A 144179-nucleotide genomic window follows, 5' to 3' on the forward strand; every position below is an offset into this window, starting at 1 on the left:
CCACGCAGAGAGACCCACACACCGCACCATAAAGACCGCCTGTAAGATTCCTCCCCCAAACCCCTTTTTGATGTCTAGTATCTTCTTCTATAATCAATCCCTCTTCAGAAATATAAAGACCTTGTTTCTATCTGTTTTAGCCTAGAGAGAGAAAAATATTCTAGAGAGAGAATATTCAGATTTTGAATATTTTTGGATAGAAAAATATCTCTTCTAATTCAGATGAGTTCCCCTGAAACAGAAATTCAAAAAGAATTTTCCAATGTGCAATTGGAATTAATTGAAAATAGCTATAAAGAACCTTAGCCTAAGGGTCTAGATTTTCAGAAATCTTTAGACTATGGTCCAATTAAGGTTCCTATGGACCAATAGCATCAATCCATGTGTAGGGAGGAGATAAATCCAACTTGTAAAAAGAAAATACCCAAAAATGAGTAAATGCTCACATAAGATGAAGAGTTGAAAATGTACAAGGTTTATTAGTAAAAAATTATGAGCAATATTAAAAGTATGACATATGTAAGGAAGAGGAGTTCTTTAAAGGAGGTGCATATTTCACATAAGATGAAGAGTTGAAAATGTACAAGGCTTATTAGTAAAAAATTATGAGCAATATTAAAAGTATGACATATGTAAGGAAGGGGAGTTCTTTAAAGGAGGTGCATATTTCACATAAGATGAAGAGTTGAAAATGTACAAGGATTATTAGTAAAAAACTATGAGCAATATTAAAAATATGACATATGTAAGGAAGGGGAATTCTTTAAAGGAGGTGCATATTTCACATAAGATGAAGAGTTGAAAATGTACAAGGATTATTAGTAAAAAACTATGAGCAATATTAAAAATATGACATATGTAAGGAAGGGGAATTCTTTAAAGGAGGTGCATATTTCACATAAGATGAAGAGTTGAAAATGTACAAGGATTATTAGTAAAAAAACTATGAGCAATATTAAAATGATTCCATTATGACACATATGTAAGGAAGAGGAGTTCTTTAAAGGAGGTGCATATTTCACATGCTTGAATGAGTTTTAAACTCATAAAAATTGAGATATTTCATCTCTCCTCTCTCCTCATTCAAGTCTAGTTCCAAAAAGTTAGCTTAACTGACCTAAAAATGGTCAAATATTGACCAAACTGATTTAGAAAATTCTAGAATCAGTTTGTTTGGTTAGGAGCTCAATTTTTCCTATAAATAGAAGCCTCCCCCTTGTTGAAAAATATATAGTGTTTATGCATCGTTACTCTACTCCACCTAAGCCAAGAACTGTGAATTCATTTAATAATTCACTAGTTTTTGGAGCTTCCCTCTTTCTTCAATCCCTATTAGTGGCTCCATCAACATACTTAACCAATTGATTGGTTGGGGGCCTCTACCGTGAACAAAGAATCAAGCAAGTTGGAAGGTAATTAGTGAATATTGATCTTTCTATAATTTCTCAACGTTTCTCTCTTCTCAACCCCTCTCAAGCTTGAGAAGTTTAATTGGTATGGTTTTTTTTAAATATTATTGAAGTTTGAATAGTAGTGAAGAGTTACATAAGTTAATAAATGCTATTGAAGTTAATTTTCATTTATGTTTAAATTCTAATGATTTTTATGTAAATTCTCTCTCTCACTCAAGAAATGGTCATACTCATGACCCGTTCTCAATCCAAATCAAGCTTTTCATAAAGCTTTTCCTTAACCCAAGCTTAAGCTATGCTTGAGGCCAATTTAATGGCTTTTTTCTATGCTTTTAGTTTAAGTATATTGATGATTCAATCCATTATGGATAAATGATCCAATTAGAGATCATTTTAATTATTTCCTTAATGATAAGCTTTATCCCTTAGAAAAATTGAGATTTATCAGTCATAGCAGCGGAGCTATGGCAAAATTTTTATAAAAATTATGCATAAAATAATTTCATTCAAAGCATAAAAAGAGGACTTCCTACCATATTCTAGGAATTATCATCCTAAATTAATTGAAAAAATTTCATTATAATCATGGAGAAATTAAATTTTAATATCATGCATAAAGGATAAGTTTTTATATCAAAAGTGTTATTTTTACCATTTTTATTTTCATGCATAGAAGTATGCATAATGGATAAATTTTTATATCAAAAGTGTTATTTTTACCATTTTTATTTTCATGCATAGAAGTATGCATAATGGATAAATTTTTATATAAAAAGTGTTATTTTTACCATTTTTATTTTCATGCATAGAAGTATGCATAATGGATAAATTTTTATATAAAAAGTGTTACTTTTATCATTTTTAATTTTCATGCATAAAAGTATGCATAAAAGAAAATTTTTATATCAAAAGTGTTACTTTTATCATTTTTAATTTTCATGCATAGAAATATGCATAAAGGAAAATTTTTATATCAAAAGTGTTACTTTTATCATTTTTAATTTTCATGCATAGAAGTATGCATAAAGGAAAAATTTTTATATCAAAAGTGTTACTTTTATCATATTGGATTTCATGCATATAGGTATGCATAAAAGATATTCTTTTTATACTAAAAGTATGATTTTCCTCATAAATGAATTTTATGCTTAACTTAGATGCATAAGAGAAATTCTTTTATTCTAAAAGTATAATTCCCTACCAAATTGAAATCATGCATAAGAAGATGCATAAAAGATTGATTTTAATTTCGAAAGTGTTAGTCTCCTTAAATGGAATTTATGTATAAATAAATGTGTAGAGAAATCTTATATCAAATAAAAGAATTCTCTTTAAAAAAAAAAAAATATGAAATGTGATAAGATGTGATAAGAGGTGTATGAGATGTGATAAGAATTGATAAGATGCGTATGGAAAGTGATAGGATGTGATAAGAGGTGTGATAAGAGGTGATAAGATGCTTATGAAATAAGTTAGGATGTGATAAGATGAATTAAGATGTGTATGGGGGGATGAGGTAAGAAGTGTATGTGATAAGATAAGATGTATATAGGTTGTGATAGGGCGAGAATGGATGTGAAGTAAAAGATTAGATGTGAAGGTATATGAGGTTATATAAATGGGAATGTGGAAATGGATGTATGTATGTGGATGTGTGAATGTAGATGTAGATGTGGATGTAGGAACGTGAAAATGGATATATACATGAAGATGTATATGCATAGATGTGAATGTGGATGTAGATGTGGATGTATAGATGTGAATGGATGTGGATGTATGTGAATGGGAATGTGGATGTGGATGTATGTGAATGTAGATGTAGATGTGGATGTATAGATGTGAATGGATGTGGATGTATAGATGTGAATGGGAATGTGGATGTGGATGTAGATGTGGATGTATAGATGTGAATGTGGAATGTGGATGTGGATGTATGTATGTATGTGGATGTAGATGTGGATGTATAGATGTGAATGGGAATGGGGATGTGGATGTATGTGAATGTGAATGTAGATGTGGATGTATAGATGTGAATGTGGAATGTGGATGTGGATGTATGTATGTATGTGGATGTAAATGTGGATGAATGGATGTGTATGTATGAATGTGGATATGGGATGTGGATGTATAAATGAGGATGTGAAAATGGAGGTAAGCATGTAGATGTGGATGTATGGATGTGAATGTGGATGTGGATGTGGATGTATGGATGTGGATATGGATGTGTATGTATGAATGTGGATATGGGATGTGGATGTATAAATGAAGATGTGAAAATGGAGATAAGCATGTAGATGTGGATGTATGGATGTGGATATGGATGTGAATATATGATATGTGATGTGAAGGAATCTGAAGTGATGAAGAGATGGAAAATGAGGTGATTGGATGAGTACACATATAAATGGAATGTGGAATAAGTAATGTGGATTAATGAGAGATAATGTGGAAAAATGAGAGTTAATATAGAAACTGTATTTGTAAACTGTTTGTAAATGCTGTTTGCAAATGGCTGTTTTATGTCAAGAATGCTGGGGAAGCATTTTGACCGTCTTGTGATTAAGGTCGTGGAGACCGAACTGATAAAGTTGCAACTGCTGACGGAGAGTCAATGGAGGACGTCTCGCGTAGCAAGGTCGACCGAGGTCTTGACCAGCCTCGGTTCGATTAAAATGGTGAGCTTCCGGTACGGTGGATGAGGGACCAAGGAAGCGGCCTATGAGTGAAGCGCTAGGTCACCTGCGAAGGATCCTAGAGGGTGCTGACCATACGGTGCTCGGGCTCTGGGTCGCCTAGGATACCCACGCGTGCGTCGAGGAAGATATTGGAACAAGGAGTAAGAGTTGTTTTCTGGAACCGGGCATGGATCTGGTTGACTGACCTTGCTGGTCCTCAACGGATGAGTCCATGGCTCTTTTATATGGATCTGTTGGTTGATCTTGCTGATCTTCAACGAGAGTCCATCTTGATAAGTGATTATATTGCCGAGTATTATGGGCTAGGAACTATAGAAACGGCCCCTGAGTGGTCAGGTGGTGAGCGTTCTAGTTGCCAATGATGCCATAGATACTCTGATGAAGGAATGATGGAAAATTTGAGAATCAATCGGATAATTTGGAAGACTGTGATCAGTGGTACTATGGTTTCATTAAAGGATTGTTTTAAAGTTAGCTGATGCTAAGAAAAAGGCAATTTCATATTGGGTGTGTAAGTGGTGTGCCTAATTTTATGTTTGCATGAACTTCCGGCTAGGGGGCCTTGGAACTCTTTTCCTTGGTACCCGGGACAAAACCTAACCAAATTCCAAATTGGATCCCATCACTACAGTGGTTGGGCGGTTGGCTAACCCATGGGATTGGATGGGGTTAGGCTGGACTGATGGATCCGTAAATCGAGATTTAATTTCTATTATTACGATAGATGAAGTAAATCCCGGATAGAAATTGTTCTATGGATAGGAATCAACGGCTGTGCCTCTTGATGGGGAAAAAAGCGTTGATCCCAATGATTCAAGTGCAAGTTCTTCCTTGATTTGACCAAGTACCGTTAAAGGTGCAGTCAGATCAGTTGATCCGTAACGATCTTGACTACGTTAGAGTAAAGAGTTATCCTGGTGGAATCGCCCATGCTTTCCGGGTAAAGGAAGTTTTTTCGGTTTCGGTTTTGGACAAACCGACGGATTAGTCTCTTGTCCGGATATCCGTGGGCGAGGCCCCGAATGTGGGACCCCTGTCCCGCGCGAGAAGTGCTACTTCCGCTGCTAGTACCCGAATCCGTTGCTCGGTGGGAACAGGGGGATCTCACAATTGGTATCAGAGCATTTGGTTAATAAAGATCAACTGAGAAGACAAATATATCAAAAATTTATGAAGAAACACAAAAAGGTTATAATTGTGTGAGATAATTCATACAATTTGATATTCAAACTGAAATTCGTAATTTGGTAGTTGGGTCTTCAGATGGAAGTACCGCAATTATATAGAATCCTTGACTTTCTTGAGGCCTAGACATGATAGTAGTTACCTTATAATTCCAAGGGCCGTGACTACCCGTATATACCGAGAGTATACTGCAGCTCTTTACTGACAGTATATACGAGTAAATCTAAGACTTGAAATTATAAGCGTTAATGCTATCTAGATGATGATTTCGAATGTGATTGATATGATTTTTAATTCTGTTTGAGAATGGATGAATTGATTTGGATTCTGATTGAAAATTCTGATTGAAAAAAGATGATTTTTAAAAATTAGTTGAAATATAATGAAACCACAATGAGGGGGAATGGGACGAGTCCCTGTGATGATATTCATAACTAGAATGATGATAATGAATTCAGCAAATCACTATGAGATTAGTGGGTTGTGCTGTCAGATTGCTGCTGTTAATACTTGATCGGTAGATCAAGTTAAGGGATGTCAAATTGAGGACTTGCTTGACTGAAATTCCCGTGGAGGAATGTTCAGAAAGAAAAAAATTTCGATCTGATGGACCATTATCGTGTTAAAGATATGAATGATATGATCTGAAATGAATTTATTTAATGATGAGTTCTATATAAGGGATATTTATCCCCGTATTCTGTTGGGTTGACCAGAATATAAGGAACCCTAGAATAAATTGGATCTTAAGAAAAAGAGTTGTCCTCTACCTTGCGAGATGAGGACATCTCGCACTTTTTAAGTGGGGTAGAATGTAAGATTCCTCCCCAACCTTCGAGGTATACAGGAGTAAGAATCTCCCTTTCTGATCTTATAATTATTCCCTCTCTAAAATAAAAGAAAGTTTCTGTTTAAAAAAGGAAGACCCTTTTCCTAGAATACTTCTCAGGAGTCACGCCTATTTTAAGGATTCAGAACAATGAGTTCAGAAGTGAAAATCGGTGTTTTGGATACCAAGGTTTTGGTTTTCATTCGAGTACGGCCCAAAAGAAGTTCTTTATCTATTGGGGAGTTTAAGAAGTTATCCCCCAGATATTGTGAGCCTTATATCTGAATTCAATGAAAGTAGGTGACTTAGCCTACAAGCTTCTTTTATCTCTTCATCTCAAAATTCTTAATGCCTTCTATAGAAAAATGTGCCAAACCCAAATCATGGAAAGACGGTAAAACTTCAGTGGCAAGTTACCGTTGGCTTCTAAGTTACGCTAGCTCCTTCCTTTATATAAGTCGTAACTTTTACTTGTCGCTCACAGTAATCTTACTTCCATCGATCTCCTTTCTTTCTTAATCTCCTTCATGGCTTGGCAACAAGAACTAGTTTTATCCATAATGATTCCTCACCTTCAAGACGCAAATGAATCTGTGAAGAAGGATTTTATAGAGCAGTATGAGCGCTCACTTTTCCCTCACTTGGGAACTTCTGTAGCGCAAACCAAATGGCGGACCTATCAAAACATAACTAGGGTAACACCCTGGGGTCAGCAGCACTTTCGTAACAATGTCCGCTTGGCCATGGTTATTGAAGCTTTGGGTTTGGGTCCCCGATACTACTGCGTCATGAGATCAAGACATCCTGGGTTTTCTGAGCGGGTCTTCTTACTGGCGTGTTTTCTTCCTCATGAGAAGATATGCCTTTACCCCGTTTTTGGCTTGCCTCTCAGAGGTCCTTTTGTTAGAACACCTCATACCATTGAGATAGGCGCAGCAATAACCCACAGAATCATTCCCATAGATGAGTTACCTTATACTTGTGCAGCTTGTGAGGACTGCTTTTGTGACCATATGATGGACGGGCTTATGGAAGTGTAAAGAGTTCCTCTATCTTTACTGTATAAGTTCCGAGAATGAATAAAGTTTAAATCTTGTTCGTATTTTGAATCTTGCTTTCTTTAAGACTTATCTTGGTGGTTAATCTTGATTAAAATTTTTCTCTAAATCTCATATTCGTGAATCTTGCGAAATTATCACAAGTTGCGAGATGAGGACATCTCGCGTTTTTTAAGTGGGGTAGAATGTAAGATTCCTCCCCCAAACCCCTTTTTGATGTCTAGTATCTTCTTCTATAATCAATCCCTCTTCAGAAATATAAAGACCTTGTTTCTATCTGTTTTAGCCTAGAGAGAGAAAAATATTCTAGAGAGAGAATATTCAGATTTTGAATATTTTTGGATAGAAAAATATCTCTTCTAATTCAGATGAGTTCCCCTGAAACAGAAATTCAAAAAGAATTTTCCAATGTGCAATTGGAATTAATTGAAAATAGCTATAAAGAACCTTAGCCTAAGGGTCTAGATTTTCAGAAATCTTTAGACTATGGTCCAATTAAGGTTCCTATGGACCAATAGCATCAATCCATGTGTAGGGAGGAGATAAATCCAACTTGTAAAAAGAAAATACCCAAAAATGAGTAAATGCTCACATAAGATGAAGAGTTGAAAATGTACAAGGTTTATTAGTAAAAAATTATGAGCAATATTAAAAGTATGACATATGTAAGGAAGAGGAGTTCTTTAAAGGAGGTGCATATTTCACATAAGATGAAGAGTTGAAAATGTACAAGGCTTATTAGTAAAAAATTATGAGCAATATTAAAAGTATGACATATGTAAGGAAGGGGAGTTCTTTAAAGGAGGTGCATATTTCACATAAGATGAAGAGTTGAAAATGTACAAGGATTATTAGTAAAAAACTATGAGCAATATTAAAAATATGACATATGTAAGGAAGGGGAATTCTTTAAAGGAGGTGCATATTTCACATAAGATGAAGAGTTGAAAATGTACAAGGATTATTAGTAAAAAACTATGAGCAATATTAAAAATATGACATATGTAAGGAAGGGGAATTCTTTAAAGGAGGTGCATATTTCACATAAGATGAAGAGTTGAAAATGTACAAGGATTATTAGTAAAAAAACTATGAGCAATATTAAAATGATTCCATTATGACACATATGTAAGGAAGAGGAGTTCTTTAAAGGAGGTGCATATTTCACATGCTTGAATGAGTTTTAAACTCATAAAAATTGAGATATTTCATCTCTCCTCTCTCCTCATTCAAGTCTAGTTCCAAAAAGTTAGCTTAACTGACCTAAAAATGGTCAAATATTGACCAAACTGATTTAGAAAATTCTAGAATCAGTTTGTTTGGTTAGGAGCTCAATTTTTCCTATAAATAGAAGCCTCCCCCTTGTTGAAAAATATATAGTGTTTATGCATCGTTACTCTACTCCACCTAAGCCAAGAACTGTGAATTCATTTAATAATTCACTAGTTTTTGGAGCTTCCCTCTTTCTTCAATCCCTATTAGTGGCTCCATCAACATACTTAACCAATTGATTGGTTGGGGGCCTCTACCGTGAACAAAGAATCAAGCAAGTTGGAAGGTAATTAGTGAATATTGATCTTTCTATAATTTCTCAATGTTTCTCTCTTCTCAACCCCTCTCAAGCTTGAGAAGTTTAATTGGTATGGTTTTTTTTAAATATTATTGAAGTTTGAATAGTAGTGAAGAGTTACATAAGTTAATAAATGCTATTGAAGTTAATTTTCATTTATGTTTAAATTCTAATGATTTTTATGTAAATTCTCTCTCTCACTCAAGAAATGGTCATACTCATGACCCGTTCTCAATCCAAATCAAGCTTTTCATAAAGCTTTTCCTTAACCCAAGCTTAAGCTATGCTTGAGGCCAATTTAATGGCTTTTTTCTATGCTTTTAGTTTAAGTATATTGATGATTCAATCCATTATGGATAAATGATCCAATTAGAGATCATTTTAATTATTTCCTTAATGATAAGCTTTATCCCTTAGAAAAATTGAGATTTATCAGTCATAGCAGCGGAGCTATGGCAAAATTTTTATAAAAATTATGCATAAAATAATTTCATTCAAAGCATAAAAAGAGGACTTCCTACCATATTCTAGGAATTATCATCCTAAATTAATTGAAAAAATTTCATTATAATCATGGAGAAATTAAATTTTAATATCATGCATAAAGGATAAGTTTTTATATCAAAAGTGTTATTTTTACCATTTTTATTTTCATGCATAGAAGTATGCATAATGGATAAATTTTTATATCAAAAGTGTTATTTTTACCATTTTTATTTTCATGCATAGAAGTATGCATAATGGATAAATTTTTATATAAAAAGTGTTATTTTTACCATTTTTATTTTCATGCATAGAAGTATGCATAATGGATAAATTTTTATATAAAAAGTGTTACTTTTATCATTTTTAATTTTCATGCATAAAAGTATGCATAAAAGAAAATTTTTATATCAAAAGTGTTACTTTTATCATTTTTAATTTTCATGCATAGAAATATGCATAAAGGAAAATTTTTATATCAAAAGTGTTACTTTTATCATTTTTAATTTTCATGCATAGAAGTATGCATAAAGGAAAAATTTTTATATCAAAAGTGTTACTTTTATCATATTGGATTTCATGCATATAGGTATGCATAAAAGATATTCTTTTTATACTAAAAGTATGATTTTCCTCATAAATGGATTTTATGCTTAACTTAGATGCATAAGAGAAATTCTTTTATTCTAAAAGTATAATTCCCTACCAAATTGAAATCATGCATAAGAAGATGCATAAAAGATTGATTTTAATTTCGAAAGTGTTAGTCTCCTTAAATGGAATTTATGTATAAATAAATGTGTAGAGAAATCTTATATCAAATAAAAGAATTCTCTTTAAAAAAAAAAAAAATATGAAATGTGATAAGATGTGATAAGAGGTGTATGAGATGTGATAAGAATTGATAAGATGCGTATGGAAAGTGATAGGATGTGATAAGAGGTGTGATAAGAGGTGATAAGATGCTTATGAAATAAGTTAGGATGTGATAAGATGAATTAAGATGTGTATGGGGGGATGAGGTAAGAAGTGTATGTGATAAGATAAGATGTATATAGGTTGTGATAGGGCGAGAATGGATGTGAAGTAAAAGATTAGATGTGAAGGTATATGAGGTTATATAAATGGGAATGTGGAAATGGATGTATGTATGTGGATGTGTGAATGTAGATGTAGATGTGGATGTAGGAACGTGAAAATGGATATATACATGAAGATGTATATGCATAGATGTGAATGTGGATGTAGATGTGGATGTATAGATGTGAATGGATGTGGATGTATGTGAATGGGAATGTGGATGTGGATGTATGTGAATGTAGATGTAGATGTGGATGTATAGATGTGAATGGATGTGGATGTATAGATGTGAATGGGAATGTGGATGTGGATGTAGATGTGGATGTATAGATGTGAATGTGGAATGTGGATGTGGATGTATGTATGTATGTGGATGTAGATGTGGATGTATAGATGTGAATGGGAATGGGGATGTGGATGTATGTGAATGTGAATGTAGATGTGGATGTATAGATGTGAATGTGGAATGTGGATGTGGATGTATGTATGTATGTGGATGTAAATGTGGATGAATGGATGTGTATGTATGAATGTGGATATGGGATGTGGATGTATAAATGAGGATGTGAAAATGGAGGTAAGCATGTAGATGTGGATGTATGGATGTGAATGTGGATGTGGATGTGGATGTATGGATGTGTATGTATGAATGTGGATATGGGATGTGGATGTATAAATGAAGATGTGAAAATGGAGATAAGCATGTAGATGTGGATGTATGGATGTGGATATGGATGTGAATATATGATATGTGATGTGAAGGAATCTGAAGTGATGAAGAGATGGAAAATGAGGTGATTGGATGAGTACACATATAAATGGAATGTGGAATAAGTAATGTGGATTAATGAGAGATAATGTGGAAAAATGAGAGTTAATATAGAAACTGTATTTGTAAACTGTTTGTAAATGCTGTTTGCAAATGGCTGTTTTATGTCAAGAATGCTGGGGAAGCATTTTGACCGTCTTGTGATTAAGGTCGTGGAGACCGAACTGATAAAGTTGCAACTGCTGACGGAGAGTCAATGGAGGACGTCTCGCGTAGCAAGGTCGACCGAGGTCTTGACCAGCCTCGGTTCGATTAAAATGGTGAGCTTCCGGTACGGTGGATGAGGGACCAAGGAAGCGGCCTATGAGTGAAGCGCTAGGTCACCTGCGAAGGATCCTAGAGGGTGCTGACCATACGGTGCTCGGGCTCTGGGTCGCCTAGGATACCCACGCGTGCGTCGAGGAAGATATTGGAACAAGGAGTAAGAGTTGTTTTCTGGAACCGGGCATGGATCTGGTTGACTGACCTTGCTGGTCCTCAACGGATGAGTCCATGGCTCTTTTATATGGATCTGTTGGTTGATCTTGCTGATCTTCAACGAGAGTCCATCTTGATAAGTGATTATATTGCCGAGTATTATGGGCTAGGAACTATAGAAACGGCCCCTGAGTGGTCAGGTGGTGAGCGTTCTAGTTGCCAATGATGCCATAGATACTCTGATGAAGGAATGATGGAAAATTTGAGAATCAATCGGATAATTTGGAAGACTGTGATCAGTGGTACTATGGTTTCATTAAAGGATTGTTTTAAAGTTAGCTGATGCTAAGAAAAAGGCAATTTCATATTGGGTGTGTAAGTGGTGTGCCTAATTTTATGTTTGCATGAACTTCCGGCTAGGGGGCCTTGGAACTCTTTTCCTTGGTACCCGGGACAAAACCTAACCAAATTCCAAATTGGATCCCATCACTACAGTGGTTGGGCGGTTGGCTAACCCATGGGATTGGATGGGGTTAGGCTGGACTGATGGATCCGTAAATCGAGATTTAATTTCTATTATTACGATAGATGAAGTAAATCCCGGATAGAAATTGTTCTATGGATAGGAATCAACGGCTGTGCCTCTTGATGGGGAAAAAAGCGTTGATCCCAATGATTCAAGTGCAAGTTCTTCCTTGATTTGACCAAGTACCGTTAAAGGTGCAGTCAGATCAGTTGATCCGTAACGATCTTGACTACGTTAGAGTAAAGAGTTATCCTGGTGGAATCGCCCATGCTTTCCGGGTAAAGGAAGTTTTTTCGGTTTCGGTTTTGGACAAACCGACGGATTAGTCTCTTGTCCGGATATCCGTGGGCGAGGCCCCGAATGTGGGACCCCTGTCCCGCGCGAGAAGTGCTACTTCCGCTGCTAGTACCCGAATCCGTTGCTCGGTGGGAACAGGGGGATCTCACAATTGGTATCAGAGCATTTGGTTAATAAAGATCAACTGAGAAGACAAATATATCAAAAATTTATGAAGAAACACAAAAAGGTTATAATTGTGTGAGATAATTCATACAATTTGATATTCAAACTGAAATTCGTAATTTGGTAGTTGGGTCTTCAGATGGAAGTACCGCAATTATATAGAATCCTTGACTTTCTTGAGGCCTAGACATGATAGTAGTTACCTTATAATTCCAAGGGCCGTGACTACCCGTATATACCGAGAGTATACTGCAGCTCTTTACTGACAGTATATACGAGTAAATCTAAGACTTGAAATTATAAGCGTTAATGCTATCTAGATGATGATTTCGAATGTGATTGATATGATTTTTAATTCTGTTTGAGAATGGATGAATTGATTTGGATTCTGATTGAAAATTCTGATTGAAAAAAGATGATTTTTAAAAATTAGTTGAAATATAATGAAACCACAATGAGGGGGAATGGGACGAGTCCCTGTGATGATATTCATAACTAGAATGATGATAATGAATTCAGCAAATCACTATGAGATTAGTGGGTTGTGCTGTCAGATTGCTGCTGTTAATACTTGATCGGTAGATCAAGTTAAGGGATGTCAAATTGAGGACTTGCTTGACTGAAATTCCCGTGGAGGAATGTTCAGAAAGAAAAAAATTTCGATCTGATGGACCATTATCGTGTTAAAGATATGAATGATATGATCTGAAATGAATTTATTTAATGATGAGTTCTATATAAGGGATATTTATCCCCGTATTCTGTTGGGTTGACCAGAATATAAGGAACCCTAGAATAAATTGGATCTTAAGAAAAAGAGTTGTCCTCTACCTTGCGAGATGAGGACATCTCGCACTTTTTAAGTGGGGTAGAATGTAAGATTCCTCCCCAACCTTCGAGGTATACAGGAGTAAGAATCTCCCTTTCTGATCTTATAATTATTCCCTCTCTAAAATAAAAGAAAGTTTCTGTTTAAAAAAGGAAGACCCTTTTCCTAGAATACTTCTCAGGAGTCACGCCTATTTTAAGGATTCAGAACAATGAGTTCAGAAGTGAAAATCGGTGTTTTGGATACCAAGGTTTTGGTTTTCATTCGAGTACGGCCCAAAAGAAGTTCTTTATCTATTGGGGAGTTTAAGAAGTTATCCCCCAGATATTGTGAGCCTTATATCTGAATTCAATGAAAGTAGGTGACTTAGCCTACAAGCTTCTTTTATCTCTTCATCTCAAAATTCTTAATGCCTTCTATAGAAAAATGTGCCAAACCCAAATCATGGAAAGACGGTAAAACTTCAGTGGCAAGTTACCGTTGGCTTCTAAGTTACGCTAGCTCCTTCCTTTATATAAGTCGTAACTTTTACTTGTCGCTCACAGTAATCTTACTTCCATCGATCTCCTTTCTTTCTTAATCTCCTTCATGGCTTGGCAACAAGAACTAGTTTTATCCATAATGATTCCTCACCTTCAAGACGCAAATGAATCTGTGAAGAAGGATTTTATAGAGCAGTATGAGCGCTCACTTTTCCCTCACTTGGGAACTTCTGTAGCGCAAACCAAATGGCGGACCTATCAAAACATAACTAGGGTAACACCCTGGGGTCAGCAGCACTTTCGTAACAATGTCCGCTTGGCCATGGTTATTGAAGCTTTGGGTTTGGGTCCCCGATACTACTGCGTCATGAGATCAAGACATCCTGGGTTTTCTGAGCGGGTCTTCTTACTGGCGTGTTTTCTTCCTCATGAGAAGATATGCCTTTACCCCGTTTTTGGCTTGCCTCTCAGAGGTCCTTTTGTTAGAACACCTCATACCATTGAGATAGGCGCAGCAATAACCCACAGAATCATTCCCATAGATGAGTTACCTTATACTTGTGCAGCTTGTGAGGACTGCTTTTGTGACCATATGATGGACGGGCTTATGGAAGTGTAAAGAGTTCCTCTATCTTTACTGTATAAGTTCCGAGAATGAATAAAGTTTAAATCTTGTTCGTATTTTGAATCTTGCTCTCTTTAAGACTTATCTTGGTGGTTAATCTTGATTAAAATTTTTCTCTAAATCTCATATTCGTGAATCTTGCGAAATTATCACAAGTTGCGAGATGAGGACATCTCGCGTTTTTTAAGTGGGGTAGAATGTAAGATTCCTCCCCCAAACCCCTTTTTGATGTCTAGTATCTTCTTCTATAATCAATCCCTCTTCAGAAATATAAAGACCTTGTTTCTATCTGTTTTAGCCTAGAGAGAGAAAAATATTCTAGAGAGAGAATATTCAGATTTTGAATATTTTTGGATAGAAAAATATCTCTTCTAATTCAGATGAGTTCCCCTGAAACAGAAATTCAAAAAGAATTTTCCAATGTGCAATTGGAATTAATTGAAAATAGCTATAAAGAACCTTAGCCTAAGGGTCTAGATTTTCAGAAATCTTTAGACTATGGTCCAATTAAGGTTCCTATGGACCAATAGCATCAATCCATGTGTAGGGAGGAGATAAATCCAACTTGTAAAAAGAAAATACCCAAAAATGAGTAAATGCTCACATAAGATGAAGAGTTGAAAATGTACAAGGTTTATTAGTAAAAAATTATGAGCAATATTAAAAGTATGACATATGTAAGGAAGAGGAGTTCTTTAAAGGAGGTGCATATTTCACATAAGATGAAGAGTTGAAAATGTACAAGGCTTATTAGTAAAAAATTATGAGCAATATTAAAAGTATGACATATGTAAGGAAGGGGAGTTCTTTAAAGGAGGTGCATATTTCACATAAGATGAAGAGTTGAAAATGTACAAGGATTATTAGTAAAAAACTATGAGCAATATTAAAAATATGACATATGTAAGGAAGGGGAATTCTTTAAAGGAGGTGCATATTTCACATAAGATGAAGAGTTGAAAATGTACAAGGATTATTAGTAAAAAACTATGAGCAATATTAAAAATATGACATATGTAAGGAAGGGGAATTCTTTAAAGGAGGTGCATATTTCACATAAGATGAAGAGTTGAAAATGTACAAGGATTATTAGTAAAAAAACTATGAGCAATATTAAAATGATTCCATTATGACACATATGTAAGGAAGAGGAGTTCTTTAAAGGAGGTGCATATTTCACATGCTTGAATGAGTTTTAAACTCATAAAAATTGAGATATTTCATCTCTCCTCTCTCCTCATTCAAGTCTAGTTCCAAAAAGTTAGCTTAACTGACCTAAAAATGGTCAAATATTGACCAAACTGATTTAGAAAATTCTAGAATCAGTTTGTTTGGTTAGGAGCTCAATTTTTCCTATAAATAGAAGCCTCCCCCTTGTTGAAAAATATATAGTGTTTATGCATCGTTACTCTACTCCACCTAAGCCAAGAACTGTGAATTCATTTAATAATTCACTAGTTTTTGGAGCTTCCCTCTTTCTTCAATCCCTATTAGTGGCTCCATCAACATACTTAACCAATTGATTGGTTGGGGGCCTCTACCGTGAACAAAGAATCAAGCAAGTTGGAAGGTAATTAGTGAATATTGATCTTTCTATAATTTCTCAATGTTTCTCTCTTCTCAACCCCTCTCAAGCTTGAGAAGTTTAATTGGTATGGTTTTTTTTAAATATTATTGAAGTTTGAATAGTAGTGAAGAGTTACATAAGTTAATAAATGCTATTGAAGTTAATTTTCATTTATGTTTAAATTCTAATGATTTTTATGTAAATTCTCTCTCTCACTCAAGAAATGGTCATACTCATGACCCGTTCTCAATCCAAATCAAGCTTTTCATAAAGCTTTTCCTTAACCCAAGCTTAAGCTATGCTTGAGGCCAATTTAATGGCTTTTTTCTATGCTTTTAGTTTAAGTATATTGATGATTCAATCCATTATGGATAAATGATCCAATTAGAGATCATTTTAATTATTTCCTTAATGATAAGCTTTATCCCTTAGAAAAATTGAGATTTATCAGTCATAGCAGCGGAGCTATGGCAAAATTTTTATAAAAATTATGCATAAAATAATTTCATTCAAAGCATAAAAAGAGGACTTCCTACCATATTCTAGGAATTATCATCCTAAATTAATTGAAAAAATTTCATTATAATCATGGAGAAATTAAATTTTAATATCATGCATAAAGGATAAGTTTTTATATCAAAAGTGTTATTTTTACCATTTTTATTTTCATGCATAGAAGTATGCATAATGGATAAATTTTTATATCAAAAGTGTTATTTTTACCATTTTTATTTTCATGCATAGAAGTATGCATAATGGATAAATTTTTATATAAAAAGTGTTATTTTTACCATTTTTATTTTCATGCATAGAAGTATGCATAATGGATAAATTTTTATATAAAAAGTGTTACTTTTATCATTTTTAATTTTCATGCATAAAAGTATGCATAAAAGAAAATTTTTATATCAAAAGTGTTACTTTTATCATTTTTAATTTTCATGCATAGAAATATGCATAAAGGAAAATTTTTATATCAAAAGTGTTACTTTTATCATTTTTAATTTTCATGCATAGAAGTATGCATAAAGGAAAAATTTTTATATCAAAAGTGTTACTTTTATCATATTGGATTTCATGCATATAGGTATGCATAAAAGATATTCTTTTTATACTAAAAGTATGATTTTCCTCATAAATGGATTTTATGCTTAACTTAGATGCATAAGAGAAATTCTTTTATTCTAAAAGTATAATTCCCTACCAAATTGAAATCATGCATAAGAAGATGCATAAAAGATTGATTTTAATTTCGAAAGTGTTAGTCTCCTTAAATGGAATTTATGTATAAATAAATGTGTAGAGAAATCTTATATCAAATAAAAGAATTCTCTTTAAAAAAAAAAAAATATGAAATGTGATAAGATGTGATAAGAGGTGTATGAGATGTGATAAGAATTGATAAGATGCGTATGGAAAGTGATAGGATGTGATAAGAGGTGTGATAAGAGGTGATAAGATGCTTATGAAATAAGTTAGGATGTGATAAGATGAATTAAGATGTGTATGGGGGGATGAGGTAAGAAGTGTATGTGATAAGATAAGATGTATATAGGTTGTGATAGGGCGAGAATGGATGTGAAGTAAAAGATTAGATGTGAAGGTATATGAGGTTATATAAATGGGAATGTGGAAATGGATGTATGTATGTGGATGTGTGAATGTAGATGTAGATGTGGATGTAGGAACGTGAAAATGGATATATACATGAAGATGTATATGCATAGATGTGAATGTGGATGTAGATGTGGATGTATAGATGTGAATGGATGTGGATGTATGTGAATGGGAATGTGGATGTGGATGTATGTGAATGTAGATGTAGATGTGGATGTATAGATGTGAATGGATGTGGATGTATAGATGTGAATGGGAATGTGGATGTGGATGTAGATGTGGATGTATAGATGTGAATGTGGAATGTGGATGTGGATGTATGTATGTATGTGGATGTAGATGTGGATGTATAGATGTGAATGGGAATGGGGATGTGGATGTATGTGAATGTGAATGTAGATGTGGATGTATAGATGTGAATGTGGAATGTGGATGTGGATGTATGTATGTATGTGGATGTAAATGTGGATGAATGGATGTGTATGTATGAATGTGGATATGGGATGTGGATGTATAAATGAGGATGTGAAAATGGAGGTAAGCATGTAGATGTGGATGTATGGATGTGAATGTGGATGTGGATGTGGATGTATGGATGTGGATATGGATGTGTATGTATGAATGTGGATATGGGATGTGGATGTATAAATGAAGATGTGAAAATGGAGATAAGCATGTAGATGTGGATGTATGGATGTGGATATGGATGTGAATATATGATATGTGATGTGAAGGAATCTGAAGTGATGAAGAGATGGAAAATGAGGTGATTGGATGAGTACACATATAAATGGAATGTGGAATAAGTAATGTGGATTAATGAGAGATAATGTGGAAAAATGAGAGTTAATATAGAAACTGTATTTGTAAACTGTTTGTAAATGCTGTTTGCAAATGGCTGTTTTATGTCAAGAATGCTGGGGAAGCATTTTGACCGTCTTGTGATTAAGGTCGTGGAGACCGAACTGATAAAGTTGCAACTGCTGACGGAGAGTCAATGGAGGACGTCTCGCGTAGCAAGGTCGACCGAGGTCTTGACCAGCCTCGGTTCGATTAAAATGGTGAGCTTCCGGTACGGTGGATGAGGGACCAAGGAAGCGGCCTATGAGTGAAGCGCTAGGTCACCTGCGAAGGATCCTAGAGGGTGCTGACCATACGGTGCTCGGGCTCTGGGTCGCCTAGGATACCCACGCGTGCGTCGAGGAAGATATTGGAACAAGGAGTAAGAGTTGTTTTCTGGAACCGGGCATGGATCTGGTTGACTGACCTTGCTGGTCCTCAACGGATGAGTCCATGGCTCTTTTATATGGATCTGTTGGTTGATCTTGCTGATCTTCAACGAGAGTCCATCTTGATAAGTGATTATATTGCCGAGTATTATGGGCTAGGAACTATAGAAACGGCCCCTGAGTGGTCAGGTGGTGAGCGTTCTAGTTGCCAATGATGCCATAGATACTCTGATGAAGGAATGATGGAAAATTTGAGAATCAATCGGATAATTTGGAAGACTGTGATCAGTGGTACTATGGTTTCATTAAAGGATTGTTTTAAAGTTAGCTGATGCTAAGAAAAAGGCAATTTCATATTGGGTGTGTAAGTGGTGTGCCTAATTTTATGTTTGCATGAACTTCCGGCTAGGGGGCCTTGGAACTCTTTTCCTTGGTACCCGGGACAAAACCTAACCAAATTCCAAATTGGATCCCATCACTACAGTGGTTGGGCGGTTGGCTAACCCATGGGATTGGATGGGGTTAGGCTGGACTGATGGATCCGTAAATCGAGATTTAATTTCTATTATTACGATAGATGAAGTAAATCCCGGATAGAAATTGTTCTATGGATAGGAATCAACGGCTGTGCCTCTTGATGGGGAAAAAAGCGTTGATCCCAATGATTCAAGTGCAAGTTCTTCCTTGATTTGACCAAGTACCGTTAAAGGTGCAGTCAGATCAGTTGATCCGTAACGATCTTGACTACGTTAGAGTAAAGAGTTATCCTGGTGGAATCGCCCATGCTTTCCGGGTAAAGGAAGTTTTTTCGGTTTCGGTTTTGGACAAACCGACGGATTAGTCTCTTGTCCGGATATCCGTGGGCGAGGCCCCGAATGTGGGACCCCTGTCCCGCGCGAGAAGTGCTACTTCCGCTGCTAGTACCCGAATCCGTTGCTCGGTGGGAACAGGGGGATCTCACACCGCCACCGCACGAATAAAGGGGTGCAAAAAAGAAAAGCCAATCTCACATTATCATTATGAGCTTGCAAGAAAAGGAGAGAGTCATCACCAAAGGATTGAATTACCAACTGCTCCTCCCATTACCCAGCTTCAATCCAGTTACTTTCCCTTCAACAATGGCATGTTCCAATGCTGTAATTAGGGAATGGGAGGCTATAGCAAAAAGTAGGGGAGCAAGGGGGAAACCTTGTTTAATTGACCTGTTCACATCAAACCCCCCAACCACTCTGCCATTCAAAAGTAATTTAGAGTGACCTCCAAATGTAAGGGTATAAATGCAAGTAGCCATCCTCATACCAAAACCTAGTTATTCCATGTAAAAGATGATTTTAAAATTCTCGTGGAGAATTGATGAGTTGATTTGGATACTGATTGAAAGTGCTTTCTCCAAATTCAGTTGCATAAGGATACATTTCTAATTAGTCCTCAAGGCCAGATCTCTGCCCAACATTATAGCATAGATATTATCGTATATAGATTTCCCCTTAATAAAGCCATATTGTCTCTTAGAGATGACCTCCTGCAAAACAAGAGTAATCCTAATAGCAATGACTTTGGCCAGGACCTTGTAGATGACAGTTAGCAATGTAATGGGCCTCCAGTGATTAAACCTTTCACAAGAATCTTGCTTTAGGGACAAGCTTTACCAGCCCCTCCTTTAGGTCTTTGTCCAAGTTACCTGTCCTGAAAGCTTCACTGCATATTTTCCCAACTACATCCTTTAGAGAAGGCCAAAAGGCTATAAACAATTCTAAAGATAACCCATCCCACCCTGGTGATTTTTCCTTTCCCAATTTATTAAGGGCATCCTAGCATTCATCCACCTCTATGTACCTTTCTAGCCATTTAGCCTTATCATGATCTATTTTATTACTGACTAGCTTATTCTCATCTTGATACCTTTTGGCTGACCAATTGTCTTTTAAACTAAGAGTAGCTCCCAATAATTTCACCCACTTCTCGGCAATCAAACCTATGCCCTCAATCTCTTACCCATTCTCATCCAGTATTTTTGCCATCACCTCCTCAGAGCCCTTCCCCTCAGTTAACTTAAATAAGTGCCTATCAGTTTGCCTCTTGTTGTTGAACATTTTCTATTTGTATATTGTCCCCTCTCTTTGAACAATTCTCATCTTCACTCTTTAGCCCTTCTTAACATTTAATATACCAGAAAATCTCATCTTCAGACAACTTCCCAGTTTCTTTTTTTTGAAGATGGTTTAGAAGTTTACTCCATCTCCATCCATTTCACCTCACATCTCATTCATTCACATCTATCCCAATTCACATCCCATCACATCTCATCCATTCACATATCTCATTTATTTACATCTATCCCGATTCACATCACATTACATCACATCCATTCACATCACATATCATCCATTCACATCTATCCCAATTTTATCATATCACATCACATCCATTTCACATCACATGTCATTCATTCACATCTATCCCGATTCACATCACATCACATCCATTTACATCACACATTATCCATTCACATCTATCCCAATTTACATCATATCACATCACATCCATTTCGCATCACATCTCACCCATTCACATCACATCTCACCCATTCACACTTATCCCGACTCACATCACATCACATCCATTCACATTCATCACATTCATTGTATCCCCATTCCATCACATACATTCTATCCACATTACATGACGTCCACATCTATCCACATCATGTCTCATTCATTCCATCCACTTTACATCACATCCACATCATATCTCATTCATACACATCCCATCTCATTCATCCATATCCATCCAATCATTCACATACACGACTATCCACATCTATCCATACATTCACATCTATCACTTCACATCCACATATATTCACATCACATAACATTTCATCCACATCTCTTTACATCACATCACATCTCATCCACATCCACATCACATTCACATCCACATCTCTTTACATTACATCACATCTCATCCACATCCACATCCACATCCACATCCACATCCACATCCACATCACATTCACATCCACATCTCTTTTCAGCACATCACATCTCATCCCCACATCCATTTACATCACATTCTTTCACAATCACATCCACATCCATTTACATACACATTCTTTCACAATCATATCCACATCCATTTACATTACATTCTTTCACATACACATCCACATCCATTTACATCACATTCTTTCCCATACACATCCACATTCATTTACTTCCTATCTAACCCTTTCACATATCTTCTCATCTTATCATTCACATCCTCATCCATTTACTTCACATCTCATCCACATTCATTTTCATCACACCACATCCTATCACATCCCATTCATATCTTATCACATCCATTCACACCCATCCTATCGCATCCCATTTACATCTTATCACATCTATTCACATCCTATCACATCCCATTTACATCTTATCACATCCTATCACGTTCCATTTATATCTTATCACATCTATTCACATCCTATCACATCCCATTCACATCTCACCGCATCCCATTTGCATCTTATCACATCTATTCACATTCTATTACATCCCATTTACATCTTATTTCCATTTAGTAGGCTTTCCTACTTCGATACTGATAATGGGACTTTTTTTAAAATTTTATTAATTGTTTGGCTTAGATAAGGTTCTTTTTCTCGACGACTATTTTCATATTCTTTCTCAATTTCTCAAATGAATTGTATTAAATATTCCTTTTTTGAATAAAAGAATTCATGGGATTTACAAAAATCAATTCTACCCATATGTCCACTTTTGATAAATATTCATAAATTGAATTATACTTAAAATTTTTCTTTATCCCATTTAATTTCTTGGATCTTAAATATCGTGGGAATTCCTCTTTTTACATTTAATTGCTTGAATTCTAAATGTCATGGGAATTCCTCTTTTATCATCAAATAAATTTATCTAAAATTTCTCTTTTCTTTAATAAGAATATCCATTAATTCAGTATGCCAAGAATTTCACTTTTACTATTTAAATGATTGAATTTCAAATGTCATGGAAATTTCTCTTTTATCATTTAAATATTTCTTATGAATAAAATAAATTTATCTAAAATTTCTCTTTGAATTTAAATAAAATATCCATTAATTCTAATATGCTAAGAATTCCACTTTTACTATTTAAATTATTGAATTTCAATTGTTATGAAAATTTCTCTTTTATCATTTAAATATTTCTCATGCATAAAATAAATTTATCTAAAATTTATCTTTGAATTTATATAAAATATCCATTAATTCCAATATGCTAAGAATTCCACTTTTACTATTTAAATGATTGAATTCCAAATGTCATAAAAATTTCTCTTTTATCATTTAAATAAAATTACCATAATTTTCTTTTTTCTTAATTATTTAACTATACATAAATCTTAAAAGTTAGTTTTTCATTGAATGTGATGAAAATCATTTTTTTAGCCTAGGATATTTCATTCTAGAATATGGTAGGAAGTCCTCTTTTCATGTTATGCATAAGAATGAATTATGTATCAATTTCATAAAATTTTTGTCATAGCTCCGCTGCTGTTATTGACAATTTTTAATATTTTTGAAAAGAATAAGACTTAGTAATGTAATTCTGATAGTATAATTATCTTTTAACCTTAAATCTAATTTATGGATTTAACTCATAAGATTACCATAATTTACTAGCATATAAGTATAAAAAACCATTTTCTTAACCTCTAGCTTCTCACAAGCCTAGAGTTTGATTTGTGAATTGAGAATTTCTCCATGAGAAGTATCAATTGAATAGAGAATTGGTCATAGGAATGACCATTCTTTGGAGGAGAGAGAGATAAACATAAAAAGCATCCTAATTAAGTATAAATATAAACTTTTCTTAATTATTCATTATAACTCTCAAGAAAAGCTTGATTTGCATTATAAAAACTTAATTTAGAAACTTCTGAAGCTTGAGAGGAGTTGAGAAGTGAAAACATTGAGAATAGTAGAGAAAAACCATAAAATTACACTTTACCTCTTATTTTTGCTTGCTTCTCTATCTTAGAAGAAGCCCCCAATAAATCAATTGGTTAGTGTGTTGAAAGGAAAGCTCCAAGGATGGGTGAAGAGAGAGAGAGGCTCCACTCTCTCCAAAAGTAGAGGATTTTTAAGGGATAATAAAAAATATCATTATTTTAATGTAATACTAGCATTCTATAGTTCACAGATATTTTTACAAAAGACTAAGGATTTATTTATAGGCGAGAGAGGCCTCTAACCAAGTTCAACTAGGTTCTAGAATTTATTTATAGGTGAAAGAGGCCTCTAACCAAGTTCAACTAGGTTCTAGAATTTTTCAGGTTCAGTTTGGCTGAATTTGGACAAGATTTGGACGTAGTTTGGCTCCCTTTTAATTTGGTTTGATCTAGGAGAGAGGAGAGATAAAAATATCACAATTTTTTTGAGTTAAAAACTCCACCACATGTGTGAAATAGGCGCCTCCTTGAAGTCTATCCCTTCCTATCACATCCCATTCACATCTTAGCACATCCATTCACATCCTATCACATCCCATTTACATCTTATCACATTTCTTCACATCCTATCACATCCCATTTACATCTTATCACATCTATTCACATCCTATCACATCCCATTTACATCTTATCACATCTATTCACATCCTATCACATCCCATTCACATCTTATCGCATCCCATTTACATCTTATCACATCTATTCACATTCTATCACATCCCATTTACATCTTATTTCCATTTAGTACTTCGATCAATAATGGGACTTTTTCTAAATTTCTGCCAATTGTTTGGCTTAGATAAAGGTTCTTTTTCTCGACGACGACTATTTCCATATTCTTTCTCAATTTCTCAAATGAATTATATTCAATATTCCTCTTTTGAATAAAAGAATTTATGGGATTTACAAAAATCAATTCTATCCATATTTTCACTTTTGATAAATATTTATAAATTGAATTATACTAAAAATTTCTCTTTTTTTTAATTTTTTTTTTGCATCTTAAATATCATGAAAATTCCTCTTTTTACATTTAATTGCTTGAATTCTAAATGTCATGGGAATTCCTCTTTTATCATCAAATAAATTTATCTAAAAGTTCTCTTTTCTTTAATAAGAATATCCATTAATTCAGTATGCCAAGAATTTTACTTTTACTATTTAAATGATTAAATTATAAATATCATGAAAATTTCTCTTTTATCATTTAAATATTTCTCATGCATAAAATAAATTTATATAAAATTTCTCTTCGAATTCAAATAAAATATCCATTAATTTCAATATGCTAAGAATTCCACTTTTACTATTTAAATGATTGAATTCCAATTGTCATGGAAATTCCTCTTTTATCATTTAAATATTTCTCATGCATAAAATAAATTTATCTAAAATTTCTCTTCGAATTTATATAAAATATCCATTAATTTCAATATGCTAAGAATTCCACTTTACTATTCAAATGATTGAATTCCAAATGTCATGGGAATTTCTCTTTTTTTATTTAAATAAAATTACCATAATTTTCTCTTTTCTAATTATTTAATTATACATAAACCTTAAAAATTTATTTTCTATTGAATGTGATGAAAATCATTCTTTTAGCCTAGGATATTCCATCCTAGAATATGGTAGGAAGTCCTCTTTTCATGTTATGCATAAGAATGAATTATGTATCAATTTCTTAAAAATTTTGCCATAGCTCTGCTGCTATTACTGACAATTTTTAATATTTTTGAAAAGAATAAGACTTAGTAATGTAATTATGATAGTATAACTATCTTTTAACCTTAAATCCAATTTATGGATTTAACTCATAAGATTACCATAATTTATTAGCATATAAGTAAAAAAAACCATTTTCTTAACCTCTAGCTTCACAAGCCTAGAGTTTGATTTGTGAAAATAGAATTTCTCCATGAGAAGCATCAATTCAATAGAGAATTGGTCATAGGAATGACCATTCTTTGGGGGAGACAGAGATAAACACAAAAAGAATCCTAATAAAGCATAAATGTAAACTTTTCTTGATTATTCATTATAACTCTTAAGAGAAACTTGATTTGGATTATAAACACTTAATTTAGAAACTTCTCGAGCTTGAGAGGGGTTGAGAAGTGAAAACATTGAGAATAGTAGAGAGAAACCATAAAATTACACTTTACCTCTTATTTTTGCTTGCTTTCCCTTACCAATCAATTGGTTAGTGTGTTGAAAGGAAAGCTCCAAGGATGGTTGAATAGAGAGAGAGGCTCCACTCTTTCCAAAAGTAGAGGATTTTAAAGGGATAATAAAAAATATCATTATTTTAATGTAATACTGGCATGGTATAGTTCACAGATTTTTTAACAAAAGACTAAGGATCTATTTATAGGTGAGGGAGGCCTCTAACCAAGTCGAACTAGCTTCTAGAAATTTTCAGGTTCACTTTGACTGAATTTGGACATGATTTGGACCCAGTTTGGGTCTCTTTTGATTTGGTTTGATCTAGGAGAGAGAATAGATAAAAATATCACAAATTTTTTGAGTAAAAAACTCAACACATGTGTGAAATAGGCGCCTCCTTGAAGTCTTCCCCCCTCCTTACCAAGGTGTCAAAAGTGTATCATTATACTAAAATATCTCATTTTTTTAGTAATATCTCATAGTTTTTAACTAATAAACCTTGTACCGAGTCAGCTTTTTATCTTATGTAGGCATTTACTTATTTTTGGGTATTTTCTTTTATTCATTGGATTTATCTCCTCCCCACACATGGATTGATCCTATTGGCCCATAGAAACCTCAATTGGACCATAATCCAAACATTTCTAAAAATCTAGACCCTTAGGCTAAGGTCCTTTATACACATTTTCAATTAATTCCAATTGCACATTGGAAAGTTCTTTTTGAATTTTTGTTTCAAGGGAAACCATTTTAGACACTAGGAGGATTTTTATATCCAAAAATATCTCAATTTTGGATTATCTCTCTCTAGACATTTTTTCTCTCCGAGCCAAAACAGGGTAAAACATGATCAGAAGGGGGAGGAATAATTACAAAATCAGAAGGGGAGGTTCTTACACCGTTACACCTCAAAAGCTGGAGGGAGGAATCTTACATCCTACCCCACTTAAGAAAAGTGAGATATCCTCATCTCGCAGAGCTGGAGGACAAACTCTTTCCGTTAAGATCTAACTGATTGAGGGGTTCCTTATAGTCTGGTCAACAGAATCTTGGGATAAACATCCCTTCTACAAGAAGAACACACAGAACTCATTATCAGAGAATAATTCATTTAGATCATCTCATTCATATCCTTAACACAATAATGGTCCATCATACTGAAAATTTCATCTGAACATTCTTCCATGAGAATTTCAGTTATGGAGGTTTTCAATTTGTCATCCCTTAACTAGATCCACTAGGTCAAGGTTCAACAGCAGCGATCTGTCAGCACAATCCACTAACCTCGTAGTGATTTACTGAAGTTATTATCGCCATTCCAGTTATTAACATCATTACTAGGATTCGTCCCATTCATCCTCATTGTGGTTTTGTTCAACTTATCTCCTTTTAACCAGAATTCAGGAATCATTATCTTTCAAGCAGAATCCAAATCAATTCATCAATTCTCAACTAGAATTCTAAAATCATATCAACCAGCATTTGAATTCATCATCTAGATAGCATTTTTGCTTAAAATTTCAAGGTCTTAGATTTACTCGTATATACTGCGAGTAAAGAGTTGCAGTTATACCCTTGGTATATACGGGTAGTCACGGTCCTTGGAATTATAAGGTAAATACCATCATGTCTAGGCCTCAAGCAAGTCAGAGATTCCATACAATTGCCGTACTTCCATCTGAAGACCCAATTACCTATTTATAAATTTTTATTCTGAATATCAATTTGTATGAAATTCATCACACAATTACAACCTTTTACTGCTATTTCATAAATTTTTGGCATTTTTGGCTTCTCGGTTGATCCACTTTAGCCAATTCGCTCTGATACCAGCTGAAAGATCCCTGCCCCCTTCGCGCAACGAATTCGGGGGTGCTAGCAGCGGAAGTAGCACTTCTTACGTGGGACAGAGCCTCTCACTCAGGGCCTCGCCCACCACGGATATCCGGACAAGAGACTAATCCCTCGGTTCTTCCAAAACTGAACTTGGAAAAAACTTCCCTCGCCCAGAAAGCACGGGCGATTCCTCCAGGATATTTTTATTCTAACGTAGTCAAGGTCATCAATAAACCAAACTGATCCGACCGAATCCGTAAGTCACATGGTCAAATCAAGGAAAAGACTTGCACTTGGATCATAGAGACCAACGCTTTTTTTCTCATCGAGAGACACAACCGTTGATTCTTTTCCATGATAGAACAAGAACTGTGTGGGATTTACTTCATCTATTGTACCATAACAGAATTGAGTCTCATTTTAGGGATCCATCAGTCCAGCCTAACCCCATCCACTCCCATGGGATAGCCAAGTGCCCAAACCATTGTAGTGATGGGATCCATTTAGGAACTTGGTTAGGTTTTGTCTTGGGTACCAGGAAAAAGAGTTCCCAGGGCCCCTAGCCGGCGCTTCATGCAAACTTCAAGATAGTCACACCACTTACACACCCAATATGAAATTGCCTTTTTCATAGATTCAGCTGTGTTTAAAACAATCTTTTAATGAAACCATAGTATCACTAATCATAATCCTCCAAAATATCTGGTTGAATTCTAATTTCCAATCAATCCTTCATCCATGTACTTATGGCATCATTGGCAACCAGAACGCTCACCACCTATCCACTTAGGGGCCTTTTGAATAGTTCCTAACTCATAGTACCCAATAATATATTTACTGATAAAAATCCAGATGGACTCTTTGTTGAAGATCAGCAAGATCAACCAACAGATCCATATAAAAGAGCCATGGACTCATCCGTTGAGGACCAGCAAGGTCAATCAACCAGATCCATGCCCCGTTTTAGAAAACATTTCTAACTCCTTGTTTCTCTTTCTTCCTCGATGCACGTGTGGGTATCTTCAGCGACCCAGAGCCCGAGCACCGTATGGTCAGCACCCTCTAGGATCCTGCACAGGTCACCTAGCGCTTCACTCATAGGCCGCTTCCTTGGTCCCTCATCCACCGTACTACCCGAAGCTCGCCATTTACTGCAACTTTATCACTTAGGTCTCCACGACCTCATTCACAAGACGGTTAAAATGCTTCCCCAGCATTCTTGACATGAAACAGTCATTTAAAAACAGGTCATAAATATAGTTTCTATAACGAACTCTCGTCTTTGCACATTGTTTCACATCAATCCACATTTCTTAATCCAAGTCCAATCATATGTATTCCCATCGTCCTTCATCCATTCTCATTCAATCACATCATTTTCCATCTCATCACATCTTTTCACATTTATACTCATCACATCTCATCGACTCGCATCTATCCATATCCACATCTCATCGACTCGCATCTATCGATATCCACATCTCATCACATCATATTCATTCACATCTCATCCATTCATATCTACCCCGATCCACATCACATCACATCACATCACATCCATTTCACCTCACATCTCATTCATTCATATCTATCCCAATTCACATCCCATCACATCTCATCCATTCACATCACATCTCGTTCATTCACATCACATCTCATTCATTCACATCTATCCCGATTCACATCACATCACATCACATCCATTCACATCACATATCATCCATTCACATCTATCCCAATTTACATCATATCATATCACATCTCATTCATTCACATCTATCCTGATTCACATCACATCACATCCATTCACATCTATCCCAATTTACATTTACCCATATCTACATCTCATCTCATCACATCACATGCATTCACATCTCATCCATTCATATCTACCCCGATCCACATCACATCACATCACATCCATTTCACCTCACATCTCATTCATTCACATCTATCCCAATTCACATCCCATCACATCTCATCCATTCACATCACATCTCATACATTCACATCTATTCTGATTCACATCACATCATATCACATCCATTCACATCTATCCCAATTTACATCATATCACATCACATCACATCTCATTCATTCACATCTATCCCGATTCACATCACATCACATCCATTCACATCTATCCCGATTCACATCACATCACATCCACTCACATCTATCCCAATTTATATCATATCACATCACATCCATTTCACATCACATCTCACCCATTCACACTTATCCCGACTCACATCACATCACATCTATTCACACTTATCCCGACTCACATCACATTACATCACATTACATCCATTCACATTCATCACATTCATTGTATCCCCATTCCATCACATACATTCTATCCACATTACATCACGTCCACATCTATCCACATCATATCTCATTCATTCCATCCACTTTACATCACATCCACATCATATCTCATTCATACACATTCCATCTCATTCATCCACATCCACATCCACATCACATTCACATCTCATCCACATCCACATCCACATCCACATCCACATCACATCTCATCCACATCCACATCCACATCCACATCCACATCACATTCACATCCACATCTCTTTTCAGCACATCACATCTCATCCTCATCCATTTACACAACATTCTTTCACATACACATACACATCCACATCCATTTACATCACATTCTTTCACATACACATCTACATCCACATCACATCTCATCCACATCACATCTCATCCACATCCACATCCACATCCACATCACATTTTGAGAATGTATTGCTGGGCTTTTGTCGAACACTGTCCATGCTTCAGAAGGTGACCCACAGTTGGCATAAATGTTCACTAAAATGCTGCCAACAAAAATATTTGCTTAAAATTCCAATTTGCTTAATTTAGCACGTATTTCTTGGCCACTGCTTATAGCTTCCATGCTGCCACAAGCTTCCAAGCTGTAAGCATATGCAACAACATCTGAAGACACTATGTCCTTTTGCATCTGCACCAAACAGTGTAGTGCTTCCTTACCAGGACCATGTTTAGCATATCCTGCCATGAGAGCAGTGCCTGAGACCAAGGCTCGAACATGCCATTCATCAAACATATGCCGGGCCTCTTCAAGTGAGCCACATTTTGCATACATAGCCACGAAAGTGCTGCCAATAAAGGCATCCCTTTTGAATTCCTCCGTGGCAATCTCGGCATGCACTAGGGCTCCTATGTTACTACAAACTTGCAGAGTGCAACCAACCATGTCCGGGTTTGGATGCATTTCCTTACTACATTGCACGTGTTTCAAGCCATCGAACACTTCCTTACTACTGAGCCCTTCATTAGCATGTCCAGAGGATTAGAGCATCCTGGAGGACTGCATTCTGGACTAACAATGTATCAACCAGATCTTGTACTGCTCCAAGAAACCCACATCTGAGGAGATCCTTCTCATAAGTTGACACCAAAGCATCCTGATTGTGCACCCCATGAGGGAAATCCGATGAAATGTTAGAGACATCCAAGTGCATCACTTGGATCTTCCAGCCTTCATGCTCCTTCCATGCTCCCTCGGCCTTTATCATAACAATCCCATAATCATGGCAAGAAATACGATCTGAATCATCCGTGATATTCTCTGGGATCTTGCACAGCCACTTCGCTCCTCCACAACCTGACTGTTGTCCTCATGGATTTGAGCATCCTGGAGATCATCCTCCATTCTCTCCAGCATAGTTATCGGAGGGTTCTGGACCTGTGAGGAAATTCTTGGGCTCTCTGGGCCACACAACTCATCCACTGACTTACCCTCTACCTTATGTATGGTTGCGTGCTGAAACCCTTTCGGCTAATCTATTGGAGCATCCACAATAAGTGCCCAGACCACTGCATCCGGAACAGTAGCACATGGCATTCCATGCTGTTAGAAAGCATCTGATGACCATGACTCTATGGAATGTGCTTTTCTCTCTACAAGGATGTAGGCAAGATCCCTTCCATATGTACTAGGATTATGAGCAACTTGCATACCAATAGCCATGGGGTATTCCAGTTCATTCCCACTCTCATCTGACTCAAATTGATTTACATATTTCACACGCAAAGCATCCACCGCTTCTTGCAACATTTGTATGCAATGAATGATAGAGCAAGATTTCTTTCTCTTTGCATCATGATCTGCATGCCAATGCTCTGCCTTATCGAGAGCAATCTTGAAAATTCTTCCTACTCCTCCTGTGCTTCCTCCATTTTTGCATAGTTGGATGTATTTCGAAAGTGCTTGAGACTGTGGTACAACTTCTTGCATAATTGTGGCCTGCAAAATTTGATGCATACCCCTTCTTTGGGACATGGGTCACACAGGTATGTGCATTCCCTGGTGGAATGACCATGATGCAAGCAATTAGCACACTCCTTCTTTTTAGCCATTCAAGCAAGACTAGATTATGGCAGGGCTAGTCTATAACCCTTGTGAGGTTATGGCTAAAGTAAAAGGGAACCAAACTTTCTCAGGCACAAAAGGGAAACAAAGTATCTCATGCACTAATGGAAACAAAAGACATTGAACAAATTGCCAGAATGTTCCCATTGGTAGGATTCCTGTTATGGTGAACTCCGCATACTGCCAAATGAACGGCCTTACAAGGGGACCCGATGAAAATAGCTTGTGATGGGAATGTCCTTGTGCTGGTAAATCTGATTGCTGGTTAGACCTCCGACTCCACTTCATCCAGTTTAATTAGTTCTCTGCAGCCCCAGTTTCACAAGATGACCTACGAACAACGTCAGGAGTATTGGAAGACCTCATTGGTGCACTTAACTCCACTGAAGGGGCAACACTTGCTATTCTAGTATCCGATTTAAAATGTGTTAGCATGCTATGCCCAGATACTTTGGTCTAGCTTCCACGAGATGCTTGTGGTACCGCACATGTATGGTATGGCCTCCCATTTATCCCAGATGGTCTAAAAGGAGGCGCAACATTTCTTGTCCTGGGTATGATTGACCTTGCTTGACTTTTTTATTGAGGAGTGGTTCTTGCTTCTTGCTCGGGAAGGCGTCCCAAACATAGCCTATTCATGAGTATCTAAAGTGGTCAAGAAAATCGTTGGTGTAGCACCTCCTCATCGACATTGACCTAGGGACTACCTATTGCTGTGTCGGAGTGTGTCATCATGACAGAGTGGAGATCATCGCCAATGACTACGGCAAGCTCACTACCCCCTCCTATGTTGTTGCCTTCACGGATACTGAAGCGCCTCATCGGGGACACCGCCAAGAATCACGTCACAATGAACTTGACCGAGACTGTCTTGGATGCCAAGCACCTTATTGGACGGCAAGTCACCGATGCCTCTCTATAGAGTGACATCAACCTATGGCCGTTCAAGGTGTTTGCTGGCCCAGCCCTGACAAGCCTATGATTTCTCTCTAGTAAAAAGGTGAGGTGAAGGAGTTTGCAGCAGCTGAGGAGATCTCCTCCAATTAGGTACCGACGGGGCCAAGACAAGATTTGTCTTGAGATTGTGGAGAAAGGAGAGCTTCAAGTCTCAGCGAGATAATATGTTATTCATCTAGGGGGGAGTCGAATGATCGTGGTTGCCAAAAGTGTTAGTGGCATTCTTTCCCTAACAAAGAAAACAAAAGAAGAGAATGGAAGACATAGAGAGAACACAAGAGTCACCATTGCAGGTCTTAGCCAAAATTCATAATCACAAATAATACTCAGCATAGAACAATCACACACCACCATAAGGTAGGTGCTGACCCAAAAGTAGGTGCAGCCATTTTAAGGGTAGGTGAAGATTTATGGCGGCTAAGGATGGTTCCCATCATGCAGTGCATGCACATGGGCACTACAACATAAAGCAAGCATAGACGCGCTGCATAGACGTGCAAGTTTTGGGGGCGTCTATACTCCCGTCTATAAACGCGTCTATAAGCATGTCTAGTTCCTTTGAAATTAGACGCTCTTATAGACGTGTAAGTTACGGCTACGTCTATACTAGCGTCTATAAGTGCATCTAGTTCCTTTGAAATTAGACGTTCTTATAGATGCGAGTATAGACGCAAGTATAGATGCGCTTATAGACGCAGTCTGCAACAATTTCCTATGCAGTTGTAATTGTGGACCTTGCAAAGAAAAATAGAATCTTCAATCTCTAAAAATACCATTTACTGAACTATATGCACAAGATTTTGATAATATGCATGATCATATGGTCATTTATATACAAATGAATCTCTAGAAAGCATATTTGCAAGGAAAAATATGCTAAGGAAAGAGAACAAATAGGTATAAATTGAGTAATATGGTGAAAGTGATGGATACATGAAATGGCTTAGGTATATCAAGTAATGCCATGAAAAATAATCCAAAGGATAATGATTTAATCCCCACATCTTTTCATCAAAGTGAAGCTTAAAAAAAAATCTTGAACCTCCATGAAAAGCAGTCCAAAGGTGAATGATTAAGTAATGCCACGAAAAGCAACATATCACAATATTTCTATACATGTAATCTCAAAAAGGCATGAATCTATACATGTAATCTCAATCAATCAATCACCAATAACAAACAACCAGAAGGAGGACCATATCCATAATAAAAGTACAATGAAAGAACTAGAGTTCAACCTCATCTTCAATGAGGTCAACCCTTGCTAAAGTACCTATCTCAATGTCCATGCCTATATCCAAATCTATAAAGAGATCCATCCCACTACTAAAATCATCACTATGAGAGGCAATATCATCATCTCTAATAGCACGATCATCATCTCCAATGATGGCACAATCATCACTCATCAATGTTTTCCAAGCTATCTCCCTCCAAAGTTGAGTTGACATGCTCCTCCATATGCTCAATGTGGGTGAATGTATTATAAATGGCACGTGGTGAGATTGGGATTATATGTCACCATCTCTTATTGTTAATTATTGGTTGATACACAACCTGTTCAAGCACAAAGGTATATCATACAAAAAAATTACATCTCTACTATCTGTAAATACATATATTGTAACTACCAATAATTATATGTACATATTCACAATGTTGTGGTAGCACTAGAGTCTTCTTGATAAATTTTTGACATATTTGGCTTCTCAGTTGATCTTTATTAACCCATTTGCTCTGATACCAACTGTGAGATCCCTGTCCCCACCGCGTAACGGATTCGGGGTACTAGCAGTGGAAGTAGCACTTCTTGCGCGGGGCAGGGTCCCACACTCGGGGCCTCATCCACGGATATCCGGACAAGAGACTAATCCGTCGGTTTTTTCAAAACCGAACCCGAAAAAACTTCCCTTACCCGGAAAGCACGAGCGATTCCACCAAGATAACTTTTTACTCTAACGTAGTGAAGATCATTACTGATCACGCTGATCCGACTGCACCTATAAAGATACTCGGTCGGATCAAGGAAGAAACTTGCACTTGGATCATTGGGATCAACGCTTTTTTCCCCATCAAGAGGCACAGCCGTTGATTCCTATCCATAGAACAATTACTATCTGGGATTTACTTTATCTATCTTAATAACAGAAATTGAGTCTCGATTTACGGATCCCTCAGTCCAGCCTAACCCCATCTAGTCCCATGGGTTAGCCAACCGCCCAACCACTGTAGTGATGGGATCCAATTAAGAATTTGGTTAGGTTTTGTCCCGGGTACCAAGGAAAAGAGTTCCAAGGCCTCCTAGCCGGAAGTTCATGCAAACATAAAACTAGTCACACCACTTACACACCCAATATGAAATTACCTTTTTCTTAGCATCAGCTAACTTTAAAACAATCCTTTAATGAAACCATTATGTCACTGATGACAATCCTCGTGAAGGCACCTTTTAAACACCTCATGCACCCCGTTGGAGTACGGTATGTAGTAATGGCATCTTTCACCAACTTCTCCTTCTTTGTCAATATCCAAGGTGCTCGAGGTAGAATTGTCTTCCATTTGGTTCCTCCTCTCATGGCCAAGATCTTTGCATCCTCTCTATGATTTGTAGATCCTCTCTTATAAGTAAGGAGTTCTCTGTTCCTCTCAATCAAGTGCTCCCAACAAATGTTAGAGGTGACATTCTTGAAGATGTGCATTAGATCAAGAAGATGGTTGATTTTGAGGCTCGTCCAATATGGTAGGAGAAAGAAGATAGATTACCTTATCAAATAACAACAAATATTAAGAGGATTACCTTATCAAATAACAACAAATATTAAGAGGATTATCTTTTCAAATCAAAGCTTGTATTGGAATTCTATGTCAACGATATATTACCTATTCATGCTGGGGGGAGGAGGACTTTCCACTCCATTCCATAATGCCTTCCAATCTCCCACGCTTAGTGGATGTGGAGGGACTCCCATCCAAGAATGAACAAATTTGGGATGATGATGAGGGAGAAATCGATGATGATTCTCATATATCACTTTCAAGCTCTCTGGCCTAGATGCCACCAATGATGGACCACAAATAGGACATGCATAGTATCCAGATGTGGAGAGACCTAAACAACATACACATTCAAGCATGTCAAAAAACAATACAATGATAATAAATAATCATCATGAATAGAATCCCATTTGACTCACCTGAACACTCGCTAGCCATAACCAGGAAAGTCGTGCATTGTCCACATCAAGATGGCCTTCAAGATAAAATCTCGTGAAGATGGAGGCCGACATATGTCATGCACATGGATACCTCTCCAAAGTATCTCAAGCTCATCAATCAAGGGCTCGAGATATATATCCATATTCTTTACCTTATCTTTCCAAGGAATAAATGCAAGTTGAGCAATGTGAGAACAGTGCGTAGAATGGAATATGTGCATCCCTCAAAAAGTGGGGTCAAAGCCGCATTATAAAAGTGGGGTCAAAGCCGCATTATAAAAGTGATCATTTTCCATGGCTTTTTCATTTTCACTACGCTCATTGGCAAATAGAGCACGTACCATATCTTCTAAAACCTCTTCCTCCACCATCTCATGAGGAAAGGGTGGTAGGCTTGTATCTCCATCATTCCAATCCTCCACCACTTCTACATTTTCTGAAGCCTCTGCCATTTCTCTACGATGCTTGGCCTCTTGATGCCGCCTATGAGTTAACATAGAAGGGTGCGGCGCATTATCCTACACACGAGTATTTCAATGTGAGTCTCCATTGAATACTTATTACTAATTCTTAATTAAATTCTTACAATATAAGCAAAGTATACTTACCATATTGACCCCATCGGTTTCCATTTTCCATACATTGAAATGTGATTCATTGAAATACTACGTTGTTTGATGCAAACATATTGACCCCATCGGTTCCCATTTTCCATACATTGAAATGTGATTCATCATAATGCTACGTTGTTGATGCATACATCCTCGACAACGATCACACATACATTTTATTTTTTGTTGCAACCAAGGATCTCGATTTTGAACACGAAGGGACTCATCATCACTAGAAGAACTAATTGATGAAGATATCTTGCATATTTCAAAAAGAATAAATATTTTTCATCTTTCTATGTGTGTAAAAACTGTTCTGTTTTGCATTTATTTGTGCATCTAAAAACACGTCTATACACGTATCTAAAAGCGCATCTATAGACGCGTCTACTCTGTCGAGTAGACACATTTATAGATGTGCTTTTAGACGCATGTATAGACGTGCAAATAGACGTGCATTGTGGCAAAAAACAACCGAAAATTAAACTCGAGAGTGTTTTGCCAGTATTTTGGCAAAACACAGTTCTTCCAAAAAATATCTCGTCCTATTTCTAATCCTCTCTCACCCTCTCAAGCTTCTGACCCTCTTTCACCCCCTCAAGCCTCTCTAACCCTCTTAAGCTTGATCACCAGGCTGCAAATCTGCTTTACAAAGGACTGTGGAGTAAGAGTTTACCTTGGTTGTGGTGAGTCTCTTTCTCTTCTTCTTCTTCTTGCTCCTTTTCTTCTTGTTCTTGCTCTTGCTTTTACTCTTTCTCTTCTTCTTGAATCCTATTTTTATTTTGTAAAAGATAATCAAGTGTTTATATAGCTTACTTTTGTTTTTTGCTATTTTATACATTTTTACCTCAAAAATCACAACAAATAACCAAGGTAGGCCTCTTGGTTTGTTTATTATATTTTCTTAATATTTGATTACTAATCTTTTGTATGTATGTATTACTAATCTTCTTAATATTTTCTTAGTTTGTATGTATGCATTACTAATCTTTTACTCACCCTTTTGTTGGTTTTGTAGGTCCTCTAATCCTCTCTTTTAACATCACGAAAAAGAGGTAAGTTCTTTCATATATTTTCTCTCTATCCTCTATTATTATTGCACCCTTGGGTGATGGGGATTTGTTTTGTAGGTCTACGCATAAGCTTTATGCATAAGCCTTATATATGCATAAGGCCTCATGCATAAGCTTTATGCATAAGCTCTCATGCATAGTTTTATGCTTAATGCCTCATGCTTAAGGCCTCATGCCTAGCTTTATGCATAAGGCCTCATGCATACCTTTATGCATAAGCCTTATGTATAAGCCTTATGCATAAGCCTTAAACATAAGCTTTATGCTTTATGCATACGCCTTATGCATAAGCTTTATGCTTTATGCTTAAGGCCTTATGCATAAGCTTTATGCTTTATGTATAAGACATGCATAAGATTTGGCCTTATGCTTTAAGCTTTATGCTTTATGCTTTAAGCTTTATACATAAGCCTCATGCTAAGCTTTATGCATAAGGCCTCATGCATAGCTTTATGCATAAGCCTTATGCATAGGCTTTATGCTTTATGCTTAAGGCCTTAGGCTTAAGCTTTATGCATAAGCCTTACGCATAAGCTTTATGCCTTATGCTTTAAGCTTTATGTGCTTAAGGCCTTATGCTTAAGCTTTATGCTTTATGCATAAGCGTTATACATAAGGCCTCATGCATAAGGCGTCATTTATAAGCTTTATGCATAAGCTCTCATGCATAAGGACACATGCATAGTTTTATGCTTAAGGTCTCATGCATAGCTTTATGCATAAGCTTTATCCATAAGCCTCATGCATAGCTTTATTCATAAGGCCTCATACATAGCTTTATGCATAAACTTTATCCATAAGTCTTATGCATAAGGCCTCATGCATAAGCTTTATCCATAAGCCTTATGCATAAGATTTATGCACAAGCCTTATGCTTTAAGCTTTATGCATAAGCCTTATGCATAAGCTTTATGCTTAAGGCCTTATGCATAAGCTTCATGCCTTAATATTTATGCTTAAGGCATAGTATTTTAAGCATATGCATAGTACTTTAAACATAATGCCTCATGCATCGCTTTATGCATAAGCTTTACTAATATTTTGCTCACCCTTTTGTTGGTTTTGTAAGTCCTCTAATCCTTTCTTTCAACATCATGAAAAAGAGGTAAGTGCTTTCATATCTTTTCTCTATTTCCTCTATTATTATTGCACCCTTGGGTACTGGGGATTTGTTTTGTAGGTTTGTGCATAAGCTTTATGCTGCATAATACTCATGCATACTTAAGGCCTTATGCAAAGTGCTTTATACATAAGACCTCACGCTTAAGGCCTTATGCATAATGCTTTATGCATAAGGCCTCATGCATAAAACTATGCATAATGCCTTATGCTTAAGGCCTTATACATAGTGCTTTATGCATAAGCCTCATCCATAAGGCCTGCCGCCTTATGCATAGTGCTTTATGCATAAGCCTCATCCATAAGCTTTATACATAAGGCCTCATGCATAGTTTTATGCTTAAAACCTCATGCATAACTTTATGTATAAGGGCCTCATGCATAGATTTATGCATAAGCTTTATGCATAAGGTCTCATGCATAGTTTTATGCTTAAGGCCTTATGCATGCATAAGCTTTATGCATAAGGCCTCATGCATAGTTTTATGCATACGCTCATGCATAGTTTTAAGGCCTCATGCGTAGCTTTATGCATAAGGCCTCATGCATAGCTTTATGCTTAAGGCCTCATGCTTAAGGCCTTATGTATAGTGCTTTATACATAAGGCATCATGCTTAAGGCCTTATGCATAAGCTTTATGCATAAGGCCTAATGCTTTACGCAAGGATTACGTAACGGTTTGCATAAGGCTTGCATAACGCATAGTGCCAAGAATGAGATGATTTTCGGCTTGCATAATGGCTTACATGCTTTCTTAATGTTTGTTTATTTTTTGTGTTTTGAAGAATGAGATGATTCTTGGGGTCAATTGACTTAAAGAGACGGAAAGTCCTCATTTCTTAATATTTTTTAATATTTTCTTTGTTTGTATAGATGTGGACTGGGTCCTTGTCCTCTTGTCCCACAGACCCATTGGTTGAGGCTCTCATCAAGTCTCATGACGGTTTGCTAGGGAGGTAGAGGGCTTCTTTGGCTATACTCCCACCCCCCCGAGTAGTTGGCAGTCTATGCAGCATGCATCCCTTTACCATCAAGTCCGCTCATCATAGCCCAACAGAGTCCCTTACCAGGCACTTTACCATTGCTAGGCACTTCACCTGCCTTTACATTTACCTCTCATCTGTCAGGCCCAGTTAGTGCTACAAAATCTCCTATACCTACACCTTTAGGAGATGTGACACCTCATAGTCATCATGGCTCTCATGTGGCAGTCATTGTCATAGAGGGAGGGTAGTTGTGGAGATAGTGGTGGTCATACCTCACACCACACTAGGACTGAGAGTGGACGTAGAGGATATAGAAGAGATAGAGGATTCCTAGGGTAGTGCTTTGGGGGTGGGGATAGTTCTTTAGATCACCACCACATCCTGGTGATATATATCACAAATATGGGCAGCATAGTTGATGACTCTCGTGGGAAGGAGGTGGTAAACTACTTGAGCCAAGTAGTTTTTGCACACTATAAAGACTGCTTTATACATTTTAAGCAGCAAAGGGAGAGCCTAGTGGATGATTGAATTAAAGCTGTCCACAAGAAGTATCCTAATCCTCACAACCAAAGGTTTAATAGTAGATGGGCGCAACACAAAATCAAATACATACTTAAGAATAGGAGGTCTCTAGTAACGAGACATGTAAAGGAGGAGAAAGCCCGAATAGATGCCGGTCAAAATGGACACAGCAAGCCATCTACTGCTCACGGGGGCGAGTGGAAGAAAGACAAGAAGGAGCTCCTAGAATATATATTATAGACCTTTGGCCATATACAAAAAAAACAAGGAAGAGGAGGTAAATCAGAATCGTCATTGGATTCCTCTGGCTCGCCTCCTTTGCCTTCATTTACTTTACCCACTTCACGTTCGTAGTCCAAATCTTTCTCTTCCTCTTCATCCTACATACATGCAAACAAGAGTAAGGTAAGTATAAACCAATAAAAGACAATTACATATAGATAAGAGAAGGGCTTATGTGTTACTTACCTTGTCAGCTCTTGAGTCCCCAAAATGGACTCATTCAAACGTACACCTTGCATACACATCCAAGTCCACAATTGTGGATGGGGGGGATAATTGTACTCTTATTTTGTTGGGTCATGCCCAAGAATCTCTCCCTACAAAAAAATAATTAAAAAAAGAAACAATTAGTTAAAGTAAATAAATTAGTTTAAAACAAAATTAGATTAGATAAAAGAAAATAGGAAAATAGATACTTACAAAGCGAGCAATAAAGAATGTTTTTCTTCTCTCGATCGAGCGAACTATGATGCTCCTCGCTTCCATAGTTGTGAAGTACTTGCCGCACTGCTTGTTATTGAAAAAAGCACCTGGATGCTTCCTCACACAAATCACCATGCATGCCTCCGTTCCTCTTGAGAGCAAACACTTGGCTTCTCCATGTTGTTCTTGGTCGCTCTCTTAATTTTTTCTCTCCTATTAGAGAGGAGAAGCTTTATCGTCCTCTTCATCCAATCCTCTGAGAAGGCGAGGCCCGCATTTAGAACAACAATATTAATCTTGAGCACATTAATATCATATTGTTTTCAAAGCTCATCCTCTGCTTTCCACTTCTTAAAGGAGATTGTGAACTCCTGTTAGCAAGTACATGCATCCAGTTGATGAGCTGCTTCCCTCTAGAATCCATCACGAGGGCCCCATCCACATTATATGGTGCGGTTCGTGGATCAAATGGTGGGACGGATCTTCTCGGGGTGGCTCAAAATGAGCAGATGATGAATCCCCTCGTTTTGGGAATATGACTTAGGAGACCTAGTGCTACTTTTCCAAATCAAAAGCACCCTGCTCCCCCCTACTACTACATCTACTATACCCCCCACAGACTCTATACAACGTTGTGGTAAAGATGGACGTTAGGGAGAAGGGTTGGGTCTAGTTGATGTTGGCAATGTAGGATCATCACAACCATAGAGTGATAGGCTTGCACCACTCACACCTACGCCTATCAATGGAGTGGACTGTCCCCATGGAGATGACTAGCCATATGGAGTAGATTTTCCATATGGAGTCGATTGGCCCAATGGTATGTTGCCTACATATAAGATTAAACGAATTGACTTGTAAAATGCATAAAGGATAAACTCTGTCTATGTAAAAAGAGATGTCAAAACATACCTATGTCTATGAAAACTATGTCCATGCTTAGTATCCATATCGTTGGTTTGCTGATATTGAGTAGGTTCATGACATCTGGGTCTTTTCTTGATGACTCGATCGACATTGCCTATACATATAACCCAAACCAAATACATGCATAAGATTAAATTACTCCAAGCATAAAACATTCATAAATAGATATTCTTAAAGACTTTATGCATAGAGCCTATGCATAATAAAGTGCTATGTATAGACTCTATGCATGAAGCTGTTATGCATAATGCGCTATGCATAGTCATAGCCTCTACGCATACACACTATGCATAGAGTCTACGTATGGAGCCTACACATAAAGCTATACACAAAGCTTGCGCATAGGCTGTTATGCATACAACTCTATGCATAGAGCCTGTGTATAAAGCGCTATGAATAGGCTCTATATATAAGCTCGTACATATGCTATGCATAGAGCCTATGCCTAGGTTCTTTTATGTAAAGCTCTATGCATAGAGCCTTTGTAGAAAGTGCTTTTCGTAGGCTCTATGCAAAAATCTCTTATGCATAAACTTGCATGTAACACACCATGCATAGAGCCTACGCATAGAGCCTATGCATAAGCTCTATGCATAAAACCTATAAATAAGAGATTTATGTAGAGAGACTATGTAAGCTTGCATGAAGCCTATGCATAAAGCTTCATGATGAAAGCTCTACGTATAAAGCTTTATGCAAGATTCATGCATAAATCTTCATGCAAGCTCTAAGCATAGGCTTTATGCGTACGCTTTATGCATAGACTTTATGTGTACAAAACTTTCAAGCTTATACATAGAGTTTTATGCAAGCCTGAACTCAACCTAAACCCGGAACCCAAGGTTGCAAAATAAACATAGAGAACGATTAAAAGAAAAAGAGGGGTTACCCTTTTTTGTGGAGCCAAGGGAGAGATCTCTATGCATTCATTGAGAGCTCTATGCATGCTCTATGAATGCATTGAGAGCTCTATGCATGATTAGAGCTAACCCCAAAGCATAAAACCTTAAAAAAATATAAAACCTTAAAAGCATAAAACCCTAGAAATCCGTAAAAGCATGATAGAAAGGAGTGAGCTCTTACCTTAAGAAGCTAGAGTTGTGGGTTGATGACTTGAATAAGCCTACAAAATATCAACAAAATAAAACAAAAGCTAGAAAGTATACTACATTTTAACATATGAGAAAGCAAGAGGAGAAGTCAAAGAGGAGAAGGGAAAGATGATCAAAACAAGGTTAGTCTCTTTAACCCTAACCCTAATACAACATTCATAGAAAGCTTGTGCTTTAAGAAACTCTAACCCTTGCTTCGAAATAGAAATCCTAATAGAGAGCTTTCCATCAAAGCTCCACATTGGCACTTCTACTTAGAACCTAGGGTTAGGGAAAGACAAAAGAGAGAGGATAAAGAGAAAGGAAAGAGAGAGGAAGGAAGAGAAAATCTCAACTCAAAGCATGGACGAAGCTTTCCATGAAAGCTTGAGAGTAAAGAAGAAAGGGATAAATCTATCCATGAAAGCTTAAGAGCATAGCAGAGGGAGCGAATAGCACATATCTTTGAAGAGGAGGATGAGATTTGATGGGTGGAGTGAGAGGTGGAAGAGATGGAAATGACTTGGGTGGGAGGAAGAGATGCTACCATCAATCCACTGCCATCACTACAAGACAATGCTGCCATACACGCGTTTCATACACGCGTTTCATACACGCGATAAATTACGAGCGCATGTATGGTCATGCATGTATTTGAATAGAGTCGGACGTGTGTATTTTGGCATTTAAATTCGCGTGTATATTTGCATTTATCAGCGCGTGTATAAGCGCGTTTATATACACGCAATAATACACGCATCAATACACGCTGCCATACACGCATCAATACATGCTTGGTAAAAAAAACTGAATTCCTTTACAAAATTAAAAACTATTTTCTTTAAACCATCTCATAGTACATTACAGTATATATCATTACACAATCCCACTACATGCATTTACAACAATGAAATATATTCAAAAATAAATCATGAGATGATAATTAAAAGACAACACATACAATAGAAATGTCATCAATTTAGAACGATACAGTGATGGATTGGTTAGGGTTCGATCTCATCTTCAATAAGATCCATCCTTGCCAAACGATCAACATCAATATCCATTTGATCAATTTGTAAGGCTACGATTAAATTTATTCCACTATCGATATTCTGTACTCCATTGATAATGGTATCGATGTCCTGATCATCCTCATCAACATCACCATCATCCTCAATGGTAGGGTCATTCTCATGATCATGAGAAATGGCACGCTCATCCTCATTATCATGATCATCTCTTATTTCTTGATCATCGATCACAACATCTTCATTGGCATGTTCGACATCATCTTCATTGCGGCTTGTTACATCCTCCATATGCTCCATATCAGTGAATGTATTATACATCACTTTGGAACGTGGTGCAATAGGGATGACGTACCACCATTTAATGTCATGCACCATTAGTAGATACATAACCTACTCAAATACACATACTACAGTAATTAATTAGCATATCAAAAGTCAAGGGGTACGCGAGCTTAGATATATATGTACATGAAACACATTAGTAAAAAAATACATACCTGCTCACATTGTTGTGGCAATACGAGCCTATCTTTCTTTGTTTGCCAAAACTTTGTAGAGTCAATAGTTACATAGCCACTTGCATGGCGTTTTATCGTTGCATCAGGTCCTTTTTCCACCACGTTCATTTGCCATTTGACATCCAAAACATACACAAAGAAGCGACGAAAGTCAAGCCTAAATATGTCTTGGATTGTGCCACAATAATCATCCATTTTTCCATTAGCTCCCTCAAAGCTACTAATGACACCGCAATCTTGTGTATTCCTCTTTTCATCAATTCTTTGTGTTCGAAAATGCTTGCCTTCACACCATATAGCATTGAACATAGTGCACTGGACCAAAATAGAAGCAATATTTGTGTAAGCAATGTGAATAAATATTAAAAGCAAATCACTTACAACTAATGCAAAACATTAGTTCTATGTACCTTTAACATGCATCCTCGTGCATACTCCCATTCTTCCGTCGTGATATGCAGCCCCTCGTCGCTCTCTGCTCTCTCCATTTCCTCATGCAACCAATCAACATGAATATCATTCGGAAGTGTTGCTAGATGCTTAGGGTACGCCTTACGAGAGCCATGTTGCCTCCGAAAGAGAGCTCTTTCTGCTTGCCTTTTTGTTTTTGCATCCTCATATCTTGTAACCCATCTGCTCAATGAGTAGGTTCAAGGTTGAGGCCTTGGCACCCATAAATAATTATTCTCTCAAAATGAAGTACCTATAGATAATCAATCTCTCAAAACAAATACTATGTAGTATTAGTGTTTCACACATTACATATGCAACATGGCTTTTCAGATTGGCTTGATCTACGGCTCTACGACGGAAGACTTGATGACGGGTTTAATGATTCACAGCAGAAGCTGGAGGTCGGTGCATTGTGCACCATCCCCTCCAGCATTCTTAGGCCGTGCTCCTACGACTAGTAACGACGAGACAGAGATTGAGCATGGGATGGCTCGAGATTTTATTCAGCGTCAACTCTCCCTTTTTAGTGAGAAAAACTCAAGGGCTAATCCCAGTTCAGAGGATCATTTACATATGTGGCTTCTTAAGTCCGCTAACATGCGTTCCACTATTCATATATGCATTGCTGCCAGCATTGTCATTGCTTGCCGATAGGCCGTTACTCCCGAAGGTGTGCCATTGCAAGCTTGAAATGTTCCTTAATCAAAGATGTTCATCAAAGCTTCTTATAATCTAAGTATATAATTAATGATGATGCAAATTGCCTTTGCATGTGGATGATCCAGCAATTCTGATCCCAATTAGCCTATTTGTGTGGGTGTATTGGACCAGCTATTATGAGAGCATGTTGTTAGGTGCGGGGCCAAGGGAGTGGTGGAACAACGAGAGAATGGAGTTCATCGTGGCGGTTACCTCGAACGTCTTCGCTACCTTCAAGGTGCTTAAAAAGATTGCAGGCCTGTCCGAAACCACGTTCGTCGTGACACCTAAACAACACATCGTAAGCAGCAGCACTTCCAATGATCATGATGTTAATGATGATCAGCAGCAGCAGCCCGTGCAGGGCTTTGCGGTGAACTGTAACTCACCCCTGTTCATCCCTCCCGTAGCATTGGTGCTGCTGAACGCAGGAGCTATAGTGGTGGCCATATCCCGCACCTGCTTAACTATTTTCGGTGATCACAGTAGGGCAGATGAGAGATCATGGCGTGGCCGCAACTTGCCGTCCATCACTGTAGAGGCCGCGTGTGCTGCGTGGGTGTTGTTTGTTTTGCAGCCTTTCGCAAGAGGGTTGTGCTTATGGTGCCAGGGTCAAAAAGGGCCTCTGGCTCTTCGTTCCTCCACCGTCCTACGCTCTTATACGTATACCCACAATTGACAACACCACAATCCAGTACAAATTACCGTTTAGGTACTACTCCTATTTTGCTAATTCAAACTTCAAATCCATATTTTAGTATACAGCTACACTGAGCTAGTACCTTGGTACTTCAATAATCAAAATGACTTGAAGATCACTTGAACATGCCTTTAAATTTGTACTCCGAGATAAGGTTTAATTATGTTTCTTAAAAGTAAAAAGACTTTCCAATAATTTGCTTAGGCCTCAAGATGCCACCTTCCTTAGCCAATCAACCATGTACGTATATACATATGTATGCACATGTATCCACATATAAGTATAAATATTGTTGCACCCATTAATTGGGCTTCAAGTTAAAGTTCTATCGATCCCTTAAGGTTTCATAATTGCAAATTTTGGTTAACTTTAAGCGTCATTTGAAGCTTTTTTTGTAAAAACAGTAGAATATATTAAGAAAAGGTTGGAATACAATGCCCCATGAGGAAGGTCCATGGGGGGACCTTGAGAACTGCTAAAACGCTAGATAGTGGAATTAGCTTACAGCACTTAAAACTGGGAAATATAGAGACCGAAGGCCCAAAAACTGAGGGTAGTTGAAGAAGAGAAATTTAAACAGTAACACTTCAAAAGCTGAACATGAGATGAAACAATTGAAACAGTAGCCAGAGTCCTGACTGAGAGGGTTTAAAGTACCCCTCAAAAATCTTCCGAGGCCTGAATGTGATGACCAGAGTTTTGAAGCCTTCTTTGGCATTCAAAATCCAAGCCTTGACACATAATTTCCTTTTTTTTTGAGATTGAGGAACTGAGCACTTTTTTCCACTTCCTCCATGGAAGATCCTGCGAGCGATCCACTTCATTCGGAACACCATTTGATTGATACACTTACGGACACTGTCAAGAAAAAGAAAGAAATTGTGATTAGTTTTAATCTCATAGAGGGCTTCATTCCTTTGTTTCCAGACATGCCATAGCAACAGAATTCTGACAGACTACCACGTTAAGGGGTCCAAGTGATGACATTCCCCTAAAAGCACTTCTTTCCAGCTGAGTGGGGAACTTTTAATCTTCATAAAGGCCTCATTCCGTACACTCAAGTTGTGACCCTCCAATTTTGAGTTCTTGCAGATTAAGAAAGTCAAAATCAATAGCCAAGTCACTAACCCATCTATTGATGGCCACTGCCCTTTCAGGGTTAGTGAGCCCTTTACAATTATAGGAGAGCAGGTTTATGGGGTTCATTTTTTACTAGTTTTGGAGGGCTTCCCCAAGGACATGGAGGTTCTTAGAGAAGCTTGAGAAGGTATTTGAAGCCTAGAATGACTTGAAATTTAAGTACTCGCAAAGGATTCTCCAAAATGAAGTTGGCAAAATGTCTCAAGAAGGATTAGGCTAAACATGACCTATGAAATTCAACCAATCTACAGTTTTGTCTAGATAAAAAATAAAACAATAGAGCATGAGCATGTAAAAGTAGATCTATGAAACTCTTCTTATCATTGTAGCACTTGTGTAATGTAGGTAGTCTTCTTCTTGCTTTCTTGTATGTTGTTTGCTTACTTTGTGAGTTCTCCTTCTTCCTTCTTCTTGCTTTCTTGTATGTTGTTTGCTTACTTGATGGATGCATTCTAGATAGGTTTGATTGTAGGTTTTATTCTTGCAATAGCTTCTTCTTCTTTTCCCCCCTTTTGTGAGAGAGAATGATCAAAGAATAATCTCTTGTTGCCTCCATCAAGGCATAGAGAGCTCTCCCTTCATCCCATTAGCAAAGGAGCATTTGGATGTGCCAACAATAGAGTGGGGACACAACGGATGGGCTAGTGCACCCACATAGAGAATTAGTTATAGGCAAGATCAAACGACACAAGGTATGCTCTTAAATTGAACATATTTGGTGCCACCTATCGGGGATTAACCTAGGTCTTAGCTTTTTTTATCCATCCATTCCAAGCTGTTGGGATTACTCAATGTTGATAAGGAGGTCACACTCTAAAGGTAAATTTAATTGCCTTTAATTGCTTTGAATTGCTTTTAATTTTTATTTGAAGTCTAATTGCATTAGGGCATTCTAATTTCATCTATTATAAAGGTAAATCCCTCCTAGTTCATTGGTAATTTACATGAAATTCAAGCCCAAGAGGCTTAGAATTCATTGCTTTAAGCTAGGAATCCACTCCAAAAACATGAGAATTAGAGTGGGATAGTCAAATTTTTAGAAGTGGAATCCACTCTAAAAACATAAGCATTGAGTTCTAGTAGGTTGGATTAGGGTGGGATAGTCAATGTTTTATCGTAGATTTCATAGTTTTTCATACATTGTTGGAATTGATAGCTTCAAAGCATCCTAAACCATCTCAAACAATCAAAACCATCCTAAACCATCTCAAACAATAAAAATATTTAATTAATTAGACCATAACCATTAATTAGGATTAGGATCATTAACCATGTCCCATCTAGTCGAAAAAATCACAAAACCATCAAAAATCAAGCCAAACCCGCTCTCACATAGGGCACATGAGCTCTTTTTCCTTAAATATAGATAGAAACTTGGAAAATAGATTAAAACTATGAAGAATGCAAGTGAACAAAATATATATTATAGACCTTTGGCCATATACAAAAAAAACAAGGAAGAGGAGGAGAATCAGAATCATCATTGGATTCCTCTGGCTCGCCTTTGCCTTCATTTACTTCGCCCACTTCATGTTCGTAGTCCAAATCTTCCTCTTCCTCTTCATCCTACATACATGCAAACAAGAGTAAGGTAAGTATAAACCAATAAAAGACAGTTACATATAGATAAGAGAAGGGCTTATGTGTTACTTACCTTGTCAACTCTTGAGTCCCCAAAATGGACTCATTCAAACGTACACCTTGCATACACATCCAAGCCCACAATCGGATGGGGGGGATCTATATCCATAATTGTACTCTTATTTTTTTGGATCATGCCCAAGAATCTCTCCCGACAAAAAAGTAGTTCAAAAAAGAAACAATTAGTTAAAGTAAATAATTTAGTTTAAAACAAAATTAGATTAGATAAAAGAAAAAAGGAAAATAGATACTTACAAAGCAAGCAATAAAGAATGTTTTTCTTCTCGAGCAAAACTGCGATGCTCCTCGCTTCCATAGTTGTGAAGTACTTGCCGCGCTACTTATTATTGAAAAAAGCACCTGGATGGTTCCTCACAAAGCATGGTGCATGCCTATGTTCCTCTTGAGAGAAAACACTTGGCTTCTCCATGTTGTTCTTGGTCGCTCTCTTAATTTTTTCTCTCCTATTCAAGAGGAGAAGCTTTATCGTTGTCTTCATCCAATCTTCTGAGAAGGCGAGGCCCGCATTTAGAACAACCTCCTCAATCTTGAGCACATCAATATCATATTGTTTTGAAAGCTCATCTTGTGCTTTCCACTTCTTAAAGGAGATTGTGAACTCCAGTTAGCAAGTACATGCATCCAGTTGATGAGCTGCTTCCCTCTAGAATCCATCACAAGGGCCCCATCCACATTATATGGTACGGTTTGTGGATCAAATGGTGGGATGAATCTTCTCGCGGTGGCTCAAAATGAGCAGATGATGAATCCCCTCGTCGTTGGTGGGAATATGACTCAGGAGACCCAGTGCTACTTTTTCCAAAGCAAAAGTACCCTGCTCCCCCCTGCTGCTACTACATCTACTATACCCCCTAGACTCTATACGACGTTGTGGTGAAGATGGACGTTAGGGAGAAGGGGTGGGTCTAGTTGATGTTGGCAATGTAGGATCATCAACCATAGAGTGATAGGCTTGCACCACTCACACCTGTGCCTATCAATGCAGTGGACTGTCCCCATGGAGATGACTAGCCGTATGGAGTAGATTTCCCATATGGAGTCAATTAGCCCGATGGTATGTTGCCTACATATAAGATTAAACGAATTGACTTGTAAAATGCATAAAGGATAAACTCTGTCTATGTAAAAAGGGATGTCAAAACATACCTATGTCTATGAAAACTATGTCCATGCTTAGTATCCATATCGTTGGTTTGCTGATATTGAGTAGGTTCATGACATCTGGGTCTATGAAAACTATGTCCATGCTTAGTATCCATATTGCTGGTTTGCTGTTATTGAGTAGGTTCATGACATCTGGGTCTTTTCTTGATGAATCGATCGACATTGCCTATACATATAACCCAAACCAAATACATGCATAAGATTAAATTACTCCAAGCATAAAACATTCATAAATAGATATGCTTAAAGACTTTATGCATAGAGCCTATGCATAAAGTGCTATGTATAGACTCTACGCATAAAGCGCTATGCAGAGTACCTATGCATAGCCTCGCATACACACTATGCATAGAGTCTACGTATGGAGCCTACACATAAAGCTTACACAGAGCTTGCGCATAGGCTGTTATGCATAGAGCCTATGTAAAAAAAAAGCGCATAGGCTGTTATGCATACAACTCTATGCATAGAGCCTATGTAAAAAAAAGCGCATGAATAGACTCTATGCATAAGCTCGTACATATGCTATGCATAGAGCCTATGCCTAGGTACTTTTGTGTAAAGCTCTATGCATAGAGCCTTTGTAGAAAGTGCTATTCGTAGGTTCTATGCAAAAATCTCTTAGGCATAAACTTGCATGTAACACACCATGCATAGAATGTAAGCTTGCATGAAGCCTATGCATAAAGCTTCATGAAAGCTCTGCGTATAAAGCTTTATGCAAGATTCATGCATAAATCTTCATGCAAGCTCTAAGCATAGGCTTTATGCATACACTTTATGCATAGACTTTGAGTACAAAACTTTCAAGCTTATACATAGAGTTTTATGCAAGCCTAAAATTAACCTAAACCTGGCACCCAAGGTTGCAATAAATGTAGAGAACGATTAAAACAAAAAGAGGGGTAACCCTTTTTGTGGAGCCAAACGAGAGATCTCTATGCATTCATTGAGAGCTCTATGCATGCTCTATGAATGCATTGAGAGCATTGAAAGCTCTATGCATGATTAGACCTAACCCCAAAGCATAAAACCTTAAAAAAATATAAAACCTTAAAAGCATGAAACCCTAAAAAAATCCCTAAAAGCATGATAGAAAGGAGTGAGCTCTTACCTTAAGAAGCTAGGGTTGTGGGTTGATGACTTGAATAAGCCTACAAAATATCAACAAAATAAAACAAAAGCTAGAAAGTATACTACATTTTAACATATGAGAAAGAAAGAGGAGAAGTCAAACAGGATAAGCGAAAGATGATAAAAACAAGGTTAGTCTCTTTAACCCTAACCCTAATACAACCTTCATAGAAAGCTTGTGGTTTAAGAAACCCTAACCCTTGCTTCTAAATAGAAATCCTAATAGAGAGCTTTCCATCAAAGCTCCACATTGGCACTTCTATGTAGAACCTAGGGTTAAGGAAAGACAAAAGAGAGAGGATAAAGAGACAGGAAAGAGAGAGGAAGGAAGAGAAAATCTCAACTCAAAGCATGAACGAAGCTTTCCGTGAAAGCTTGAGAGTAAAGAAGAAAGGGATGAAGCTATCCATGAAAGCTTGAGAGCATAGAAGAGGGAGTGAATAGCACATATCTTTGAAGAGGACGATGAGATTTGATGGGTAGAGGAAGAGGTGGAAGAGACGGAAATGACTTGGGTGGGAGGAAGAGATGTTACCATCAATCCACTGCTACCATCCTGGCTATGTGCCTCAAAGGAGGTAGGTAGAAAGAATCATGGTGGTGATGATTTAGGCCAGAGTAGTAGTTTGCGGGTTGCTATTGCTAAGCAATGAAATTTCATTAGAGGGTTGTAATATTTCGCTACTAGGAAGCGTTATTTCACTGGCTGAGAGTAGTGAGATTTTGCTACTGTACCCTACATAGCAGCAAAACCTTGGGCCACTTTCCACCTGGTAGTTCTGGATAGAATATGTCTTCTTATGCTAATATGTATTCACTTGTGGTCTGATTACAGATGTCTAATAGTGATCAAGAGATCGATTCAGGTTCTAAAGCATGGTTTTGAAAGAAAAGATATGATGTATATATGATCGATGCAAGGGCCAATATATATTACATCGTATAACAATTAATCATGTCCGTACATATGGGCTTCATGAGAGGCATTGGCACGACCAAGTTTGGATGATGACTTAGAGGAGAACCATAGGAGAGTGTTACATAATATGCCACACCATTCCATGAAATTTGGTAGATTACAAAAGGAAACCAAGCTTCATAGGAAAAGCATGGTTGAGAATCATTGCATAGAGCCAATGAATGAGGTGCCTCCACCATTGCCACATGAGAAGGAAGAGGATCTCATCATGGAAGACATTGTGAATGATTTCTTTAAACGGGAGGTTATAGATGATAGAGAGCAATCTTCAATGTCACAAGAGGAGAAAACCTTGCGTAGAGAGAAAATCACCTCTTTATATGAGGGATGTTTGTACTCTTTATATGAGGGATGTTTGTACTCTACACTCTGAGAAAACTTGGAGCTATTCAAATTGAAAACAACTTATGGATGGAGTGATGCAAGTGTCACAAGTCTTCTTAGGTAAGATCCAATCAATATATTCTCTTAAATACAAAATGTTTCTTGTTTTATATACTCTCAGGCTTGTAGATATTTTAACATATGATTTCTTGTATTATGTTGTAGGCTTCTCAAGAAGACTCTTTCCGATCAAAATCTGTTTTTGGATTCATAAGATGGGTCTCGTAAATTTCTCTCTATGATAGATATGAAGTATACAAAAATACACGCATGTCCCGATGATTGCATGCTATTTAGAGAGTTAAATAAAGATACAACACAATGTCTAAAATGTGGAGAGAGCCGCGATAGAGAGATAATTTCCAAGGAGACAAAATTCCTTGAAAGTTTTTGAGACACTCTCCTATCATTCCTCGTATCCAACACATGTTTAAATGTAAGGAGATTGCAAAATGCATGACATGGCATGCAACTAATCTCTCAACCGATGGCATCATGAGGATCGTAACTAATTCACTGGCATGGAAACACGTGGAGCATCAATAGATAGAGTTTACAAATGAGCCCCGTCACATACGTCTTGGCTTGGGCATGGATGGTGTTAATCCATTTGGCTTCTTCAAGTCCAAATAATAGTGTACTTGGCCTATTGTATTGGCGAATAACAACCTCCCTCCATGGGTGGCAAATCAAGAAAGGTCATATCATGATTGGTCCAAGCAAGTATAAGGTGGCAAACATGGATGTGTACCTTGATCCTTTGGTTGAGGAGCTTGAGACACTATGGCAAGGTATCAAAGTGCATGATGTCTCCAAGGCTAATAAATAGGCTTGATATGGAGGTGAAAGGAGTTTTTCTTTTGCACAATGCATGACTATCTCAGGTTCTCAAAGTGCTCAAGTACATACTTGGACTTTATAACTTTAAACTTTAAACTTTTCTTACTCTACCTCTCAATCATCTCAAATTTAAAATAGGTTTGGCAATCTCTAGACATCATGCATTGCTAATGTCTGGACCATCACTTGTTTCAGAAAGACCCTCTAAACTAAAGAAGATGTATGAAAAACATCATCGATTTATCCCTCCTTCACATTGCAAGTATGTGCCACATGATGTATCACCAATTGTGATGAGATTGGTTTGAGGAATGGAGAAGCACCCCAAATCCACCACTCAATGAGAGGTAGAGATTGGTTTGAGGCATGGAGAAACATCCCAAATCCACCAATGGATGGGATGTCAAGACACTCAATCTTCTTTGGACTTCCATATTGGTGTGAGTTGAAGATCAGTTATCTCTTTGACCCCATGCATATCTTCAAGAATGTGGCAACAAATATTTGGGACCATTTAATTTGTAAAAGAGATACCAAGGGTGCAAGAGATGACTTACAGAATATTGGATGCCTTCAAAGTGCATGCCCCATTGTAGATTAGAGTGGTAACAGAGTCCTACTAAAGGCACCATGGGTATTAACCAAGACGGATCATAATAAGGTGAAAAGTGTGATTGCCTCTTTTTGTACACCAACGGGAGTAATGCATTGATTTAAGGGTGCCTTCACAAAGACTAAAAAATAATGAGAGGTACAATTATATGGCCTCAAGATACATAATTGGCATAAAATATTCTAGGTACTCAAATATTCTTTTATTAATTTTCTCTTTATGGTACTTAGTTTGTAGGCTCATATACCAACTTCCATTTCTTTTCTATGCATAGTTTATTCCTCCAATATCTATAGTTGGTTGTGGAGACAAGAAGGGGAGAGATGTTATATACAAAATCGGAAACTTGGTAAGGTACGAATCTTCTCTTGAATTCACTATCTAAGTTATATTTAATATTTGGTATTCTCATGCAATCATAAGTTATGTATAATAAATAGTACACATGATTTCTATGTATGTAGGTACATATCCTTAAAGAAGATAGGTCCTACATCCACTAAGGTGGCTCATCTAAATGCTATTGAGGTAGTGTGTATGATCAAGGAAAACTTTCCTAGAACAATTCTCACTAGCCAATTTCATCTTGTGGTGCATTTGGTTTATGACTTTGTGGTGTTGTTCATGTTTGATGGATGTTTTTTTTCTTGAAAGGTTCATGAAAACTAAGGAATTTGTTAGATAAAGATCAAGGTTGGGGAAGCAAGCATGGTAAAGGGATGGTTTGATACGAGAGTCTCTTGTGTATATCTCAAAACATCTCTTTCACATAGATCCTTCCATGCCACGATTATGAAGAAATGAGAGGGATGACTAACTAATCACTAATGTGCCACAAGAAAAAGGAAGGCAACGAAGAGTGGATGAAGCACGCCAAAAGGTGAATACATTATACATTCTAAATAGTTCCATTATGGAGAAGTGGATTGGGATATACAAGGATGTAATCAATAGACGAAAGGATGAGAGAAGAGCTTTGACAAGAGCAAATCGACGCTTCCCATTCCCGTGTAGCTTAGAACCTCTCCCAAATGTGATTAATATAGAAGGGCTTCGTAAGGCAATATTAAGGGCATCAAAAAATGGGGAGATGATCACAAGAGAAGAGCATGAGTATGCACAAGGATGTGACACTCAATTAAGTACTTTCTTCATCTCTATCTCATGCTTTGATTGTTATATACCTTGTTTAATGCACTATAATAAATATCATGCTTTTGTTTAGTATTAGTACAAACTATATTAGGCAATATGGTTGAGGGAAGGCACTTTTGCATGGAGTGTGTGGATCCTAAAAGAAACACATTTGATTATGGTGTGATGGCAACTTTTGAGAAACAAATTCAAGCTAGTAGACATGATACCAATGTCATGAGAACAATCTTGAGTATTGTGGAACTATTCAAGATATTATTGAGGTTGCATTTAGAGCATTTAGTCTATTCATCTTTGATGTAAAATGGTACAAGGTGATATATACAGAGGTGCTCAAGCAACCATGAAGAAACATCCAAATGGGTTTTTTCAAATTTATTCCACCAAGTTTTGGAATGATGAGAAAGATACTTTCATACTACCTCAACATTGTCATAGTATGTTAGTAACCCAAACAATCACTGGTAAATCTTGATGTAGTCTATGAAATTGTAACCCCTTTTCTTTGTGATTTTATATTATGTTTCATGCCGATCGAATTGATCCAAAGTGGTGATATGTTATACAAGTTTCCCCTTGTTTAAAACATATCTTTCGAGATGAAGATTTGTGATTTTAGGTTATGTTTCATACCGATTGAATTGATCCAAAGTGGTGGTATGTTATACAAGTTTTCCCTTGTTCAAAACATCTCTCTCAAGATCAAGATACATGTTGAGGGAAAATCTCTCGATGAGGTGCAACTACTACCTCAAATCGTTTCATTGGAAGAAGATGCTGATAAAAATGAAGAAAATAATTTAGAGAGGCCGATCAAGAGCATAAGGAACATCAATCTAAAGAAGATAATGAGTCACCTATCGATCATGACAATACTTTATTGGATAATGATACTGATATTGATATGGAACTCCATCTTATCATTGAGCTTCCATTAGATATAGATATTAATGAAGTAACACAAATGGATTCATTACAAGATGGGATAGATTCATGATCTTGACATTATTTCTGTAATTGTTTTGCTTCAAAAGTTTTCAATTATCTTTTTTTTTTCAAACATGGCTTTAAGGGTTCCAATGGATGTTTTTTTTATAACTATCATCATTTTCTATATGTATGTCACATGTATAACCTAATCTCAGTCTTAAACAACTCTTTGAAATTTTAAGTCATAGTATAGCAACAAAATTTTGCTACTATACTTGCTCCTTTTAGCAATGAAATTACAATGCAGCAGTAAAATTTTGCTACTATTATCATTACTGGGCAATGAAATTTTATCGGCAGAGCAATGTCATTTCGTTGCTTATGTGCTATTTCACTTCTGACTCAGTGAGAAAATACCCCGACATCCCAAAGGCCTCAGCACTACTAGAAAACATTGTTATGCCCTCACCGTGTTATAGTGGTCCTTGGAAGATTTTCTTATCATATAATCTGTAACTACAAATTCTTTAAAAAATCCTTTTTCTTTATAATTATAAAATACTAGGCAACAAAATTTTATAGGTTGAGCAACATTATTTTGCTGCTCAAACGCTATTTTTCTACTAACAAGCGACCAAATACCTCGACATCTCGACGGCCTCAACGTTGCCAGAAAACATTGTTATTCCCTCAATGTGTTATAGTGGTCCTTGGAAGATTTTCTTATCATATAATCTATAGCAACTACAAATTCTTTTAAAAAATCCTTGTTCTTTATAATTATAAAGTAGATTTATTACCTAATAAGTGCACACCAACCCTATCATAGGTTTAATTCCTAGATTTTCATGCCTAGGTAGACTTAATTCACATAAGGAAAATACGTGAACCTACATGTGTGAGCCCACACAAGTGAGTCTAGAGGTGTGGGCCTGCAAGCATGAGCATATAGACGTGAGCCTAGAGACATGAACCTAGACATGTGATCCTAGAGACATGAACTTAGAAATGTGAGTCTAGAGATGGAAACCTGGATACATGAGCCTAAAAATGTGAATCATTAGACATGCGCCTAGTAGCAAAAAAAAAAATCTCTGAGTCATTTTGGTCCTAAACGTATAATACAATCAATTATAGTACATCAAACCACATTTTCTCAAAACCACCAAGTCTTTGATCCTAAAATAACTAATACTTAGCAGAGGGCTCTCTTGTTAGGAAGACTAGACTCCCTTGGAGTCGGGAGGAGCTTAGGAAAGAAATGAGCCAACAAAACACACTAATGATTGTGGAACACCTAGAAACAAGAGCAGCCATGGTACTATGAGCTTTAGATTCAGCCGACTGGCTTTGTGTGATAGCACCTTAAATTTTTTGAAGAAGGCAATCAACTACCTTTTTTTTGGACAAAGCTCTACTAAAGGAGCAAGAGAGAGACCAAGAAACTCAAGGTTTTCTCCCTCGATAAGTGGTTAAAACCATGTCAAATGCCATAATCTTTTCAACATTTAGTATTAATCTTCAACTATGTTTATTCTAAGTAGACTCTGAGCAGCAAGCATCCCCCAGACACGTCTCTTTTCCTATATACCAATAGGGATAAGTGTCTAACACCAAAATGTTTCAAACATTTAGTGTTAATCTTAAGCTGGGTTTATTCTAAGAATACTAGCAAAGCATCCCAACATGCTATGATAATCGAGACATGTATCTTTTACTATGCTAGTAGGGATACGTGTTCCATAATAATACACCTAGTGTGTATAATGCGTGCAAGCATAGAAGCACCTTTACCATGGAATCAAGTTCCAATTCTTCTTCATTTAGACAAGGAACATGGAACCTGGGAAAGGGTAAAGAGCTAATGTTAGGGACTACCTCATCACAAAGGGACCCACAGGCTGGGGATTCACAGAATGTATCCTTAGTCGCACAGCGAGTCTACAATCTCAAAGCTAGGTTAGAAGAGGACAAGTGTTGTTGGAAACTGCACAGGTCCACACCATATTATAAAGATATCCCGTATCCTAAAGCAAAGGGTTTCATATAAACATATCTTTATATTCCATTGCGAATGTGAATACACAAAATACATGTTAAGAATGGTATTGTAAATGGGAAGTGCGGTTAGGGTCTCTCCATACCACCTAAAGGCTCAAAGTTGGGAAAAACCAAGCTAATCCCTCCACATCTTGGTTTTGATGAGACCAATTTGGTTGAGCTAGTGATTGCATTCAATACCTAAAGAAATTTGATAAAATTTGTGAAGCCATGGGATGGATTGATGATCCCACCAAGATCTACTCATTTAGACTTTACCTTGAAGGCAAAGACAGCCAATGAGTTAGGTCTCTAAACCCACTTGAAAAAGGCCAACTCTAAGGTCTTGAGACACACCTTTATATGGGATTCTCACCTAGTTGAGCAAGATGGATCCCCATCACATAGATCTATAACCTCAAGTAAGAGGAGGGTGAAAGAATGCAGGACTATATTGCTAGAACCAAGTATCTCCACATGAGATTCCACATGAGATGTAGTCCCCCAAGACACTAGGTGACTTATTGCTGTCTCATCGATTGACTTATGATCAGTCTCAAGAGCAAGAGTCTTCATGACCATCTCTACAAGTATAGACCCTACATCTTTGATGTATGCAAGGTGACAATAGATCTAGTAAACAATCTCTAAGACAAGGATGTATAAGTTATCCTTCCAAACCAAGTAATAGGGGATGCATAATCGAAAGCCTCATATCAAAATCCTCAAGGGGGGTTCCCAACAACACTAGCTAGGAGGGCGAAACAATGTAGGACTAAATTGCTAGAACCAAGTATCTCCAAATGAGATGTAGCCCCCACCACAAGAGACTAGCTGTCCAATCGATTCATGATCGGTATCTCAAGATCAAGAGGCTTCATGAACTTCTCTACAAGTCTAGACACAATATCTTTGATGGGTGTTGCAAGGTAATAGACCTAGTCGATAATCTCTAAGACAAGGATGTCGACATCATCCACCCAAACCAAGAGATAGGGGACACATCATCTAAATCCTCAAATGCAGCTAAGTGAGGTGCCTATTATGGCTTATTCTCAAGAACTCTACCATTATAGAAATATGTGAAATAAGAAAAAACCATCATGGGATACTTACCTTACTTCTAGCTCAAGACTCTTAGCCTCCAAGACTACTAGTCGTTGTTGCAGGCTCCAAGATCCCACGTGTTGTCACCACCAAGAATATTCTTCACCTCCATGCAAATAAGGATGCACCTCTCTCACTCTCACTCAAAAGTTACATGCATGTAACTCGATAGACATCCTAGACGATAATAATAATATACAATGACTTTCTCTTCATCATGGAACCTCTGTTCATACCAAATCACATTACCTCTTTATCAAAGTTCTATATTGCTTCCTGTTTCTAATCTAATAAGACTAAAATGAGTTTCAAGAAAAAGCAACATGCGGCTACTATGGTTGGGTGCAGTATCCTTCCCCATGCTCTAATCCATATAAGAGGTAAAGTCCACTCTCATTTTTGAAATTTTTATGTGTGAGATTCCTTGGACCACTTTTTTAAAATTTTAAAATTAGGGTTTTTAAAATTTTCAAAATTTGACATTTTTTAATAAAAAAAGGGTCCCTCAATCATATGTAACCCCCAAAAGTACCTTTTCAAGCTCATTTTCAGCCAATAACTACCTTTTTTAAGCCCCATATCTTTTCCATTGTCTCATACATATATATGTGGTCCCACACCTCTCTCTTCCCCAAATTTGAAAAACGCGAGTATAACGAACCCTAAAATTAGGGTTTTTTTGAATTTTAAAATTTTTGAATTTAATATTTTTAATAAAAAAAGGGTCCGTAACCATAGCTAACTGTAGAGCGATTCTCTCTACCGTGCAACATAGTGCTCATAGAGTACTACCGATCAACAAATGTGTTGAGAAACACAATGTCAATCCGAGGACTCGACCCGATTAGTGCATGAAGGCTTAGATGGTTGCAAGTCATTTATGCATGTATCCCTCCATTGTTGTGCTTGAACCTCCTCAGGTAATCTACGTTGATTTAGTCCTCGGTCTGGTACTCTCACATCAAGAAGGTTATGGCGTTGGGGTGTAATTCCCATAATTTGTTTCATTAAGCCCGTGCCATATCGCCGAAAGTAAGAGCGACATAGCCAACAAATGTGTGAAGCTTCCCCTCGAGTTATGCACACTCTTGACAATGTGGAAATGGATGATGCTGTTGATAGAATAAAGTGACAAAGTGATGCCCACAGCAAATTTCACCTAAGGGGGCATAAAAGTACCTAGAATGAGTTTGAAAAGGAGGAGCACTATAACCCCCGCGATGTTCAGGTTGAGTACTATCAGGGTCAATGCATGGTGGACATGTATCTCGCCAAGTATCCATCAGGAGCAGGGATTTCACTGACGTAAACAAAAACATGTGAACATGTTAATAACACAAAAAATCTTGTGATCACATGTTATATTCACAAAGCTTTCACAAGGGCCTAAAAAAATTATCTTTATCGGGCAAAATAAATCTTCTTAGGTGGCCACTGACCTGCTATTATGTGAAGATGGTAACATGAGAACATGTGAATAGCTTATTCCCATGTGTAGCCAAGTTTTTAAGGGGTTCCCAAATGGTAAGTGACCTGTTATTTTGTGAACGGTAACATGAGAACATGTGAATAACTTGCTCACATGTGTTATTATCACAAAAAATCTTGTGATCACGTGAATATTAAATCCCTGATCAGGAGATATCTGGGCGTAGAATAGTGAAATTTAGAAACTTCAAACTTTATACACTCATATCCATCATTACAATCCCTATCAAAAACAATGTAGATAAGATCATCTCAAAAAGAACACAATCCTGTAAAGGCATAAGGAACCACATTAGTAAAAGTGAGACTATTCAAACACTGATCTACCAAAGAGCTTCAATTGTAGTGTTAATGCCTTACCTTTGGTTTTGTGTATGTCCTTCTTAAGAGGTGGGAAGGATAGCAATTGTCGAGGAATTTGAGCAAGATAAGAGGATTTAGGCAGTGAAGTGCTAGAATCTATGCTCAAAGGAGACTCATGTAAAGTTGGTAGGTACATAAGTTGATGGTGGAAGTGTGTAACAAGGAGAAGTTGGGACAACTAGTGATTCAATACATGTTTGGGGAAGGTCAACACAAGGAGATTTGTAGGTGCTATCACAACCACCTATCCTATCTTGAAGAGGTTGTGTGGATTTCCTTTGCACCCACTGATATGAAAAACCAAGAGTGGCTTTTGGAATCTTATTTGATACACTCTTCTGGCTCTAGCAAACCTTGGCATTTGGGAAGCCAAAGTGCTGTTGCACCCTCATAATAGCCTTGTGCTTTAAGAACATGCTTTGGGACCCAATGAGTAATAATCTGAGGCTTAGGCTTGGAAAAGATATGCTTTTTAGGAGGTTTAGCAACTAGGCTAGATGGTACAAGTTTGTACACATCTTTGGGTAGCCAAATTGACAATTCCTTCTTGCCTGGCCTTCTTTGAGCAGTGACTAGAGTAGTCAGAACATGCCAGCCATGGCCCTCACTTGAGGACTCATCGATTATCCACATCATTTGTCTTGGAGCTTGAAGAGCAGTTGTTGAAAGTGGGTTGTGTAAGGTAGAACTACCACCCTTTTGACATGATAAAACTCGTGGAGCAATAGATCCCAAGATGCAATCAGAATCAATTTGCAATTTATATTGTCTATTCTTCCAATCTAATGAACAATTGGTAGCACTTAACCATGATCGACCAAGAACAACCTCTACCACTGCCTTGGACTTATTAGACTTACTAGCCACATAAAAGGAAACTGACATTTGGTGATCCTGAATGGACATCATATGACACATTTTCCCTCTATAGGGCTATCTTCACCTGAGAAGCTTCGTAAGTCAATAATAATGTGCACAAGTGTTGGTTGTCCCATGGCTACCCATGTGTCAAATGAGAGAACATTATAATTTGCACCAAAGTCAATTAAGGCAAAGACAAAGTAGGTAGTCTCATGAAGATGAAGACACACGTGAATATTGAAAGGATCGACATATTGTTCATCAGTAGTCAACTGTAAGGTCAACACAGAAGCCTTGCGACGCTCCTTGGCTTTTGCAACTCTAGCTTTAGCTTCTTCTTGAGCCTGACGTTTAAGTAGGTCATGTGCTTCTTTCCGCGTGTAGGCAGCATGCATTTGTTGAAGCATGGCTTCAGTTAATGGTTCATTGTATTTCTTGAGACGACTTCCATTAATGAAGTTAGGCATTTGCTCACCTTCTAGTGTCTCTAAATGCACTGCACCATTAGGAGTAAGCTCATTAATCACAAACGGTCCTAGGCCACGTTTCTTGAGCTTTCTCTTATGCTTCTTAAGCGTGTACAAGAGCACAAGGTCCCCTTTTTTGAATCGGCCAGTTGTAACATTTTGATCATACCATTGCTTTTGTCTCCTCTTCTCGGCATACATCCCCATTACCGCCAATAAGCGGGTCTCATCAAGCTTTTCCAATTCATCAATGCATTGAGAAAGCTCATGACCATTCTAGTCCAATTGTTTAGCAACTCGTAGAGTAGGTACAAGAAATTCAATGGGAAGAATTGCATCTAGCCCAAAAGCAAGCTCAAATAGGGTTGTGCCCCCACAGATGTTTTATAGGCTGTTCTATATGCCCAAAGAACTGAGTGCAACTTTTGCTCCCAATCAGTCCTATGTCCCTCAACAATCTTTGTGAGTGCTGTGCAGAGAATCTTGTTAGTACTCTCAGCTTGACCATTGGTCTGGGGAAGATATGGTGCAGAACGCTTGTGAATTACTAGAAATTCTTGAAGTAAAAACTCTATGACCTCATTCACAAAGTGCACACCTTGATCACCATAATTTCAATAGGTAAGCCATAGCGTGTAAACACGTACTCATACAAGAACTTGGCTGTGGTTCTGGCATCATTTTTTACTGTAGCCTTTGCCTCTACCCATTTGGTCAAATAGTCAGTTGCGACTATAATATATTCGGCATGCGTGTGACGAGTTGGAGATTTAATGGGATCGACAAAATCAATACTCCATTTGGCAAAAGCACGTGTGCTTAACATAGGCCGCAATGGCATATTGTCCTTTGTGATGGGAGGTTTGGCCCTTTGACAATCGTCACAATGTTTTACATATTCTTCGGCATCCATTTGTAAGGTTGGCCACCAAAGCCCAAACCACCTAATCAACTTAGCTGTGGTATTGCCCGAAAAGTGTCCACCCCCAACACCTACATGTGCATGAGTCAAGATTTTCAAGTAATCACCTTCACATACACACATGCGCAAGTTGCCATCCTTGCCCCCTCTATCAGCATATAGTTGGCCACTTCAACTTCAATAGCAAGCTTTCGATATTTAGGAATTGTTCGATCAGTATGACCATGCTGAAGATAGTCCACAATATACTTACTCCAACTTGAAATTTGGAATAATGTGACATTATGAATTGGTTGTTGAATATGACATGAAGCATAGTTATGAACAAATTTTTCAGCATCCGCATGCATGGTAGGCCACCATTGCCCATCCTGAGTTATATGTCGCGCACACAAGTAGTAGCTGATGCATGGATTCCACCAATACCCTCATGTGCCCATTCCAAGATCTCCTCATATTGGTCAGGGTTAGGTATAAGCCACAACACTCCATCATTACCCTGACGATATAATCTCCCTGAGATTAACTTGAATGGTCGCCATAGGTCCACATTAGGACCCGCTAGTTGTATCTGCCCACTTGTCAAAATTTCTAAGACAGGTTCAGACCATTTAGGAGCTGTCTCTACACGGAAAAGTGTTGAATCTAACATATCATCATCCACACCCACAGGAGCTTCTCTAGAGGTGATTCGAGACAAATGATCTGCCCTAAGATGAGTTGTTCCTTTTCGGACTGCCACTTCAAAATCAAACTCAAGAAGGATGACAAACCAACTCACAATCCTTCCAGTTGCACAAGGCTTATTCACCAAATATAGCAGTGCTTGATGGTCCACAAAAAAATATAAATTTGTTTGCCAAAAGGTAATGGTGAAACTTTTTCACTACATGTATCATGAACAAACCTTCTCTTTCTGTTGTGGTATAATTCTTCTCAGCATTGTTTAACTATCGACGACTAGCATATGAGATTGGAAAATCCTTATTATGTTCTCCTGATTGAGCCAAAATACATCCAATTGCAAAGTTTGAAGCATCAATATGGACATGAAAGATTTGGTTCCAATCTAGTGCCCGTAAGATGGGTGCAGACACTAATGCTTGCTTCAACTTTTTAAAGGATTCCTCACACTCGTCAGTCCAATTAAACTTTGCAAGAAGAGCATATAATGGTCTGGCTAGGACATCGTACATGTAGATGAATCGATGATAATAGCCACAATGTCCCATGAATATTTGTACCCCTTTAGGGTTGATAGGCCGAGGTAATGAGACAATGACATCAATTTTATCCATATCTGTTGAAATACCATTGCGAGAAACAATATGGCCCAAAATCTTCCCTTGTCTTACCATGAATTTGCACTTGCCAGGATTCAAGCATATACAATAAACTTGACACTTTTGAAACACAAGTCTGAGGTGTTCTATATGATCATCACGCTCTTGTGAGTGATAAACACATAAATCATCCATGAAGATCTCAAGAAATAACCTAAGGTACTCCTTGAATACATGACTCATTAACCGCTGAAAGGTTGCAGGTGCATTTGTTAGACCAAATGGCATAACACGATAGGCAAAGATACCATCTTCAGTAGCAAAGGCTATCTTGTGTTGATCCTTCGGATCAATTGACACATGATTGTAACTGAAGAATCCATCCAAGAAACTATATGCCTTTTTCCCTGCAACACGTTCCAAAACATGATCCGTGATTGGAAGTGGGTAATGATCACGTACAGTTGCTGCATTTACCTTCTTGAGGTTTACACATACTCGAAGTTTTCCATTTTTCTTGGGCACCACTACAATAGGGGAGACCCATTCAGTGTGTTCAATCTCATAGATAAATTTTACCTCTAAGAGCTTGTCTATTTCTTCTTTTATCTTTCGTGCAAAATTCTCATTGTAAGTATAAGGACGTTGCTTGGAAGGCTTTGCATCCTCTCGCGATGGAATTGTATGCTGACATATGCTTGGATCAACTCCTTTGAGGTCTTTATAACTCCAAGCAAAAACATCACGATACTCCTTTATTGTTTGAATTAATAACTTCTCCTCATCTAAGGACAAGTCTGTGGCAATCCACAGATAGCGAGGCTCTTTTCCTGGCTCAGCGATATCAATTTTTTTTGCATCTTCTGGACCATCATATGAAACCCCTAGCATGCTTGGCTTTTGTCGCATGGGCTGTTGAAGAACAATCTTTCGATCTTGAAGAGTGTAGTGTGTGAAGTTAGGGGGACTATTGAGACCTTGTTCTTGTCCACTTGAGTCATCACTAATTGAAGACCATGCGGTTTTGAGCTCTCTTTTGCAATCTGGCATCAGAGTTTTTCGTTCAACCTTTATCTTTGCACTTCTGACACTCTCTTTTGAATCTGTTTGACTTGAGTTTTTGTTTTGGTTTCTTTGTTCTTTTACAATTTTTACTAACAGTTTTTAGCTTTTCTCCTGGTTGGAATCCATCTGATCGTTTTACTTGGTCTTTGATACTATCTTATGCTTGGACATAGTATAGATATCCATTCTTTCCTAAGAAGGAGATGGTGATCGAGAGTGTTCATTCTTAAACTCCTCGTCTTCTTTTTGTATTCTCTCACGTCATTCCCTCTCATCTTGTTTACGGATTCTCTTATGGCTCTTACAGCATTTACATTTAGGTCGGCTTCGAGGGATCTATACTTGAACCTCCCTTCCTCTCAAGAGTAGGCGTGCCTTTCCTAACTCTTCCTCGGGGATTATCACATCATCATCAAAATCAGAGTCCCATCCATCTTCCTTATCAGCATCATTAGCAGATTCGAGTGTTAAATCCTCCACTGAGACTTCCTCTACATGCAGTGCTGTTGTGGATGCATCCCCATAGTACAAATCATCTAGAAGGTCACGTGGTTGTACCATTTGTATAAGAATAATGTCATATCCATCTGAGTCACAAAATTGAATTGGCTTAGGTAAAGCACATGTCGATAATGTTGCAAGGACATGACTCCATTCTAGGGGATCAATTAAGTGCTCAGGGAAGGGTTGTGGAATGTATGCCTCATCTGATACACTTCGATTACCCTTAAGTCTCTCAGTGTTGAAATCCTTACATGAGGCTCCACACATCCATAGATCTTCTCGCCCATCTGACATGTAACTCTTGAGCCCTCAGATGAAGCAGAATCAAACTTATCTATTGGAGACCTTGTTACATCACGATATGAGTGATTCTTTAAGTTGACCCTTGTGATGACAAAATCATGTCGGAGGTACAAATAATTGTATCCCCAATCTTGAATCATTTGAAATTATCGCATGAATGGTCTACCCAATATCACTTCATAGTTTGGATGCTTTTCAAAATCCACTACTGCAAATGTGTGCTCATATTCAATCCCACATGTGGTGACCAATATGTTCTCTAGCAGCCCAATGGGATGTTCTAAGCTTCCATCTGCTAGCTGCAAGCGCATCCTTGTACTCCTAATAGCTGGTTTGCCCCACTTTTCCCAAATGGAGCTTGTCACAATGCCCACTCCTGCCCACTCCTGCACCACTATCAAGTATTGCAGTTGAAGCTACTTTTCGCACTTCTAATGGGAGGGTAGCATTTCCCTGATCGTCCTCACAAAATTTTCCTACTTTGTTGATAGGAACTGGCATAACATGCTTTGTCTCAGGGTGTATAGTACATTGATGGTGACCCTTTTATAGCAATACCTGCTCTGACAAGCATGTGGCAATATCATTCCACAACTCTGGTCGAAGCTTTATCAAATCAAGCAAAGGTAAGGTACAAGCCACTGGTGCTGACAAAATAGCTTGCACGATACCCATATCCATCTCCTTTGTCAACCTTCTATGCATGGAGGGTATCCTCAAGGTTTGAGAACAGTTCTCATATTCTCCCAAATAAGAGTTGTTTTCTATGCCCCTGGTAAAATCCACTTCAGAGAATGGAGGTGAAATAATAGAGGACATATTCTCATTAACTTTCTCATGAACTACTTCCCATATCTCATTTGCCATGTCCTCGTTAGCATCAATAACTTCATCATTGCATGGGAAGGCAAGACTAGGTGGTGGCAGAATGCCTTCTTTCAATGGGGTGTCAATTGGTGCAGACTTCTCGCTATGAGCTTGTGAGATCAACTCACTTTTCATTTCCCAACTTGATGACACTTCTGGTATGGTTTCTAATGTTGGCTTAAGAGAGGTGGGGCCCTGAGGGATAGGTGGAGGTGGGCCCTCAAGTATTGATTGAGCTTCCCTAATGAGTTGCTGATGTACAACTAGATTGATCTTCTCCTCACAAGGGTTTGGGTATTCTTGAAGCTTCTTGGGTAGCTCAGATAAAGCTGCAATGCGACTTCTATGAGCATCAATGATGGCATCTAGAGTCTCGTTCACCTTATCCACAAAAACTGAACCCCCCGGTTGTAATAGCCTCATCTTGTTTAGCACTAGGCCCAGGTTGAGGTTGATGCTCCTCATGCACTTCTTGGGATGTAAAAGCTTGATCCTTCATGTTTTGTTTAGAGACTTCTTGAGAACTAGTGGATGCACTCTTAGTTTGCTTGTTGCGGTTCTTTTTCCTCCTAATGGTTCTTTTTCTATTCGAATGTAGGGTCTTGTCCACTAGATTTGCCTTTGCATCCCTAGTTCGAGGTGTCTCATCAGTCTGCATTTCGGCATTTCGTGTCTGTGATCTAGTCATGACTCTAAGTGGCACAACATCCTCATTCTCTGATGAAGGTCGCGATGGAACTGCCTCTACAAAGTTGAGTGAGACCTTTGGTTGAGAGGTGCCTTCCTCATGTGGTTTCAGCAAACAATCCTTTGGAAAGTGTTCTACACAACACCCTAGACAATATCTTTCAATTGGTGAAAACTGTGGTACTATTGTATTGGATCGAGTTGCTTGCCTTTGGCGATGTGGACAATCACGAGCCCAATGGGCTTCTCCGCACCCATAACAGGGGCCCACTAGTTTGGCTTCTACTTTCCTTTGCTACCATTAACCTGAGGGGCCTGGAGTCCTAGGTTGGTAGCCGCCTAGCAACATCAAAGAATTTTGTTCCCCCAGTTGAGGCTCCAGTGCTTGGCTTGGATATGCGGGACTTTCAAAGAGATTTTCCTTGGATGAATATGATGCATATTCCTCCTCCACATAGCTTGGGTTTACCAAGTCTCTATACATATTTGAATTGTCGTAGTCAATAAACCTCACAGGAGCAGTCCGAGGAGCAGGAGGTTGAGCTCCAAGTACAGGTCGTGCTTGCTCTTATGCCATCGGTGGCTTACGTTCAAAATTAGTATACTGTTGATGCATTTATGGAGCCACTGCACCCCTTTTCTGCTCACGCTCTTGTCGCATTCTTGCAATGCGAGTACATTCCTGTGTGGTGTGGGTATAATTCCAAGCACAGGCCTGGCACCACTTCTTTGTGGGTTGGTTTGTGACTAGAGGAGAAAAGGTATTACATTCTTCGGTTTTATGGTAACCACCACATGCTCCACAAAGATGAGGACCTGTAGGTAGTACACTCCTCATTCGCTGCTACTATTGTTGTGGCTACATGGGTGGGCGATAGGTTTGTCCCAATCTCCTTAGTACTAGGTTAGCTATCTGGTCTGGATTTACTAGTGCACTGGACCCTGAACTTTGGTCATCACCCCACTCATCTCTAGGTTGCACCTCAGGGCCAGTACCATCTTGGAATTTGAAGTTATGTGTGAAATCCATATCATCATGGCAACACTCATTGAAATTTGTATGCTTCTTTGCATAGAGATGTGTGTGCAGTGTTGAATTTTTGAGTCCTTTTAAGAAGAGAGAAATTAATCGACTCTGGGTGGGCTTCTCATCTTCTGGGCAATGATTAATGTACTGCTTCATCCTATTTACGCACTCTCTAACACTCTCAGTCTCGCCTTGCTTGAAAGCGTAGATGTTTGCTACTGTGTCATGCTGAATCCCCATCAAGGAAAAAGCAGCAATGAATCTCTCTTCCAAAACTCGTAAAGAAGATTTGTCTAAAGCCTCTAGTGCCTCAAACCAAGCAAGGGCCTTTTCCTCAAGAGTGAGCCCAAATCCTTCAATTTGCGTATGCTTGTCAATTGCTTAGCTCAAACTGCTTGCCTAAATGCTGCTACATGGTCATATGGATCTCCCGACCCTTCGTACTTCTTTACTAGTTTCTGAAGAGTTGATGGCCTTACTCGTCTCTTGAATACTCATCATCGGGCCTACGGCCTCTCACTCTCAGTGGTTCCTCTCTTTGGTAAGATGGTCCATATGCATCCCAAATTGGTGTGGGTCCCCTATTACCTACCTCACGAACCTCCTCCAAATATCTTGTTACCCGCATTTCAGGAGGTGCATTTATGGGAGGCCGAGTTGGCTCCCCTACCCTCCGATTGTCTCATAGGGAGAGAAATGTTGTTGTGGTGTGATCTGTGGTAGCACTTTTGGTGTAGGATTATATCTTAGTGCTAGAGTTGGGCTACTTGCAGTGGTCCACTTTGATGTTGAGGGTCCCTCTCTAGTGAACTCTCGTAGGGGAGGAGCAACAATTTCTCCAAGAAAGGCTGTCTTTCCTGGTTTAGCTGTATTAGTTGAGAACACTTCCATGAATAATGGTTGTCCTCTCCACGTGAGCTCACGAATCTCCTTCCAATCTAAGGTTCGGTATTCATTGGCCCATTTATCAACATTTCGGTTCTTGTATCCTACAAGCTTCTCGACTACCACCACAAGTTGTGGCATAATATCCTTCTAAAGAGTCCTTATAGACCTCTTGAAGTGGGTCATCCTCCTGAAAGACCTTTGTCACTGGAATTTGTCGTACAAACTCCCATTGGTTCTCAGCCCCCTGATCCATTTTGCTCTTGCCTTTCCTGTCCCTTTCCAAATTTAGATCTACAAAAAGTAAATCATCTATGGATGGCTTTGAGGACTGGGCATTGGATGGTCTAGGCATGTCCGGCTCAATGAGCCCATCATCTCTAGACTCCCTTGCTCTGGAAGGCTTTGATAAGTCTGAGAACTCACTCTTAGAGAGCCCCCCTAACTTGTCTACATTCTCTGGATGATAGGTGACTGCGTAGCGAACACCATCTCCGCCCATGTACATGTTACCCTGGTCATTGACTAGAAGTCCGCAATCTTAACGAGATACCGTTGTTGTGGATCCCTAAAGATCTCATCTCCTTGAGCATTCGTGTAGACATATTGAAGTCTCACACTGAGTGGTAACCCCATGATGTCGGCTTCAAATAGATTAAAAGATCTTGTAGGTGTTCTATTTGGGGCTAAGGGATAACTATTTGACGGCCCTAGATTGTCCATAGACAATGAGGTAGTTGTCCTGGAAAAGGTGTCAGATTGGGATTCGAAAAATGTTTCAGCAATATCTGCCAAATTTCCTACCGATTGGGTCCCACTTTCCTACGTAGGCACTCTAGAAGGTGCCCTAGACCCTATGGCAGTGTCTATATGACGTCCGACCGCAAGTGCATAAGGTCAAATTTTAAGGTTGTTTTTTTTGTTTTTATTTTAATTTTTTATTTCAAAAAAATCCAAAAAATTTCAAGTTGGCTCAAACTTTGCCAGAACCCATTTTGAACCCCCTCGAACACATTAGGCCAAAAAAATAGCGTATTTTTCAGGATTAAAAAATCGCCTAAAATTTACTAGTTTCCCATACTGAACTCACTATGGGAAAATGGTTTCAGGACCAAAATTTCGACGATGGGTGTTTTCTAACTCCTCTCGAGAAGTTAGATAACCTCCCAATTTTTTGCGGCAGAAAATGAAAAAATTTTCACTCTTTTTTTTCTTTTTTTCTTTTTTGCACCCCTTTATTCGTGCGGTGGCGGTCTTTATGGTGCGGTGTGTGGGTCTCTTTGCGTGGTGCGCTGTTCACACACAACCACCTTCTTTTATTATTATTATTTTTTTCTTTTTTGAAGTGCGTGTGCAATGAACTCAATGCGTGTGCAGCTGTGAGATTTGCAGCGAATTCAATGCGTGTGCAGGGAACTCAATGCGTGTGCAGCTGTGAGATTTGCAGTAAATTCGAAATGTTCAATCTTCATGTGTGTGTACAGATTTCAATTTCTCTACAGGTGCAGGTTTAACAGAGAACTAAAATGCACAAAATTAAAGATGCAAAAAACTATACTAAGCTAAGAACAGAAAATAAAACGAACATGCAAAAAAAATTGAAACAGCAAAAATTATCCTCAAACAGAATGACAGAAATGCAAATCAGGCCTCTCTCTTTCACACACAAATTGAAATTGGTAAGTTTAGCGCCTACCTCCAATCCTTCTCGTGTGTTGAATCCTTGCCCTGACCTCAAGGGAGAGGCGTAACTAGCCAATTGCACTCAAATTGCAAGACAATAAAAAGAATTTAACAACAGATTGGTCTTAAATAAGTACCAAAATTAGTCCCAAAGCCTGCTCTCCTATCCAACGGTTTTGCAACCGATTGGAGCTTAACAAGGAGTGGTAGTGTGTGTATGGTGCTCAACTAATGTAGGCACTCGTTTCCCAACAGCGGCGCCATTGTAGAGCGGTTCTCTCTACCGTGCAATATAGTGCTCATAGAGTACTACCAATTGTCAGGCATTTTTTTGAGTGGTCTTTTTGGTCAGTGTACATACGTGTGCATGGCAGGTGTGAAGAGGTTGGTTTTGAATGCGTTGCCAGATGCTCTGGGTGGATGCTTTTGGTTTAAGGCTCGTGCAGGCCCGTCTGGAGTAAGGTCAGCAGGGGTGACTTTAGCTGCTTGATGGCCGTCTAGGTGTGTACGCGTCTCCAAAGAAAAGAGCGGGCACTAAGTGGCATGTGAAGATGTGGAAAGCATGGGCACTGGGAAGGCTGGGTTTGAATGTGTGTGGAAACCGGGAAGCAATATGTGATGTGGCCAATGTTGCCTTTGTTGGTGTGAAAAGAAATATAATAGGTGGCTTTAAGTAAAATAAAAAAAATGAAAATGATAAAACAATGTGGCCAGCTGTTAAAGGTGAGCGTGGAGCTTTAGGTGGCTGCCAACGCAAAGTCCAGAAGCTTGGCGAAGGTGGCTGGCGTGGGCTACAGAAAAAGGCCGTCGTCGTGTTATACAACTGGGGTGGTGTTGCTGGTTGCAGGACAGAGCTAGAAGCGCTGGGGCACAGAGTAAAGAGGGAGTCGGGCTGGCAACAGCAGGCCGGCCTTGAGGTGACTCGCAGCAGCTGGATGCGCAAGGACGGCTCTGTAGAGAAGAGGGTCGCTTGTAGTGGGAGACAGCAAAAAGGGAGTGCCTCCGTGAGTGGCTAAGGTGGTGGCCGCCTTGTAAAAGGAAAGGAGTGGCTGGCGCAAGGTGAGCGCCTTTGAGGTGTGGATAAGAAGCAGTCTTGGTAAAGACAGCCGACGGGCTGTGAGCGTGGAGGGCATGTGTAAGTGGAAGCTGGGCTGGTGCAGTTGAAGCAAAGTGAGGCCCTTGATGGAAGTGTGGCGGGCTGCTGAGAGAAGCGGGCTGGTGTAGAGCAGCGAAGAAGGCATCAAAGGGAGCTGCTAGCGAGGACAAAAGGGGAGCAGATAAGCTGCAGGTGACTGGTGGCTGGTGTGGGCTGCCTAGGAGACAGGGCTATGGACAGCAGAGTGGGTGCCACGTAGGTGAAGCAGAGAAGTGGACAGGGCAGGGTGCCGAGTGAAGCAAAGAGACAGGTGTTGCTGCTTGGTGGTGGGCCGGCAGGGCAGATAAGCTGCAAGTGGGTTTGGACTAGCTGGCAGAGGATCAGCACAGAGAGAGAGATGATGGAGTAGCTGCTGCTCACGACACACGCAGAAGTGATGGGTCGTAGAGGACTTGAGGGTTAGCTGGTGTGGGCGCCTTCTAAAGTGAGAGTGGCCGGGTTCTTTCTGGTGTGTATTGGTACAGCGGGTAGGCGAGTGGTTCGTGGTGATTGGGGATGTGGTGTATCCTCGGCTGACAGGCCTGAGTGTTTTTTTTATGGTTGTGTGAGTAAGGCTTCTGTGTCGGAAGAAGCTTGTAAAATGTTTTAACTGGAATATATTGCTGGGTGTTTGTGTCTATGGTGCCCCTGTTTTTGCTGTCTGTCTGGCGTGGGTTGGGTGGTGAAGTGTGAGAGAGTGTTCCAGCCGGTGGTGGCTGGTGGTGCCCCCGTTCGAGTGTGTGTTTCCAAGTTTGCGAGGTGGAAGGGCTATAGAGGCAGGCTTTTCTTTCTTTTTTTCACCTCACATCCTTCTGGTGCCCCCACTGAGGAGTTGCTCTAGCATTGTTTGATTGAGGATAGCTCTGGTATTGTTCGTTGCCTGGAAGGGCGTGTGTTCCAATGAGGACAGCTCAGGAATTGGTACAGGTTTGTCATGATGTGGTCTTATCCTGAATTTCATAGCAGGAAGGGTGAAGATGTGTGTGACTTTTTGGAGCAGATGGAGTTGGCATGCATTAGCAACCATGTCACAGATGAAGAGCAGGTTCTGAGGTTGATAAAGATTTTCTTGAAGGGAGATGCCCGAAGCTGGCTCAAGGATTTTGAAGCACAGGATGCGGGTGACTTGACCTTGGACAGGTTGAAAGAAGGCCTTTTGGAGCGTTTCCAGCAAAAAGTGGAGGATCCTAGTGTGCTTTGGCAGTAGTTGAGTATCTTGAAGCAGGTTCATGGGTAATCATTGGATGATTTTGTGAAGGTATTTACATGTTTGTGGGCTAAGTGGTGTATGACATTAAAGCAGGAAGTTCCTCCTATGTTTCTGAAGAAGAGCTTGTTCATTGATGGTCTGTTACCCCATTTGAGGGTCAGGGTTGAGTTAAAGAATCCCAGGTCATTTGATGATACTGTTAGGATTGCTAGGGAAAAGGAAGGCAAGATTTTAAAGCAAATGGAGATGGGTATTTATCCGTATGAAAGTGTTGTGTCTGTAAGGGATATGCATGTGAATTTGGTTGAGGTGGATAAGAGTCCTATGCAAAGTCTGATTAGACAGGAGCTTCAAAGGCCAGTACAGGTACAAAGGGGGATGTTTTATATGCCTTCTGATTTTTTTCCAAAGTCTTTAAAGCATGTGCAGGTGGATGAAAAGCAGGTGAAGGAGCAAAGTGCAGATGAGGAGTTGCCAGTGGATTCTTCTTTGGATTTGGACGTCATGGCTGTGCAAGACAGTGAATTGGAAGGTCCTATTGGAGATCATTTGGATCTGGAGGATATGCATGCACATGGAAGCAAAGAGGATGATGCCTTGTGATTGGCTGATGATAAGAAGGGAGCTGGATACAAGATGCTTTGAAGATGATTCTTTGACAGATTCTACTAGAGGGAGGAGGATGGGGTAGAGACTTCTGATGAAGTGAAGATGGCTTGTAATGCGTATGTGGAGAGTGTGGAGGAAGATTCTATCATTATGGATTTTCTTGGACAGCTGGATGATGGTATGGTACCTGCGATGGATTATGTGGATGTTTTTCCATTGGATGCATTGTGTACTGGGGAGTCTTTGGACGATGATACCAGGGGGGTTGGCAACATTGAAGAAGGTATGCATGTTGATTTGGCTGATGAAGAGCGTTGTGTGGTGAGTATTGTGCCTGAGGATGATATATGGGAAGTTGCTAGCCTTGATGAACAGGAGTGAGAGATGGAGATGGATGCAGATATGGTTGAGAGTGTAACAAAGGCTTCTTTACGGATTGCTGAAATGCTGAAGGCGAAGTGCATGGATGGTAAAGATTCTGAACCAGTTGAGCTGTATGGTTGTGAAGAGATGCCTGAAGTACAAGAGCTGGAAGTGCTGGTGGACACTCCCATTGGAGAGGATCTGGATTTTGGTGTACAGACAGGTCAAAATGTTGAAACCTGGCCTTCACAGGTATTGATGAATGGGATGCTAGATGCTGCAATGCCACAGGTTTTGAAGACGGGGAGGTTGGTTGTGGGTGAAGAGCAACGGCTTGAAGATGATGCTGTGTGGTCAAAGTCTGTGAATGCTTAAATGAATGCTTATCAGGTGATGGACATAAATGATTTTGTGATGCGCGTGGTTGATGTTTGGTGTGCAGTGATGTAGCCATGGTGTTTGAGGGATGCTGGGGAATGGGATGGTGAGCAGATGTTTCCTTTTGATCCTGGTGGTGGACAGCTATCGGACTATGCTGAATGCTGCTGAGCATGAATGCTCTAGCAGATGGGGGGGTGGCAAAGTATGTCAGGCATTTTTTTGAGTGGTCTTTTTGGTCAGTGTACATACGTGTGCATGGCAGGTGTGAAGAGGTTGGTTTTGAATGCGTTGCCAGATGCTCTGGGTGGATGCTTTTGGTTCAAGGCTCGTGCAGGCCCGTCTGGAGTAAGGTCAGCAGGGGTGACTTTAGCTGCTTGATGGCCGTCTCGGTGTGTACGCGTCTCCAAAGAAAAGAGCGGGCACTAAGTGGCATTTGAAGATGTGGAAAGCATGGGCACTGGAAGGCTGGGTTTGAATGTGTGTGGAAACCGGGAAGCAATATGTGATGTGGCCAATGTTGCCTTTGTTGGTGTGAAAAGAAATATAATAGGTGGCTTTAAGTAAAATAAAAAAAATGAAAATGATAAAACAATGTGGCCAGCTGTTAAAGGTGAGCGTGGAGCTTTAGGTGGCTGCCAACGCAAAGTCCAGAAGCTTGGCGAAGGTGGCTGGCGTGGGCTGCAGAAAAAGGCCGTCGCCGTGTTATACAACTGGGGGCTCTCTGGTGTTGCTGCTTGCAGGACAGAGCTAGAAGCGCTGGGGCGCAGAGTAAAGAGGGAGTCGGGCTGGCGACAGCAGGCCGGCCTTGAGGTGGCTCGCAGCAGCAGCTGGATGCGCAAGGACGGCTCTGTAGAGAAGAGGGTCGCCTGCAGTGGGAGACAGCGAAAAGGGAGTGCCTCCGTGAGTGGCTAAGGTGGTGGCCGCCTTGTAAAAGGAAAGGAGTGGCTGGCGCAAGGTGAGCGCCTTTGAGGTGTGGATAAGAAGCAGTCTTGGTAAAGACAGCCGACGGGCTGTGAGCGTGGAGGGCATGTGTAAGTGGAAGCTGGGCTGGTGCAGTTGAAGCAAAGTGAGGCCCTTGATGGAAGTGTGGCGGGCTGCTAAGAGAAGCGGGCTGGTGTAGAGCAGCGAAGAAGGCATCAAAGGGAGCTGCTAGCGAGGACAAAAGGGGAGCAGATAAGCTGCAGGTGACTGGTGGCTGGTGTGGACTGCCTAGGAGACAGGGCTGTGGACACAGCAGAGTGGGTGCCACGTAGGTGAAGCAGAGAAGTGGACAGGGCAGGGTGCCGAGTGAAGCAAAGAGACAGGTGTTGCTGCTTGGTGGTGGGCCGGTAGCAGGGCAGATAAGCTACAAGTGGGTTTGGACTGGCTGGCAGAGGATCAGCAGAGAGAGAGAGATGATGGAGTAGCTGCTGCTGACGACACACGCAGAAGTGATGGGTCGCAGAGGACTTGAGGGTTAGCTGGTGTGGGCGCCTTCTGAAGTGAGAGTGGCCGGGTTCTTTCTGGTGTGAACACCATATTAGTGAATTTGGGAATTTCCCAATTCCCATTTTTGAATACTTAAAAAAGGGGACATGGATAACATGTTTGTAAGTTTCTCAAAACCCTATCATATGACCTATCGTTGGAAAGCGCTTAAAAAATGGAATCTAAAGAGCTATAAAGTGCTCATTTTGGATTAGTGGTGTTCAAGTTATGGTTAATCCAAACTTTTGACCATGTGTCCCAAACTTGTGGGAAATTCCCATATTCCCCAATATGGTGTTTGTGTATTGGTACAGCGGGCAGGCGAGTGGTTTGTGGTGATTGGGGATGTGGTGTATCCTCGGCTGACAGGCCTGAGTGTTTTTTTTATGGTTGTGTGAGTAAGGCTTCTGTGTCGGAAGAAGCTTGTAAAATGTTTTAACTGGAATATATTGCTGGGTGTTTGCTTTGTCTATGGTGCCCCTGTTTTTGATGTCTGTCTGGGTTGGGTGGTGAAGTGTGAGAGAGTGTTCCAGCCGGTGGCTGGTGGTGCCCCCGTCTGAGTGTGTGTTTCCAAGTTTGTGAGGTGGAAGGGCTATAGAGGCAGGCTTTTCTTTCTTTTTTTCACCTCACACCAATCAACAAATGTGTTGAGAAACACAATGTCAATCCGAGGACTCAACCCGATTAGTGCATGAAGGCTTATCCCTTGTGGGAGAGCTCACATACACGAACCACCACTTGATGATTCAACCATTCAACACCTCAATCAATCTCTCAATCTCTTAAACCCACTACACTAATCAAGAGAACAAGCAATGCATGGCAATCTCTTAATCCCATTCAAACATTGATTAAATCTTAGCTTTCCCTAATGCCAGCAAATCTATAAGCGTGCATCTACTAACCCACAAGCTTAAGCAAGCATAGAATGCAACATTCACAAACCCACAAGCTCATAGAGAGAGTCTATCCATGAATAACTCATTACCAATGAAGTGGGCAAGAGCTTACATCAATGGAGACTACACACACACACACTACAAGCATGCAGCATACACAAGAGAAAGAAAGAAGCATTCAACTAATCATAGATTAATCTACTTTAATGATGCTAAAATAGATTAAGAGAATGAAGTGGAGCTATACTCATTGGAGCTTGATGCTCATTAGAGTACAATAGAGAGAGAGTTAGAGAGTTGCCATAGCTTGAGAGCTCAAGAGCTACACTCAGGTTATGAGAATGGCCAAAAACGTGCACTTTCTTTAGCTAACATCTCTTTTATAGAGATGTCACTAACCCTAACCCTAGGCCTCTTTCACACATGGGGGCGGACAACCCCATAAGTGAGCCTTGCTTATTAACACACTTAGAACTCTCATTTAGAACCCACATTGGCCTAAAACGATTTACATTGCACTTCGGCACAAAAATATAAAAAAATTATGTGCGTCTTTATGTTCCAATGGCTACAATCCCGCTCTCTCACATTAATTGCTTCCGGCCTCCTGCCATAATCCATGTTCCCGTGAGTGTTCCCGTGGAACACTAACCCTCAAAAAGTAAATTTATATTACTAGTTTTAGTTTATAACTACATTTTTTATTTCCATCTATATATCTCAATTTTCATCTTACTCTAATCCTAATTTCATTTGCTGACCTTAGTCTAAACCATGCCTCCTTTAGAAGATATTACATATAAGAAAATACAAGATAGATCTTCATATTCATGTAGAAGAGAAACTTGCATCAATCAAATGTCCTTACATAAGATAACCATTGGGAAATGCATCCACTTTTTTAATTAGGGCTCAGGGAAAGAAACATATAGACTTATGGGTTGATGATGCGCTTTATCCACGTGACCCATTAACCTTAGATAACCCACCATTCAGTGATTTGACTAGTTTAGTACGTCACATTGGTGATGGGAAAAATGGGCTGCTTAGATATTGTAAATGTCTAATAGTCTATGGTGGTGGGGCTTACATGCAGCATATATACACATCAAATTTGCATCTTCAATTAAATATTAAAGAATTAAAAAACCAAGTGCAAAATTTAGAGAATAAGAATAAAGAAAAGGAGATACATGTCAAGGCACAAGAGAAAGAATTAAAAAAGCTCAGAGTCAAATTATATCATTTAAAGAAAATCCCTATTGGTGCAAGGGAACACCAAAAAGAGCTATCAAAAATTGATAGGCTTAGGTGGTGGTGCTAGGAAAAGGCAAATCACGGCAAACAAGGTGAATAATTGAGTGTTGAATAATTTGGCTTGAGGTTGAAGCCATACTATCACATTAGAGTCATGTAGAGCAAAGCAGACAGAGTGAAACACTTGAAAGTGTTTCACAATGGGGTTGGGAAAATATGTGAAAGGTTTTTTTGAGCCCAATGAAGTCAAGACATGGACAAGCTTAGAGGAGGAAAAGGTTCTAGGAAAATATGATGCACATATACTAGTCTAGAACATAGTGTGTACTCGATGTAGTATGAAAAGGATAAATAGAAAGGCAATGCAATGGCTAGAAAGGGAAATTGTGCATGAAGATACGGGGAGATCAAGAAGGTCTAGCGATGAAAAAGATGCGCATGGGGTGTTCAAAGGCAATAGGTGGCAGCTTCTTGTTAGGAAGGTAGGAAAAGTAGTGTGTTTATTTTTGGGATGAAAGGGGTTTTTTGAGGAGGGGTGCATAGAAGGCTTGGGAGGAAGAAGAGAGAAGAACAAGGGTACACCCATTGAGGAGGGTAAGTAGTGTGAGTAGGAGAGGGCAAGACTAGAGTAGAGGGAGTACATGTAAGTTAGAGGATCAACTGAAGGTTGTTAAGGTAAGTCCTAGGATGTCTGATTGTATCTTTGTTGGAACTTGGTGCTACCCAAAATTTTGCTCAACGATTTGTGTCTGAAGAAGGAGATTTGCAGAATTCATCAAAGAGGTTTGAAGATGTGGAGGATCCCTTAGTTTTTATGTCTTGTTTGAGCCTAGGGTCTCAGGGTTGTTGAGAATGGTTTGGTTTTATCTATATGCAAAAGACAGGGTGCTTCGGTTTAAATATGGTATAAGTGGATGATAGAGTTTTATGATATGGTGTTTTAGTTGGGATGGATGTGTTGTTTTGATTGAAATTGTTGAGAAAAATCAATTGTAAGTGAAGATCTAAAGTCTACTGAGTGAAGTCTGCATCAGTCAGAGTCAACAAAGTGTTAAAGGAAGTCAACTGAAGGTGTAGAAGGGTAGAATTAATCTGTTTGAGTTGAGAGGGAGTCAAAGAGAGTCAGATCTGATAGTTAGAGGCCTGTTAGAGTCAGTCAGTCAATTTTGAGAGTAGGGCGATGTCTAACAAAGTCCGCTGGAGGATGTTTAATAGAGTCAACTAGAGGATGATGTCAAATAAGGAGCTATAGTAGCAAACTAGATACGAAAGTAGAAAAAATATATCTTGGACCTTGAGGGGATTTAGAGAGTAAATGATATTCAAAGTGCTTGTGATGAAGCATGTATAAGTCGCAAGGGCTATGAGTCCATGCATGCCATCACAAAGGAGGATCTTCACAAGTGAGGGATCAAAAGACACTTTCTTCCACCTCTGTAGAAAGTTGCATTGGCAAAGAAGACAAACGATACACATGAAAGATCACTTGTCGGTGAGTATTTCCATATAGAGGGAATAAAAGTATCGAAGGACAAATCAAAGGGTGATATCAAACTATATTACGATGCCTTTAACAACATTTTCATAGATTTAAAGAGGCTTTAACAAGCAATGATAAAATTTTATAAAGTCTCTTATGAAGATTAGTATGATTTAAACTTTCTTATTCATGGTGAAAAATTAAATAACACGTATATCTAATCATGTGTTGCTTCATGATTGTAGAGTCTATGGGAGTGGTCTCTTTAGTATTGAAGCTAGATGAGTGCCAAATTGTCAAAGGGTGTAGATTGGAAAGAATGGGACTTACACTCATGAATGAGAAAATGGAACATGCTCGGGGGGTTCACCTAGAAATATTTAAGTATAGCACGTAAGTTCAGATGAAGGGATTTTTTAATTTAAAATTTCAAGATAAATTTACAAAAATACACTTACAGAAGGGGTTTTTTTAATTAATTTTGGAAATAAAACCGTAAGTGTATAAAGAAAAAGGCATCATGTTATTCATGCAAAATTCATAGGTAAGGAGTTTTTTAAATACCCCTTAAACGTACGTCTTAGTAGTGCACCCCCCTAGGGCACATGTAAAGGACAAGAACAAGGTGCGTTCTTTCAGTGTTTCATCTGAAAAAGACAATTAGTGGTTAGAAGCTTTTGAGGTGCCAAAGGAGAACCATCAAATGCTAGGTTGGATGCTTCAAAGATGTCCTTGGGTTGTTGAAATCATCAAGCAACAAAAAAATGGTGAACAACTTGAAGTTAGAGGTGTGGGTACGTTTGTAGTGGATTAGCATTTAGGAGCAGATTTGAAAACAATCAAATGTATACTTGGTTGTGTGACACAAGTGCTACCTCTTTTTTTCGTTGCCCTCTATGCATGAAGAAATCAAAACAAAAGTGCAAGAAGGAAGATGAATTACGATGGATTGATGGAGTCATGTCATGTAACTTGTGCTACCTCCACTACAAGGAAAAGCAACCATAGGCACGTTTATAGACGCATTTTGACAACGTGCTTTAAAATGTTACGGGCGTATTTAAATTAGCATCTACAGACATGCGTCTATATGTGTGTCTATATGTGCCTCTATAAGCACGTCTATACTAATATAAACGCTCTTATAGACGTGCATATAGATGCCTTTATAGCCTTTGTTATAGATGCACTTATAAACGCGCTCTGAAATTAGAAACAAATTCCAGAGAGCTGCTTGTGCAAATGTACAGCTGCATTTTTTCACAGGCAACTCTCTAGTTTAAGGTTTTACTTACTTGTACATAGACAAATCAAGATCAGCAAAGATATCAACATAAAAACTTAAATTAAAGATAGATATGCACAAAAAGATTTGTGCACACTTCGAATATTGATTAAAGAAGATGAGAAATTACATTTTATATCCAAAAAATTCTCTAGACATGATCGTAGCCACATAATGCTTGAATAAAAACATAGATACATAAAGAAGATGAAAATTTTCATCTTATATCCAAGAAATTGTCCATATATGATGGTAGCCACATGAGGCTTGAAAAAGAAACATAGTTGCATAAACCAAAACTATACATGAAAAAAAACTACAAGGAAAGAGGAGTCATCACTCTTTGAGTTATCTTGTCATCCGTCTTGTCCACCTTGTGCCTACACAAAATGAAGATATATATAAATAAAAATAGAAAGTATTATAAAGGTCAAAACGTGTTTTGTAAATAAAAATAAAAAGTATTATCTACATTGGTGTTCTCCTTGCTCTATTGTATTGTTCGTCAGAGATGATCCCTTCATCATGAAGGTAATTCCATGAATCTCCTCTACTGTGGCGATGATGGTAGCCAGTCTCTGCGGGGGTAGGATCTCTACCCACAATGTCACGCTACATCATAAGACAAACATTATAACACAACTCAAATAGAGAGAATACAAAGAAAAGACATGAAGTTGCACTATACATACAAACTCGACCTCCCATGATGCACGACCTCCAAATCCGAAGTGTAATTTCTTTTCCAAGTTTCTATCTATATTTAAGAAAAAAGAGCTCATGTCTCCTATGTGAGAGCGGGTTTGGCTTGATTTTCGATGGTTTTGTGATTTTTTAGACTTGATGGGACATGGTTAATGATCCTAATCCTAATTACTAGTTATGGTCTAATTAATTAAATATTTTTATTGTTTGAGATGGTTTAGGATGGTTTTGATTGTTTGAGATGGTTTAGGATGCTTTGAAGCTATCAATTCCAACAATGTATGATAAACTATGAAATGTACGATAAAACATTGACTATGCCACTCTAATCCAACCTACTAGAACCCAATGCTCATGTTTTTGGAGTGTATTCCACTTCTAAACATTTGACTATCCCACTCTAGTTCTCATGTTTTTGGAGTGGATTCCTGGCTTAAAGCAATGAATTCTAAGCCTCTTGGGCTTGAATTTCATGTAAATTACCAACGAACTAGCGATTTACCTTTATAATAGATGAAATTAGAATGCCCTAATGCAATCAGACTTCAAATTAAAATTAAAAGCAATTCAAAGTAATTAAAAGCAATTAAATTTACCTTTAGAGTGTGACCTCCTTATCAACATTGAGTAATCCCAACAGCTTGGAATGGATGGATAAAAAAAGCTAAGACCTAGGTTAATCCCTGATAGGTGGCGCCAAATATATTCAATTTAAGAGCATACCTTAGTCTTACTAAAGCATCATGTGTCGTTTGATCTTGCCTATAACTAATTCTCTATGTGGGTGCCCTAGCCCATCCATTATGTCCCCACTCTATTGTTGGCATATCCAAAAGCTCCTTTGCTAATGGGATGAAGGGAGAGCTCTCTATGCCTTGATGGAGGCAACAAGAGATTAGTCTTTGATCATTCTCTCTCACAAAAGGGGGGGAAAGAAGAAGAAGCTATTGCAAGAATAAAACCTACAATCAAACCTATCTAGCATGCATCCATCAAGTAAGCAACAACATACAAGAAAGAAAGAAGAAGGAAGAAGGAGAACTCACAAAGTAAACTATTAGAAGGGAATGATTCTGTCTTGCTTATGACTTATATACACAAATAACTAGTTTTCACACTAGACCGACCAAACTGAAAAATGGTCTGACCTCTATGACTAGCCCAAAGTAACTATATACACTAACTCTTTAGAATTTTCCTATTTGAAATTAGTACATGGTACATAAACTTTATATGTTTCAGCATCGCCTTACAAAAGTTAAGTGTTTGTTGGCGCACGAGTAAGATGGTAAAGTGCCTTACGGTAGGGCAAGTGGGTGGATCCATATAGTATAGCTATTAGCAAGAGATAATAGAAAGCATACAATGGTACATACATTATGACATGGTTTTGAGGACCCATTCATAATATACTCTTGTGCATAGGCTAGTTTTACTCTCTCGATGCTCAAGGGTGACAAATAGCAAGTCTATGATTGGGTTTTTGAGACATCAAGAGTTAGTATCTTCCAAAGTAGTCTCTAAGGGACATCTAGAAGTTGTCTTTTATGGTTTGCAAAGATCTTGGAATCTTAACACCCACAAAATCCACACCTTTGATTTGTAATAGGGAAAGACTTTTAGCTTTACTACCTACATTACACAAGTGCTACAATGCTAAGAAGAGTTTCATAGATCTACTTTTACATTCTCATGCTCTATTGTTTTATTTTTTGTGTAGACAAAACTGTTTGTTGGTTGAATTTCATAGGTCACGTTTAGCCTAATTCTTCTTGAGACATTTTGCCTATTGGATAAGGATTTTTAAAAAAGCCAACTTCATTTTGGAGAACCCTCATGACTTCAAATACCTTCTCAAGCTTCAAATGACTCTCTAAGTTAACCAAAATTTGCAATTATGGAACCTTAAGGGATCGATAGAACTTTAACTTGAAGCCCAATTAATGGGTGCAACAATATTTATACTTATATGTGGATACATGTGCATACATATGTATATATGTACATGATTGATTGGCTAAGGAAGGTGGCATCTTGAGGCCTAAGCAAATTATTGGAAAGTCTTTTTACTTTTAAGAAACATAATTAAACCTTATCTCGGAGTACAAATTTAAAGGCATGTTCAAGTGATCTTCAAGTCATTTTGACTATTGAAGTACCAAGGTACTAGCTCAGTCTAGCTGTGTACTAAAATATGGATTTGAAGTTTGAATTAGCAAAATAGGAGTAGTACCTAAACGGTAATTTGTACTGGATTGTGGTATCGTCAATTGTGGGTATACGTATGTGTGTGAGAGGGAGAGTCAGGGTACTTGTTTATTAGCGTATAGAGATGACGACCACGGCAAGAACAAGGCCAGGGCAACGAGGGAAGAGCGTAGGACGGTGGAGGAACGAAGAGCCAGAGGCCCTTTTTGACCCTGGCACCATAAGCACAACCCTCTTACGAAAGGCTGCAAAGCAAACAACACCCACGCAGCACACGCGGCCTCTACAGTGATGGACGGCAAGTTGCGGCCACGCCATGATCTCTCATCTGTCCTACTGTGATCACCGAAAATAGTTAAGGAGGTGCGGGATATGGCCACCACTACAGCTCCTGCGTTCAGCAGCACCAATGCTATGGGAGGGATAAACAGGGGTGAGTTACAGTTCACCGCAAAGCCCTGCACGGGCTGCTGCTGCTGATCATCATTAACATCATAATCATTGGAAGTGCTGCTGCTTACGATATGTTGTTTAGGTTGCACGACGAACGTGGTTTCGGACAGCCCTGCAATCTTTTGAAGCACCTTGAAGGTCGCGAAGACGTCCGAGGTAACCGCCACGATGAACTCCATCCTCTCGCTGTTCCACCACTCCCTTGGCCCCGCACCTAACAACATGCTCTCATAATAGCTGGTCCAATACACCCACACAAATAGGCTAATTGGTATCACAATTGCTGGATCATCCACCTGCGAAGGCAATTTGCATCATCATTAATTATATACTTAGATTATAAAAAGCTTGATGAACATCTTTGATTAAGGAACATTTCAAGCTTGCAATGGCACACCTTCGGGAGTAACGGCCTATCGGCAAGCAATGACAATGCTGGCAGCAATGCATATATGAATAGTGGAACGCATGTTAGCGGACTTAAGAAGCCACATATGTAAATGATCCTTTGAACTGGGATTAGCCCTTGAGTTTTTCTCACTAAAAAGGGAGAGTTGATGCTGAATAAAATCTCGAGCCATCCCATGCTCATCCTCACTAGTTGTAGGAGCACGGCCTAAGAATGCTGGAGGGGATGGTGCACAATGCACCGACCTCCAGCCTCTGCTGTGAATCATTAAACCCGTCATCAAGTCTTCCGTCGTAGAGCCGTAGATCAAGCCAATCTGAAAAGCCATGTTGCATATGTAATGTGTGAAACACTAATACTACATAGTAATTGTTTTGAGAGAGTGATTATCTATAGGTACTTCATTTTGAGAGACTAATTATTTATGGGTGGCAGGGCCTCAAACTTGAACCTACTCATTGGTAGGCCAAGGACTGTAAATATATATATTTTCAAATATTGCTCTTTATGTAGCAAATAAGGGTACATATAACATAACATGTAACACAATATGGTGTGCATTAATCATTACCGAACAAACACGTCTGAAGCCGGGGGTACCGTACCTCTTGGCCCCAACTTGTATTGTGTTCATATGTGCAATCAAGCAATTTAATGGCCTCCTCTATCAAGGCATGTCCATTGAGAGGAGAGCTATAGTTCCTCATGTTTGATGTTATGCTTTGAGCACAAACAACAAGACTTTGGCAACGGCCCAATAGCTCTGTTTCACGTCCTATATCAACCCAAACAGTGTTAGTTGACATTATACGAATTGCGAGCTTCCATAGTGTAAGGTTAATACTTATGGATCATAATGGAAACATTCAAATAGTAGTAGGCAAGAAGACTCTAGAGGCAGATAAGTTACAGCTGACATTATAGAAATTTGTGAGCTTCCATAACGTAAGGAAAACATAGGTTAGTATTTATGGATCAGAATGGAAACATTAATCACATAGTAGGCAGGTAACGGCCGAGTAGGGTAAAAGGCAAAAAATAAAGAATAGAGAGGAAACGAAAAAAATCACTACAGCTAATTGCCCTTCGTACTGAAGTAAGAAATGCTAATTAAAATTTGTCCCTTCAAAAAAAATATAATGGGCTACCCTTGAAAACTAAGGCAAGGTGTTTGTGTAGAAAAAAGAAGAAGAAGAATTTCAGTAGCATAACTTGAGAGGCACAAATTCTTTGGAAAACTAAACAATTTCAATAGCCCAACTTGGGAGGAGCGAAAGCTTTGATGAGGGAAAAAATAAGTTAGAAGTTAAAACCACCAAGCTCTCCATCTGAGTGTACGTCTACTCAAAAATAGCTTAAGTACTCACCATTAATCATGACCTTATCTGTCCCTACAACTGCCGCATGTGCTTTGTTGCCATACAAGGCTTCTCTCTTGAAAACGCACCCTGTCCCACAGTATGGCGGACCTTGGACGCCATCCATTCCTTTGATATACATCTGGAATGATACATAAACACGTGAGAAATTACCTTAGCAACCAGAGAGAAAGGGAAAATCCCGCACATCTAAAGGAAAATCCGCAACAATTGCACAAAGACTTGTACACTTATACATGCAAGGGCTTCAACGAATCAATGCGTAGTGCAATGGCTGGTGTAAGAGGGTGTACTGAGTTCTAGGGTTCGAGTTCCGCTCACTTCACTGCACCAACATCCATAGTTTTGCATATGTTGGAATTAATGCTCGTGTCCACTATACGAGTGTGAACGCCCATCACGAAGTGATGCAAATGAATGGGTGCTTCTACTTGTATATAAATGTAACCGTCAATCGATACAATAAATTAACAACGATTCATCTGCAACGCGATTCTCTCCATCTCCCTTCTTGCGCGTCTCCTGCTGCAGCCATGGCAACACCAGCATGGCTGTAGCCTCCCCTTCGATTTCTACATGGTATTAGAGCCTTCCCTCCTGGAGTGCCTGTGTGGGCCTTCTCTGCTTCCCAGAAACGAACCAGAGATTCATTCTCTCACCAACTTCGCTGCTCTCTCACAAACCTTCAGCATCGCCACCAACTGCTATCGCCTCCTCCTGGTGCGCCTGTGTGGGCTCGATACCTAGCGTTGACGCCCACGCTAGCCTGCGCAGCATCCCATTCCTTTCTGCGCGCTCTTGTTCGCCTGCTCCAAACCGCCAAAGCGCCTCTGCCATCGTTGGCGTTGCCCACCATAGCATGCAGCTGTGTGATTTTTATTTTCTTTTTTCCAGTTTTTTTTCGAAAAGCTGCCTCTGCCACCGCTCGTTGTGTAGCCCACCTGGGTTTCCATGTTTTTGCCTCCTCCACCTTGCAGCGATCCTCCATCTCCTGAAGGCTTGTGGAGCCCGACCACAACGTCACAAGGTGAAGCCGGCTGCCAATTTTATTTATTAAAAAAAAAAACAATAACCAACAACTAACAATAACTTTTTTTTATTTTTATTTTTATAAAATAACTTTAACATAGATAACTTTAACCTAGATAATTTTATTAACTATACTAAACCGTTAAAAAAAAAACTATCAATAACTATAAACTTTATTTTATTTCATTTTTTTAAAAAAAAAAACCCACAATACTTAAAAATCAATATTTTTTTATGAACAACCAATTAACACAAATCAATAATAACAATAAACTTTAACAAAAGTTAATAATTTATTTACAAGCAATAAAAAAATAATTTTATTTAATAATTTACTCAACATCACGAACATGCCTAAACATTCAGGCTATTCGTGAGCGCAAACATGCCTACTCTTTCAGGCTATTTGCGTGCACACATGACATTTTATACAAAAATGATAAAAACTTTTCAAATAATAACAATAATAATAATTAAAAGAAACAAACAAATAATTAAACAACACAAATGGGCATAGACCCACAAAAAGGCAAAGACCTACCAAAAGGGAAAAGACCCACAAAAAGGCAAAGACCTACCAATGGACAGTGACCCGTAAAAGGACCCAAAGAGGTTTGTCCTACAATGGACACTAATACAAGACCTAGGCAAACAAATAAGCCCAAAAGTTAGCCCAAAGAGGCATCAACCCGTTGGAGTGTTGGCCACACCCACGAGGTATGATATTAAAACAAAATTATGGGTGATATAATCGTCCACCCTAAACGCCCAAAGTGGCATGAAACAACAACCCAAACAAAGAATTGTGAATCCCCAAGAGGGAAACAACTATGCCCAAAGAGGCAATTGAGCCCATTGGAGTGTCTACAGCATCCATGAGGCCAAAATTAAACATTGGTCTTCGACAAGCTGAAAACGAATCAGCCTCTGAGTGATGACAAATTAAACTTAATTGTATATACACACTTGTAAATAACATCATATCACATATATATTTTGATAATTCAACTCATACTCATATATTAATTTCTCTTTTGACATGTATCCAATGCAATACTTGGAATTCCACTACTCAACTTGAGGGGGAGAATACGGATGGCAAGTCTGAGAGTGGAAGAACTTGTGTTTCGACATCATATCGGAACACACATGTTGCAGTTACTACCAAGCACAATGTCTCAACATCATATTGGAACATGTGTCTTGTGGTTGTCAAGGAGATCAACTTCGACAAAAAAAAAACATATCAACATAATCACAAAACAAATGCCTTGCGATTACCAAAGCAGTTATATCATCATCGACTCATGATGTAAAGATAGATAGCATTACACATGGATTCATAATGCACACATCACATTTCCTCATTCACCCTCATGCGGACATTCGCATTAAGGGGGAGTGTTGGAATTAATGCTCGTGTCCACTATACGAGTGTGAACGCCCATCACGAAGTGATGCAAATGAATGGGTGCTTCTACTTGTATATAAATGTAACCGTCAATCGATACAATGAATTAACAACCATTCACAACTCTGAGCGCGTCTCCTTCCTCCTCTCCCTCTCGCTCTCGTGTATGCTGCAGCCATGGCAACACCAGCATGGCTGTAGCATCTTCTCCTTCTAATTCTACAGCATACACACGCGCATCACACAGAGGCTGATGGAGCTTGAAATTTATCCTCCCCTTGAATGCTAATGTAGAGCTCGTATGCATAATCATCAGTTGCATGTATACCTCCATTCTTGTCTTCATGCGATTTCCGTAGATGTCATCTTCGTCCACGCCTTCGAAGCATTGAGGAAACTGCACAAAGCCCGTTTCTCTGCTGGTGCCCGGGTCCATGAGAAAGCACAGGGCTCGCAGAATGGCTCTGGCGTCGTTCACGTACATGTCACAGTCCAGGTTCAGAATAAAGGGGGCGTTTGTAAAGACCCCGGACACGCGGATCTTGGAATTTATAAAACATTAGTTTAGTAGGATTGTTCAGTGAAGCGCCTGCACCTTATAAATAACGTCATGACAATGGGAAGAAGAAGAGTACCAGTGCATTCATGGCACCGGCTTTGTAGTGATGGTTGTGCTCGGGACGCTTCTCGCGGGAGATATACACAAGGCACGGTAAAATGTCAGCTTCGCTTTCAGGCTTGTCCACACATATCTGTGCAAAATTTCATCAACAACATCAGTCTAAGGGGGAGCGCCAACATACACACGTGGTGGACGTGGTTGAGTACAGTATTACAATTTACATCTTAAAAATGCTTTGATTAGGGCCTAACTTCCCAGTAGGCCGGATGATTGCGGTGATCGTAATTGGAAGCCCACGACGAGTATCGGTCTTGTCCACCGGAACTAGTTAATTTGTCGAGTACGAGCTTGACCGCTTCCTGCTTTGAATTAGTGCAGTATTTTGCGGTCATGGAGCTTAATCGGCTTTGCAACGCCTCGTACTCTGCCTGGAGATAAGGATATGGTGATTAAAGCCCGAGGATATTCTTGAAACTATGGTGACTAGCTAAGAGTGTACATTAACATGAGCAGACGATATTATAGGGCTTACCTTCATGGCGTGCCACTCCTTTGAGTAGCCTCTGAGCTGGGCGTCAGCAGCAGCGGCCTTGCGAGCGAAGTGGAGACCAGGCGCCTGCGGTTCTATGATGTGAAATCGCTTACAAAAGGGCACCCATGCCCTGGCAAAGGTGGCTGCCTCCTTGAGAGCCCAAAGCATGAGGAGGGAGCCTCCGTCGTCCGACACATAGCAGGCAAGCTTGTCGGCCGGATAGTCTAGTGCCTGGATAGATAAGACGGTGTTGACGGCTATTAACGGTGGCTCTTTCAGCGGGTCAGCCGTGGTCACAAACACGTCCACCTGTTGCAACTGGCCGGAACTACACACAAACATTGAAGAAATTTTAAGCTACTGCATCCATCCACGGGGGCCATGGCGCTCAACAGCTATGCGTGATGTTTTCGGTGAAGGAGGTTGGTAGAGGTGCACTTGGCACTGTACCTTATCAAGGCCAGCAGCGTCTCCGGGTGCGATTCGCGCTCGACGAGGAACCACTTCGCGAACATGAAAAGATGGGAGCCACACTTCGCACACCAACGCTACAACCACGAGGCCATGGAAGCAGGTGCAGGTGCTAAGGCGATAGCTCAAAAATAGAACACAGAGCCCCATGCGAACAAGAAGGACAGCCTTGTGGTCGAACTGATTCTTGACAATCTTAGAAGTAGCAACATATTCGTGGAGATGGAGATCAGAAGACTGTCCTACCCCTCCTCCTCCTTCCATATAATATAGGTTAGTTTGTATACGTACGTAGCCGGAAGAGGGAAGAAGATGCTCACAGATGAGCTCTTTTGAAGGCCCAATTTTAAAGAAATATTTCTATATTCTATAAATATATATGTGATGCGGGAATTGACGGACGACGGACCAAATATTGAACCACGACCAATTCAATAGCTTGTTGTGGTGTCAATCTCCAAAAGAAAGGAAAAAAGAAATTCAATAATATTGTAGAACGTTCGAACCACAGAAAACGAAATTTAACAATATCGGGCCAGCGCTTCTCCATGTGGGCGCACCCCGGAACGTCCAACAGTAAAGGGAGGAAACGAAAGGCAAATTAAAAAGTGGCAAACCAATAATAAGGAGCTGAGGTTATATTTAGCACACAATTATCAATTATGCTAACGATAGAAATTGTAAATGATCAAGATCACTTGTATCTATTAATGAGCTTTGTGTCATGGGTGGGTATTAATTAATTAATGCAAAACCTTGGTTTCACTAAGTGCTAAGGTTATTACAAAGTATTTTAAACCTCTAAGGTTATTACAAAGCAATAAAGGTAAGGATAATAAATAACAATTTATAAACTTGATTTCAATAGCCATTAAAATTGAAAATAAAAAATGCATGTGCCATCCTAAATTTGAAATGAGTTAAATGACCTAAAAATAATTATGAAACACAAAAAATTTGCATTTGTTTCATTCATTTGAAATAGCATGCATTTCTTCTTCAACATCTTGATCTTGAAATATACGTTTAGATGGAGGAGCGACTTGTATTACATACCACCAATTAGTATCTCTTTGGTCTAGATGAAACACGCATTAAGCTATATAGTGATCACCACTTGGGGGGTGAACTACTATAAGAAACTCTATGTATCATGTGCATTCAAGGGGTATTAAAAAAACCCCTTACCTGTGAATTTTTCATTAAAATGATCCCTTTTTCTTTATGGAATTACGGGTTTTCTTCCAAAATTGATAAAAAAAACCCTTTTGTAAATGTATTTCTGTAAATTTACCTTAAAATTTTGAATTAAAAAACTCCTTGATTTGAACTCACATGCTATACTTACATATCTTTAGGTGAACCCCCTAAGAATCACCAAAATATCTTATGAATATAATCAGACTATACTGAAATGTAGTAACCAAAATATTTCACATACGAAGGTCATCATAACCTATATAAGGATCACTAAAAAAACCCATATACAATGACCCTAAACTGGAAGATATAATATATCTAAGTAGAATCAGATGGCACCATGGTACCATAGAATCTTGGTATGTTGCAGATGTAGAGCCTCCTTTGTCAAAAAGGCGATGCGTACGTGTTGTCTTACATATGTTGCGAGACGATGCCTATACTCAAAACTATGAGCTATATTCTCGAATCGACCTCTACCTAGGAAATACATAAAAAACTTTGGATTTTTGAGATAAAAGAGCTTTATAATTATATAATCTTAATATTTAACATACCGTGGTCAATAGATGATGTACTTTCATAGACAGGCATACGGGTAGGCCTAAAGAAGCTATACATATAGTCATCATTATGACCATGTCCAATAGCTTGCCAATCAGTAGGATCTCGATAGCCTAAGTAAGACATAATGATGCAATTTGGACTGCAAGGGCTTACAACCCTTTGAAGATCTACCTTAGAAAACCTAAGTGAAAAATATTGAGTATGTATTCTTGCTCTTGGTTAATACCCATGGTTCCTTTGGTAGGACTATTTTACCACTCTCACTATCCATCGACCATGCACTTTGAAGGTGTCTAATGTTTTGTAAGTCATCCCCAGTATGTGCCACTTGATGTCTCACCACTTGTGATGAGAGGTAGAGATTGGTTTGAGGCATGGAGAAGCACTCTCAATCCACCACCAAATGGGATGTGTAGTCACTCAATCTTCTTTCGACTTCCATATTGGTGTGACATGAAGATCAATCATCTCGTAGATCCCATGCATATCTTCAAGAATGTGGCAACAAATATTTGGGACCATTTAATTGGTAAAAGAGATACTGTTAGGGCTTTCTTATGTAATTCTTAGACCTTAGTCAAAGGGCTTGGGGGTAAGCTACGTGTGGATGTACCTTTTGGGATCTGAACCGAGTAGTTATTACCCTGACAGTTGCATCTAGGGAATACGTTGATTTTGATCGCTAATGAATGAAGGAGAAGTTCTGCTATGTCTTTGCTCAGTGTCTATTATGTCTTTCTTGATATTTGTGCAATCATTATGTTGTCATGATAAATCAGAGTCTGTGCTCTGAATAGTGTTGAGAGAGTATTGTTTCTTAATGCCTTATACAAAACCTTTTAGAGAACCATGTACACATTGGCGATCCTGCGAGCTCGAATGCCCTGAGTTCTGGGACGATATGGCATATTCAGAGGACCGCTAGCCTTGGATGTCTGAAGATAATTCGGGGAATTCAAGACGATATTATATAAGGTTAAGGGCCAGAGATGCTGATGCTGCTTTAACAAGCAGGAATGATGACCAAGAAGGTGATGATTATGATTAGATCAAATAAGAGGCGAAATCAGATTTAGGAGACAAAAGCAGATTCAGGAGGTGAAATCAGAGGCGAAATTAGATTTAGGAGGCAAAATCAGATTCAGGAGGCGAAATCAGATTGACATAATCAGTTATGGTTCTTGGAAGTCAGATACTGAATGATTGCTCTGATCTTGCAGAAAGCAGACTACTCTGAATCTGCAGACTGATCTGATCTTGCAGCAGACTACTCAGAACCTGCAGGTGGAGCAGAATCAAAATTTGCAAGTGCAGCAGAATCACAATTTGTAGGTGCAGCAGAATCAGAATCTGCATATCCTTGGTGGAATTCCTCATTCAAAGTGCTACTTCACATTGGAGGTTGACGTGTTCCAAGTAAGCCATCATTCAGATTTTGCATAATAAACACCTCAAATTCTGATTTTGCATAATAAACACCTCAAATTCTGATTTTAGAAAGTTTTTAGAAATGTTTGAGCACCTATTTGTCATGAGTGGGGTGGATCTCGGTATAGCACCGCAGCTCTCCATTCCAAGCATACATATGGGCTCTATTTGGTGTGGTGCATTGAATATGAGAGCTCACATAGCTATCTAATTTCTAACTTCAAATATGGGTCAAAAGAAGAAGAAGAAGTGCTCTATTTGTTTGAAGCATGAGCATTGCACGAAGGAGTGTCCATACATTTGTGAGGAGTGTTGCATGGGAGATGATTGCAAGAAGTTTTGCATGATTGATCTATGCACAAAATTTCACAAAATCATCAAGCATTTTCATAAAGCATCATCATGTGAGAAGATGAAGAGAGCTAGAGAGAAGCTAGATGTATTTGAAGGAGTGTTGGAAGATGCATATGAGTATCATAGGGATCATGAGGGTAGAAGATGTAGATCTTGTTCTAGCAAGAAGAGGGTGAAAAAGTTGGAGAAAGCATGTGAGAAATTGAGGGAGAAATATGAGGATGAATTTGAGGGTGAATCAAGTGAAGATGATGAATGGTTTAGCTACCAAATGGAGATGCGGGTGATTAGCGTGAAGGGAGTACAAATGGGTGAGAGCCAAGAGAGCCAACAAAACCCAAAAGATACCCCTAGCCCAACATTAGAGCTAGCTCATAGAGTAGTAAAAGATTATCCATCAAAAGAAGTGATGAGAATGATGTCATGGTGTATTAGAGTTTGCATTTCTTGTGCAATTTGTGATGTATTGCAACATAGCAATAAATCCCAAAAAGATGATGTTTACTTGCATAATAAGCATGTTTGTGATGGAGATGGGATGGAAAGGATGGAGCCTAGAGGCATAATTGAGGATGTAGAGAGCCAAAGAAGCCAAATAGAGTCCCAAGATGGCCCTACACTCACATCTAATACTACCCACCACAATAAAATACTCAGAATGGATCAGATATGGAAGAAATTGAATCAGATTGAAAGAGAAGCAGTTAGGGGTTCTCAACAAAGTCAGGGGAATTTACAACTGCAAAGAGATCAGTCTTTGTATGATCACAATGAAGTTTATGAATCCAAAATCCAAGTTGATAGAAGAGAAGTGTTTATTCAGTTTGTGTTTCATGGAAACAATGATCAGAATACAGTAGAAGTTGCAGATTTGAAGAAAAACTCATTCAAATGCAGGTCAATTTTTCCTGTCAAGAGGGCAGAGCTTCAAACTATTTGGAAATCATGTTTTCCAGCTTTATGGAGATCAGATTATGTCATAGGAGTAATCAAATCAAATCAGAATTTTGTCAATAAAGTTTTTGCAAAGACAGGATTGAATCAGATAGTTGAGATTTTTAATCTGATTTTAAAGAATGATCAGAAAATTCAGTTTCAGGTTTTGGGAGTGTTATTCCAATCAGAATATGAGGGATATACAATCAGATTTCAAAAAATAAAATTTTTCAGATTTCAAGAATTCTGACTTATGCAAAAATTCAGAAACTTCCATCTGACATCATGTTGGGAGTGGTCTCTCAGATCAGATTAACAGGAGTATGTGATCAGATTTTGAAAAATCTGAATTTTCAAACGACAGATGGATTTGCAATTTTAGGAGATTTTCTGATTTCAGATTTTCAGAAAGAGATTGCAAATTTTCAAGTTGCAGAATTTGAAAAACAGATTTCAGAGAATCAGATTATTGCAGATTTTCAAATTTTAGAATCTGAACATCAGATTTTAGAGTTACAGGATGCAGATTTTCAGAATTTAGAATTTCAGATTTCAAATCAGAATTTTCAGAATGCAAATTTCCTGAAGCATATTTTTGATTTACTGAATCAGTTTTTGAAGCCAAAGATGTATGCAATGGTTTCAATTAACCAACTATTCACATGATGATAATGATTCTAACTTGTTTGAAGTACATTGGAGTGCCATTTTTGGTACATGTTGAAGATGTTGGAGGATTTTCATCATGATATGTTGCAGATGCTGAAGAGTCATGCAGATTCTTATGTCCTATTCCATGTTCTTGGATTATGGATATCCTTATTCATCTATGGTTCTTCATTTTTAGCTTGTATGAAGCCATATGGATGTATTGTAAAACAAAAACAAACAAAAACAGACAAACACTAGGCATTTTCTTTTTAGGAAAATTTCATTTTGTTCGACACTCTCTTTATATGATCACAGGTCTACTGCAGAAATCAGATTTTGCTGATCAGCGATTGCTGGGCTCAGGTCAAATTTTTGGGAAAAATTTAGGCTGTGCCAAGTGTTAGGGATTTCTTATGTAATTCTTAGACCTTAGTCAAAGGGCTTGGGGGTTAGTTACGTGTGGATGTACCTTTTGGGATATAAACCGAGTAGTTATTACCCTGATAGTTGCATCTAGGGAATACATTGATTTTGATTGCTAATGAATGAAGGCGAAGTTCTGCTATGTCTTTGCTCAGTGTCTATTATGTCTTTCTTGATGTTTGTGCAATCATTATGTTGTCGTGATAAATCAGAGTCTGTGCTTTGATGTGCTCTGAATAGTGTTGAGAGAGTATTGTTTATTAATGCCTTGTACAGAACTTTTAGAGGGCCATGTACACAGATACAAAAGGTGCAAGGGATGAGTTGCAAAAAATTGGACACCTTCAAAGTGCATGGCCGATTGAAAGTGAGAGTGGTAAAATAGCCCTACCAAAGGAACCATGGGTATTAACAGAGGAAGCACATTAAGGTGAAAAGTGTCGCCTCTTTAGCACAACGGGAGTAATGCATTCATTGAAGGGTGCCTTCACAAAGACCAAAAAGAAAGGAAAGGAACAATTATATAGCCTCAAGACACATGATTGACACAAGATATTACATGTATATAAATATTCACTTTTTCATTTTCTCTTTATGGTACATAATTTGTAAGCTCATATACTAACTTCAATTTTTTTCTATGCACAGTTTATTCTTCCAATTACTATAGTTGGTTGTGGAGACAAGAAGATGAGAGTGGCCATTGACAAAATGGAAAGATTGGTGAGGTATGAATATTCTATTCAATTCACTAAGTTCTATTGCTTATTTGGAATTCTTATGCACTCAAAGTTATGTATTGGTAAATAGTACACATAATTGCTATATATGTAGGTACATATCCTTAAAGGAGCTAGATCCTACATCCATTGACATGGCTCCTCTCAATGCTATTGAGACAGTGTGTATGATCGAGGACAACTTCCCTAGAATAATTCTCACTAGCCAATTGCATCTTGTGGTGCATTTGGTTGATGAAGTGGTGTTGTGTGGCGTTGTTCATGCTCGATGGATGTTTCTCCTTGAAAGGTTCATGAAAACCTTGAAGGACTTTGTGAGACACAGAGCAAGACCAGAAGCAAGCATGGCAAGGGGATGGTTGATGCAAGAGTCTCATGTGTATATCTCAACACATCTATCTTGCATACATCCTTCCATGCCATGATTATGGAGCAATGAGAAGGATGACCGACTAATCACTAATGTGCCTCAAAGAAAAGGCAATGAGCACTAGATGAAGCATTACACCACAAGGTGAATACAATCTGCATTCTAAATAGTCCCATCATGAAGAAGTGGCTTGGGAAATACAAGGATGCAATCAATAGACAGAAGGATGAGAGAGAGCTTTCAAAAGAGCAAATAGACGCTTGCCATTCCTGCCTAGCTTGAAACCTCTACCAAATGTGATCAATATAGAATGGCTTCGTATGGCAATATCGATGGCATCACAAAATGGAGAGATGATTACAAGAGGAGAATGAGTATACAAGAGGATTTGACCCTCAAGTAAGTACATTCTTCATCTCTATCACATGTATATATCTTTTTTAATGCACTATATATACTAAATGTCATGCTTTTGTTTAATGTTAGTACAAACTATATAATGCAATATGGTCAGAAGGAAGGCACTTTCGCACGGAGCGTGTGGATTCTAAAAGAAACATATTTGATTGTGGTGTGATGGCGACTTTTGAGCAAGAAAGTCAAGCCAATAGACATGATACCAATGTCATAGAGGACAATCTTGAGTATTGTGGAACTATTCAGGATATTCTTGAGGTTAGATTTACAGCATTTAGTCAATTCATCTTTGATGTGAAATAGTTCAAGGTAATATATAGAGGTGCTCAATAAACCATGAAGAAACATCCAAATGGGTTCTTCCAAATTGATTTCACCATGTTTTGGAATAATGATAAAGATACCTTCGTATTATCTTAACACTGTCAATAGGTTAGTAACCGAACCATTCCCAAATTAAATCTAGATGTAGTATAATAAAATTGTAACCCCTTTGCTTTGTGATATTAGGTTGTGTTTCATGCCGATCGAATTGATCCAAAGTGGTGGTATGCTATACAAGTTTTCCCTTGTTCAAAACATATCTTTCAAGATCAAGATGTCGAGGCCGAATCGTTGGATGAGGTGCAAGTACTACCTCAAATCGGCTAATTGGAAGAAGACGATGAAGAAAACATTTTGGACGGGGCCGATGAAGAGCATGAGGAACATCAATTGGAAGAAGATGATGAGTATCAATCATGATAATGCTTCATTGGATCATGATAGTGATATTGATATTGATATAGAACCTCGTCTTTTCATTGAGCTTCCATTAGATATGGACATTGATGAAGCAACACATTTGGATATAGAACCTCGTCTTTTCATTGAGCTTCCATTAGATATGGACATTGATGAAGCAACACATTTGGACTTATTACAAGATGGAATAGATTCATTATCTTGACATTGTTTTGCTTCTCAAAAGTTTTCAATATCTTTTTTTTTTGTTCGAAACATGGATCCAAGGGTTTTAATGGATGATTTTTTAAAATCATATATCATTTTATGTGTGCATGTCACATGTATTTTCAGAATTGAGCATCCAACTCTCTAGAATTTCTTGCAACAAAAATAGCAGCATAATTTCGTTGCTATCCACTCTATTTAGTAGCAAAATCACAATATAGCAATGAAATCTCGCTGCTAAAGGTACTGCTCTTCAGCAGCAAACGTAATCCTCAACATCCTGACTAAAAAAGCGTTGCTGAAACGTTGCTAGAAAACTTTGTTGTGTCCCCGACGTGTTGTAGTGTAGGCGACTCAGTAGGGATCTTTAACTGGGCTTCCTACAGTCCTCATGCCTTCTCACTGGGACTTATAGGCAACTTGGTAGTATCCCATCTAAGCATCTCCTCCGGCCCTCTCATGCCTATTCTTTCAATATTCATATCGTAGCAGCGGGACCTCGCATGGGCTTCCTCTGGACCTCATGGGCTTCCTCTGGACCTCATGCCTTCTCACTTGCACTTACAAACTTATCAGTAGTATCCCACCTAAGCATCTCCATGGTCGGGATCTCGTATAGGCTTCCTCTAGACCTCATGCCTTCTCATCACTGGGACTTATACGCGTCTCAGTAGTACTTCATATTCCAAGAAAATACTTCCACAATTGATGTAATTCTATTGTCCCATTACTTACCATTTAAGTTCATCAAGTCGTCCACCCCCGAGTTTGATGAAGGTTGCATTTCATGTACTTCATACAATAGGCATAGATGAGCTAGATCATCAAAGCCAACATGTCATATGCCAAAGCCCCCGCAACTAGTGTACCACACTAGCGGGCAAAATCAAGTGTGCTCACAAAAGTAGAGCTTGGTGCAATACCAAGGTTATTGTTGGTAACACAGAAGGTTGCTTAATCTTAACTTTAGTGTTCATTTTGTAAAAAACCTCTTGCTTTTGTGTATCTCACATGCATGGAAAAGCTACACTATTCAAGGTGCCCAAGGAGTCATAATAATTGTATCATCCTCAATGACATGAGGATCATCATAATCAGTAGCTTATGTGCATCATCGGCCATTGCTACATCTATATCAAAGAACTCATCATCATTATCCTCAAATATGTTAGGGATAGGACCAACTAGCCCATGTGCATCATTGGCCATGGCTACATCAAGTAAAACAATTACATCCTTAGTAAGATAAGGGAACCCATCTAGTAGACCATGTGCATCATCGGCCATGGTTACATCATTACAAATAAACATAACAACAGTAGCAAGTGACGTGTTGCCAGATTCCTCCCTCGAATGATGATGATGATCACGGCAGGTGCATCAACAAGGATACACATCGATCATAGAATACACATAGCTTGATGATGCAATGAAGCTACTTATAAACATGATTTCTACATGAAATTCTAGGTTTTTAGACGATGACGCCAATAGTGCTAGGATTTTACAAAAAAAATATATATATATATAAAATAGGGGTTTTAGGACGCAACAGAATTTCTCATGGCATGTTAAGTGGCAAGCAATGTATGCAAGTATTTTGCAGATGAGCAGAGAAATGGTAGGGCTTTGCACAGAGTTTAGTCTGTTTTGCCAGCAAACGCCGAGGCTATGGAGAGAATTACAAGGGTTTTACAGTCAGAGAAATGGATTCTGGCAGAGAGCTTGCGCAGATTAGCAGAGAAATCTGGGCATGATTAGCATAAGAAAGTTGGCGCCGGAGATCAGCCAAAACAAATAGTAGTAACCTGCACGCTCTTAATCACGCTTTTCTGTTGTAATTAATCTGCTTAATCAAGCGTTAAACCACTAAAAAACGCAACAAACTGCCTTTGTATTCTGATTAAGACAACAGCAACAGACAGTGCGAGCTGATGGAGGTGAGGCCAGTGTGAGGCCGGCCCCTTCTGTTGGCAGGGCTGTAGAAAAAGAGCGAAGGCCGCCTCTCACAAAAGCCGATCTGCAGTGTGTGGGTAGTCTCTCTGATCTGCAAGACAAGGCCATCATTTTTCTCGATTTCTTTATCTCTACAAGGAAGGCTGCCACCATCGCCATAGCAATCTCGTGCCATCACCGTTGCTCAGTGGCTTTTCTTTCTCTACAAGCAGGTAGAAGGCCAGCTAGCCATAGCCTTAGCTGCTGCTGCCACCACCAGTACCACCACCACCAACAGGTTTCAAGGCAGGGGAAGCGGAAGCTCTCTTTGGCTGAGGAAATTTTCTCTCCTCCATCATCGTTTCTGATGCAGCTGGGAGAAGAAGAAGGAGAAGAAGAAGTCGCTGCCGGAGAAGGAAGAGGCGAAGATCATCTCTTTTTCTTCGAGAAGAAGCCCAAGCTGTGCTTTCACGATGCCCACCTTCTTGGCGATTTCTGCTACAGCGGCACGTTCAGGGACTCTTCGGTAGACTTCCAACACCAGCGCAAATAGCAGACAGACCGAAACTCGATCACACGCGAAAGCGCTGCCGACCAGGCCCTTGCCCTTGCGAATGAGCCCACTGACTCGGACTGCTACTCTTCTTGCCCTAGTTCGTTGGTTCTTTCTAGGGTCTCCTCAAATCACAGTTTGATCTGAATTGAGAGCTATGGTCTTTTCGTCTGCTCCCATGGTTGCGGATAACAAAAGAACGGGTGTCAGCTGAGTCCATGCAGTGCTCATATGACACCTTTCCTTAAAAAATAAGAATATACCGACTATGCCATGCATGAAGTATAAAAGAAGTTGATCCACCTCCCCCTCATTTGGACCCAAATTCACATGTGTATTCAACATACATGGAGCCTATGAGTACTATGAACCTTTAAAATTTTGTCAATTTAGAGGAGAAAACATTGTGCACATCTAGCCCTGTTTAGAAGTACCAAGTCACTCAACGTCGAAGAATTTACACGAGCATTCCAAAAAATGAGGCGTATTTCCAGTAGAGAACTTGCAACATCTCTTTACTGATCGCCCAAACAACAATGAACCGTTGGATATCCAACCTGAGTAGAGAAAAATACCAAGGGAGAAAAGGTAACCTTGATGGGATTGGAACACGAGCAAGCTTTTACAAACTTGAATCAAGTTCTAGAACATGACATGGCCGACACAATAGATGCCCTACATGACACAAGCCACGGAGTAGACAATCATGAATTAGAAGACATGAGACAACGTGTACTTCTCGAGAGGAGAAAGAGCTACGTAGGTTTGCCCATCTACCACTTTACCATGGAGAAGCAAGGAATTCTTATGTGTTGGAAGTTCAACTTGAAGTCGATGTAGGCATTGTAGAAGATGAGTAAGTAATTTACATTTCTAATCTTGAAGAAGACCACTTGCATGCAAAAGGGACTGGGTATCATGCTGATGGAACATGGGAAGAAATCATGGCATTCATGTATGAAGTTGAGGTAGAGCAATTAGCAAATGATGGATTTGAATAAGGAGGAGGAAAATAAACTTTCTTTTATTTACAAAAACCAAGTATTTGTTGGTAATTAGAGGTGGCTGTGTTCAAAGTTGTTCTTTATTTCTTCTTCGAATTCCGGATTAGTTGTTGTGTTTCCTTTTGGTTCAAGTGCTACCTTCATTTCATCCTTCTTCTAGTTGTTCAACTGGATCAATATCTGTTTCTTGTGCTTCTTGAGTGGGTTACTCAACCTCTACTTCATCTAAAATTTCCTATCTTCAAATATTTGTTTACTGCATGGATCGATTTGGATTACAAATAACCACCTATGATCTCTCCGGTCCACCTTGAAGACGACCTACTCATAATGCTCTGGTAGCACAAATGTGTCCCTTTGATTTGTCCATATCTTTTTGGAGCCTACTTGAACAAATCCGTGCTTATCTCTACGCATGGTTGCTTGTGGTTCTTGAGTCACTACCTTGAACCACTTCACATAAAAAATGAGTATACAAAGCTTTTTAAAACCAATCTTGATAATGTCTTGTATCGTTCCATATTAAGCATGCTAACTTCACTACTTTGATCACTTGCACTTAAACGACTTTCTTGCATGAAATTTTCTTTCATGACACCGCAAATCAAATGTTATTCTCTTCTTATCTATTTGCTCCACTCAAAAAAGAGGACTGCGTGACCAAAGTGCACCAAAGTGACGACTGCGTGACCAAAGTGCACCAAATTTATGAACTGCAACAAAAAGAAGATCATGAAATTGTATCAAGAACAAAAACTTATACAAGACTATGTCTTACGGTTTCTTGTGTACATGTAAAAATACACTTACATGGTAATCACAACCATATGCAAGCTCCTCCTTCTCATTGCTTATAACCTCACCACTCTGTTTTGCTGAAGCCATCTACTAGAAGAAAATTCTGGAAGTTGAGCAAGTGAGTCTGGGTGGCAATGCTCTAGTTGTTCAACTCTTTCTAAAATTAAAACGATCTCGGTCTCTTTCCCTCTTTGTTGCTAGGTTATACCTCTCGATCCATTTCTCAATAGCACTTGACTTGAGGATGCAAAATTTATTAATCTTCTCTCGCAATGCCATATCCATTATTCTTTGAAGCCCTTATCTTTGAGGCTCTTCCCCAATGAGCCGATCATACTCTTCTTGTGTCCACAATTGTGGCATATCTGGGTCTAATGTACTAAGAAATTATGTTATGTATATAAGAGATTCTTGAACAAGCCATCCCATTGCCATACATCCCTCAGGGCGAGCTTTTTGACAAACAAAACCTTTTATATCTCAAGGAAAAACATCCAACGACTATGAACAACACCTACTATAGCAACCTCGTCAACCACATGAACAAGTAGTGTAATTGAATGGTCAGGAAACTTGTTGGAAAGAATTTATCTGCCATTGTAATTGCTTGTTTCCAATGTATTTCTTCTAATCTCCTTTGATATCCACCATACCACTGCACTAATATTGTATATTATCGCTCTTATGTCTTTGTTCAGGCAATCCTTAATGGTTATTGGTAGCAAAAATTGTAAGATTTTGTGTCAGTCAATGTATGAGACTTCAAGCCACTAAGCTCTTCATCCTTTGTGAATTATCCCTTCAAGAAATGCATACAAATAATGGGAGTACGAAACTCACTGATGTAGTTCTTTACACCACATAGCTTTTCTTCTTTGGTTATTAAGACCCAAGGTGCTCTAGGGAGAATCACCTTCCCATCAGGTTTGCTCTGTGCCCATAAGTGTTGCATGCGATCCACCTCTTGTAGATCATCCCTTTGTTCCTTGCTCTCTTGAACCTATGATGGTTTCCAAAGCATATTAGCTATGTTCTTGAAAATGTGCATAGGGTCAAGAAGATGATTGACTAGAAGATCACTCCAGTATGGGAGTAGATGGAAGATGGATAGCCGCATCATTTTGGGGGGTGAACAACTTGGATCCACTTCCCATGCCCTCCTCCACCAATCACTTGGCTTTAGCACACGAGGAGGCCTCTCTAGAAATCTCTCTTGCAACTCATGGTTGTCGAGGAGATACTTTTTGTGGTCCTCGTAGATAAGATTCTTCAAAAAGCTATTGAGTATCGGGCCTCTAATCCAGGCTCACATATAGGGCATGCACTATAACCAGATATTGAAAGCCCTTCCAAACATGCTAATTATTGTGAAGAGATATGAAAATAATACAAAAATACGAAAATCGTGAAATTAAATTAGATAAAGAAATCTTAGAATAATTAACTTACCAGAGCACTCTCCATAGCCCGGCCAATCATGCATGGTCAACATAAGTATTCCTCGCACTGTTGCACCCCTTCCTCCAAACCGCTTAGACGCATTATAAACTTGGATACCATCCCATAACATGTGTAGCTCGTCAACTAATAGAGCCAAGTAGAGGTCCATGTTCTTAACCTTGTACTTCCTTGGAACTATCAAGGAAATTAAAAGGTGCCCCTTCTTTATTGCTAACCATGGCGGCAGGTTATAATTCACTAGGCAAACAGGCGATGTACTCCATGATGAGCTTCGTAAGCCAAATGGATTGACTCGATCCATTGCTAGTTCGAGACAAATATGTCGAGGATCTTCCCCAAAGTCCACCCACTTATCTTTGATATGCCTCCATGCTGGATAACTAGCGGGCACACGCATAACATCATCCGTGGATCTGGTGTTTTGATGCCAAGTCATTAAAGATGCAATGGATTTGCATCCAAACATTTTTTGAATATGTGGAATGATGGGGAAGTGTCATAAGACTTTCAAGGCTTAACCTAGACACATAGCACAATGGCATTGGTTGGTGGAGAGGGCAGTAGAGAGGTTGGCAGAGATTGTGTGTATCAGTGATGGAAGCACGAACCTTTCAGATAAGTTAATTGACGACCTCAGGTGCTGCTGCTACTGGCTGCTGAAGGTGGGAGAGGTAGTGGAAGTGGACCTTGGGGGGATCACCTAAAAATATGTAAGTATTCCACGTGAGTTCAAATGAAGGGGTTTTTTAATTCAAAATTTTAAGGTGAATTTATAGAAATAATTTTATCGAATGGGGTTTTTTTAATTGATTTAAAAAAAAATCGTAAGTCCATAAAGATAAAGGGGCCATTTTATTCATGAAAAAATCACAGATAAGGGGTTTTTTAAATACCCCTTGAATGCACGTGATACATAGGGTTTCTTAGTAGTGCACCCTCCGAAAAGTGGGCGAGGCACATAGGTAATGACGGACAAGTTAACTGCATAAGAGGAGGGAAAAAAACAAATTGGGAAGTAGTGGAAACGGGCGAGGCACGCACAAGAGGAGAAAGAAAACAAATTGGGAAGCAGTGGAAGTAGCTGAGGCACATGTGTTTGATCTAAAGGCCACCCATAGAAAAGCTGAGGAGGTAGGTCAAGCTGAGAGCCACCGGCAGAACTACTGTTGGTAGAGGTGCTACCCGAAAATAGCTTGATCTAGAAGCAAATGTAATAAATCTCTACCTGGAGCATCAGCTTGGTGGGCGTGAGGTGCTAGCCAGTGAACCAAGTGACGGTTGTTGTTGCAAAAGAAAAATAGATACAAAACTCCAAAAGGATAAACTCCAAGCTAAAAATTTGAAAATAGAAGTCTACTCTAGAAAGCTCCAAAATAAAAGTCTCCTATGCTCTTGCCATAATCTAGTCTTGCTTGAATGGCTAAAAAGAAGAAGGAGTGTGCTGATTGCTTGCACCATGGTCATTCCACCCTGGAGGGTTCTGACCAGGCGATGCATGGGCTCGCGGTGCTTAGGACACCCATGCGTATGTCATGGAAGATATATATATGTATGTTGAACGAAGTGGTTATTGTAATCTATTACTGGATCTCATTGCTGACCAGCTAGTCCCAACAGAGAGTCCAAAGTGGTACTGTTTTTGTGAAACAAGGGATTGAATAGAAATTTTGAATTATGAAATCTGTGATCATATCTGTTTTGTCAATGGATTATTTTTTTAGTTTTAAAGAGGAGGGTGTGTGTATCTGTTTTCTAAAGCTAAAGTTAAGAAAGGCATTTCAATTATGGGTGGGTGAGTACTTGTTTGGTTCTACCGATTCCAATGGCAGGGTGGTGGTGGCTAACCCATGGGCCGCAAGGCTGGAATCAGTGGAGTTTTAATAATCAAATTGAAAAATCTTAGGATTACGCTAGGATTCGAGTAGCTAGTTAATTCCCTGATAAATTTCTCAATTGAGTGGATCAACGGCTGTGCCTGATCTTGATTAGGAAAAAAGCGTTGAAATTACTCAGATGATCAAGTTATATCAGTGATAGTTTCCTTCTATCTGGTTTATTCAGGTGAAGGATAGTTTAGAATTGATCTCGTTAGAAAAGTTCGTTAAGAAAATTCAAAAAGGTTGAATCGTCCCCGCTTTCTGGGCATGGGAAATTTTCTCGGTTTTGTTTTCGGAGTGACCACCAGCCTAGTCTCGTGCTCGAACATTCGTGGGCGAGGCCCCGAGTGAGAAACCCTTCCCTGCGCATGAGGGGGCTGCTTCCGCTGTCAGCTACTGGGAGTCCGATGCGCGGAGGGTGCAGAGGGATCTCACAGTTGGTATCAGAGCCGAATTTGCCTAAACTTTTAATAGAAATCTAGGAAAGAAATGTTTTTCACTTGTTAATACTATGTAAATGAACTTCAAAAATTAAAAACTTAAAAATTGAATTGGAAATTTATAGATGGACATCCCAAACCTATCTGGAATTCCTGGACTCTCTCAGAGTCAGGACATGATAGCTTTTACATTTGATCACCTCATCAACTCTCCTACGACTCGAATGAGCAGAGTGAGACTCGCTCGAAATTTTGAGTCTTTACTTTCCTGATCCTCTTGAGCAACGTCGGTATATGTGGTTCTGTGGAGGACAGTGTATTAATATTAGTACCAGTCAGCGTTAGAGGCTCAGGCAAAATATTTCCTTGGCCATGATTCTGATAAGACTAGGGCTTGTTCAGCATGTTCTACTCTGTGATCGTTCACCCAGGAACTTTAGAACTTCATGCCGATTTTTTAGACTTCTTAGTCGCTTTATCCCAAGAAATAGAATTACAACACCTCTTTGTGTAATGAATCGTGTGTACCATGGTATGTCTTCTTCACAATTTCGCTTCTTTATACGATTACGACTGAGGAAATGATTCTAGAGCCGAGTTGCTCTATGTACATATTGCAACTTTTATATAAATATAGAAATGTTTTCTGGAGAAAAATTCCCTGTTGTATAAGTAATTGTTTACGGACGATGTGATAAAGAAAAATCTATTATCGGACATATGTCATAGATCTCCAATAAGATCATTGTCTTGTTTAAGAAATTGTTTTCCGAACCTCTTAAGTCTTAGGATCTCGTGGATGATATCAAAATAAAAATTTAATAATATATAAATTTTTGGCAGAATCATGAGACGAGGAAACCGTGGCCGTCAGCCAGACCCTCTCTCTGAAGATGACAAGCTTGACCCTGATGTTCGCAAGGCTCTTCATAGGACTCAGCCAGGACCCTTCAAAGGAGAAGGGGAGAACTTGGGCGAGGCTGTGGAGAAATGGGTGGTAGCCATGGAAGAATATTTTGACATCATGGGCTACAATGAGCGGAGCAAAATGGCTCTTGCCTGGCTGAAAATAGTGAAAATAGCCAGGGTAGCATGGAGGAACCACTGTGACACCAACTGTCTGGACAAAAATACTCAGTCCTAAAACGACCTAAAAACCTATCTAAGAAAGAGATTTTGTCCCCCTGGATTTTTGGAAATCAAAATGAATGAATTCTTAGAGCTAAAGCAGGAGAGCAAAACCATCGAGAAATATCACCAGGCCTTTGCTATTCTACTCAAATATTCACCACCTCTAGATGAAGAACAACTCATGGCCAGGTTCATTCAGGGAATGAACGAACCCTTGGATACACTGGTCAAAAATGCCAAGCCAGTGTCCATGGCTAAAGCAGTAAGAATGGCAAAGGATTTTGCCAAAGCCTTTGTAGTAAAGGTCCCGCCAAAGCCTGCACCCTCTAACTTTAAAAGATTCCAAGCCCAGGGAAGTACTTCAAACTTTCCACCACCCACCGAAGAGACAGCAAGGTCCAAATTAGAATCAGGATGCAGGAAGATTCCGAAGTGAAGGAAGACCCTTCCCCCAGAATACTTTCTCAGGAGCCCCACCTCTTTCAAGAAATCAGAGGGATGAGCTCAGAAGTGAAAACCGATGTTTTGGATGCCAAGGTTTTGGTCACCAAAACTGAAAGACTTCCCGCCGACTCCTGCCATGTCAAGGGGACAGGGAAGTCAAGAACCCCGAATTCAAAGACCAACCCCTTCATATACCAATCCCGTCTCGCCCAAGCCAAGGAAATCTCAGAAGAACTCTAGCTCAGCCATCTGCCTCTGTCTCCAGAGTAACCTCAGAACTCCTTCCCAGAACTGGGGCAACCAAAGAGAAAGAGTTCCACCTCAGACTGCAGCAGCCAGAAGCACTCACAATTTTAGATGTAGTAGAAGAGAAAAGAGAGCAGATCTTTGCTGCAATTGAAAACCAAGGACCTAACCATCAGCTCTCAGTCATCCATACTCCAGCAGAATATCAGGGTAAGACTTTTAAGCTTTTGATTGATTCAGGTAGTTCTCATTCATTCATTTCCCCTAGATGCTTGCGTAAGCTAGTCTTAGAACAGAAATCAGGGAAACCTATGCAAGTTGAATTGACCAGTGGGAAGACTCTTTTCACTCACCATGAGAAAGATCTTTTCCAGTTCAATCTAGATGGTAATGTAACCGACTGTCAGTTCAAAGTCTTACCTCTGGGAGTTTTTGACGGGATCCTTGGAATGGATTGGCTCCACAAAAATCAAGCTGACATACACTGTCACAATGGAACCATTTCCTTCCATGACCTTCACGGGAACAAAGTTCAAGGAACTGGAGTTTCCGGATCCCCAGACCTTCAGTTAGTAAAAGCTTCTAGGTTGCTGAAAGGACTTAGAAAGAAGCAACAAATTTATGTTGTCAAAATGAACCCAGTAGACTCAAAGCTTAATGCTAACGAACTAGAATGGTTAAATGAATTTGATGATCTATTCCCAGCAGAGCGAAATGAAACACTTCCAATCCGGGAAGTAGATCATGTGATTGAATTGACTCCGGGAGCTCAGCCAGTAGCCCTGCGCACGTACAAAATGCTAGTTCCTGAAGCCATCGAACTCAAGGAACAGCTTAGATAGCTGTTAGAACAAGGGTTTGTAAGGCCCAGTGTTTCACCTTGGGGTGCGCCAGTTCTCTTTCAGAAAAAGAAAGATGGAACGCTTAGACTCTGTGTGGACTACAGAGGTCTAAATCAGCTGACAATTAAGAATAAGTATCCTATCCCAAGAATTGATGAGCTTCTGGACAGGCTAAATGGAGCCCAGATCTTCACAAAGATAGATCTCAAATCCGGGTATTACCAGATCAGGATCAATGATCAAGATATACCGAAAATAGCCATCAATACTCGCTATGGGCATTATGAATTTACTGTCATGCCGTTCAGATTAACTAATGCCCCAGCTACATTCAATCACCTAATGCAGGACATCCTCAGAGAATACTTGGATGATTTTGTTCTAGTTTTCTTTGATGACATTCTGATTTACTCAAGGAATGCAGCTAACCATGAGACTCATGTCCAAAAAGTTCTTGAGATTCTAATCTCTGCCAACCACATTGAATACTTGGGCTTTCTGGTATCCAAAGATGGAATTTCTCTAGATTTTGCACTCCAGATTTTGCAAAAGTCCAAGTAGTCATAGATTAGCCTGAACTAAAGACAGTGAAAGAAGTCAGAGGATTCTTGGGATTGACTGGTTGGTATAGAATTTTTATACCAAAGTATGTTCTCATAGCTTCCCCCCTGACTAACCTTCTAAAAAAAAATACCCCATTTCAGTGGATTGCTAGGTGCCAGAGTGCTTTTGATAAGCTGAAGACCCGCCTTGGTAACCAGTCCCGTTCTGAAGCTGTCAGATTTCTCTCTACCCTTTGAGGTAGTAACTGATGCAAGTGGTTTTGCCCTGGGAGGTGCACTCATGCAGGAAGGTCATGCAGTGGCCTATGAACCCCGAAAGCTCAAAACACATGAGAGGAATTATGCTGTTCACGACCTGGAATTACTTTCAGTAGTCTATGCCTTAAAGTTGTGGAGACATTACCTACTTGGAAAAATATTCACTTTGATGACAGACCATCAAAGTTTAAAGTGGGTCTTCACTCAGAAGGACCTCAACATGCGCCAAAGAAGGTGGATGCAGACCTTACAGGAGTTTGATTTTGAAATCAAGTACCGCCCAGGCAAAGAAAATGTGGTAGCAGATGCCCTCAGTAGAAAAGCCTCCTTGCTTGCAATTACTGTAGTATCAAATCCTTTGATTATTGAAGCAAGAGAGAAGATCATGCAGGATAGATTCTTTGGCCCTATTGCTACCCTACTTATACAGGAAAGCAAAACTCCACAGGAGTTGAACAGAGTTCAAGGGTACAACTTGGATGATGGCATTATGTAATATAATCGCAGGCTATGCATTCCCAATGATGAGAGAACCAAGGATCAAATTCTGAATGAAGCCCATGACAGCCTTATAGCAGGATGTCCAGGTTTCATCAAAACCTACATGTCGGTAAAGAAAAGCTTCTTTTGGCCTGGTCCGAAAAAGGATGTACTGAATCATGTACGTCAATGTCTGACATGCCAAAAAGTCAAAGCCGAAAGAGTAAAAATGCCTGGGAAGTTACATCCATTGGGCATCCTGGGAATGTATCAGTATGGACTTTATTACTGGATTACCTTCAGTGCAATCAGGTTACAACTCCATTTTTATGGTAGTTGATAGACTAACCAAAGCTGCCCATGTGATCCCAGTAAAAGAAACCTACAGTGCAGTGGATGTGGCCAGAGTGTTCCTCAAAGAAATCTTTAGATTGCATGGCCTACATAGGAGAATAGTAAATGATCGAGATTCCAAGTTTACTTCAAGGTTCTGGACTGCTTTTTTCGAAGTAGTGGGAACTTTCTTGGATCTCAGCACAGCTTATCACCCTGAGACCGATGGTCAAACTGAAAGGGTAAATCAAGTAATCGAAGATATACTTCGGTCATGCTATGGTAGGGAACCCAAGAAGTGCTTAAGCTATCTGCACCTAGTTGAGTTCGCCTACAATGCTTCTTATCACCGAACTATCAGGATGAGCCCTTTTAAAGCTCTGTATGGACAAGATTGCTTAACTACATTAACTTGGTCCGCCGACCGATTGATTAGGGTCGAAATGTCCAGACAGATGCTTGATGACATGGAGCAGCAGATGCAGTCAATTCGTAAAGATATTAAAGCTACCCAGGATCGACAGAAGCAGTATGCAAATAAGAAGACGACAGACAGAAAGTTTGAAGAAGCAGATATGGTCTTCATTAGAGTACGGCCCAAAAGAAGTTCTCTATCTCTTGGGAAGTACAAGAAGTTATCCCCCAGATATTGTGGACCATATCTGATTACAAAGAAAGTAGGTGACTTAGCCTACGAACTTCTTTTGCCTCCTCATCTCAAAGTTCATAATGTATTTCATGTAAGCCTTCTAAAGAAATATGTGCCAAGCCCAAATCATGTGCTTGATAATGAGAACCTAACCTCTTCAACCCAAGGGCAGATGTAACTCCACCAACCTGAAGAAATTCTTGATGTTCGAGAAAATATTCCTAGGAACAGAATTCTCAGAGATTTATTGGTAAAATGGAAGTTCTATCCTTTTGAAGATGTCACCTGGGAGAATGAAGCCGATCTGTTTTGCGGGATTACCCCCAGTTTTGCAAGATGAGGGCATCTCGCGTTTTTCAAGTGGGAGAGAATGTAATATTCCTCCCCAACCTCTCAAGATGTCCAGCATCTTCCCCTGTAATCAAATCCCTCTTCAGAAATATAAAAGATCTTGTTTCTACCAGTTTTGGCCTAGAGAGAGAAAATCTTCTAGAGAGTGATAATTCAATTTTTAAATATTTTTGGATAGAAAAATATCTCATCTTATTAAAATAAGTTCCCCTGAAACAGAAGTTCAAAAAGATATTCAGAAGGTGCATTAGAAATTAAGTATAATCTGTTCAAGAGGCATTATCCTAGGGGTCTAGATTTAAAAAAAAAATAAATTAAGGTTCCTATGGACCAATAAGATTCATCCAAATATAGGGAGGAGATAAATAGAAGAATAAAAGGAAAATCTCCCAAAAATGAGTAAATACCCACATAAGATGAAGAGTTGACTAAGGACAAGGTTAATAGTTAAAAAAGAGAGATATTTAGATGAAATGATGCATTTTTGACACCTCAGTATGGGGGAATTCCCCTCATGAAGGATGCACCTATTTCACATGTGTGGGAGAGTTTTAAACTCCCAAATAATGAGATATTTTTATCTCTCCTCTCTCATGTTTCAACTAGATCTAAAAAGTGGACTAAACTAACCGAAAAATGGTCAAAAATTGACCAAACTGATTTGGAAAATTCTAGAATCAGTTGGCTTGGTTAGAAGCTCACTTTTTCCTATGAATAGAAGCCTTCCCCTTTGTTGAAGCTTAATAGTGTTTTTGCACTGTTACCCTACTTCTCCCAAGAGCCAGAAAACTGTGAATTTACTCATAATTCATTAGTTTTTTGACCTTCCCTCTTCTAAAGATTGGTGGCCACTCTTGTTTCAACAAGAGTAGAACCCTCAAACCATCAAGCCAAAGGAAAGCTCTCAAATTCCTTCGTAAGTTGGAGATTCTTCTCTTTTCTATTCATTTTATGGTTTTTTATGATTTTTGTCTTCTCTAAATTGAATATGATGTTATGCTTCATTGAAAAAAGGCATTCCCCTCTCTTCTTTAGTAAATCCAACCATTCTTATCCTAGATGAATGATTAATGGATAAAATCAAGTTTTTCATAATGTTTCTCTTTGATAAAGTAGAAAATGTTTACATTAGAATGATTTAAATACTCTTGGTGAACTTCTAATTAATTTTAGAGAGTTGAAAATTGAAAAATGGTCAGCTATACAAAGGAGGTTATGGCGGAACTTTTCTAAAATTGTGAAAAATAAGTTTTACTTTTTTATTCAAAAAGAGTAATTCCCATCGTATATGTATTCTTAAAGTGTTATTTTTCATCCTAGGTATAGAAAAATGCATACTAAAAATATTTTATTAAAAAAATATTAATTTCTATTCATAGAAGGGAGCATATTGAAAATTTTATTTTGATTATAAAAGTGTTATAATCATTTTTATGCATAAAAGATATTTTTTAATTAAAAGAGTTATTTTCATCATAAATGATTTGTATGCAAGATTATTTTTTATATTAAAAGTGTGGTTTTTATCATAAATGATTTTTTATGCATAAATATATGCATAAAAGATTTTTTTTATTAAAAGAGTGATTTTTTATCATAAATGATTTGTATGCATAAAAGATTTTTTTAATATATTAAAAGTGTGATTTTCATCATAAATGATTTTTATGCATAAAAGATATTTTTTATTAAAAGAGTGATTTTCATCATAAATGATTTTTATGCATAAAAGATATTTTTTTAAATTAAAAGAGTGATTTTCATTATAAATGATTTGTATGCATAAACATATGCATAAAAGATTATTTTTTTAATATTTAAAGTGTGATTTTTATCATAAATGATTTTTATGCATTAATATATACATAAAAGATATTTTTATATTAAAAGAGTTATTTTCATCATAAATGATTTGTATGCATAAACATATGCATAAAAGATTATTTTTCTATATTAAAAGTGTGATTTTCATCATAAATGATTTTTATCCATAAATATATGCATAAAAGATATTTTTTTAAATTAAAAGAGTGATTTTCATCATAAATGTTTTTTATGCATAAAAGATATTTTTTATTAAAAGAGTGATTCTCATCAATAAATAATTTGTATGCATAAACATATGCATAAACGATTATTTTTTAATATTAAAAGTGTGATTTTCATCATAAACGATTTTTATGCATAAAGGATATTTTTTTATTAAAAGAGTGATTTTCATCATAAATGATTTGTATGCATAAACATATGCATAAAAGATTATTTTTTTATATTAAAAGTGTGATTTTTATCATAAATGATTTTTATGCATAAAAGATATTTTTTAAATTAAAAGAGTGATTTTCATCATAAATGATTTGTATGCATAAACATATGCATAAAAGATTATTTTTTTATATTAAAAGTGTGATTTTCATCATAAATGATTTTTATGCATAAATGGATGCATAAAAGAAATTCTTTTATATTAAAAGTGTAATTTTCATCATAAATGATTTTTATGCATAAATGGGTGCATAAAAGAAATTCTTTTATATTAAAAGTGTGATTTTCATCATAAACGATTTTTATGCATGAATAGATGCATATAGAATTTTTATATTTAAATAAGGGTTCTCTTTAATCCTTTGTTTGAGTTTCGCAAAAAATTAGAAAAATGAATAAGTAGATAATCTGTGAGAGTAAATTCTACCGTTTCATATTCACTAAGATGGTAATGAGAAAATTCAAATAAACTATTGAAGCCGGAGATTGAGATAAATGATTATTTTATTCCTCATAGGAATTCATGTTTAGTTTAGAAATCTGTAAGCAAATATTCAATGAACGAAATTTAGAAAAAGAGAAATTAAAATATTACCTTTCAAGAAAGATAGTTTAGGAAGAAGCTTTCCAGACCCAAAACTTTGATTGAGACTATTGACCAAGACCTAATTCCTTCGTCAGTTTCAATCAATGACGATATGCCCAGTTCAGGAAAAATGCACTCAAAACATCCACCGAATCCGAAACTAAGTTAAGACTTTTGATTTTGATCTGAGGATCAAGTTAACAGAATTTGAGGAATTCTGTCTGGAATTCAGACCTGGATATAGAAGTATTGGGATACGGATTTAAGATTTATTCATGGTATTCAAACAAAATCAAAACTGAAAACTTGCATAGAAACCCTGTTTCCTTAAAGGACTATCTTACGCCAGAATGCTGGAGGGAGCATTTGGCATATGTGTTTAACTAAGGGAAGTCCGGTTGCAACAGCTGGCGGGGAGTGTTCGAGGGACAGCTCACGCGGCAAAAGCCTGCCTAGGTCTTGACCAGCCTGGGTATGGTGAAAAATGTTGTGCTTCCGGTACGATGGGCGAGGGCCGATGAAGCGATCCCTGAGTGAAGTGCCAGGACACCTAAGGAGGATCCTGGAGGGTTCTGACCAGGCGATGCACGGGCTCGCGGTGCTTAGGAAACCCATGTGTATGTCATGGAAGATATTTATATGTATGTTGACGAAGTGGTTATTGTAATCTATTACTGGATCTCGTTGCTGACCAGCTAGTCCCAACGGAGAGTCCAGAGTGGTACTGCTTTTGTGAAACAAGGGATTGAATAGAAATTTTGAATTATGAAATCTGTGATCATATCTGTTTTGTCAATGGATTTTTTTTAAGTTTTAAAGAGGAGTGTGTGCGTATCTGTTTTCTAAAGCTAAAGTTAAGAAAGGCATTTCAATTATGGGTGGGTGGTTCTACTGATTCCAATGGCAGGGTGGTGGCTAACCCATGGGCCAGATGGGGCTAGGCTGGAATCAGTGGAGTTTTAATAATCAAATTGAAAAATCTTAGGATTACGCTAGGATTCGAGTAGCTAGTTAATTCCCTGATAAATTTCTCAATTGAGTGGATCAACGGCTGTGTGCCTGATCTTGATTAGAAAAAAAGCATTGAAATTACTCAGATGATCAAATTATATCAGTGATAGTTTCCTTCTATCTGGTTTATTTAGGTGAAGGATAGTTTAGAATTGATCTCGTTAGAAAAACTCGTTAAGAAAATTCAAAAAGGTGGAATCGTCCCCGCTTTTCGGGCATGGGAAATTTTCCCGGTTTTGGTTTTTGGAGTGATCACCAGCCTAGTCTCGTGCTCGGACATTCGTGGGCGAGGCCCCGAGTGAGAAACCCTGCCCCGCGCATGAGGGGGCTGCTTCCGCTGTTAGCTACCGGGAGTCCGGTGCGCGGAGGGGGCAGAGGGATCTCACAGACAAGGTTGGTATGCACTTATTAGGTAATAAATATACTTTTTAATTATAAAGAACAAGGATTTTTAAAAATAATTTGTAGTTGCTATAGATTATATGATAAGAAAATCTTCCAAGGACCACTACAACACATTGAGGGAATAACAATGTTTTCTGGCACCGTTGAGGCCTTCGGGATGTCGGGGTATTTTGTCACTTGTTAGTAGAAAAATAGTGCTTGAGCACCAAAATAATGTTGCTCAACCTATAAAATTTTGTTGCCTAGTACTTTATAATTATAAAGAACAAGGATTTTTTTAAGAATTTGTAGTTGCTACAGATATATGATAAGAAAATCTTCCAAGGACCATTATAACACGATGAGGGCATAACAATGTTTTCTAGCAATGCTGAGGCCTTTGGGATGTCGGGGTATTTTCTCGTTGTTTGCTGTCAACAATGAAATAGCGCATGAGCAACGAAATGACATTGCTCAGCCGGTAAAATTTTGTTGCCCAATAATGACAATAGCAACAAAATTTTGCTGCTACATTGTAATTTTATTGCTAAGCAGCAAGTATAGTAGCAGAATTTCTATAATGTGACTTAAAATTTCAAAGAGTTGTTTAAGATTGAAATTAGGTTATACATGTGACATACATATAGAAAATGATGATAGTTATAAAAAAAATATCCATTGGAACCCTTAAATCCATGTTTGAAAAAAAAAGATAATTGAAAACTTTTGAAGCAAAATAATTACAAAAATAATGTCAAGATCATGAATCTATCCCATCTTGTAATACATCCATTTGTGTTACTTTATTAATGTCTATATCTAATGGAAGCTCAATGATAAGATGGAGTTCTATATCAATATCACTATCATTATCCAATAAAGTGTTGTCATGATCGAAGGTGACTCATCATCTTCTTCAGATTGATGTTCCTTATGCTCTTGATCGGCCTCTCTAAATTATTATCTTCATTTTCATAAGCATCTTCTTCCAATGAGTCGATTTGAGGTAGTAGTTGCACCTCATCCAGATATTTGTCCTCAACATGTATCTTGATCTTGAAAGATATGTTTTGAACAAGGGAAAACTTGTATAACATACTACCACTTTGGATCAATTCAATCGGTGTGAAACATAATCTAAAATCAGAAATTTTGATCTTGAAAGATATGTTTTGAACAAGGGAAAACTTGTATAACATACCACCACTTTGGATCAATTCAGTCAGCGTGAAACATAATCTAAAATCACAAAGCAAAGGGGTTACAATTTCATTAGACTACATCAAGATTTACCAGTGAGATTGGTTGGGTAACTAGCCTACTATGACAATGTTGAGGTAGTATGAAAGTATCTTTCTCATCATTCCAAAACTTGGTGGAATCAATTTGAAAAAACCCATTTGGATGTTTCTTCATGGTTGTTTGAGTACCTCTGTATATCACCTTGTACCATTTTACATCAAAGATGAATAGACTAAATGCTCTAAATTCAACCTCAATAATATCTTGAAAAGTTCCACAATACTCGAGATTGTTCTCATGACATTGGTATCATGTCTACTAGCTTGAATTTGTTTCTAAAAAAAGGCCATCACACCATGATCAAATGTGTTTCTTTTAGGATCCACACACTCCGTGCAAAAGTGCCTTTCCTTGACCATATTGCATTATATAGTTTGTACTAATATTAAACAAAAGCATGATATTTATTATAGTGCATTAAACAAGGTATATAACAATCAAAGCATGAGATAGAGATGAAGAATATACTTACTTGAGTGTCACATCCTTGTGCATACTCATGCTCTTCTCTTGTAATCATCTCCCCATTTTTTGATGCCATTAATATTGCCTTACTACAAAGCCCTTCTATATTGATCACATTTGGGAGAGGTTCTAAGCTGCGTGGGAATGGCAAGCATCGATTTGCTCTTGTCAAAGCTCTTCTCTCATCCTTTCATCTATTGATTGCATCCTTGTATATCCCAATCCACTTCTCCATGATGGAACTATTTAGAATGTATAATATATTCACCTTTTGGCGTGCTTCATCCACTCTTCGTTGCCTTCCTTTTTCTTATGACACATTAGTGATTAGTTAGTCATCCCCCTCATTGCTTCACAATCGTGGCATGGAAGGATCTATGTGAGAGAGATGTTTTGAGATATACACAAGAGACTCTTGCATCAAACCATCCCTCTACCATGCTTGCTTCTAGCCTTGATCTTTGTCTCACAAATTCCTGTAAGGTTTTCATGAACCTTTCAAGAAAAAACATTCATCGAACATGAACAACACCACAAAGTCATAAACCAAATGCTCCACAAGATGAAATTGGCTAGTGAGAATTGTTCTAGGAAAGTTTTCCTTGATCATACACACTACCTCAATATCATTTAGATGAGCCATCTGAGTGGATGTAGGACCTATCTTCTTTAAGGATATGAACCTACATACATAGAAATCATGTGTACTATTTATTATACATAACTTGTGATTGCATGAGAATACCAAATATCAAATATAACTTAGATAGTAAATTCAAGAGAAGATTCATACGTCACCAAGATTCCCATTTTGTATATAACATCTCTCCCCTTCTTGTCTCCACGGCCAACTATAGATATTGGAGGAATTAACTATGCATAGAAAAAAATGGAAGTTGGTATATGACCCTACAAATTAAGTACCATAAAGAGAAAATTATTTAAAGAATATTTGAGTACTTGTAATATTTTATGCCAATTATGTGTCTTGAGAACATAAAATTGTACATCTTGTTACTTTTTAGTCTTTGTGAAGGCACCCTTAAATCAATGCATTACTTCCGTTGGTGTACAAAAAGAGGCAATCACACTTTTCACCTTATTATGATCCGTCTTGGTTAATACCAATGGTGCCTTTAGTAGGACTATGTTACCACTCTCATCTACAATGGGGCATGCACTTTAAAGGCGTCTGAAGATATGCATGGGGTCTAAGAGATGATTGATCTTCAACTCACACCAATATGGAAGTCCAAAGAAGATTGAGTGTCTTGACATCCCATCGGTTGGTGGATTTGGGATGTTTCTCCATGCCTCAAACCAATCTCTACCTCTCATCGAGTGGTGGATTTGGGGTGCTTCTCCATGCCACAAACCAATCTCATCAAAAGTGGTGATACATCATGTGGCACATACTTGTAATGTGAAGGAGGGATAAATCGATGCAGTTTTTCATACACCATCTTCTTTAGTGTAGAGGGTCTTTCTGAAACAAGTGATGGTCCAGAAATTGGCAATGCATGATGTCCAGAGATTGCCAAACCTATTTTAAATTTGAGATGATTGAGAGGTAGAGTAAGAAAAGTTTAAAGTTTAAAGTTATAAAGTTCAAGTATGTACCTGAGCACTTTGAGAACCTGAGATAGTCATGCATGTTGAAATATACAAGTGAATAGGGTGTGTGCGGGAACAAGCCCTTGGCAAGAGGCTGTAAAAGAGAATCTATAAATGTGAGAAAATCTGTGTAAAGGTGAGAAGCATTTACTGGGAGAGAATAAAGGGTAGCATGAGGAGATTTAGGAGGTGTGGAGATATTCTGGGAGAGGTGGAGAGAATCAAGCAAAAGAGGTGGAGTGAATCAAGGAGAAATCAGTGAGATTGGATGCTTGGATATAAACCCTATAAATTGAGGCATTGGCCTAATGAGAATTTGTTGGTTTTTGATTATCGATGCCTACATTAATCTATCAGTTAATTGCTCACATCTTAATTATCGTGATTTGTCTAATCTCTTTGTTAATGATGTTGATTCTAGCATTTGATCCACCATAGCTCATCACATTGCTGTAATTTTAACATGGTATTAGAGCCTAGCATAGAATCCATCAATTAGTGATCCCATTATCTTGCTAATCACTTAGCTAATCAATATTAGTGGATAATTAATACTTTTACCTCTTTTTCAACAAACCCTCTGTACCCCCAGCTGGTGGAGGAGCTCTATCTTCCATCATACATCAAATTAGCTCAAGCCACTTTAGCCAAACATAGCTAACATCCTTGCGCTCTAGCCCATACAAATAGAAGGTCAAACCACCAGTGCACGTTGCTGTTCCACGCGATTTAGCAGGTGCCATTTTTTTGGATAAAATCTGAGATTTCTGCTTCATCAAATGCAATGGCTCTAATTCCTCTTGGCCCTAGGGGTTTTCAAGGGTGCTCTACAAGCTGGTGAAGACAGAATTTGATTTGATCAAGTCTACAGTGAGATCCAAGCTCTTCATCAAATCTGCAGGTGACTTTGGTAAAACAGAGATTAAGCATTCAATGTTTGGTCAAATCTTGTGTTTCTTGGCTTAATCCTCTATTAGACTAATTTCTATTGATGGCCTTGAAAGGATTTGAGCTCATTTGAACTCTAATGCCTCAGATCTAGACTCCCCGCATACTTTGTTTTTTGCACACAAAATAGAGGATTAATTTGCTAATCAGTGATTAATCAATACTAATCATTATATTTTGGTACAATTGAGGGTTCAAATTAACCATTAGGTATTTGATACAGATCCCTATTACTTCAGATTGCAATTCGAAGATGGTTTGATACTCCAACCATTCCGTACAAATTGGTTACCCTTGATTTAATGTAATTTCTGGTGATTTTATGCTGATAATCATCTCCTAAACACCAGATTGAGTTGTAAAAGGGTAGACACTGCCCTTGAATCTTGAAAAGGGATCAAGAGGTAAGACCCCCTTCACATTATCATAAGTACAGCACAAGAAATAGCCAAATTTAATGGGGAGCAGTTTTACACATGGCAGACAAAAACCATGTATCTACTCATGATGAGGAAAAATTTGTGGGGGCTAGTTGAGGGAAGAGATGAATGCCCAGAAGTAAGAGGGGAAAATAAGTGAAAGAACAGGAATGAAAAAGCATTGGGACTTATCGCACTCAGTTTAAATGATGAAATCATTCATCACATCACAGGGATACAATGGGCAAAAGATGCATGGGATGAACTCAATAAATTATTTGGCACACAAGCTAAAAACTCAAAGATAAATTTGTTAATGTAATTTTACAAATTGAATATGAAGGAAAGCGAGCCTTTAATCACACACTTGAATAAATATAAAAGCATTAAGCAACAACTGGCAGCTTTTGGCAAAAAGGTAGAAGGTGATGAGGCACTAGCAGTACTACTGAAGAGTGTGGACAAAGGTGAATATGAAAACATTGTAGCAAAACTAAAGAATGTACTTGAATTGAAGCTACATGAGATAGAAGGAGCTCTACTAGAGCAAGAGACTAGAGGCAAAGAGAAGAAATGACTCGACTCAACAGAGGAGAAGAAAAAGCATTCTTCACCCGAGGAGGATTCTCTCGAGGACAAGGACGAGGAAGAGGCAGAGTAGGAGGAAGGACCTTCACTTGCCACAACTGTGGAAAGCCATGACACATGGCAAGAGACTGCTATACAGCAAACCCAATGGAGAAGGAATGACATCGGCAAACTTCATGGAGGCTCTTAAGGAAGTGGAGTCAGATCATCTTTTTTGAGAGAGAGAGAGAGAGAGAGAGAGAGAGAGAGAGAGAGAGAGAGAAACCCCACAACCCAATGTAACTTGCCCCAACAGAGTAAAACCACCTCTGAGCCACCGATGATGTAGGCCATGTGGTAGATATATATGTGAGTACTTTAGTCAAGGTCACGGGCACTTGTAGTAGTCTTGGACACATAGAGAGAGAGAGTGTCAAGGACTATGAGTTTAGGGACTTGAGGCGCTGGTCGCGGACTATCAAGTAAGAGGGAAACTTGGTATAGGGTCTAGGTGTTCTAGGAGTATTCACTTGAGGGGAGGTGTTGAAATATACAAGTGAATAGGGTGTGTGCGGGAACAAGCCCTTGGTAAGAGGCTGTAAAAGAGAATCTGTAAATGTGAGAGAACCTGTGAAAAGGTGAGAAGCATCTACTGGGAGAGAATAAAGGGTAGCATGAGGAGATTTAGGAGGTGTGGAGATATTCTGGGAGAGGTGGAGAGAATCAAGCAAAAGAGGTGGAGTGAATCAAGGAGAAATCAGTGAGATTGGATGCTTGGATGTAAACCTTATAAATTGAGGCATTGGTCTAATGAGAATTTGCTGGTTTTTGACTATCCATGCCTACATTAATCTATCACTAATCATATCTTAATTATCATCTAATCTCTTTGTTAATGATGTTGATTCTAGCATTTGATCCACCATAGCTCATCACATTGCTGTAATTTTAACAATGCATTGTCCAGAAGAAAAAGTCCTTTTATCAAGCCTATTTATTAGCCTTGGAGACATCATGCACTTTGATACCTTGCCATAGTGTTTTGCACCTTATACTTGCCTGGTAAGGAGACCAATCATGATATGACCTTTTTGAATTTGCCACCCATGGAGGGAGGTTGTAATTGGCCAATACAATAGGCCAAGTACACTATTATTTGGACTTGAAGCCAAATGGATTAACACCACCCATGCTGAAAGCCAAGACATATGTGACAAGGCTCATCTGTAAACTCTGTCCATTGATGCTCCACGTGTTTCCATGCCAGTGAATCAGTTACTACGATCCTCATGATGCCATTGGTTGAGATATTAGTTACATGCCATGTCATGCGTTCTGCAATCTCCTTACATTTAAACATGTGTTGGATACGAGGAATGATAGGAAAGTGTCTCAAAACCTTTTAGGGAATTTTGTCTCCTTGGAAATTATCTCTCTATCGGCTCTCTCCACATTTTAGACATTGTATTGCATCTTTAATTAACCCTCTAAATAGCATGTAATCATCGGGACATGCGTGTATACTTCATACCTAGCATAGAGAGCAATTTACGAGACCCATCTTATGAATATCTCTCTATCGGCTCTCTCCACATTTTAGACATTGTGTTGCATCTTTAATTAACTCTCTAAATAGCATGTAATCATCGGGACATGCGTGTATTTCTGTATACTTCATACCTAGAATAGAGAGCAATTTACGTGTATTTCTGTATACTTCATACCTAGCATAGAGAGCAATTTACGAGACCCATCTTATGAGTCCGGAAATAGATTTTGATGGGAAAGAGTCTTCTTGAGAAGCCTACAACATAATACAAGAAATCATATGTTAAAATATCTACAAGGAGAGTATATAAAACAAGAAATATTTTCTATTTAAGATAATATATTGATTGGATCTTACCTAAGAAGACTTGTGACACTTGCATCACTCCATCCATAAGTTGTTTTCAATTTTAATAGCTCGAAGTTTTCTCAGAGTGTAGAGTACAAACATCGCTCATATAAAGAGGCCATTTCCTCTCTACGCAAGGTTTTCTCCTCTTGTGACATTGAAGCTTGCTCTCTATCATCTATAGCCTCCCGTTCAAAGAAATCATTCACCATGTCTTCCATGCTGAGATCCTCTTCCTCCTCATGTGGAAATGGTGGAGGCACCTCATTCATTGGCTCTATGCAATGATTCTCAACCATGCAATTCCTATGAAGCTTTGTTGCCTTTTGTAATCTACCAAATTTCATGCAATGGTGTGGCAAAGTATGTAACACTCTCCTATGGTTCTCCTCTATGTCATCATCCAAACTTGCTCGTGCTAATGCCTCTCATGAAGCCCATATGTACGGACATGATTAATTGTTATACGATGTTGTTGTATATATTGTCCCTTGCATCGATCATATATACATCGTATCTTTTCTTTCAACCATGTTTTAGAACCTGAATCCATCTCTTGATCACTATTACACATCTGTAATCAGACCACAAGTGAATACATATTAGCATAAGAAGACATATTCTATCTAGAACTACCAGGTGAAAAGTGGCCCAAGGATTCGCTGCTATGTAGGGTACAGTAGCAAAATCTCACTACTCTCAGCGAGTGAAATAATGCTTTCTAGTAGCGAAATATTACAGCCTAGTAACGAAATTTCATTGCTTAGCAATAGCGACTTGCAAACTAGTACTCTGGCCTAAATTGTTACCACCATGATTCTTTCTACCTAACCCCTTTGAGGCACATGGTGAGGATGGCAGTGGATTGATGGTAGCATCTCTTCCTCCCACCCGTCATTTCCATCTCTTCCACCTCTCCCTCCATCAAATCTCATCATCTTCGAAGATATGTGCTATTCGCTCCCTCTTCTATGCTCTCAAGCTTTCATGGATAGCTTCATCCCTTTCTTCTTTACTCTCAAGCTTCATGGAAAGCCTCATCCATGCTTTGAGTTGATATTTTCTCTTCCTTCCTCTCTCTTTCCTTTCTCTTTATCCTCTCTCTTTTGTCTTGCCCTAACCCTAGGTTCTACATAGAAGTGTCAATGTGGAGCTTTGATGGAAAGCTCTCTATTAGGATTTCTATTTAGAAGCAAGGGCTAGGGTTTCTTAAACCACAAGATTTCTATGAAGGTTGTATTAGGGTTAGGGTTAAATACTAACCTTGTTTTTATCATCTTCCCCTTCTCCTCTTTGACTTCTCCTCTTGCTTTCTCATATATTAAAATGTAGTATACTTTCTAGCTTTTGTTTTATTTTGTTGATATTTTGTAGGTTTATTCAAGTCATCAACCCACAACACTAGCTTCTTAAGGTAAGAGCTCACTCCTTTCTATCATGCTTTTAGGGCCTTTTAGGGTTTTATGCTTTTAAGGTTTTATATTTTTGGGTTAGCTCTAAGCACGCATAGAGCTCTCAATGCTCTCAATGCATTCATAGAGCATGCATAGAGCTGTCAATGAATGCATAGAGATCTCTCCTTTGGCTCCATAAAAAAGGGTAACCCCTCTTTTACTTTTAATTGTTCTCTACGTTTCTTGCAACCTTGGGTGCCGGGTTTAGGTTTAGTTTAGGCTTGCATAAAACTCTATGTATAAGCTTGAAAGTTTTGTACACATAAACTCTATGCATAAAGCGTATGCATAAAGCCTATGCTTAGAGCTTGTATGAAGATTTATGCATGAATCTTGCATAAAGCTTTATGAGTAGAGCTTTCATGAAGCTTTATGCATAGGCTTAATGCAAGATAACATAGGCTCTCTACATAAATCTTTTATGTATAGGCTTTATGAATAGAGCTTATGCATAGGCTCTATGCGTAGGCTCTATGCATGGTGTGCTACATGCAAGTTTATGCATAAGAGATTTTTGCATAGAGCCTACGAATAGCACTTTCTACAAAGGCTCTATGCATAGAGCTTTACGCAAAAGAACCTAGGCATAGGCTCTATGCATGGCATATATACGAGCTTATGCATAGAGCCTATTCATAGCACCTTATATGTAGGCTCTATGCATAGAGTTGTATGCATAACAGCCTATGCGCAAGCTCTATGTATAGCTTTATGTGTAGGCTCCATACATAGACTCTATGCATAGTACTCTATGCATAGTGTGTATGCGTAGAGGCTATGCATAGGTACTATGTATAGCGCTTTCTGCATAAGAGCTTTCATGCATAGAGTCTATACATAGCACTTTATGCATAGGCTCTATGCATAAATTCTTGTAAAGCTCCAAAGACAAGTCTTTGTACATGATAGTCTTCAGAGAAACTATATATGATTTCTCTTACAAGACGTGTGAAAGGTGCCTTGGGAATAATGAGATCCATTGATTTTTGTAATTTGTGTATCTCTTGGAGTGCCTTGACTCGATATTTCCTCCTCCTGTTTGGTGCACCAGGAGGACAAGGAGCCTTCTTCCACTTAAGTCCCTTGGGGTGTCCACGACGAGGTTGTGGTGGAGGTTCTACTACATGCTGCTATGGAGGTTCTTGTAAATATAAAACACGAGTTGTGCTTCCCTCACTTATAGAGCCTCCTTGTCCTCCACCTACTTGTTTTACTTCCTCTCATGTTGGAAAGGGGACCCATATTGGTAGGGAGCATCATCCCAGCATGTTGCCCTTGTGGATGTGAAATATTTAGTCCTTCCCATGCTAGAGGACCCTTCTCTTGCTCCTTCTCACTGTCACTTGATGATTCTGTGCTTTCTAGTACTAGTAGCAGCATTGGTAGGATGTGGAGGTACTCTCTACGTGCAGTATTCTTAGTTCGAGCCATGGGTGAGAAAGTCAAGAGAGTGAAAGTCAAATGACAAAAATGAAGCCATAGAGCCTTTTTATAGGCACTTGAACATTAGGTCAAATTTTTAAAAATGACAATTTAGTGTGAAACAAAAAAAATAATGTCCATTACAATTTAATGTTGTTTCATCCAAAATTTATCCTTTCTAACCATTGTAGCATGCCATGCAACATGGCGTGTTGGCCCATTACTTTGGTTCCATCTAGTCTTATTGGTCTCCTTCATGTAGAGTTGGACATGTAGAGTTGGACTGATTTTGCAATTTGAGATGTCTTTGCTTTCTCTTTCAATAAGCTTCTACTCAATGTGTATCGAAAAAGCCAATCAAATATTTTAATGAGGTAATTTGTTCGTGTCATCCCTACACCATGACGAGTGTATCGAAAAACCCAATCAAATATTTTAATGAGGTAATTTGTTCGTGTCATCCCTACACCATGACGAGTGTTCTTGAAATAGATTCCCTTTGCCCTATAATGTGACTTCTCCATCTCTTGGGTACTCCACATGTCGTGAGGGAACCATACTTTTCCAAGTAATATGATCCATGAGCATAAACAATATGTTGGAAACAAGAAATCGTGTGAGTGATTATAAATACATATAGATTGTAACAACTTGATAATAACAAAAATGTACCATGTAATGGGGGTGATTGATGTTTCCCCCCAACTGTCAATGATCAGTTGAGTAAACTTGATGCCTGTTGTCTTGAATATGCTTCACTGTTTTAGCGTTGGTAGTACTTAACAGTATGATTCGACATCATCTTGTCAAAACAAGCCTAAATATTTGCATGCTTATTACGTAGACTTGCATCCTTGTCACAGTCAGTAGTACACTTGCATAACTCTTTCCATAACTCCCATCTTGCTTTGGAGTTTTTCCTCAATAACTTGTGCAAAAATCTCCTAGCCTTTGCTCCACTCATTGATACTTGTTGTTCCACAATGTGATTATCTCAAGCCATCTTTGCATCTTTCACTATTTTGATGTTGCCTCCACACACTCTCGGGTTTAATTTTTGGTCTTTTTTGCCATAATGCGTGTCTATTTACACATTTGTAAACGCGTCTAAAAGCGCATCTATAAACGCGTCTACTGTGCAGAGAGTAGACGTGTTTATGATGCACTTTTAGACGCGTGTATAGACGTGCTTATAAACGCAAAATAGAAAAGTTTTTACACACACATAGAAAGATGAAAATTATTTATTCTTTTTTTGAATATGCAAGATGTCTTCATCAATTAGTTCTTCTAGTGATGATGAGTCCCTTCGTGTTCAAAATCAAGATCGTTGGTTGCAACAAAAAATAAAATGTATGTGTGATCGTTGTTGAGGAGGATGTATGCATCAACAATGTAGCATTACGATGAATCACATTTCAATGTATGGAAATGGGAACCGACAGGGTCAATGGTAAGTATACTTTGCTTATATTAGAATTTAATTAAGAATTAGTATTTAATTGAGACTCACATTGAGATAATCGTGTGTAGGATAATGCATCGCACCCTTCTATGTTAACTCATAGGCAGCGTCAAGAGGCCAAGCGTCGTAGAGAAATGGCAGAGGCTTCAAAAAACATAGAAGTGGTGGAGGATTGGAATGATGGAGATACAAGCCCACCACCCTTTCCTCATGAGATGGTGGAGCAAGAGGTTTTAGAAGATATGGTACGTGCTCTATTTGCCAATGAGCGTAGTGAAAATGAAAAAGCCATGGAAAATGATCACTTTTATAATGCGGCTTCAACCCCACTTTTTGAGGGATGCACATATTCCATTCTACGCGCTGCTCTCTCGAGTTGCTCAACTTGCATTGATTCCTGGGAAACATAAGGTAAAGAATATGTATATATATCTCGAGCCCTTAATTGATGAGCTTGAGATACTTTGGAGAGGTATCCATGTGCATGACATATGTCGGTCTTCTCCATCTTCACGAGACTTTCTCTTGAAGGCCATCTTGATGTGGACGATGCATGACTTTCCTGGTTATTTCGAGTGTTCAGGTGAGTCAAATGGGTTTCTATTCATGACGATTCTTTATTATTATTGTATTATTTTTTGACATGCTTGAATGTGTATGTTGTTTAGGTCTCTCCACATCTGGATACCATGCATGTCCTATTTGTGGTCCATCATTGGTGGCATCTAGGCTAGAGAGCTTGAAGAAAGTGATATATGAGAATCATCATCAGTTTCTCCCTCATCATCATCCCAAATTTGTTCATTCTTGGATGGGAGTCCCTCCACATCCACTAAGCATGGGAGATTGGAAGGCATTATGGAATGGAGTGGAAAGTCCTCCTCCCCCAGGCATGAATCGGTAATATATCATTGACATAGAATTCCAATACAAGCTTTGATTTGAAAAGATAATCCTCTTAATATTTGTTGTTATTTGATAAGGTACTCTATCTTACTTCGCCTACCATATTGAACGAGCCTCAAAACCAATCACCTTCTTGATCCAATGCACATCTTCAAGAATGCCACCTCCTCTAACATTTGGGAGCACTTGAGAGGAACACGGGACTCCTTGCTTGTTATCCTTGCTTTTTATATGCACATTATGTGTGCATATACCAGGAGGCTAACCCACTTTATGCTTGTGAGCATTTGAGCATGGGAACAAGCTCTAGTCGAGCATGGGTTAGGACTAACCTTAAGGGTTAAGGTTAGGGTCAGCCATCCAAGGGTCACACATGGGAAATGGAGAGTCAAGAGTCACTTGAGGGCCCTCCTATATAATAGGGACATGGGGCACACTCAAGTGAGGCTTAGGCTATGGTCTCTTGATGTTATCTTGACGCTTAGGCTATGGTCTCTTGATGTTATCTTGAGGCTAGGTTATGTTATGTTCTCTTATGTAGAGGATCATAACTACTCACCTACCATTTCACACTATAGCTACATGCTACTGGATTGGAGCTTTACCTCTTGATGTTATGGGACATCAAGGTAAAGATATGATGTACTTCATTATAATTCATGTGTGCATCCCTTGGGCTCGGGGGTGGTCAGGTGGATGAGTTTATGCCTGATTTCTGCCTGTTATGCATAACAATTATCTAGAGAGATCTTAGGATTTTAATAGTGGTATGAGAGAAATCTCTAGTTAATTGTTGTTATTTTTTCTTTCTTATTGTAATTTTTGGCATTTTTGAAGTAAATTTTAATATTTACTAAATAAAAATGTTATTTTGTTGATTTGTGTTGATGATTTGCACATGGATCATTGATATGGTGGTTGGAATGCGTGTTACTACTATTCAATGGACAAATTGACGTTGTGGGGAAACTCTGTGAGTTTACTGCTATTTTTTTAAATTTCTATGGTTTAAAATAAGCATTAATGGAAATTTCTACCAAAATACCACATATTTTATTATGGATATTTTTGGTAGAATGGTTTCCCTAAATTTCTATAATTTATAGAAATTTTTTCTTAACTTTTTAGAAATTGTTTAGAAATTTTTATGGTTAAAAATTCCACATGGTAGGAGGCGGGTTAGGGAGGATGCCGATGCTTGCTGATTTGAGCCCCTAGTTGTGCATGCTAGATACCTACTCTATTCTATTCCCCTAGAGTATGAACATTGTGGTTCAGACAAAGTTTTATGTTTTCCTATTGTATGATTATGTATGGATGGAACTATATCTAATGGATTCCCAGTCCTGGCATTTTGCCATGAAATGCTGCATTGTACTTCCACTAGATTCAGGTTATGCACACTACATTGGCATGACCCTATGATTGTGGGTTCTAGTTATCGGATTTGGAATTTGACCCACCGGGTGTGCTAGGTGTTAGCCCGTGTACGTGCACTACATGGGCAACCATCCTTAGTCTCCATAAATCTTTACCTACCCTTAAAACGGCTTCACCTACTTTTGGGTCAACACCTACCTTATGGTAGTGTGTGATTGTTGTATGGTGAGTATTTTTCGTGACTATGGATTTTGGCGAGAGCTGCATAAGACTTATGCATAAGCTTTATGCTTTATGCTTAAGCCGTTATGCTTAAGCTTTATACTTTATGCTTTAAGCTTTATACATAAGCCTCATGCTAAGATTTATGCATAATAAGGCCTCGTGCATAGCTTTGTGCATAAGCCTTATGCTTTACGCTTAAGGCCTTATGCTCAAACTTTATGCTTGATGCATAAGCTTTATGCCCTATGCTTTAAGCTTTATGCATAAGCTTTATGCTTTATGCTTCAGGTCTTATGCTTAAGCTTTATGCTTTATGCATAAGGCCTCATGCATAAGCTCTCATGCATAAGGCCTCATGCATAGTTTTATGCTTAAGGCCTCATGTATAGTTTTATGTCGAGACGCTTTACAGTCAGCGGTCTGGGTGGAATATGGAATGCAGAATCTACATGGGCGAAGTGCAGAAGCCGGAAGTCAGCTCGCGTGCGCAACCCGGAAGTCTCCAGAACTTATAATCCGGGGGTGGTGTGGAATGGTCAACTGGGTGGTGTTCTCGAAAAGCGAAATGTAAAACCTCCCTATTCTGGAATGCGGAACTCGGATATCATCTGGGCCTACGGAACAACCCGAAAAACGGGCTGGCGGGCGGAAGCCCGAAACTGGGTTGGTCGCACTGGTAGCTCCAAATTCAGAGGTGTCTCATGCAATTATTGACCCAGCTTTGCACTGCGCTTATGCGCCTAGTGGTGGAATAACATGTCGAGACCAGCCACTTCTGCTAGCACGACAACAACAGATGGCAAGTGCGTGGCAATTAGGCGCTTGGAATTCCCCTTGGCTATTGTCTCCATACCATATGCCCCAATTCCTTCAGTATCTGCCACTCTAATCTTTATGTATGGAAGTTGTACTCATAGACTACATGTGCAAGCAATGTTTGGTGCAGCAAGTCTACAGCAGTTTAAGAAGATGCAGTTGCTAGGGACCATGCCAAATGGACTCACATTCCTCTCCCTTCTATCACCTTGTAGTGTGGTGGACAAAGGATTCCAACATTTTGAATCCATGAGTAGATATTTTGACAGTATAACTCCGGACTTAAAGCAATATGGAAGTTTGGTAGACCTCCTTGGACGTGCAAGGAGATTCAACATGGTAGGAGGCGGGTTAGGGAGGATGCCGATGCTTGCTGATTTGAGCCCTTGGTTGTGCATGCTAGATACCTAATCTATTCTATTCCCCTAGAGTATGAACATTGTGGTTCAGACAAAGTTTTATGTTTGTTATGCACACTACACCGACAAGACCCTATGATTGTGGGTTCAAGTCATCGCATTAGGAATCCGACCCACCAGGTGTGCTAGGTGTTAGTCCGTGTACGTGCACTACATGGCAACCACCCTTAGTCTCCATAAATCTTCACCTACCCTTAAAACGGCTTCACCTTGGTGTGATTGTTGTATGGTGAGTATTATTCGTGAGTAAGGATTTTGGCTGAGAGTTGCATAAGACTTATGCATAAGCTTTATGCCTTACGCTTTAAGCTTTATGCATAAGCTTTATGATTTATGCTTAAGCCCTTATGCTTAAGCTTTATGCTTTATGCTTTATACATAAGCCTCATGCTAAGCTTTTTGCATAAGGCCTCGTGCATAGCCTTATGCATAAGCTTTATGCTCAAGGCCTTATGCATAAGATTTATGCTTTACGCATAAGCCTTATGCATAAGCTTTATGCCTTATGCTTTTAAGATTTATGCATAAGCCTTATGCATAAGCTTTATGCTTTATGCTTAAGGTCTTATGCTTAAGCTTTATGCATAAGGCCTCTTGCATAAGCTTTATGCATAAGCTCTCATGCATAAGGCCTCATGCATAGTTTTATGCTTAAGGCCTCATGCATAACTTTATGCATAAGGCCTCATGCATAGCTTTATGCATAAGCTTTATCCATAAGCCTTATGCATAAAATCTATGCATAAGCCTTATGCTTTAAGCTTTATGCATAAGCCTTATGCATAAGCTTTATGCTTAAGGCATAGAACTTTAAGCTTATGCATAGTACTTTAAACATAATGCCTCATGCACCGCTTTATGCATAAGCTTTACTAATATTTTGCTCACCCTTTTGTTGGTTTTGTAGGTCCTCTAATCCTCTCTTTCAACATCACGAAAAAGAGGTAAGTTTTTTCATATATTTTCTCTCTTTCCTCTATTATTATTGCACCCTTGGGTGCTGGGGGTTTGTTTTGTAGGTTTGCGCATAAGCTTTATGCATAATGCTCATGCATAATTAAGGTCTTATGCATAAGGCCTCATGTATAGTGCTTTATGCATAAAGCTCATGCATACTTAAGGTCTTATGCATAAGGCCTCATGTATAGTGCTTTATGCATAAAGACTCATGCATAAAACTATGCATAATGCCTCATGCTTAAGGCCTTATGCATAGTGCTTTATGCATAAGCCTCATCCATAAGCTTTATGCATAAGGCCTCATGCATAGTTTTATGCTTAAAGCCTCATGCATAGCTTTATGCATAAGGCCTCATGGATAGATTTATACATAAGCTTTATGTATAAGGTCTCATGCATAGTTTTATGCTTAAGGCCTTATGCATAGTGCTTTATGAATAAGCCTCATGCATAAGGCCTCATACATAGTTTTATGCATAAGCCTCATGCATAGCTTTAAGGCCTCATGCGTAGCTTTATGCATAAGGCCTCATGCATAGCTTTATGCTTAAGGCCTTATGCATAGTGCTTTATGCATAAGCTTTATTCTATTCCCCTAGAGTATGAACATTGTGGTTCAGACAAAGTTTTATGTTTTCCTATTGTATGATAACGTATGGATGGCACTATATCTAATGGGTTCCCAGCCCTAGCATTTTGCCACAAAATGCTGCATTGTATTTCCATTAGATTCAAGTTATGCACACTACACCTGCATGACCCTATGATTGTGGGTTCAAGTCATCGGATTGGGAATCCGACCCACCGGCGGGTGTGCTAGGTGTTAGCCCGTGTACGTGCACTACATGGCAGCCACCCTTAGTCTCCATAAATCTTCACCTACCCTTAAAACGGCTTCACCTACTTTTGGGTCAACACCTACCTTCTGGTAGTGTGTGATTGTTGTATAGTGAGTATTATTCATGACTATGGATTCTGGCTGAGAGCTGCAATGGTGACTCTTTTATTCTCTATGTGTCTTCCCTTATCTTCTTTTGTTTTCTCTATTAGGGCAAGAATGCGACTTAACAACTTGGAAGCACCACCAGAGAGGGATGCCAAGGATCCTTCATGGAATCCTATTATTTCATTCCCATGTAGAAAAATTCACTTCTGCACATTACATGCCATGATGAGAATATTTGAAAAGTTTCTCAAATTGCACATTGACTTTGCACTCCCTATGAAGCCAGCTACTCGATCCATGGAAGCCATTTCCAAAGTGGAGGATCTACTCACCTCTCTAGAAGTGCAAGGAGGCAACATCAAAATAGTTAAAGATGCAAAGATTGCTTGAGATAATCACATTGTGGAACAACAAGTATCAATGAGTGGAGCAAAGGCTAGGAGATTTCTGCACAAATTATCAAGGAAAAACTCCAAAGCAAGATGGGAATTGTGGAAAGAGTTATGCAAGTGTACTACTGACTGTGACAAGGATGCAAGTCTACTGCAAATGTTTAGGCTTGTTTTGACAAGATGATGTTGAATCATACTGTTAAGTACTACCAACGCTAAAACAATGAAGTATATTCAAGACAATAGGCATCAAGTTTACTCAACTGGTCATTGACAGTTGGGGGAAAACATCAATCACCCATTACATGGTACATTTTTTTAATTATCAAGTTGTTACAATCTATATGTATTTATAATCACTCACACGATTTCTTGTTTCCAACATATTGTTTATGCTCATGGATCATATTACTTGGAAAAGTATGGTTCCCTCGCGACATGTGGAGCACCCAAGGGATGGAGAAGTCATATTATAGGGCAAAGCAAATCTATTTCAAGATCACTCGTCATGGTGTAGGGATGATACGAACAGATTACCTCATTAAAATATTTGATTGGGTTTTTCAATACACATTGAGTAGAAGCTTATTGAAAGAGAAAGCAAAGACATCTCAAATTGAAAAAGCAGTCCAACTGTATAGGAAGGAGACCAATGTTGAAGTGCCTATAAAAAGACTATATGGCTTCATTTTTGTCATTAAATCACTTTCACTCTCTTGACTTTCTCACCCATGGCTCGAAATAAGAATACTGCATGTAGAGTACCTCCACATCCTATTGTGGCATGGAAAATTGATATCTTTCATTTTCAATTTTGTACATATTTTGATGGTTTCTCAATGGTAATAAGGTGGAAGCTTGTCCAAGAAGATTGCGGCGCCCACAATGGAATAACAGCATGGTGATGTGGCGGCTTGGCGGCTACCCTGATAACAATATTCTATCTTCAAATATAATGGTTTTACTTGATTTAGGGTGCACACATTGTACATGCCACAAGTATGCTTGATAAATACTTTGGTATGGTAGATAGGCTAATGATGTGGAAAATAAAAGTGGGCCTTCATGCTCACATGGATTTTAATTGTATTATTAATATAGTATTCACCATAAGGCTACAAGTTGGGGAGCGTGGAAGGCATGTGGAGGAGTGTGTGTAGGTGCATAATTGGAAAAGATTCTTCTAAAATGCCTACATGGAAGAGGAGAATTCGGCCATGTGTAAGTCGGATCTCCACCTACATGCCACTTAGACTTGGCTATTATCTCATCACACTTTCAAAGTCAAAAAGTCTTCAATTTAATAATCAATAGAAGACTTAGCCTAAGAGGACAATTGATGGTGACATCTACCCTTGTGTCACTGAAGGGTTAAAGATTTTTATGTTGTAATTTGTAACAATGGAAGAGAGGGTGATTCTCCACCTATAAAAGGAGCCCTCCTCTCCCTTTCAAAGGCATGAATGAAGCCTCCTCAATCGAGCATTTTGTGTCATTGCCATTCTCTTATCTTCAAACCCTTATTCAAACGCTCTCTTTACATGTGAATGTCTCATTTAGCATTAGCTCCTCATGCTTAACCCAATTTTGGACCTCTTTGATGATTCATGATAAGTGGGATAAGGAGTTATTCCTGTGACTTCTCAAGGTAGCCCTTGCCTTATTGCCGCCCTCCTTTGGAGGTACCAATGGTTTTAGCGGTAATGAGCATGTAGAAAGACTTTGGGGACCATAGGTAAATCTTTACGATTGTTTGTTGAGCAATGTTAACCCTTACCTTATAGCTTGAATCATGAAGGAGATGAAAGGCAAGAGGCTATGTGAAAATTGAGGTTTCATGCAAAGAGAGGGAAGTGCAGTTTTTGTGGTGTAATACCCAAATTTCAATCGATAATTACTCATCACTCGGGTATTGGTTTCTAAAATTGATCATATGGCTAGGAATCTCTTTATATGCTCTTTCCACTCATGTACCTAATTTATTAATCCTTTACTTCATTGATGATCATAATTTCTCCCAAAGTTGCTAACTTTTAGGCGAATTTTGGAGTTGTGTAGTAAAATGCTCATAACTTTTCGCTCGGTTGCCTGTTTTCAAAAGTTTTTATACATGCACGAAGCTCTTTTCAAGCTCTATGTACCTATGTATTCCTCTTTTGTACAATATATATGGATTTAAAACTGTAATTCTCTGTGTTTCTATGTTTTTATAGACTTTTGGCCATTTTTTCTTCTTAATAATGATTAATTCCTCTTAATCTCTTATCAAAAAGTAAATCCCATGTATCTTATCCTCTTGTAAGTGATTGCTATATTGTTTTACTTTAAGATATTCCATCCAAATCTCCCGATTCGAACGGATGAACCTTACCAACATTCCCCGTATGTTTCCGTTCACATAATCCTGAGTCGGAAGATTTTCTTCCAACAAAGAATTGCCCCCTTGTTTGGAGCTGCAAGACTGGTAGAAATTCTTACTTCTCTTGAGCCTTTCATCTTTCCTTCCATGAATTATGATCTCACCTTTGATGTGTTTATCTTTATCTTAATCAAGGGAGAGAAAGGGAGGTGAGGAGGCTGTGAGGTTTCAAACAAGTGTGTTTTGATTCTAAGAAGTGACCGAAGTCAAAACCCCAACTTTGTGTCACTCTACCAATGCTTCTACTAGTACTAGAAAGCACGGAATCATCAAGTGAAAGTGAGAACCAGAGAGAGAAGGGTTCTCCAGCATGGGAAGGACTAAATATTTCACATCCACGAGGGCAACATGCTGGGATGATGCTCTCTACCAATATGGGTCCCCTTCCAACACGAGAGGAAGTACAACAAGTAGGTGGAGGACAAGGAGGCTCTATAAGTGAGGGGAGCGCACATCGTGTTTTATATTTACAAGAACCTCCATAGCAGTAGGTAGTACAACCTCGTCGGGCCACCCCAAGGGACCTAACTCTGGAAGAAGGCTCCTTGTCCTCCAAGGCCTCAGAACAACTCGAATGTGCCTCTAGGTACACCAAACAGGAGGAGGAAATATCGAGTCAAGGCACTCCAAGAGATACACAAAAATTACAAAAATTATTCCCAAGACACCTTTCACACGTCTTGTAAGAGAAATCATATATAGTTACTCTTAAGACTATCGTGTACAAAGCCTTGTCTTTGGAGCTTTACAAGAAGCTGTAGAAGATTTTTTAGTGGCCTTTTTTAATAAAGATGCAAACCTCTGTGCTATTCATTCCAAGAGGGTTACTATAATGATCAAGGATCATAAATTAGCTAGACGTTTGCATCGTCAAGATGTGTAATCAGCAATGGTGCTATGTAAAAATTTATCTTTATCAATAGAAAGCTCAAGTTTTTTTGTCTTGTCTCATTTTAAGATTGTATAATCATGGATTTTTATTTTGAGATACATTTTGAAATATATAAGTTTGAAATATATTTTATTAATGTACCATATGCAAAATTGAACTAGATTGCACTAATTCTCTCACAACAAGTTATAAAACACATAAGTGCATTTTTTTGTAGATTCCTTGCGAGAGTTTATAGATTTATATTTTTTTTTGTTCAATTGAACTGTAAAATAAAATTTTGAATTTGTAAATAATTTTTTAGAAAAATGAGATTTTTTTCTTAAGAATCCGATATGTTTTTTCCAGTCCCTATGGGCCTTCCAAGCCCTCCCCCAGGCAAGCCTGTCTGGCCTCGCATCACCCCGTGCTGGTCAGGGGATGTCTTGGGCCCATCCAGCCCCCGAGGCTTGGGGGAGAGCTTAGAAGTCCCACAGAGGCTTCAAAAAAATATTTTGGATTCTCTGATTTTTTTTGGAATCGATTTCAAAAATAATTCCTAAAATTCAGTAAATTAGTACAAACTCAACTACAAAATTGAGCTGACTCCATTAAATTACAACTTTCCTTAAAAAAAAGAATATACTGACTATGCCATGCATGAAGTATAAAAGAAGTTGATCCACCTCCCCCTCATTTGGACCCAAATTCACATGTGTATTCAACATATGAACCTTTCAAATTTTGTCAATTTAGAGGAGAAAACATTGTGCCCATGTGGCCTCGTTTAAAAGTACTAAATCGCTCAACGTCAAAGAATTTACAATGAGCATTCCAAAAAATGGGGCGTATTTCCAGTAGAGCACTTGCAACATCTCCTTAGTGGCCTCAATGTTCGCCCTATTTTAGTCTAGGTATCTATTAGATCATATATAGCCTAATATACATATGTGTGTGTGTGTGTGTGTGTGTGTGTAGCCTAATAGATATATAGTCTAATATATCTATTAGGCTATGCACACACATAATAAAATATATATGTATGTACGTATATATATATATATACACACAAATATATATATTAGGCTATATATCTAATAGGCTTTAGGATATATATATATATAGCCACACACACACACATATATAGCCTAAACATATATATATCTTTAGGCTATATATATTTTAGGCTACACACACACACACACATACGCATACACAAACATTGTTGATAGGTGTGTACACCTGCTAGCATTTTGGCATTGGCTTGGGTGTAAACACCCCCTAGCATTAGTAGAATTAGCTTAGGCTAATGGGTTGTGGGATTTTGTTCTTACAAGATGTCGTATCAAGAAGTGGTTAGAGGGGAGTTAGGATCTTGTGTCGAGGTTATGGGAGCCCAATAGTCACATGGGTAGCCCAACAGTCACATGGGTATCCCAAGAGTCACATGGTTACATGGCTATATAAAGCCCCTTCTTGTATGCAAATTGGACATAACATGACATGACTATGATTATTGTATGTACATGATTCTTGGACACACAATATGTGATGCATGGATATGGAATACACTATGATGTTATGTTGTTATGCTTGCATGTTTACCTTGTTTTTTTATGTTTTTGTTGATCCATGGCTCCTACTCCATGCTCATGTGTACATGTGTACTCCATGGCTATGTGTATAGAAACATGTGTGTTCCGCATGTTAGCAAGGTGATGCTAACACTTGGGCATCACGACGGGACGAGAAGTTTCAATCCTCTCCTTGCCCACAAGCTCTTGATTAGAAGTCTAATACACATTTCTTGCAAGAAGCGAGATTAGTAGCATGCATGATTCTTTTTAGATTTCTCGATCATCTTGAGTACTAGAATCATGAGGAAGAAAAAGATATTGGCATCATTTTGATCATAGAGTGTGAGAGAGAGAGAAAAGGAGAAAGTATAAGGTTGGTGGGAGAGAGGGTTGTTCTTGATTCATCTACTCTTCCAAAGGCTTTTCTAACGTGTTAGGAATCAGCATGGCTTCTTCTTGGTCTTTGATGGTCTTAAGTCTTCATCTGTAGATTCATAACTTGCACGGCATGTATCAAAGCCATCAAAGGGTCGGACATCTGAGTCATGTTGGGAGCAAACACCTTAGAAATGTTGTGTGCATTCATCTTATTATACCCGTCTTGCACGACGTCTGCCATCAAATTGATGGCCCAATTCAAGAGAGCTGCTTGGGTTGGGGGTAGAGTTCTGACCACAAGCTTAAGGCACTGGTCCTCTGTATTGCACTGCATGACTTGTTCGGGTGTGAGGCTATCCAACATACCTTTGGGCAGTTCCTGAAACCACGTCTTGATAAGACCTGCCCATCAATGTACATCAATGTCATATAGCACAATCCCCTTGTTTAACTAGTCTCTTAGATGCTCCTCTTGCCTTCAGCCTGCAGACCACCTCGATGATAGCCTCTCTTGTAGGAGCAGCAAAATCGTTGGAACACTGTTGCCTTTTCCATCATATGAGCACTGCATGGACTCAGCTGACACCCGTTCTTTTGTTATCCGCAACCATGGGAGCAGACGAAAAGACCATAGCTCTCAATTCAGATCAAACTGTGATTTGAGGAGACCCTAGAAGGAACCAACGAACTAGGTCAAGAAGAGTAGCAGTCCGAGTCAGTGGGCTCATTCGCAAGGGCAAGGGCAAGGGCCTGGTCGGCAGCGCTTTCGCGTGTGATCGAGTTTCGGTCTGTCTGCTACTTGCGCTGGTGTTGGAAGTCTACCGAAGAGTCCCTGAACGTGCCGCTGTAGCAGAAATCGCCAAGAAGTTGGGCATCGTGAAAGCACAGATTGGGCTTCTTCTCGAAGAAAAAGAGATGATCTTCGCCTCTTCCTTCTCCGGCAGCCACTTCTTCTTCTCCTTCTTCTTCCCCCAGCTGCATCAGAAACGATGATGGAGGAGGGAAAATTTCCTCAGCCAAAGAGAGCTTCCGCCTCCCCTGCCTTGGAACCTGTTGGTGCAGCTGGTGGTATTGGCGTTGGCAGCAACAGCTAAGGCTATGGCTAGCTGGCCTCCTACCTGCTTGTAGAGAAAGAAAAGCCACTGAGCAACGGTGATGGCACGTGATTGCTATGGCGATGGTGGCAGCCTTCCTTGTAGAGATAAAGAAATCGAGAAAAAAGATGGCCTTGTCTTGCAGATCAGAGAGACTACCAACGCACTGCAGATCGGCTTTTGTGAGAGGCGGCCTTCGCTGTTTTTCTACAGCCATCTCCCCTGCCAACAGAAGGGGCCGGCCTCACACTGACCTCACCTCCATCAGCTCGCACTGTCTGTTGCTGTTGTCTTAATCAGAACACAAAGGCAGTTTGTTGCGTTTTTTAGTGGTTTAACGCTTGATTAAGCAGATTAATTACAACAGAAAAGCGTCATTAAGAGCGTGCAGGTTACTAGTATTTGTTTTGGCTGATCTCCGGCGCCAACTTTCTTATGCTAATCATGCCCAGATTTCTCTGCTAATCTGCGCAAGCTCTCTGCCAGAATCCATTTCTCTGACTGTAAAACCCTTGTAATTCTCTCCATAGCCTCGGCGTTGGCTCGCAAAACAGACTAAACTCTGTGCAAAGCCCTACCATTTCTCTGCTCATCTGCAAAATACTTGCATACATTGCTTGCCACTTATCATGCCATGAGAAATTCTGTTGCGTCCTAAAACCCCTATATATATATATATATTTTGTAAAATCCTAGCACTATTGGCGTCATCGTCTAAAAACCTAGAATTTCATGTAGCAATCCATGGTTTGAGACCATGTTTATAAGTAGTTTCATTGCATCATCAAGCTATGTGCATTCTATGATCGATGTGTATCCTTGTTGATGCACCTGCCGTGATCATCATCATCATTCGAGGGAGGAATCTGGCAACACGTCACTTGCTACTGTTGTTATGTTTATTTGTAATGATGTAGCCATGGCCGATGATGCACATGGTCTACTAGATGGGTTCCCTTATCTTACTAAGGATGTAATTGTTTTACTTGATGTAGCCATGGCCAATGATGCACATGGGCTAGTTGGTCCTATCCCTTACATACTTGAGGATAATGATGATGAGTTCTTTGATATAGATGTAACGATGGCCGATGATACACATGGGCTACTGATTATGATGACCCTCATGTCATTGAGGATGATACAATTATTATGACTCGTTGGGTACCTTGAATAATGTAGCTTTTCCATGCATGGGAAATACACAAAAGCAAGAGGTTTTTGACAAAATGAACACTAAAGTTAAGATTAAGCAACCTTCTGTGTGAATAGCAAGAACCTTGGTATTGCACCAAGCTCTACTTGTGAGCACACTTGATTTTGCGGGCTAGTGTGGTACACTAGTTGCGGGGGCTTTGGCATATGACATGTTGGCTTTGATGATCTAGCTCATCTATGCCTATTGTATGGAGTACATGGAATGCAACCTTCACCAAACTCCGGGTGGATGACTTGATAAACTTAAATGGTAAGTAATGGGATAATATAGCACACATTCCTATCTACTAGCGCCTTCTCCTTTGAGGTATTGGGAGAGTGTATCATTATCCTTGTTGGATATCTGGGGGGGTCATTAGAAGACGAGGTTCTATATCAATATCAATATCACTATCATGATCCAATGAAGCATGGTCATGATTGATAGGTAACTCATCATCTTCTTCCAATTGATGTTCCTCATGCTCTTCATCGGTCCCGTCCAAAATGTTTTCTTCATCATCTTCTTCCAAGTTCCAATGAGCCAATTTGAGGTAGTACTTGCACCTCATCCTAAGATTCGGCCTCCACATCTTGATCTTGAAAGATATGTTTTGAACAAGGGAAAACTTGTATAGCATACCACCACTTTGGATCAATTCGATCGACGTGATATACAACCTAATATCACAAAGCAAAGGGGTTACAATTTTATTATACTAACTTGGGATTTAATTTGGAATGGTTAGGTTACTAACCATTTCCAAATTTGGAAATGGTTAGGTTACTAACCATTTCCAAATGGTTAGGTTAGTAACCTGGGATTACAATTTTATTATACTAACCTCGGATTTAATTTGGAAATGGTTAGGTTACTAACCTGTTGACAGTGTTAAGATAATACAAGGTATCTTTCTCATTATTCCAAAACTTGGTGAAATCAATTTGGAAGAACCCATTTGGATGTTTCTTCATGGTTTCTTGAGCACCTCTATATATTACCTTGAACCATTTGACATCAAATATGAATAGACTAAATGTTGTAAATCCAACCTCAAGAATATCCTGAATAGTTTCACAATACTCAAGATTGTCCTCTATGACATTGGTATCATGTCTATTGGCTCGACTTTCTTGCTTAAAAGTCGCCATCACACCACAATCAAATGTGTTTCTTTTAGAATCCACACGCTCCGTGCGAACTAGGGAAGATTCACGTTACGTGAATCTTCCCAAGGCAAAAAAGAATCTTCTAGGTATCTATCTTGTCCCTTCTCCGAATCCTATTGTGTTATATATCAATGGATAGCTTTTGAAGAGTAGAATATAAATATGTGAAGTCCGAAAAAATTGGAGTTCATTTGTAAATTTTTTATCCGATTTCCCTTTTGGAGGGAATATTTTGGTCAAACTTCCTTACAAGGCCCTATAAATGACCTCAAAAAATTCCTAATATCACTATTAGGCTCCCATAACCTCCACAAGATCCTAACTCCCATCTAGCCCTCTTGTAACCACTTCTTGATATGACATCTTATAATATAACTAAATCCCACAACTCATTAGCCTAAGCTAATGCTACTAATGCTAGGGGG

General features: G+C 38.7%; 1 protein-coding gene and 1 pseudogene across 1 annotated transcript; both read right to left on the minus strand.

The window, feature by feature from the left end:
* Positions 1-34806: 34806 nt before the first annotated feature.
* LOC147623183 (uncharacterized) lies at positions 34807-105988 on the minus strand. Its single transcript, XM_086821739.1, has 3 exons — positions 105580-105988; positions 36270-36397; positions 34807-34845 (listed from the first exon to the last, which is right to left on the minus strand). The coding sequence occupies exons 1-3, from the start codon at positions 105986-105988 to the stop codon at positions 34807-34809; spliced, it is 576 nt and encodes a 191-aa protein (XP_086677865.1).
* Positions 85593-92067, minus strand: LOC147623184 (cellulose synthase A catalytic subunit 7 [UDP-forming]-like; annotated as a pseudogene).
* Positions 105989-144179: the final 38191 nt, after the last annotated feature.

Source organism: Cibotium barometz, chromosome 27 (genome assembly GCF_041138505.1).
Source record: "Cibotium barometz isolate CiBa-2024 chromosome 27, ASM4113850v1, whole genome shotgun sequence".
Lineage (NCBI taxonomy): Eukaryota > Viridiplantae > Streptophyta > Polypodiopsida > Cyatheales > Cibotiaceae > Cibotium > Cibotium barometz.

Bases quoted from the DNA above. Each gene is read 5' to 3' on its own strand.
- LOC147623183 (XM_086821739.1), bottom strand. From the start codon at position 105,988: ATGCGTGTGCCCGCTAGTTATCCAGCATGGAGGCATATCAAAGATAAG. The intron at 36,398-105,579 runs GTAAGTTAATTA...TATGTTGTTTAG, and splicing joins GGGCTATGGAGAGTGCTCTG to GTCTCTCCACATCTGGATAC. The intron at 34,846-36,269 runs GTTCATTCTTGG...GTGCTTGAACAG, and splicing joins CTCATCATCATCCCAAATTT to GTTGTGTATCAACCAATAAT.